This window comes from Cetorhinus maximus, chromosome 21 (assembly GCF_964194155.1).
Source record: "Cetorhinus maximus chromosome 21, sCetMax3.hap1.1, whole genome shotgun sequence".
NCBI classification, from domain to species: domain Eukaryota; kingdom Metazoa; phylum Chordata; class Chondrichthyes; order Lamniformes; family Cetorhinidae; genus Cetorhinus; species Cetorhinus maximus.
In genome coordinates, this window is record NC_135899.1 from 73,096,975 (window position 1) to 73,241,153 (window position 144,179).

At 43.1% G+C, this 144,179-nt stretch overlaps 1 protein-coding gene and 1 long non-coding RNA gene across 2 annotated transcripts; one reads left to right on the forward strand and one right to left on the reverse strand.

The window, feature by feature from the left end:
* Positions 1-7,516: 7,516 nt before the first annotated feature.
* LOC144695986 (uncharacterized) lies at positions 7,517-14,960 on the reverse strand. Its single transcript, XR_013580044.1, has 2 exons — positions 14,880-14,960; positions 7,517-7,740 (listed from the first exon to the last, which is right to left on the reverse strand). It is a non-coding gene; the product is annotated as an uncharacterized LOC144695986 (long non-coding RNA).
* LOC144695985 (serine incorporator 1-like) lies at positions 14,549-52,447 on the forward strand. The gene is made up of 10 exons (XM_078567126.1): positions 14,549-14,666; positions 25,978-26,139; positions 32,232-32,419; positions 34,768-34,847; positions 36,177-36,314; positions 38,241-38,410; positions 47,149-47,239; positions 47,640-47,790; positions 48,737-48,949; positions 49,726-52,447. The coding sequence occupies exons 1-10, from the start codon at positions 14,628-14,630 to the stop codon at positions 49,862-49,864; spliced, it is 1,371 nt and encodes a 456-aa protein (XP_078423252.1). The 5' UTR covers positions 14,549-14,627; the 3' UTR covers positions 49,865-52,447.
* Positions 52,448-144,179: the final 91,732 nt, after the last annotated feature.

Below are 144,179 nucleotides of genomic sequence, written 5' to 3' on the forward strand. Positions count from 1 at the left end.
GGCCTACCAATTGAAATACAATCTGACCAAGGTTCTAACTTCATGTCTAAAGTTTTCCAGGACATAACAGCAATTTGGGTATCAAATAATGCTGCCTATCACCCACAGGCACAGGGAGCTTTAGAGAGATACCATCAGACTCTCAAAACCATGATTAAGACCTATTACCATGGACAAAGGATTAGATTTCTTACTATTTGCTCCCAGAGATTCTCCAAATGAATTCACTGGATTTAGTCCATTCAAATTGATCTATGGTCATGAAATAAGAGGTTCATTTAAAGTGATTAAGGAAAAGTTCCTAAAACAGAAAGATGAATCCTCCATGTTGGATTACATGTCCATGTTTCTAGAAAGACTCACAGGAGCATGTAAAGTGGCACAAGAGCACTTAAAAATTTCCAAAGCCAAAATGAAAAAATGGGCAGTCAAATATGCTACAACTAGAATGTTCCAAGCAGGATATGAAGTATTGGTATTATGATCTTTTGCAGGGCGAACCCATGAAAGTGAAATTCAGTGGCTCCTATAAGAGAGTTAGGCAAGTTAGTAAAGTGATTTATCTGATAGATAGTCCTGAGCATAGGAAGAAGAAACAGTTATGTTACATAAACATGTTGAAGCAATATCATTGCAGAGAAGATGATAAGATAGAGCAAGTGTGCCAGGTGGTAGGAGTAGTAGAGGATGACAGAGGCAGTAAGGACAAGGTAGAAGGAGAAGTAGACAGTGCCCAAAGTGAACCTCCTACAATTCAACTAGCCAATACGACAATACTGACACAGTTAGACACTATGTTTTCATATTTAGAGGAAGGGCCAACGAAGATTTAATAAGGTTACTTAGGAAGTATAAGGGAATTTGTAGGGATACACCCGGATGTACTACATTAGCTAGATATGATGTGGACGTAGGAGACTCAGTGCCAATAAAACAACATAATTATTGGTTGAGCCCAGAAAAACAAGTTCAGTTAGAAACAGAGATCCGATATATGCTGGACAATCAATTGATTGAGCCCAGCCAAAGTGGCTGGAGTTAAACGGTAGTATTGGTTCCTAAGCCAGATGGATCCACTAGATTTTGTATAGACTACAGGAAAGTGTATGTAGTAACGAGGACAGATTCGCACCCAATTCCTTGGTTAGAAGATTGCATCGATAGGGTTGGCAGTACCTAATTTCTTTCTAAAATTGACCTATTGAAGGGGTACTGGCAAGTGCCATTAACATCAAGGGCTAAAGAAATATCTGCCTTTGTTACACCAAGTGAGTTGTATCAATGTCCAGTCATGCTGCTTAGGTTTAAAAATGCCCCAGCTACATTTCAGAGACTTATGAGTTAAGTAGTAGCTGAAGTACATAACTGTGAGGTTTATTTAGACAATGTTGTATATATAGTAACACATGGAAGAAATTGTGAGTTACTCATCGCACAATTCCTAGCCTCTGACCTGCTCTTGTAGCCACAGTATTTATACGGCTAGTCCAGTTCAGTTTCTGGTCAATGGTAACCCCCAGGATGTTGATAGTGGGGGATTCAGTGATGGTAATGCCATTGAACATCAAGGGGCGATGGTTGGATTCTCTCTTGCTGGAGATGGTCATTGCCTGACACTTGTGCGGTATGCGTCTCTGTGCAGGTGGAGGGTGTGGGTAAGCGCTGTGATGGGTCTTACTTATTTCCAGCTCTTCAGTGGAGGAGGTGTCCTCTTGGCTGGACACCTTGTGCAAATCTGAGACGATTCTGGCCTATGTTGGAAATGAACATATGATAGGCTGCCTGCTCCAAATGTTTTTCCCAGCATCATCTGTTACGAAGATGTTTTTGAGGAGGATGATTTTGTAATTTATGCTGCACTGAATCTCAGGACCTGAGCATACAATTTAGGCTGACAATCCAGCACCATACTGAGGGAGTGCTGCATTGCTGGAAATACACTCCTTCTGATGAGAAGTTGACACACACTAGTTTTATCTCTGCCGTAAGGTTGCCAATCCTCCTGCATTAAACAATGAATCTCTGGCCTCTACCAAGGCTGAAGTCTAACTTTAAGATTAGGTCTCTTTGTTCTTGATTTCCCCCATCAGGACAAATAGTTTCCCTATATTTATCCTTTTACAACTCGATCAAATCACCTCTCAACCTTCAAAACTTGTTGCTTGATGGCACTGCTAGTGACTCCTCCCATCACTTTACTTATAATTGGAAGGAGGCTAATAGGGCTGTTATTAAACCAGGTTAAATTGATTCTGTTTCTTGTGGATAGGACATACCTGGGCAACCTTCTACATGGTTGGCTAGATGCGAGTGTTATAACTGTATTAGTCCAGCTTGACTTAAGGAGCGGCAAGACCTGGTACGCAGGCCTTCAACTTTGCCTTCGAACACCCTTTATTTGTAAAAGAAGAAAGAACCAGCGATAGGACTTGCTTTATATAGCACCTTTCATGTCCTCAGGAGGTCCTAAAGCTCTTTGCAGCCAATGAATTGCTTTAAAAATAGTTACAGTTCTGAACATGGCAGACAATTTACGCACATCAAAGTTTCACAAATGCCGTAAGATAAATGATCAGATAGTGTGTTATGATGGTTTTCGCTGAGTGATAAATGTCCTGGAGCAGGGGTCGGCAATCTATTTTACCAGAAAAGCCTTATCAAAAAGATTGCCAAAAATAAAAGCTATTGGGAGTCGCAAGATGAAAAAAAATTAAAGAATGGAGTACAGACATAAGAATACCTTAAGAGAAAAAAATTGTTTATCAAGAATCGAAGGAATATTATGCACTTATTTGATGCTGTAAAAAGCCATTTGCTTTAACTTCTCTCTGATGTTTATAAGACTGACGATAGTTACTACAGAATTTCATGTAATTTCAATCTTGTACAAATGTTGGGCAAAAATCCAGTTTCTACATCCTGGAATAGGGAAAAAATATTATTTTTGCTTGCAAAGTTGAATCTGGATGCTAACCAAATCTTAAATTTGCCTTTGGCTTGATCAGCCTATTCCTGGAGAATCATAATGGCATGTTTTCTTTCACTTCTAGGTGGATATTTTTTGGCAAAGCTTTGCTAACAGTTGCCAGGCAGAGTTCAATTTTTAGTTAATATGAAACATTTCATCTCATATCAGTCATATGCGAGCCCTCTTTGGCTTGGTAGCAGGGCAAAATCTACTCCTCTCGTCAAGTTAGACATATCCCATGTGTGTGATGTTTCTCCTAAAATCATGTGTATAATTTAGTAAATAATTATGAATGATAAATTCTTTAGTATGAATTGAATCCTGAGATGAATTGTCAACAGCGAGGAGAGCTCATTGTTAAAAGTGGTTTGACCTTTTAACTTATCTTTTTAAGACTGCAATTACAGTATCTTTGGGCTGAATCTTCTATGGAATGGCACTCACCATGGGATTGTCACTCTACTCCTATTTTCCCACCTCAGTCTGGAGGTGCACCATTCTCGCCCAGACTTCCAAGCCAGGCCTGCTGAGGCATGCGAAGCGTAGCTGCTCCTGGAGTCCTTCTGTGCAGTGCATCATCATTGGGCGAAATGAAGTCAAGCCCCTTTTTTTATGGCATTATCTGCCATATACTGGTAATGTTATATGTCCCAAAGCCACCTTGACAAGCTAATAGAGAAGGTAAGTATGTAAGGTAAGTGGGTGAGGGGGTAGGATGGGTGGGGGGGGTTTGGGTGATCGAGGTGGGGTCGGCAGATAGTCAGGTGCTCAGGAGGTTAGGGGTAGTCAGATGGTCAGGGGGGTCATGTGGTGGGGGATACTCAGGAGGGTGGTCAGGTGGCGACGGGGGGTTAGTTGCGTAAGTGGGAGGTGGAGAAGTCATCACGGAGTTGGGGTAGTTGTGGTGCTTGGGGGTCAGTGCGTGGGGGTAGTACTGTGGTTTTGGGGATGGTCAGGGGCTGTTGGGGGGTTGGATGATGGTCAGTGGGTTCAGGTTGTAGCCGCTGCACAGGGCGTTGGGGTTTAGTCAGGGGTTGGGGTTAGTTGGAAAGTTGGGGAGATGGTCATGGAGTTGGGGAGGTGGTCATGGGGGTTGGGGATTGTCAGGGAGGGGTGTATTCAGGGGGTGGGGAGGGTACAGGGAATGGGGATTTAGTCGGGGTTTGGGAGGTAGTTGGGGGGCAGCAGGGGGGTAGTTGAGTGGTTGGGGGGTTAATCAGGGGTTGGGGTAGGTAGAAGGTTGGAGGGGTGGTGAGGAGTTTGGGGGTTGTTTTGGGGGTGGGGTGTAGTTGGGGGGTAGGGAGATGAGGTCAGGAGGTGGAGTTAGTCATTGGGCAGTGGGGGGTAGTTGGATGGTTGGGGGTAGTTGCGGGGGTTAGCTGGGGGGGGTTGGGTGATAGTCGGGGTATGGGGGAGTGTGTGGGGGGTAGTCGGGGGTGGGGATTAGTCAGGGGTGGGGGGGTTAGCCAGGGCGTGGGGGGTTAGTCAGGGGTGAGGGTTAGTCAGGGGTGAGGGTTAGTCAGGGTGTGGGGGGTTAGTCAGGGTGTGGGGGGTTAGTCAGGGTATGGTGGGGGGGGTTAGTCAGGGCGGGGGTTAGTCAGCGGTGGGGGTTAGTCAGGGGTGGGGGTTAGTCAGGGTGTGGTGGTTAGTCAGGGTGTGGGGGGAAGGTTAGTGAGGTAGTCAGGATTCCAGGGTTTAGTCGGATGGTCAGGAGGTGTAGTCGGGGTGGTCCAGTGGGGAGCTGGGTGGGGTGGGGGGTGGGGAGGGGGGAGCGGTGGCATCACTAACATAGTTACCCAGGAGTTAGAACTGGTTTTAACCCTTCTAATTTTTCCTGGAAACTTCATTGGCAATTCCTGTGCAGTCCTTGCATGGGGACTTCTCAGGGGTCTCACAGCGCATCTTCCGTGGTACCTCCAGAGTAGGACTCTCCGGAGAATTGAAGATCTGGGCCTATATATTTTCCAAAATAAACTCTAAAATGCTATTTTGAAGCTTGTCAGTGTAGAAACTAAATTTTTGAATAAGCAAATGAATAACTCAATAAGGAAAATTACGTCGCCATCTAGTTCTGTGATTTGTCATTTCCTCAACTTAATCTTTTTTTGGCTTTTTTTTCACGATGATGTGATTCAACAGGAAAAGATTGCGAGCTGCAAATGAGATGTTAATGGGCTGCCTGCCGCTCCGGAGCTGTGAATTTACCAAGCCATGTTCTGAAGAATACAGAGGAACTCCACCACTCTTCTTCAAATAGTGCTGTTGGATCTTTCTTAGCGCCAGAGTAAACAAACAGACCTTGGTTTAATGTCACATCTGAAAGACCGCACCTCCAACAATGCAGTATTCCATCAATAGGTAATAAGATCATCAATACTCTCAGATTACCTATTCCTGGAATGGAAAATGGATCTTCTGGGCACTGCTGTTAAAAACCAGGGGGAGCAGTAGAGCTTTGTGCCTTTGGTTTATGGCTGTGTCCTTCCTTTGCCTCATGAGCATATGCTGGTTCGTGGAACTTCTCACATTTCAGGTGCTAGCCTAAGTGAGGGGGCTCAGTTAAAGGGAACTGTATCTTTAGGTGGGAAATGCAATAACACTTTCAAACTGTGAACAAGTGTCATATGATTAGATGTTATATGATCAGATGCCACGTAATCAAATTGCCAGGAATTTGTTCAACATAAGTTGGTAACCCTAATCTTTCGGTTGCTTCAAGTGGATATTAAAGAACCTATGGCGCTTCTCAAGTAAAAGGTTCTCGCAGTATAATGGCCAACATTCCTCCATCAACTAATGCCACCAGGAACAAATCAATTCTTTATTCCTCTCACTAACACTTGTTGGATCTTGATGTGTGCACAGTGGCTGTCACATTTGTCTATTTAGCAACAGTCACTGCACTTTATAGGAATGTATTGAAGCACTTTGAGGCACCACTTCAAGTGTATTTCATTGCTGATAAAGCTCTTTGGGACATCCTGAGGTCCAGAAAACCCCTTCAATAAACACAAGTTCTCCCTTCTTTCTTTCATTAAAATGACGCTACATTGTTGTAAAGTTCTAAATGCAAATTACAAGCAATTTTGCAGGGAAGCGATTGGCAGGTATAGAAATGAATTTACACCCAATCTCGTGGATTTCCCACAAGGTGCACTGGGTAAAATAACCACAAATGTTTCAGGTCAATGTCCTTTCGCCAGAACTAGATGTTAGAGATGAACACTTTTAAACAAGATTGATGTCAATGGAACAGAATATTAGTGAAGGACAGGATTCAAAACCATTGCCTAAGACAATTTTTTAACCTCCAAACCTATGTCTTAATACATATTACTCAATGCCTTTACACAAGCTGTTGGAAAGTGGCATATGTTATAGAATTATCCAATTATAACAGCCCTGGCCAGTTCAGAATCAAAGCAATGAGCATCTGGTGTGGTGGTTAAGCAGTAAGGCTTCTGTCTTGTAAACCGTAGAATGTGGGAGTCACCTCTGCCCATTTCTTCATTGGGATTGAATCTTTAAATTGAATAGACACGGCAGTATATAATGTTTAGTTTAGCTTCATGTAATTTTCAGAGTTATCATAATAGAAAAACATTCTTTTAATTTAAAAGGGGCAATGCCATATGGGGTTACAATACTATCCCTCTCGCTGGGACTTCAAATTCAAGTCCAACCTGACCGACAGACTGCAAGTCTCCTTGTGCCAGTTGTAAGGTTGAAGATTGGGGAGCATTTGTAAGGTTCTTCACACTGGTGGGGAAAAGTAGAGAATGCTCTATTTCACATCTGATTCATTACATAGTTAACAAAAGTAGAAGTGTGTTCCATCCCCTAAGATTGCACGGTTCTGGTTGGGATGAAGAGTGTATATATTGTGTGAAAATATATGGAATCACGGTTGTAAGGGTGGATGGACCGGAGGATCTTTTTCTAATGTCATTATTTCTATGTTTGCAGGGCCACAATATTTTCACTAGTTTCTAGTCAGATTGAAGGAGCATTGATAAGTGGAAGTTTAATCAGGGAAACACATTCTCTTCAACAGTTGTGAAGGGCAACATATCAGGGTGGAATAGAAAGAAAAAAAGAGTTTGCATTTATATAGCACCTTTCATGACTGCAAGACACCCCAAAGTGCTTTACAACCAATGAAGTAGTTTTGAAGGGTAGCCACTGTTATAATGTAGGAAAAGCGGCTGCCAATTTGTATGGCACAAGCTCTCACAAACAGCAATGAAATAAATGACCAGGTCTTTTATTTTAGTCATGTTGTTTGGTGCCTTTTGATGATTCTAACACTGATGCTTTGAACATTTCCCATGTTGAATGGTTTCCTTGGTCTTCAAGCTATTCAAAACAGTTTTGAACTTCCACTTTAAATTTTTCTTTAATTGAGCTCTCTGTATTGAGTAGCTCATAATCTAGTCTCTTTAATGTCCCTGTGTTTTTGAACTTCCTCAGTTTTATTTTGATGGCACAAACTAAAGGTGCATGTTCACTCCTGCAGTCAGCACCAAGGTAGGTCTTTGATTGTCAAACTGCATTTTGGAATTTGCTGTTTATTGTCACATAGTTAATTTGATTTCTGGTCATGTTGCCAGGACTTTTCCTGTTGTACTCCCTTCTTGGATGCTCCTTGAACCAGGCATTTAGAATAACCTGATCATTCGCTGTACACCAGTCGATCCACATTTCCCATCTTTCATTGGGATCACAAAGGCCATGAGGTCAAACAATAATTAACGACAGATGAAATGTTGGACCTGAGGGAGGAGAGGAGGAAGGTAAAGCAAATAGATCAAAGGAAATATCAGGAATTCAATAAAAAGATCAAACAATAATGTGTTGAAAAGAAGTGGTGAAAAGAAGTGAAAAGTGGTTGAACTAAAAACGTGAAGGAATAGAAAAATATAAAAACACAGATTCAAGAACAATGCATAAAGACATTAGGGAAATCACAGGAAAAATTGACTATGTCCATCTGTCGCATGTATCATAGGGAAATATGGTAAAGTTATCATGAAAAGTGACAAAGAGCTTACAAGATGGACTGAATACATACAAGACTTATTTGAGGACAAGACAAGAAGAAAAGCCAGCAATTAAGAAAAACATGGATGGTCCAAAGATCATGAAAGATGGAGTAAGAACAGCAATAAGTAAGATGAAAAACAATAAAGCCCAAAGGCCCAGAGGAAATAGTCACCAAACAAATTAAAAGTTTAGAAGACTTTGGAATAGACAAACCAATTCTTATAAAAACAAAAAGCTAAAAGCTACTGCGGATGCTGGAAATCCAAAACAAAAACAGAATTACCTGAATAATGCTGCCAGACCTGCTGAGTTTTTCCAGGTAATTCTGTTTTTGTTTTGGAAACCAATTCTTATCTCTAATGAAGTTTCGACACAGGAGAAATCCCAGACTTAAGGAAATCAACATTTATTGCGCTCCCTAAAATGCCCAGAGCAATGGAATGTAAACTCCATCACACTATCAGTCTGATGGCTCATGTTACTAAGGTCCTTCTTCGCGTACTGATAAATAGGGCCAGGAGCAAAATGAAGGCAGAAATTTCAGCTCTCCAATGTGGTTTTGTAGAAGTTAGAGAAACGAGAAATGCCATCAGAAAAAAAGATGTATTCATGTATTTTATTGATTATAGTAAGGCATTTGGTAAGGTGAAACATGAAGAACTAATGATCATGTTAGAGTCTCTTGATCTCAATGGCAAAGATCTTAGAGTGAATCACAGAATCACAGAATTTTTATCGGCACAGAAGGAAGCTATTCAGCCCATCGTGTTTGCACCAGCTCTTCAAATGAGCATTATAACCTAGTGCCCTTGCCCTGCCTTTTCCCCAAACTACTGCACATTGTTTCTATTCAAATAATCATCTAACGCCCTTTTGAATGCCTTGATTGAACCTGCCTCCACCATACTTCCAAGCAGTGCATTCCAGACCCGAACCACCCACTGTGTGAAAAAGTTTTTTCTCATAAAAGAAATCTTTATTGGAACAAACCACAGGCGTAAAAGTTGGGAATGTTCTAAGTAATTTTGTGAAGTTTGAAAGCGAGGTCAGACTAGGGTGTGTTTTCTCCCTAGATTTATTCAATTCGTATAGTGAAAATTGGTTAAAGAAATTAAGGAAAGCAACCAACTTAAGGAAAAAGCATATAACTGTGCAAAGGTGAGTGGCAGGTCAGATGATTGTTCAGAATATAAAGAATGGCAGAGAATGACTAACAGGTTAATCAGGAGAAAGAAATTAGAGTATGAGAGGAAGCTAGCTAGAAATGTAAAAACAGATATCAAGAGTTTCTACAAGTACCTTAAAAAGGAAAAGAGTAAGTAAAGTGAGCGTTGGTTCTATAGAGAGTGACAGTGGGGAGTTAATAGTAGATAATAAGGAAATGGTGGATGAAATGATCAAATATTTTGCTTCTGTGCTCACGACAGAGGATACAAAAACATTCCAGTAATAGCTGTAAATCAGGAGGTGGAAGGGAGAGAGGAACTTGGTGAAATTACATCATTGTGAAATGGTACTGAGCATACTGATGGAGCTGCGGGCTGACAAGTCTTTGGATCCTGATGGACTTAGTGTCTTAAAAGAGATGGCTAATGAAGGAGTAGATGCGTTCGTATTAATTTTCCAAAATTCGCTAGATTCTGGAAACGTTCCATCAGACTGGAAAATAGCAAATATAATCCCTCTATTCAAGAAGGGACAGAGGCAGAAAACCGGAAACCTAGGCCAGTTAGCTTGATGTGCAGAAGTTGTTAGAATCAATCATTAAAGAGGTTATAGCTGGGCACTTAAAAATACTCAAGGCAACCGGGAAGAGTCAGTATGGATTTGTGAAAGGAAAATCAGGTTTAACCAATTTACTGGAGTTCTTTAAAGGAGTAACATGAGCTGTAGATAAAGGGGAGCATGAAGATGTACTGTACTTGGATTTCCAGATGCATTGATAATGTCTCACATCAAACGTTATTGCGGAGAAGAAAAGCTCATGGCGTAGGGGGTAACATATTGGCGAGATTGGCTGGCTGGCAGAAAACAGATGCATAAATGGGTCTTTTTCTGACTGACAGGATGTGACGAGTGTAGTCCTGCGGGGATCTTTGCTGGGGCCCCAAATTGTTACAATTTATATCAATGACTTAGCTGAGGGGAGAGAAGGCATGGTAGTTAAATTTGCAGATGACACAAAGATAGGTAGGAAAGTAGATTGTGAAGAGGACAAAGGAGGTTGCAGATGGATATAGATAGGTTGAGTGAGTGGTCAAAAATAAGGCAGATGGAGTATAATGTGGGAAAATGTGAAGTTGTTCACTTTGGCAGGAAGAATAAAAAAACAGAGCATTACTTAAACAGAGAACAGCTGCAGAATTCCGAGGTGCAGAGGGATCTAGGTGTTCTAGTGCATGAGTCACAAAACGTTAGTATGCATGTACAGCAGGTAATTAAGAAGGCTAATGGAATGCTATATTTTCTTATGAGAGGAATTTAACATAAAAGTAAGGATGTTATGCTTTAGTTATAAAGGGCTGGGTGAGACCATGTCTCGAATACTGTGTGCAATTTTGGTTTCCTTATTTAAGAAAGGATGTAAATGCGTAGGAGGCGGTTCAGAGGAAGTTTACTAGACTGATACCTGGAATGAGCGGGTTGTCTTGTGAGGGCAAGTTGGACAGACTGGGCTTGTTTCCACTCGAGTTTAGAAGAGTGAGGGGTGACTTGATTAAGTATATGAGATCCTGAATGGTCTCGACAAGGTGACATGGAAGGGATGTTTCCTATGGTGGGTGAGTCGAGATCTAGGGGGCACTGTTTTAAAAGTAGGGGTCATCCTTTTACGACAGAGAGGAGAAGAATTTTTTTCTCTCAGACGGTTGTGCAACTTTGGAACTTTCTGCCTCAGAAGGTGCTGGAGGCGGGGTCATTGAATATTTTTAAGGTAGAGGTAGATAGATTCTTGTTGGGCAAGGGAATCAAAGGTTTTCGGGGGTAGATAGGAATGTGGAATTTGAAACACAAACAGATCAGCCATGATCTTAATGGATGGCAGAGCAGGTTCAAGGGGCCGAATGGCCTACTTCTGTTCCTATTTCATGTGCTCGTATGTTCGTAAGTAGACAGATTGAAGACCTTTCTGGATTATTAGTTGGAAGTTACAACCTTAATGATATAAGATACGCCGATGACACCTTTCTTATTACCAACTCTAAGGAGAAACTGCAAATGATTTTGGATGGAGAAATGAGTGAAAGTGAGAAGAAAGAGCTGAGCATAAATTGTAAGGAAACAAAATGTCTAGTAGTGTCCAAAAAGAAAATCACACCAGAATGTAAGATCACAGTGTAGAATGAAAAGATCTAACAGGTTTGATTAACATTTTGACACTTCTATATGTTAACATCAGACAGAAATTGTGACCAAGAAATAAGACAAATGATTGGAATGGCCAACTATACATTTCAAAAAATGAAAAAGATTATGATCAACTCAAAATTAGCCATGAAAACAAAGCTGAGAATCCTGCAATGCTACATCACAACAATTTTGACATACGTAAACAAGTGTTGGACAATCAGTGAACCAGTGCAGTGAAGAATTGAGGCTGCAGAGATGTGGTTGTTGAGGTGAATAATGAATAATGATATCTTGGACAAGTCACATTACCAATGAAGAGGTGCTAGTAAAATCTGAGATCAAAAGATCTCTTGGTCACCATGATCAGGAAACGACAGTTGGAATTTCTTGGGAATGAAATATGATGTCATGATTTAGAAAGTTCGATGCTGATGGGAAAGATCAGTGGTAAAAGAGATTGAGGTAGACAAAGAGCGATCTTTCTAAAGAGCCTGGCAAATTGGATGAACATACGACCAACGCAGATGATCCATGCATTTAGAGCAAGATTAACGTGGAGCTGCATGGACACAATGCCCTCTTAGGGCATGGTATGTGAAGAGAGAGAGAGAGAGAGAGAGAATGTTGTTTGAGGGATAAATCTTTTCCGGGAAGGGGGTTGGGGAGGAATAAACCTCTGCTCTTTTGAATGGTGTCATGGAATCTTTTGTATCCAACTAAAAGGCCTGATGGGTTTCCACTATCTCAGCTGAAAGATATGATGCCATCATATCACTGCACCGGAGTGTCAGTGTAGATTATGGGCTCCAATCTCTGAAGTGAGACTTCAGCATACAACCTTCTGACTCAGATATGTGAGGACGAACAGGTTATTCTAGTCTATGCCTGATTGTCTTTCCATGATTAAGGAGTGTTTGGGCTGAGGTCATCCCCGCCCATAGGCAGCAGTGTGTGCGCAATCACTGGTGTTATGTTGGCAAAAGGTGCCTGCCAGTGGTGCTGCTGAGTCCGAGTTGAAGGCAGACTCGGAGATGCCGAGTGTTTCCAGAAAGAGCCGAGTGAGGCTCAGTGAACAGAATCGGAGCTAAGATAAAAGCAAAATACTACGGATACTGGAAATCTGAAACATAAACAGAAAATACTGGACAAACTCAGCAGGTCTAGCTGCAGACAGAGTTAATGCTTCAAGTCTGTATGACTCTTCTTCAAGAGCTAAAAAGAAGTAAAAATGTGATGGATGTTATATTGTTTAAGAGGGATTGGAGCAGGTGGAGAAAATAGAAGGTCAGGGATAGGTGAGAACTAAGGAGAAATTTGACAAAGATGTCATGGACACAGGACAAAGGGAGTGTTAATGGCAGTGTTAAAGATTAAAGAAGGTGCTGATAGTGGCATAAAGATAAGATAGCAGAAGAAGGGTCAGCGCTCTTGAAAGCAAAATATAAGAACAAGTTACAGATGGCACTGTTGGGGGGTGTATGGATAAAAAAAAATTAAATGAATAAATAAATAAAAATAAGAAATAATTGGATTAAAAAAGGGTAAGGATGGAGGAGACAGTTCGTGGTCTGAAGTTCTTGAACTCAATGTTAAGTTCAGAAGGCTGTAAAGTGCCTCATCAGAAGATGAGGTGCTTTTCCTCCAGTTTGTGTTGGACTTCACTGAAACATTGCAGCAGGCTAAGGATGGACAGGTGGGCATGAGAGCAAGATGGTGTGTTGAAATGGCAAGCTTCATACTTTTCACCCCACCAGCCTCCGCATTCAAAGGATCATCCTCTGGCATTTCCGCCACTCCAGCATGATGCCAGCACAAAATACATCTTCCCCTCACCCACTTCCCCGTCAGCATTCCGTAGGAACTGTTCCCTCCATGACACCCTGGCCCACCTCTCCATCACCCCCGTCTCCTCATCCCTTTCCCACAGCACGTTCCCATGCAATCGCAGAAGGTGCAACATCCGCCTCTTTACTTCCTCCTTCCTCACCGTCCAAGGCTCCAAACATTCCTTTCAGGTGAAGCAGCACTTCACTTGTACCTCCTTCAATTTGTTTCACTGTATTTGCTACTCCCAATGTGGTTTCCTCTACATTGGACAGACTAAACGCAGACTGGGTGACTGCTTTGCAAAACACCTTCCCTCAGCCTACAAGCATGACTCAGACCTTCCTGTCACTTGCCACTTCAACACACCATCTTGCTCTCGTGCCCACCTGTCCGTCCTTGGCCTGCTGCAATGTTCCAGTGAAGTCCAATGAAAACTGGAGCAACAGCACCTCATCTTCCGACGAGGACTTTACAGCCTTCTGGACTTAACGTTGAGTTCAACAACTTCAGACCGTGAACTCTCTCCTCCATCTCTACCCCTTTTTTTAATCCAATTTTTTATTTTTATTGATTTATTCATTTTAAAATATTTTTTTCCTCCCTCCACGCCTCCTCACCCCCCCTCAAATCCCGGCCAGCTGCAACTGGTTCTTATGTTTTGCCTTCACAGAGCGCTGACTCTTCTGCTATTAACACACATTCTGCTATCTCACCTTCATGCCACTATCAGCACCTTCTTTAGTCTTTAACGCTACCATTAACACCTCCTTTCTCCTGTGTCCATGGCCTCTTTGTCAAATTTCTCCCTAGGTCCCACCTGTCCCTGACCTATTTTCTCCACCACCTCTTAACCAGTGTAAAATCCATCACATTTCAACTTCTCTTTCGCTCTGAAAAAGAGTCACACGGACTTGAAACGTTAACTCTGTTTTTTCTCACCATAGATGCTGCCAGTCTGCTAAGCTTTCCCTACATAATAAAAAACAGAAAATGCTGGAAACACTCAGCAGATCTGACAGCGCCGGCGCGGCGAGGAACTGGGTTAACGTTCCGAGCCCGTACGTCCCTTCCTCAGGAGAAGCTGGCCGAGTGTTTCCGGAAAGGGGCCGAGCGAGGCTCGGTGACAGGGGAACCCGGACTCGGAGCCGCCGAGTGTTTCCGGAAAAGGGGAACCCGGACTCGGAGCCGCCGAGTGTTTCCGGAAAAGGGCCGAGTGTTTCCGGAAAAGGCGGATCCCGGACTCGGAGCCGCCGAGTGTTTCCGGAAAGGGGCCGAGTGTTTCCGGAAAAGGGGAACCCGGACTCGGAGCCGCCGAGTGTTTCCGGAAATGGCCGAGTGTTTCCGGAAAGGGCCGAGCGAGGCTCGGTGAAAGGAACCGAAGGGGGAACCAAGCGACGAGTGTCTCCTCAGCGGCGAGTTTTAGAGCTCGGGTTCAGTCACCATGGGAGCCTGCCTAGCACTCTGTTCCGTGGCCAGCTGTGTGAGTACCTTTACCCCCGGGGAGCGTTCCGGGCCGAATGGTGGGGCTCGGCTCCTTGTTCTATCCCCTTCAGTTCGGCTTCAGGAATGTGGCGGCGGAGCGGGCCTGTTCCCATGGATTCCCAACTGTAAACTCCTGGCTTTGTGTTGGATTTGGCGACCAGAAGTCACAGCCCCCCACCCCTGGTGTTTCGTGTAACGTTGGCAGAGCTACCTCCTTATTTCCAATTTAAAAGCTGCATTTAACGATCAACTTTCTCCTCAGGAGCTGGGAATTTGCACAGTTGAACTGGAGACAGGAAAAACTCGGCAGGTCTGGCAGCATCTGCGGGGAGGGGGAGACAGTCACTCAGCGTTTCCAGTCTTCTCCAGCTCTGACCTGCTGAGTTTTTCCAGCTGTTTTTTATTTTATTTTAATTTCAGAGATTTCCAGCATCCGCAGTGTTTTGCTTTTTATCTTGGAGCTTTTCACTTGCTGCTTGAGGAAGTTGTAGTCAGACCAGCAGCGTTGGTTTCCCCGTGACGTTTGCCTTATTTATTTTGTTTTTTTTTTGTTTTTGGTTGTAATTTTGCTTCTTTTTAAGTAAGGACACTTTTTTTTTTGTTGTGATGTATTTTGTGAACAACATTTTATTTGTGGGTGAATAAGGCGGCTTTGCTATTTTCCTGTAGCTTAAGTCATGTCGTTTGAGATTTGTATCATCACAGTCAGGTGCTTAATTTGGCAACGGGAAGACTGTGCCCTTTTAAAGGGACACACACCACTCTTAACGAGCTATGAGGAATACTCGTTGGAGTTAAGTGCGAGTTGTTTCTGACTTGTAAACACTGTTCGTGGTTGCAGCTCACGTGATCTTATTTACTTCCCCTTTGTCCTCCCGAGGGATGTCTGACATCTGCAGCTGAGTGACTAAGATTGGGGATTCAGGACTGTATTGCTTCAATCTGGGACATTGTGTCCATCACGATCTGGCTTCCATGTTTACTTGAGTGATTTTATTCTCTTTCTCTTACTGACCCCGTCTCCACCCATCCCCTCTCTCTCTTCCCCCTCTCCCCAGCTATCAGTCAATGGAGCTGTCTAGATTTGCCTGTATGCAATGTGTATTATTAAACTGGGTTATCACAGTAAATTAATTTTTACAGTACAAAAGTTAGAATTGATTTTTATCTGAATTATTTATTTATCTGAAAAGGTATGATTTCGCAAACTGTTCCCAAAATGTTATCAAATAGCACTTGGTATTTGCAGCACAGAAGCAAGCCATTTGGCCCAACAGCTCCGTGCCTGTGTTTGAGCTTCCACTTACCCTTATAATCCCCTCAATTTATCCTTCTATTCATTTCTCCCTCATATGTTTAGCTTATCCTTCAATCTCTCATCACCTCAACTATTTCTTGTGGTATTGAGTTGCACTCTCTGAGTCAAGAGGTTTCTCCTGAATTCTCTATTTGGTTTATTAGTGACTATTTTATGTTCATAGACATTAGTTCCGGATTCTTCTGGAAATGGAAACATCTTCTCTACGTCAACTCTATCATCTTTAATTATAAGATCTTTATCAGTTCACACCTTCAGTTTTTTTCTGCAGTGAAAAGATCCCCAACCTATTGTAGCTTTCCTGAAGGTATAACAACTTCTGAAGGTATAATAACTTCATTCTGATATCATCCTAATAAAACGATTTTTGAACCTTCTCCAGTGCCTTAATATGTTTTTTATAATGCAGAACTGTACAAAGTACTTCCGAGTGTGGTCTAACTAAGGTTCTATACAAGCTTCACGTCACTTATCTGCTTTTCAATTTTATTACTGAAGGAACAAACACGTTTTTTAAATAGCTTTATTAATCTCTCATTATTTTTAGTGATATGTGGACCCCTTGATTCCTCTGCTCCATTTTACACACTTGTGTTCCAAGCAGTATGTGATCCCCTTATTCTCCTACCAAAACGTACCACCTCCCATTTATCCATGTTGCAGTTCATTTACCAATTGCACATCTATTCTGCAAGTTTTTCTGGATTTTGTCACAGTCCTTTTCTGTATTAAGCATACTCCCAAATTTGGTGTTATATGCAAATTTTGACATTGTACTTCCAATTCCTGAGTCCAAGTTGTTTGTCAGGAGAACACTAGTGGTCCCAGCACCAATCATTGTGTAACACCACTTCCCAACTTTTACCAGTCTGAGTAACTACCTTCAATCCATAATCTTTTTGTTTTGTAGCCAGATTTGAATCCAATCTGCTACTTGTCCCCCTTATTCCACAAGGTCTGACCTTAGTTGTGTGTCTACTTATGTGGCACCTCATAGAAGGCTTACTAGTTTCAAACATATTTATGTAGCTTGTCCCAGTGATAACAGTGTGGGTGGCATTTTTGTTTGGTTATTGTTGGATGACAACTATTCCAAAAAAAAATTCCTCAGGAAGTATACAGAGATGATTGTTATTTATTGTCTTTTTTTTGTATGCCTGTGTCTGTATCTTGTACTTTAACGCTGTGGATTTTTGAGAAAGATTGTCGACTATGTGAGGATCAAATGTTCACAGTTGAGTGACAATAATAAAATCCACAATGTTTGAATAAAATTCAACTTGTTGGAGGCTAATTACATGGTGCTAATAATAGGCATTCTCACTGCCTTAGCTTTGAACAGCACAGCAGCACTTGTTTTGAAAGATGATTTATCTTTTACTTAGTTCAGTGTGCATTTATGCTGCAAGTTTAACTGGTGCATTGGTTCAAAACTTCCACTGGACTATGGGCAAAAAATATTTTTAAAAAGTCATTCTTGGACTATGGGTGTTGCTGGCAAGGGGCATTTATTGTCCATCTCTAGTTGCCCTAAGAAGGTAACAGTGGACCCTCTTCTTGAACTGTCAGGAACAGCTTGACACAACAGAGTGGTATTCGAGGCCATTTCACAGGGCAGTTAAGAGCCAACCATGTTGGTGTGGGACTGCAGTCTCACAGAGGCTAGGGGATAGTGGGTTTCCCTCCCTAAAGAACATTAAGCCTGTTGGATTTTGTGACTGACTGGCATCATCATGGTCATTTTTACTGATGTCAGCTTTTTATTTCCAGATTTTATTTTTAAACTAAGTTTCAGCTTATAGCACATTAGAGTAGATTTAAAGACATGGAAAGGAGAAAGTTTGGCTGTAAAATTTGGACTGACTTTTAAAAATTCATAATTATGAATTTATTTTAAATATTTGGGGAGTTACTACTACTCTCACTTTTCATTTGCACAGTTGCGCAAATTTCCCTAACATTTTGTTATAGCTTATCATGGACAGCACAGAAGAGAGGCCAATCATGCCTGTACCAATGCTTTGAAAAAGCTACCCAATTAACACCACTTCCCTGAAAAAGTGCAGGCCATCAGTACATTTTACATTCAACAAAACTTTAGTATTTCGAGTTCTGCTAGCCTGGGAAAGCCACATGCAGCTTCATTTGTGTAAGACTACAGTGAAGAGAAGTTAACTGCGACTCAACCCATGTTCAGTGCAGATCACATTGAGTGAAAATAAATATTATTGGTGAGCTCGGCTCTAATGATTGAAACGATTCCCTGCTTCACACCCCAGCTGGTGGCATTCTGAGTCGATTCAGGGACTTGAGCACACAATCTGTGCTGGCACTTCATCGCAATCATGAGGGTATTACTACATCTGTCTTCCAGTTTTGCTGCACAAAACACTTGCTCTTTTCGGCCACATAACAGTAACTTGCATTTCCATTCTGTTAATTACGTACAGAGATATGAGTGCTACACAGGGGTTTAACTGGTGAGTAGACCCTGAGCAGGGGAACTGGGGGGTGGTAGGCGGAGGAGATGAGCAATGCAGCTGTAAAGCAAATGATTCAGGTGTGTGCAAAGGCACTGAAAGAGAATGTTTCAGATGTCAGGAGTAAAAGGGTTGAAGAAGTGTCTGACAGTCAGGTGGAGGAAATGAAGAATGAGAAGAGCCGTGTCAGGAAAAACAGAGGGTGCATGCAGGGGTATGGGATTGGAAACTGCAATTAGAGAGGTATGAGGTGCTTGGGCACTTAAAGCAGAGGATAAGAATCTTGAAGTAGATTTAATGGAACACAAAGCTGATGGAGCTTGTTGTTGACACGGGCAATGATGATGTAGGCTTTAGTGTTGATGAAGATGTGTTCTGCGATTATTTATTTGTAGTTTTAAATTAGAATGCAGGGAAGATGGTCTTCTATGAAAGAAATTGATCTATATTCTTTGCAATTCAGAAAAATGAGATGAGTTCATTGAAGCATGAAATTCTTATAGGGCTTGACGGTAAAAACTGAGGGGTTCATTTCCCCTGATTATGACTTGGGGAGTCATAGTCTCAGACTAAGGGTTGGCAATTTAGGACTGAGATGAGATGAAATTTCTTCACTAAGAGGGTTGTGAATGTTTGGAATTTTCTACTTCAGAGGGCTGAGGATGCTCCATTATTGAGTACTTTAAACACCGAGAGTGATAAATTTTTGGGCACTAAGAGAATCAAGGCAATTTAGGAAGGATGTGAAGGGATTTGGAGAGGGTGCAGAAAAGATTTACAGGAATGGTTCCAAGGTTGAAGGTCTTAAGTTATGAGGATAGATTGGAGAAGCTGGGATTATTATCCTTTGAGAAGAGAAGGTTGAGATAAGATTTGATGGAGGTATTCAAAACCATGTGGGGGTCAGGACAGAGTGGAAAGGGAGAAACTGTTCCCATTGGTGGAAGGATTGAGAACCAAAGGACACTGATTTAAGGTGATTGGCAAAAGAACCAAAAGCCACACGAGGAAAAGCTTTTTGCACTGCAAGTGGTTAAGATCTGGAATGCACAGCCTTAAGAGTGTGATGGAGACAGATACAATCATGGTTTTCAAAAAAGCGAATTGAATAAACACCTGAAGAGAGAGAATTTGTATGTGTGTGGAACTAGCTGAGTGCTCTTGCAGAGAACTGATGTGGACACGATGGGCAGAATGGCTTCCTGTGCTGCAATCACTCTATGGTTCTCAATGTGGATAGGGTGGGGAGATGGAGTTTAGGTAGAAGATCAGCCATAATCTTATTGAATGGCAGAGCAGGATGGGGGCCCTGTGGCTGATTGCTATTTCGTACTTTTTCAGATAAGGAAAGGGTTAGGAAAACCCAGTCATAACGTGATCAAAAGCATGGATTGAGGTTTCTGGGGTGGAGGAAGGTGATATTTTGGAGGTGAAAGAGTGGTTTTGCTGATGAATCGGCTGTGTGACAACTTATAGCTGAAGTGCTTTTGGGATGATTGAGAGAGAAAAAGATGATGAGGAACTTTATAAATGCAAATTCTTTATTCATTACAATCCCAGTGACTTTTTGGTAATTACTCTAAGCTATGAGAAAGTGAGCATTTTACAAGAACCCTGTGCAGCTCAAATGTTGTTTGTCAAAGTATGCATGCAAAATGCTTAATTCATTTGGGAACATAGGAACAGTAGTTGTCTATTCGGTCCCTTGAGTCTGCTCCACTATTCAACTAAATCATGACTGATCTTCTACCTGAATGCCGTTTTCCCGTACTATCCCCATAATGCTTGGTGTTTTTAATATGTAGAATTCTGTTGATCTCTGTCTACATCATAATCAACAGCTGAGCCTTCACAGCCCTCTGGGGTAGAGAATTCCAAAGATCCACCACCCTCTGAAGAAATACCTCTTCATCTCAGTCTTAAGTGGCCTACCCCTTATTCTGAGACTGCCCCTACTGGTTATAGACCAACACCCCCCTCCTACCAGCAAGCCAGGGAAAATATTCCCCCCTGCACCTACCCTGTTGAGCCCTGTAAGAATTGTATATGTTTCAATGAGATCACCCCTCATTTTTTAACCTCTAGTTCCTGGGCATAAGGAAAAAACTGGCAGAAAAAAAAAACTACATTGAAATGTCTGTAATGAATGTGTTGATATTTGGACTTCGTCAGTACAGACAAATGAAAGAAATGTTTCACACTTTGGGGAAAGATGCGAATTCCACAGAACTGAGTATTGATGCCGACAACGTACACCAAGATATAAATGCTCATGCTTACCGGTGTTAGTGCTGCTTTCCAGTACAACATTTATCTGTTACTGATGTATTATTGTAGATGTGACTGTCGTGTCGGGTTGTGGGTTTATGGCCATGGCTGTGTTATGACACAGCAGATGATAAACGCCGATCTGTTCAAATCCCAGAGGGAAACTTGAAGCAACTGTCACAACTAATTTTCAATTTGTATAAATTTCGAGATGCATGCCTTGAATTCAGTAATAATAAGACCACCAAGTCTTATAGGTTTTTATAAAACTAGATTAACATTTATTAATAAGAGAAATTATTTTAAATATATACATAGATCTACAAATTACTACTATGATAACTTCTAAATCCCCTACTCAATCTACCTCCCAGTTAGATTTTCATTAAGGCAACAGTAAGACACACAGATTTTAGAAGACCCAGGCAAAGAAACATGATACCCTGAACAAGTCAACTTCCAAGTGAGTTTTCTTAACTCTAGTCCTGTGAAGACAGCAGCTTGAGCCATAGATGCTGAAGGCATCTTATGCTACTGATCTTAAAAATGCCTTCCCTTACATACAGTCCTTGTTCCTTCTTTATACATATCTTCCTCTTTGAATGCAAATACCCATTGTTTCACTTTGTCTTTGAACTTTATCCACCTGATAATAAGGCCCCCTCATAGTGCCAAGTTTTACCAGTAATCTTTGGGAAAAATAAACACACTGTTTCTAAACTTCACCTGGCTAGGTGACACATTTCACTCCTCCTTTGAAAACAGTCTAGACTGGTTTATTTAAAAATGCAAATGTTCCCTTGACACCTATGTTTCTAAACTTCCCCATGTTTATCTAATTAACATTTCAAACCTACCCTCTCTTAGATTAAAGCACCCAGACTAGTTGCCTCTAATTCAATTAAATCTCTCTCATATATACACACACACACACACACACATCCCACTATTACTTTATTTTATAATAAATTCCAGTAGCATTGAGAATTATTATATCTTCTTGACACTTAGCACATTGTCAGTTTGCCATCTTGCATTTGTGTGCATACTAGTTGGTTAGAGAGTGACTTTGGCCAAGATGAGAGCAGATTATTCTTTTTTCTTATTTATTCACGGGATGTGGGCTTCACTGGCTGGGCCAGCATTTGTTGCTCATCCCTAGTTGCCCTTGAGAAGGTGGTGGTGAGCTGTCTTCTTGAACAGCTGCAATCCATGTGATGTAGGTACACTTGCAGTGCTGTTAGGAAGGAAGTTCCAGGATTTTGACCCAGCGACAGTGAAGGAACGGTGATATATTTCCAAGTCAGGATGGTGAGTGACTTGGAGGGGAATTTTCAGGTGGTGCTGTTCCCATCTATCTACTGTCCTTGTTCCTTCTAGATGGTAGTGGTCATAGGTTTGGAAGGTGCTGTCTAAGGAGCCTTGGTGAATTCCTGCAGTGCACCTTGTAGATGGTACATAATGCTGCTACTGTGTGTCGGTGGTGGAGGGAGTGAATGTTTGTGGGTGTGGTGCCAATCAAGTGGGCTGCTTTGTCATGGACTGTCATGCTTCTTGAGTGTTGTGGCAACTGGGGAGTATTCCATCACATTCCTGACTTGTGACTTGTAGATGGTGGACAGGCTTTGGGGAGGCAGAAGGTGAGTTACTCGCTGCAGGATTCCCAGGCTCTGACTTGCTCTTGTAGCCATAGTATTTATTGGCTAGTCCAGTTCAGTTTCTGGTCAATGGTAAGCCCTCAGGATGCTGATAGTGGGGGATTCAGTGATGGTAATGCCATTGAACATCAAGGGACAATGATTAGATTCTCTCTTGTTGGAGATGGTCATTGCCTGGCACTTGTGTGGCGCAAATGTTACTTGCTACTTGTCAGCCCAAGCCTGGATATTGTCCAGGTCTTGCTGCATTTGGACATTGACTACTTCAGTATCTGAGGAGTCGCTGAACATTGTGCAATCATCAATGAACATCCCCACTTCTGACCTCATAATGGTGGAAGGAAGATCACTGATGAAGCAACTGAAGATGGTTGGGCCGAGGAATTGAGATGATTGACCTCCAACAACCACAACCATCTTCCTTTGTGCTAGGTATGGCTCCAACCATTGGAGAATTTTTCCCCTGATTCCCATTTACTCCAGTTTTGCTAGGGCTCCTTGATGCCACATTCGGTCAAATGCTGCCTTGATGTCAAGGGCAGTCACCCTCACCTCACCTTAGGAGTTCAGTTCTTTTGCCCATGTTTGAACCAAGGCTGTAATTAGGTCAGGAGCTGAGTGGCCCTGGCGGAACCCAAACTGGATGTTAGTGAGCAGGTTATTGCTAAGCAAGTGCTGCTTGATAACACCGTTGATGACCCCTTCCATTACTTTACTGATGATGGAGAGTAGACTGATGGGGCGGTAATTGGCCAGAGTGGATTTGTCCTGCTTTTTGTGTTCAAGACATACCTGGGAAATTTTCCACATAGTCGGGCAAATGCTAGTGTTGTAGCTGTACTGGAACAGCTTGGCTAGAGCAAGTTCTGGAGCATAAGTACTATTGCCGGAATATTGTCAGGGCCCACAGCCATTGTCTGAGACATTGAACCTGGGTTGATCCCCTGGCGTGATTGTAATGGTAGTGTGGGGGATATGCCGGGCCATCAAGTTGTGTTAGAGTACAATTCTGCTGCTACTGATGACCCACAGTGCCTCTTGAGTTGCTAGATCTGTTTGAAATCTATTCCATTTAGCACGATGGTAGTGAACCAGATGGGTTTTTACAACAGTCAATGGTTTCATGGTCATCATTGGACTTTTAATTCCAGATTTTTATTGAATTCAAATTCCATCAACTGCCGTGGCGGGATTCGAATCCAGAGCATTATTCTGGGACCCTGGATTCCTGGTCCAGTAACAATGCCATCACCTCCCCCATTTAATTTCTATTCTTTAAAATAATAGTCAAGCAGATTTATTGATGGAGAAACCCACAGAGTGCTGTCACACTTCTCCCATGCTGTTGTTTCCAGTATACTGATCATAATCCATCATCGTGGTATGATAGTGAATTGAAAAGCATTCAATTTAATTAGGCCCTAATATCAAGAACAGAATCTTATCCATTTTAAGGATTAAGTGGTCTGCAATATTCCAACTCTTAAAAATACATTGCTAATTTTAAAGTTGTTTCCTTACAAATTTTTGTTTCATTCTATATGCAGCTTTGATGGTTATGTTATAATCAATTGGAAGTTTTTCTCTGATTCTCAAACGTTAGTAAGTTTGGCTAAGAGAACATGTAACAACCATTTAAACCAGAAGGTTCCCAGGCTTATTCCTAATAGGTTGATATTTTCTTTTCTTTATTATTAATTCTTGGGATTTGAGTGTCGCTGGCGAGGCCAGCAGTTATTGCCCATCCCTAATTGCCTTTGAGCAGGTGGTGGAGAACAGCCTTCTTGAACCACTGCGGTGTAGATACACCCATCATGTTGTGAGGGAGGGAGTTCCAGGAATTTGATCCAGTGAAGGGACAGCGATATAGTTCTAAATCAGGATGGTGTGTGGCTTGGAGGGGAACTTGCAGGCGGTGGTATTACCATATGTCCGCTGCCCTTGTTCTTCTCGATGGTAGAAGTTGTAGATGTCAAAGGAGGTTTGGCACTCGTGTGGTGTGTTGGGTATAGTGAAAGTATGTTTGCAATGATTGGTTTCGGTGTCTGCAGGCATAGAAGAGGAAATAAGCTAGGGTTGCTTCTCTTAATTTTTTTTTCCAATGATCTCAGTTGGAAACTGCATTGTGTGGACTTGTGTGAGGATTGGTTCAGATTTGACCCTCCCTGACCCAAGTTCATAGATAAAGAATGTGTACTGTGGCGTTGTAATCTAACAAGAATCTGCCTTAAGGAGAAAATTCAGGGAGCAATGAAAGAAGAGAAAATTCTGCTGGGTTGAGCAACAACCACAAAAGAATAAATGCCAATATCTAGAAATAAAGAAACACAGTATTGCAGAATAATACTGCAATTCTCCTGAGCATTTCTTGGGGTATTGCTCTCGCATTTAGTTTCACCCTCTTGTCAACCACACTCCTCCCCTGTCATTTAATTTGCCCCGATTTCTTTGTATGCAGATTTTAAAGTAATTGTTGAGGTCAGAGAATTTGTGGTTTCAAAGTTAACCATATTTGACAGCTTTGGAACAGGGGAAGAAATTGAAAACACAAAGTGAAAGGCTTAGTGCATCTGAAGTCCATGACTGAAACAGTGGGCGTAGGCCCCAAAATGTAATGGCCTGGATTTTGCGATTAGCAAATAAGCAATGATAGTCGCCGTTCACTACCCTGATGGGATTTTGAGTGGAGACTTGCTGTCATTGGACATTTGATGCAATGCAACACTTTGTGCAGATGATCTGGTATGTGTGAGCAAGGCAAACGGTGGTGTACCTCGTCAACCAATCAGGTTGAAAAATCTGCACTGGAAGTTGCAAACACTAAACCAGGAAGTATAAATTAGCTTTAAATCATGTACAGAAAATAGGAGAGAGAGAGAGAGAAAGAAAAAAAGGATTTTCTTTACATCTCCAAACTTTTATGTTCTGAAGGAATGTATTTTACACTTGTAAAATTAGACTGAGTGCCTGAGTGGTTGTTTGTCAGCAGCAGTGACTTATCACTGTTTTAAAAATTAATTTACATTTGAATGCACCAACCCTAACTTTTGTTGGCATGTTTAGTAGTGAGTACCATAACTTCATGCCTGTATATGAATTACTGGTGAGGTATTGTTGTAGCTCAGGCTGTGAAGAAGCAGGATAACTCAGCCTGCAATTTCTGGATTTCATGTTTAACTGTACATCTGGGTATTCTTGAAGTTGCTGTTCAGTCTACCCCATGACAACAGTGAGCGCTGTTGGCCTCCCAGTTGTTCTTAATGCTAAATCCGGGCGAGTTGTTTTGTAGATGAAAGAAGATGGCAGTCATAGTCAGGATGCTCAGGGGAATAGCTACTTCGGTTTTTTTTTGGAATGCTAAGTATTGGGGAGCTATAGTAATTGCAATTCACTATAGAAGTAATAGAACAAAAAAGATTTGAGATCTATGTTCTGTTTTGTCTGTATAACATATCAATGACTATTTTAGTTTCTGTAAAATACTATGTTTTCGTTTTCTACATTTAAGATACTTTATAAATGTAATAGTTGAAAAGATAAGTTGGAAGCTTCATTGATTATAACTCTGATTATTTTCTATTTCAGGCCTCGTGTCTGTGTGGAAGTGCATCATGCTTGCTTTGTGGCTGTTGCCCCTCTACCAAGAACTCGGTGGTGACTCGCCTTACCTATGGCGGCTTCTTGCTCCTAGGAACAATTGTCTCCTGTATCATGATAGCACCAGGCATAGAAGCCCAACTAAAGAAGGTGAATTCATCTAAATATATATAATATTTCTTCCAATTTAGTCCCATCTTCTCTCCTGAAAATTTGCCAAGATATAATTTGTTGGAAGTTAGCAGTCTACCAAATGCCTCACTGAAAAATAGTCATTCTTTGTGTGACCCATGACATGACACATGAAAAATGATGGCAAGGTTGGGGATTTTGGCATGTGGGACCCTATCCCAGCAAGTCATATTTTCAAGAGAGGAGATCATATTTGAGGAGAAAAATTCACAATATCCATACCAGAATTTTTAAGGCTAGGATAATATTCCTGTCTAGGTATTTTCTTTATAAACGAGTTGAAACTGATCTTCACAAACTAGCATTTTACATATTGGAATCTTCCATGGCACACTGTGCCCTATGCTTCCTACAGTACATTGATTTTGTCTTGAAAACAAGGTGCTTTAAATGGCACACAGTTTATGATGCAGAATCTTTTTTTAGTTCTAAAAGAGTAAAATAAACTTCTTTGACTTGTAGGCAAATGTCCTAGGGATGTGTTGCAGCATCAATTAATGTTGTTGATAGCCAACTTATTTTAGCTGAACCTTTGCATTGAAATCATGCCCAAATCATCTTTCTGCCAGTTGGCATCCACCCACTGTGCACAGGTTTCATATTTCCTGTCCCAGTGCACATTCAGTACATTTATAAGATTACACAACATTGGCAGACCATAGTTCATCTGTTTATTTTCAACAGATGTCCTTGTATGCAGCACAGAAATGCAGAATTAAGTACTTGGTATCAAAACAAGTTTAATATGAGAATTGACCCCCTGTTTTTGTATATAGTGTATGTCATCTTCCCAAATAACATCACTACTTCTCAAAGCCTTCTGTGTTTTTTTTTCTGTTTTTGTTTTCAGTCTATCTAGCTGTGTTAACATTAACTGTAATTGCCTTCATATTATTAAAATGTCTTCCGAGAGTCTTAGTATATTTGATACTGATCAACAGAATTTCTGGAATTGAACATAACACAGTGTGCTCCCTTAATACTATAATTTTCATTTTAAAAGTTCATGAGGCACCTGAAATTTGTCACTTTGGCCTCACCTTGCTTCCCTCTCTCTCGCTATCTCTTGCGTCCTTCTCCCCCTCCCTCCTCCTCTCCCTCCCACTCTCTCCCCATGTCTCTCCCTTCCTCCCCTCTTGTCTCTCCCTCCTTCTGCGCCTCTCTCTCTTCTCTGTATGTCACTCTGTCTCTCTCTCTCTCTCTCTCTCCCTCTCTCTGTCACTTTTTCCCCCTTCTCCCTTCCTGTGATTGTTATTGAGTATCTCTTGTTCACTGTTGTCCCAGTGTCAGACTGATTGTTTAAAATTCCCTGATAAATGTTTTTCCTTTTCAATATATTTGTATTTTCACACTCCAGTGATGGGAATTGATTTATGTAATCTTGATGTTTCTCAAATCTTTATCTGGCCCCTTCTGACTTTCTGAAAATCCTGGTGTATATTCCACTTGGTCCTGGTAACATAGATTCAGAACTGTAGCTGTAAAATTTTGCTGCATAATATAACGGCACGATTGCATAATAAGTATGGAATATCTTTGTTATTTTAATACAGGTAAATGCCTCCTTTTAAAACAGCTGACAAAGAATTTTTGTGCAGTATGCATGCATGTGCTGATATAGCAAGAATTCTGAGTTTCTGGCCACTCTCTCACTTCCCAGTGCCTACCATTTATAATGGAAATTGCCTATGTAAACTTGTTGGGCTGTAGTTTCCACTTGTGATAAGGCCAAACTTGGTGCTGTAAGTAAAGATAGTCACTAATGAATCGAGTGGGGATTTCAGGAAAAACGTTTTACTGGGGTCAGAATGTGGAAATTGCAACCAATTGTAGTAGTTCAGCTAAATAACACAGATATCTTTAAGGTGAAGCTAGATAAAGAGGTGAGAGAAAGGAGTAGATTACTCCTGTAAGGTTAAGTGGAGATGTGTGGAGAAGGCTTCTTGGAGCATAAACACTGGCGGGGACTGGTGGGGCCAAATGGCCTGTTTCTGTGCTGCAAATTATTTGTAATTCCACAGTCTTTCTTGCTGTTTATGGATTTACCCCCAACACATGCTAATATATGCATCTGAAACTCCAAGGCACGCACTACAATTTAACCTGCATCTCCTCTACAATAGAGTTTTGAAAGCATCTGAATTGGTCAGAGACTGAAGGGTATTTGAGCATTTGATGATAGATAATCAAATATCATCTGGGGAGAAAATGTGCATCTTGTCATTGTGATGCGCTGCCTTAAATGTGCTAAATTAATAATGAATAAAGTGGATTCAAGATTACTGTACAAAGTCTATAATTGCTGTAACCATGTTCTTATTACATGATATCACTGGACCTGTTATTGTAAGTTCCTTTAGGGTTATCACGTTTGGATTTGAATTTCAAAGGCTTTATCCTTGAGTAGTTATTGAGGGTAGATCCATCTTTACTTTACCCTTCAGTGTCTAAGACTTAATAAATGCCTAACCACTGCCACAGTTCTCAAAGGGCTAAATTGTTCAGATTGCAGTTGCATGTTTGACTAAGTCTTTTCCCCCACTATTCCTGCTCTCTATTTTTATCATGCACCCCCCCCCTCCCGACCTTGAAGGCACTGCATTATGCTGGGGGATGGTCCTTTGGGTACCAATCAAAATGGCCATTTTAAATGTGTGAGCCTGAAGATGAATTGTTAGCAGGCAATTTGAACATGTGACACATCACAATTGTTCTCTACCAATGCTGTTATTTTAAATGTCAAGCCCTTTTTAAAAAATTTGTTCATAACATGTGACTGTTGCTGGCTAGGCCAGCATTTATTGCCCATCCTTAAATGCTCTTGAGAAGGTGGTGGTGTGCTGCCTTCTTGAACCGCTGCGGTCCATGTGCTGTAGGAACACCTGTAGTGCCGTTAGGAAGGGGAGTTCCAGGATTTTGACCCAGCGACAGTGACGGAATGGCAATATAGTTCCAAATCAGGATGGTGTGTGACTTGGAGGGAAACTTGCAGCTAGGGGTGATCCCATGCATCTGCTGCCCTTGTCCTTCTAGTCGGTAGAAGTTGCAGGTTGAGAAGCTGCTGTCGGAGGAGCCTTGGTGAGTTGCTGCAGTGCATCTTTTAGATAATACACAATGCTGTTGCGGTGCATCGGTGGTGGATGGGGTGCCAATCAAGCAGGCTGCTTTGTTCTGTCCGGCGCCGAGCTTCTTGAGTGTTCTTGCAGCTGCACTCATCCAGGCAAGTGGAGATTATTCCACTACACTCCTGACTTGTGCCTTGTAGATAGTGGGCAAGCTTTGAGGAGTCAGGAGGTGAGTTACTCTCTGCAGAATTCCCAGCCTCTGACCTGCTCTTGCAGCCACAGTATTAATGTGGCTGGTCCAGTTCTGTTTCTGGTTAATGGTAACCCCCAGGATGCTGTTAGTGGTGGATTCAGCAATGGCAATGCCATTGAATGTTGAGGGGAAATGAATGGGTATAGTCTTTTTGGGGATGGTCATTGCCTGGCACTTGTGCGGCATGAATGTAACTTGCCACTTATAGGCCCAAGCCTGGATGTTGTCCAGGCCTTGCTGCATATGGACATGGACTGCTTCAGAATCTCAGGAGTCACAAATGGCGCTGAGTGTTATGCAAACACCCCCACTTCTCACTTTATAATGGAGGAAAGGTCATTGATGAAGCAGCAGAAGATGGTTGAACCTCAGATACTAACCTGAGGAACTCCTGCAGCGATGTCCTGGGCTGAAATGATTGACCTCCAACAACCACAACCATCTTCCTTTGTGCTAGGTATGACTCGAACCAGTGGAGAGTTTTCCCCTTGACTCCCATTCAGTTTTCCTAGGGCTCCTCGATTCCACACTCGGTCAGATGCGCCCTTAATGTTAAGAGCAGTCACTCTCGCCTCTTGTGTTCAGCTTTTTTGTCCATGTTTGTACCAAGCCTGTAATAAAGTCAGGAGCTGAGTGGCCCTGGTGGAACCCAAACTGAGCATCAGTGAGCAGGTTATTGCTAAGTAAGTGCTGCTTGATAGCACTGTTGATGACCGCTTCAAATACTTTACTGATGATCAAGAGTATACTGTTCAAGTGGTAATTGGCCAGGTTGGATTTGTCCTGCTTTTTGTGTACAGGACATACCTGGGCAATTTTCCACATTGCTGGATAGATGCCAGTTGTAACTGTACTAGGGAAGCTTGGCTAAGGGCGCAGCCAATTCTGGAGCACAAGTCCTCAGTACAATTGCTGGAATGTTGTCAGGGCCCATTGCCTTTGCAGCATCCAGTGCCTTCAGCCATTTCTTGATATCACATGGAGTGAATTAAATTGGCTGAAGACTGGCATCTGTGATGCTGGGACCTCGGGAGGAGACCAAGATGGATCATCTACTCGGCACTTCTGGCTGAAGATGATTACAAATGCTTCTTCAGCCTTGTCTTTTGCTCTGATGTGCTGGGATCCCCCATCACTGAGGATGGGAATATTTGTGGAGCCTCCTCCTCCACTGAGTTGTTTAACTGTCCACCACCATTAAAGATTGAATGTGGCAGGACTGCAGAGCTTAGATCTGATCCGTTGGTTGTGGGATTGCTTAGCTCTGCCTAGCGCATGCTCCTTCCAGCGTTTGGCATACAGATAGACCTGTGTTGTAGCTTCGCCAGGTTTGCACCTAATTTTTAGGTATGCCTCTTTATTTTTGTACCGGTATTGAACGCCCATTATGATGGAAATGGTAGAGTGGGGATATGCCGAGCCATGAGGTTATAGATTGTGGTTGTATGCAATCCTGTCGATGGGCCATAGCGCCTCATTGATGCCCAGTTTTGAGTTGCTAGATCTGTTCAAAATCTACCCCATTTAACATGGTTGTAAGTGCTGCACAACACTATGAATTGTATCCTCAATATGAAGATGGGACATCATCTCCACAAGGACTGTGTGGTGGTCACTCCTACCAATACTGTCATGGACAGATGCATCTGTGACAAGTAGACTGGGGAGAACAAGGTCATGTAGGTTTTTCCCTCTTGTTGGTTCCCTCACCACCTGCCGCAGACCCAGTCTAGCAGCTTTATCCTTTAGGACTCAGCCAGCTCGGTTTGTGGTGGTGCTGCTGAGCCACTCTTGGTAGTGGAATTGAAGTCCCCCGCCCAAAGTACATTCTCTTCCCTTGCCACCCTCAGTGCTTCCTCACAAGTGTGTTCAACAAGGAGTCCTGATTCATCAGCTGAGGGGGATGTTTGGTGGTAACCACAGGAGGTTTCCTTGTTTGACCTGATGCCATGAAACTTCATGGCGTCCAGAGTCGATGTTGGTGACTCCCAGGGCAACTCCCTCCCAACTGTATACCAATGTGCTGCCACCTCTGGTGACAGGACCGACCCAGGGATGGTGATAGTGGTGATGGGACATAGTCATGCTCGTGGAAACATGCTATTCAGACATTGTTAGGCTGTTGGTTGAGTAATCTGTGGGACAGCTCTCCCAATTTTGGCCCAAGCCCCCAGATGTTAGTAAGGAGGACTTTGCAGGGTCATCAGGGCTGGGTGTGCTGTTTTCGTTTCTGGTGCCTGGGTCTATGCCGGGTGGTCCATCTGGATTTGTTCCATTTAGACTCTGTAGCAGTTTGAGTGGCTTGCAAGGCTATTTCAGAGGGCAGTTAAGAGTCAATCACATTGCTGTGGGTCTGATGTCATATGTAAGGACAGCAGATTTCCTTCCCTAGTGAACCAGATGGGTTTATACAACAATCGGCAATGATTTCATGGTCACCATTCGACTGCCTTTTGATTCCAAATTAATGAATTGAATTTAAATTCCACCGGCTGCTGTGGTGGGATTTGAAGCCGTGTCCCCAGAGCATTTGCCTTGGCCTTTGGAATACTAGTCCAGTGACACTACAGCTACAGCTCACCACCTCACACTGCCCCCCCACCCCCCAAGTTGCATCCCTGCTTATCATCAGTGCAGTTTTCAGGGGGTGGGGGTGTTGCTGCTTGCCAGAAGTAATTTTTTAAAAATGCAAGCTTTCCGTGTAACATTTTTTTAAAATCTCTTATTTCCAGATTCCAGGATTTTGTGAAGGAGGTTCCAGTATTCCCTTCATTCAGGGGAATGTTAACTGTGATGTCATTGTGGGTTATAAGTCTGTGTATCGTATGTGCTTTGGTCTGGCTGGCTTCTTCTTCCTGTTTACATTGATCATGATTCAAGTGAAGAGCAGCAAAGACCCGAGGGGCGGACTGCAGAATGGGTAAGCTGCTTCAAACAAGAGAAACTAGTTTATTTATAACCTTAGCAGTGACTTTAAAGAGACTGCCTTTGAGGAGTTTCTGGATCATGTGACATGTGGATTAACATCAGTGACCTAATCAACAGTTTTTTTTAACCAGAGTTCATAGGATATACGGCACTTCTGGTATCATCCTGGTATATTTTCTCTGCTCCCTCTCCAGTGCCTGTATATCCTTATTACAATATGGAAACCAGAACTGCACACAGTAGTCTTTAAGGTAGTCTAGACAAGATTCGATACAGGCTTAGCATAATTTCCCTACTTTTCAATTATAGTTCCCCAGAAATAAAACCTAGTGCTTGATTGGCTTTTTATGGCCTTGCTAACCTGTGGCACAATTTATAGTGTTTAATGTATTTTGTACTCTGAGATCCCTTTATTCCTCTACCCAACCTGGATTGCACCTTTTAAAGTAATGAGTGACCTCCCTATTCTTCCTTACCAAAATGTACTACTGAACATTTATCTGTGTTGAACTTCATGTCAATTATTTGCCAATTCTGCAAGTTTATTAATGCCCTCCTGTATTATGTTGCAATCTTCTCAGTTTTGACTTTCCCACCCCCTGTCTGGTGTCATCCTCAAGTTCAGAAATTGTTTTTGATTCCAAAGTCCAAATTGTTCGTGTCAGTTGTGAACAGCAGTGGTTCCTGCACTGATCCATGTGGAATACCGCTTTGAGCCTTCTACCACTGAGAATAAGTACCCTTTATTCCCATTCTCTACTTTCTGTCTTAAATCCAGGTAGCAATCCATTCTGCTACTTGTCCCCTGACTCCACATTCTCTGACCTTATTGATTCATCTATTATGAGGCACCTTATCCAAGGCCTTTTTAAAAATCCAGATAAAATACATCCATTGCATCACCATTTTCTACTCTCTCATCTCTTCAAAACATTCCGAAAAGTAGGTCAAACATCTTTGAAATCATGCTGACTATTCATTATTAAATTTCTTATTTCTCGATGTTCTTCTATTCTCCTTCAGTAAGGATTCTATTATTTTTGCTTCTACTGATGTTAGGACTGGCCCTTCTTCTTAAAAATAGGAATTATATTAGCACATCCTTTGGCACTGCACCTTTTTTCTAATGAATTATTAAGTATAAGTAGTAATGTCTCTGCTATCTCTTCCTTAGATTCAACAACGGAAATAACATGCAAATAAGTTCTCAAATGCAAAAAATTTCTGAAATAGAAGGCCACCAAGAATACTTACCCCACCCCCAACACCAATCCACACCCTCTGAACCCCACCTTAAGTAAATGGATCCCTACTTGGAAACACAGATTTAGAATTAGATTATAGTAAAGATCAGAGAACAAGAAAATCAGACTTTCATTTGTGTCGCACCTTTCATAATCTCGAACATCCGAAGCACTTTACAGCTGAATTACTCTTGAAGTGTTGTCATTGTTGTAACGTACAAAGCGCAGGAGCCAATTTGCACACAGCAAGATCCCGCAAACTGTGATGTGATAATGACCAGATAATCTGTTTAGGATTTGTTTGAGGAGTAAATATTGGCCAAGACACTGGGAAGAACTAGCCAAAGAGCCGACAGTATTGAACTCCTGGAAAGATTAGTGTCTAAAATCCTTGGTGAATCACTATCTCTCATGATAGCACTAATTCTTGCTGGAGAACCATCCATAGGCACCAGCAATCCTCTGATATCTACTCGCCCTGATGGCCCAGACACGAGTGTCTACAAACCATGAGGACATTGCAGCCAAGGCTAATTCTGTCCTAGCTTAATGTTGACACACGTTAAGCAGGGTTTGCTGGATAGCCATTTGAGAATTTTGAATTATCTTTGTTTTTCTTCTCCTTAACCCTTATCTTTAGGGAGCAGCTGTAGGGGTGGGACATTAGCGAAGTCTCCAAACTGTAATTGACCAAGTAGTGAAAGTAAAATCTTGAAGTAAGTTATCACTTTTTTAAAACAAACTAGTCTGGCATGAAAAAATAGCTGGAAAAACTCAGCAGGTCTGACAGCATCTGCGGAGAGGAACACAGTTAACGTTTCGAGTCCGTATGACTCTTGATGGAGAGTCATACGGACTCGAAACGTTAACTGTATTCTTCTCCGCAGATGCTGTCAGACCTGCTGAGTTTTTCCAGTTGTTTTTGTTTCAGATTTCCAGCATCTGCAGTGATTTGCTTTTATCTTAGTCTGGCACATATCTACTTGAAGCAGGAAAGTAGCTGCTCACACATTCCCAGTGAGCACATAATGCATTTGTAACTCCTGTTGTGGGTAAGCATTCATGGTAATGGGTATCTGTTTGTGTTTTTGTTTAGATTCTGGTTTTTCAAATTTCTGGCCTTAGTGGGAATTACTGTTGGTGCTTTCTTCATTCCTGATGGTACCTTTACAACAGGTAATGTGAATACCAACTTTCTATGAAGAAACATATTTGTATATATTTGTATAAAAAGTGTCATAAGATTTTTCAACCTCAGTCTTGTCCCTGTACTAAAAATGCATGGAAAATTATCCAGTTATCCCTGTGTGTCAGTGAATAAGCATGTGGGCTAGTATACTTTTGACACAAATGGGTCAAGGTCACAGATTTGGTCTTCATTGTGGTCAAAGCACAAAAGATCAATAATGTTTCAAACTGACCAGAACAACTGTTTACATTTTCCATCAGTGACACTGAGGGGATAAAAGCACTTCTACGAGAGTAGGGGCTGCCATCAGTGATAATGTCATAATGAAGAGAGAGGATATAACATTGATTAGGTTGAGGTGGGGCAGGGGGTGGTAGTGGGGAGCATACTTCTTCATCTTCCCAAACGCATTTTTCCAATTTTTTCCCCCTTGAAAGCACGGACTTCTGCTGGAGTATGGTTATGAGGTACCAGCAATCTTCTGGTACCTTATCTAAATGGCCATTCTTCAAGCAGGGACCTAAACAACAGATATTAGTGAGTTATTTGTTGTGGAGGGCATCACAAGTGAGATAATCCTGGCCTCAGCTGACATCCAAAGAGCAATTTCTACCAGATAATGGAATAGGAATGCTGGCAGATTATATTTTCTGCCTCAAACCCATGGAAGTCAGGTGAATTGTTGCATCCTGATCATTGTCCTGGCTGAGATCAATTATAAAGTATGGGGGGGTGGGGTCAAACAAGCCCTGATTTGAATAACTTAATTCATGTCATATGATGAACATCTTTTTAAATGGAAGAAAATTGCTCTTTGGGACAACTATTCAACCACATTTGCACCTTTTGTAAGTATAAGAATTGTACTGTTTCAGTTGAACTTCAGCTGCATTGTTGCTTGCCAGCAGGAGCTGTGCTGACATTCTTAGTAATGCAGCAAAGAGCTGGTGAAAAATGTTAAAAGCCAGGCCTTCACAGCCCATCTCTTTTTTCCCCACCAATTTGATTTCATGGCAGTAAAGCTCGAGGGGCTGAATGACCTCCTCCTTTTGTGTCCACACCCCATATTCACTGACACTCACCAACCAAAAGCACTCACCAAGTCATTATCAGGAGCAGGATTGTTGCTGACTGCTAACTGTAGCAGGCCAGTTGATGTTGGTGAGATCAACTAACTTTATTACTGACTGAGAATTGAACCTAGACTTTTTAGTTGTATATCTCAGGCAGCACCATGTGATACTTTTACCCAGTAGGCCATCAGCTTTTTGAGTTGTCTGTCTTAACTAGCTAATTTATATTTTATATTTTCTCAGTGTGGTTCTACTTTGGTGTGGTTGGGGCTTTCTGCTTCATTCTCATCCAGCTAATACTTCTCGTTGATTTTGCTCATTCTTGGAGCCAGGCCTGGGTTCAAAACATGGAAGACGGAAATGCCAAATGCTGGTTTACTGGTATGTAAAAATATGTCGACAGTCTTATCCTAGCTGTTCCATTAACAAAATGCCTTTGAAAAATACCTACCTCACACTCCATTCACGGGCTGATGAGAGGATAGGGAGGCGATTTGCTCAATACCACTTTCAGTCGTTCCATTTCCTCATTTAATACATGGTGGGCCATGCAGACACATGCGACTAGCTCATTTTCCTTAATTCCTTCTATTCCTTTAACTATGTGCCTTCACTGGATCCAACAGCTGAGATCTAGAACTCAGTGTTGGGAATCATAGTGTGGACCTTGCTCTTGTTGGTCATCTTTGTTGATCAGAGAACCAATTTACTATGCTATCTTGACTCTTCAAGGGGCACCATCGGAAGTTCAATAAGGCATAATGACTGGCCTGTAAAGTTGTTACAACTTTGTCCACTTGAACTAAAACAAATTTAAATAATGCATCTAACTTTTCTTTCCAGTCTCACTTGCAGATAACAGGGAGCATATGGAGCTGTTTAAACACTGAATTAACGGCAGGAGAGTTGATGAATTAAGAGTATTATTCAATAACCTTACTGCACAATGTTAAAGAATGTCTTCCGTCTTGTGCATTCATGCCAGTATTCTAAATAAACTCAGCATGTAATGGTATGAGCAAGTTAGCTAGTTTTTTCATAGGCAGTCATTTGGCTGTATGTCATGGTATGTAATAGATGTACCCATGTGTCAAATTCACAATAAGCCATGAACATTTACTACATGCCCCACTGGTAGAAAGCAATGGCTGCATTTGTAGGATAGGCACTCTGCTATTGCTGTTTATCAATTCAATCATGTTTATTTTTTGAAATTATTGTTGGGTTCCTAAACTAGCTATTGCCTATTTTCATAATATGTCAAATTTCAGTTTTAACGTGCAGAACTTGGAGGCTTTTCTGTCCTTGTTAATACATGTGGCCAAATTTTCTTGTGATCCCTTCAGTAGTGACAGGCCTGTAACTATCAGTACTCTGCCCTCGAGTTAAGTTGCCCAAAATATTTTCCAGACACAATCCAAGTTTTGAAAGGCAAAATCTGTCATTGTTTTCCTCAGTGTCTTTCACAACTCAAGGGCATATATAGTCAAAATTACAAGTGTGTTAAATATGTCTAGTGCTACCTTACTGATACTATTAAAGGATAATGACAGAATGTTGCATGCATTTTCCACTTTCATCAGGAGCAGTTAGTTATATCAAATGCTATTGTTGACCTAAATCTATATCTTGTATCATAACTTTTATGATTGATTGATATCATATGATCCATGACTTTGTTTCCTCTAGACTCTACTATTCCAACGCACTTCTGGTTAACTCCCACATTCTACCCTCCGTAAACTTGAGGTCATCCAAAACTTTGCTGCTTGTGTCTTAAGTCGCACTGAGTCCTGTTCCCCTATTACCCCTGTTCTTGCTGAACTGCTTTGCCTCCCGGTAAAGCAATTTCTTGCTTTTAAAATTCTCATCCTTGTTTTCAGATTTCTCCATGGCCTTGCCCTCCCTATCTCTATAATCTCCTCCAACCCCACAAACCTCCAAGCTACCTGCATTCCTCTAATTCTGTCCTATTGTGTAATCCCAATTATAATTGATCCACCATTGGTGGCCGTGCCTTCAGTTGCCTCGGCCCCAAGTTCTGGAATTCCCTCCCTACAGTTCTCCACTTCTCTACCTCACTTTCCTCCTTTTGAGATGTTCCTTAACACCTACCTCTTTGACCGAGCCTTTGGTCATCTGACCATATATGTCTTTATGTGGCTGGGTGTCATCCCAATGCTCCTGTGAAGCATCTTGGAATGTTTCATTACATTAAAGGCACTATATAAATATAAGTTGTTGTTGATTAACATGTTCTGAAATCAGTGTACCCATTTTTACGTTGCCTTCCCTCTTATTTTACAGCCTTAGTTATCAGTACGGCCCTAAACTACCTCCTGTCAATTGCTGCAGTTGTAGTGTTGTACATTTTTTACACAAAGCCAGATGACTGTACAGCAAATAAGGTCTTCATCAGTCTGAACCTCATCTTCTGCATCATTGTCTCTGTTGTGTCCATCCTACCAAAGATTCAGGTAAGAACAGGACTGATGAGTTTGTGAGCATGATCTGCATTACTGGTAGAGTATTAAATCTCCATGTAAGTTGTCAAAAAATTACCAGCCGTTCTACAGTATGGTTTTCTGACCACACATTGTGGAAGGTCCTCGAATATTTTGTCAAATTAAAGGCACTGTATAAATGTGAGCTTGATTCTTTGTTACAACAGAAAGGAAACAACTACTTGCTGCCCTTGTGGGTGAATGCACTGTTTGATATGGTACTAAATCATCTAGACCAGGAAGGTACAAAAGCAAAATATTATGGATATTGGAAATCTGAAATAAGATTCTCAGAATTGTTACAGTGCAGAAGGAGGTCATTCGACCCATCATACCTGCACCGGCTCTCCAAATGAGCATTGCGACTCAGTGCCATTCTCCTGCCTTTTCCCCAATCCTGCACATTGTTTCTTTTTAAATAATCATCTAATTCCCTCTTGAATGCCTCAATTGAAACTGCCTCCATCACGCTTTCACGCAGTGCATTCCAGACCCGAACCACTCGCTGAGTGAAAAAGTTTTTTCTCTCATCACAATTGCTTCCTTTGAAAATCACTTTAAATCTGTGCCCTCTTGTCCTCGATCCTTTTACAAGTAGGAATAGTTTCTCCCTGTCTACTCTGTCCAGCCCCTTCATGATTTTTAACACCTGTATCAAATCTCCTCTTAGCCTTCTCCTCTCCAAGGAGAACAGTCCTAACTTCTCTAATCCATCTTCATAATTGAAGCTTCTCATCCCTGGAACCATTCGCGTAAACCACTTCTGCACTCCCTCCAGTGGGTTCACATCCTTCCTAAAGTATGGCACCCAGAACTGTACACAATACTCCAGCTGAGGTCTAACGAGTGCCCAATACAAGTTCAGCATAACGTCCTTGCTCTTGTACTCTATGCCCCTATTGATAAAGTTCAGGATACTGCATGCTTTATTAGCTGCTCTCTCCACCTGTTCCACCACCTTTAATAGAACATAGAAAAGCTACGGCACAGAAAGAGGCCATCCAGCCCATCATGTCTCTACCAGATGAAAAAGAGAAATTAAAAAAACTAGCTGCCCATTCTAATCCTACCTTGCAGCACCTGGTCCATAGCCTTGCAGGTTACAGCATTTTAGGTGCATATCCAGCCTTTTAAATGAGTTGAGGATTTCAACCTCCACCACCAAACCACACAGTGAATTACAAACACCCACCACCCTCTGGTTGAAGACGTTTTTCCTCATGTCCCCACTAATCCTTCAGCCAATCATGTTAAATCTGTGCTCCCGGCAATTGACCTTTCAGCTAGGGGAAACTGGACATCCTTGTCTACTCTATCTAGGCTCCTCATAATCTTGTACATTTCAATCAGGTCACCCCCCAGCCTCCTCAGTTCTAAGGAAAGCAACCCCAGTCTATCCAATCTTTCCTCCTAGCTGCAATTTTCAAACCCTGGCAACATTCTTGTAAATCTTCCCTGTACCCTGTCCAGGGCAATTATGTCCTTCCTGTAATGTGGCGATCAGAACTGTACAGAAAATCCCAGTTTTGGCCTAAGCAGTGTTTTTTTTACAGTTCCATCATTACATCCCTGCTTTTGTATTCTATACCTTGCCCATTAAAGGAAAGCATTCCATGTGCTTTCTTTACCACCTTATCCACCTGTCTTGCCACCTTCAGGGACCTGTGGACATGCACTTCAAGGTCTCTCACTTCCTTGACCCCTCCCAATATCTTCCCATTTATTGAGTATTCCCTTGCTTTGTTTGCCCTCGCCAAATGCATTACCTCTCACTTCTCTGATTTGGTTGCCCACTCAACCAAACCATTGATATAATTCTGGAGACAACAGCTATCCTTTTTGATATGAACTCCATGGCCAATTTTTGTGTCACCTGCAAATTTCCCAATCATGCCACCCACATTTAAGTGTAAATCATTAATGTATACAACAAACAGCAAGGGACCCAACACTGAGCCCTGTGGAACGCCACTGGGAACTATATTCCATTTCCAAAAACATCCAATAACTATTACCTATTGTTCCCTGTCGCTGAGTCAATTTAGGATCCAACTCGACACATTCTCCTGTATCCCATGGGATTCTACCTTTCTGAACAGTCTGCCATTGCCAAATGCCTTACTGAAATCCATGTAGACAACATCCACTGCACTGCCCTCATCAATCCTTATTACTTCCTCAAAAATTCTATTAAGTTAGTAAGACATGATCTTCCCCTAAGAAAAGCATACTGACTATCCCTGATTAGTCTGTTCCTTTCTAAGTGACTGTTTGTCCTGTGTCTCAGAATTGATTCTAATAATTTGCCCACCACCGAAGTCAGACTGACCAGCCTATAATTATTTGGTCTAATTCTTTTTAAATAATGGTACACCGTTTGCAGACCTCCAATCCTCTGGTACTTCCCTGTATCTAGTGAGGATTAGAAAATGATCCTCAGAGCATCCGCTATTTCCGCCATGGCTTCTTTTTAACAGCCTGGGATACAATCCATCCTGCCCTGGTGATTTATCCACCTTCAAGGATGTCAGTCCATCCAGTATTTCCTCTCACTATGCTTATTGTATTTAATATTTCACACTTCTGCTCTTTAGCTAGAATGTCTGCATCATCCCCCTCCTTAGTGGAGACAAAATACTCATTGAGACCCCCGCCCACATCTTCAACATCAGTGCACAAGTTACCATGTATATCTCTGATAGGCCCTACCCTTTCCTTAGCTATTCTCTTGCTCTTAATGTACTGGTAAAACATCTTTTGGGCTTCTTTGATTTCACCTGCCATTATTTTTTTATAGCCTCTCTTTGCTTTCTATACTCCTCTAGGCTTTCTATTGTATACTCCTCTAGGCTTTCTATTGTATTAAATCTTTTGTGACTGTCATAAGTTTTCTTTTTTCTGCTTTATCTTACTTTGCATGCTTCTAGATAACTAGAGGGCTCTAGATTTGGCAGTACTGCCCTTTTCCTTTGTGGAGACATGTCTACATTGTGCCCGTGCTTCTGAATATCACCCACTGGTCTGTCGCTATTTTCCCTTCAAGTAGCTGTAACCAGTCCACTTTCGCCAGATCACCTCTTAGCTTCATAAAATTTGTCTTTCCCCAATTTAGAACTTTTACTCCTGTTCTATCTTTATCCTTTCCCAAAAATATGCTAAATCTAACTGTATTATGGTCACTATCTCCAAAATGGTCACCCACTGCTACTTATTCCACTTGCCCAGCTTAATTTCCTAAGACTAAATCTAGAATTGCACTCCCTCTTGTTGGGCTTGTTACGTGCTGGCTAAAAAAGAAGGCAGTTCAAGAATTTTGTGCCCTCTGTGCCTATCACTCTGTTTATATCCCAGTTGGTATTAGGACAGTTGAAGTCCCCAATTATTATTGCCCTATTGTTTTTGCACTCAGAATTTGCCTACATATTTGCCCTTCTATCTCCCTTTCACTATTTGGGGGTCTATCGTACACTTCTAGTAGTGTGACTGCTCTCTTTTTATTCCTGAGCTCAACCCATATAGCCTAATTTGATGATTCATTTAGCATATCATCCCTCCTCACAGTTGTAATTGATTCTTCAGCCAATAATGCTACACCCCCACCTTTTTAGCTCCCCCTTGATCTTGCTTGAGAACTCTCTATCCAGAGCTGCCATTTTTGTCCCTCTTTAAGCCAAGTTTCCATTATAGCAATGATATCATGATGTCATGTGCCTATCTGTGCCCTCAGCTCATCGGCTTTGTTTGCTGTACTCCTTGCATTTAAATAAATACCTTTTAATATTGCCAAATTTCTGTGCTGTATACCTCTTAACCTTTGCTTCTTCTGCCTTTCAGATGACTTAGGCACATGTACACCCAGGTCCCTCTGCTCCTGCGCACCCTTTAGAGTTGTACCCTTTATTTTATATTATCTCTCCATGTTCTTCCTACCAGAATGAATCACCTCACACTTCTTTACATTGGACTTCATCTGCCACCTATCTACCCACTCCACCAACTTGTCTATGTTCTTTTGAAGTTCTACATTGTCCTCCTCACAGTTTACAACGCTTCCAAGTTTTGTATCATCCGCAAGCTTTGAAATTGTCCCCTACACACCAAGAGCTAGACCATTAATATATATCAAGAAAAGCAAGGGTCCCAATACCGACCCCTGGGGAATTCCACTACAAACCTTCCTCCAGCCCGAAAAATATCCACTAACCATTACTCGCTGTTTCCTATTACTCAGCCAATTTTGTACCCACATTGCTACTGTCCCTTTTATTTCATGAGCTATAATTTTCTCAAGTTTGTTGTGCGGCACTGTATCGAATGCCTTTTGGAAGTCCATGTACACCACATCAACAACATTACCCTCATCAACCCTCTCTGTTACCTCTTCAAAAATACTCCAAGTTTGTTAAACACGATTTTCCCTTAAGCAATCCCGCCTTTTTGGTCTCTAATTGGCCCTACTTTTACCACCTTTTTACTATTTATGTGCCTATAGAAGACTATAAAAGGATTCCCTTTTATGTTGGCTGCCAGTCTTTTCTCATAATCCCTTTTTGGTTCTCTTATTTGCTTCTTGCTCTCTCCTCTGAATCTTTGTATTCAGCTTAGTTCTCAATTTTATTTTCTACCTGACACCTGATCATAAGCACACTTTTTCTTCTTTATCTTAATTTCTATATCCTTTTTCATCCAGGGAACTCTGGATTTGTTTGCCCTACCTTTCCCTTTTGAGGGAACATACCTTGACTGTGCCCGAACCATTTCTTCTTTGAAGGTAGCCCATTGTTCAGCTACAGTTTTTCCCGCCAATCTTTGGTTCCGTCCTATTCGGCCCAGCTCCATTCTTGTCCCATTGAAGTCGGCTCTCCACCAGTTAATTATTCTAACTCTGGATTGCCCACTGTCCTTTTCTCCCGTCATCCTAAACCTTATCATACAATGATTACTGTCGCCTAAATGTTCTCCCAACGACATTTGGTCCACTTGGCCCACCTCATTTCCAAAAACCAGGCAGTGTCTCTTTCCCTGTTGGACTGAACACATACTGCTGTAGAAAATTCTCTTGAACAAAAAAAAAGCTGGAAAAACTCAGCAGGTCAGGCAGCATCTGTAGAGAGAAACAGAATTAAAGTTTCATAAAAACCATCTGAATGCAACATGAAGGCATAAAAGAAAGTAGTAGCAATTCATGTCTCATTTTGACACAGCCTTTGTTTATTTACTATATCCATTACCACCCTCTTTGGTTGTTGCATCATGAAATCTTTTGTTATTTACTCTCCCCTGACCTCCACACTATCGCAGACCTTCTCCTTTGTTCTTCCTGGACACCCCCACCCTCCTCTGTTCCTTCCACTGGCTTAAAAATTCCTATCTCTAACTTACTAACCTTTCATCAGAACCAAAGTAGCAGGGGGAGCCCATGCAGGGTGGGACAGGGTACACGGGGAGTTGGGGGAGTCCGCTGGAGTTTCAGGGGGCGTGTAGTGAGTCTCATGGGGGGTTGGCGTGGGTCTTTACAATAGTTACTTAGAAGCTAGAAGTGATTTTAATTCTTCTAACTTTTTCTGGGTAACTACCAATGTAACACAGTCAGAGCCATTCGAAGTTTGTGATTTAAATCACATTTTCGGATGGCTCCAGTGCAGGGCAATTTCCCATGGGAAGCTTGCACTTCCAGGCAATTGCCATGCAATCCTTATCTGGAATCTTCTGGTGGGAGAGGGGGGTTTCCCTAGTGCATCTTTAGGTTACCCCCTAATTACACATGCCTGTAGCTAGGAAGTTATGGCCTGCAGTCAAATTCTATCATGTTATGGCCCCTGTTCTCTAAAGAGTCCTTTGCAACAAGCTTACTAATTAGCCCTTTTTCATTCCACAATACTAAATCTAAAACAGCCTGTTCTCCAGTTGGTTCCTCAATGTACTATTCTAGAAAACCATCTCATAAATTCTAGGAATTCACCCTCCACAGCATTAGTGCTAATTAGGTTTACCCAGTCTGAGTAGTTTGAAGTCCCCCATGATTACTATACCACCCTTGTTACATGCACTTCCAATTTTACCTGCTCTATCCCCATTCACCTGCTCTAACCCCATTCGCATTTATTTTCTCAAGTGCCCATCCAATTTTCTTTTGAAATCATTGATCGTCTCTCCTTCCACCACCCAACAAGTTCCAGGTAATTGCCACTCTCTGCATGAAAAAAAAGTTCTTCTTCATACCCCCCTTCAATCTCTTGCCCTAAACCTTAAACATGTCCTTGTACCAGCTAGTGGGAACTTTGGTGCATTTCTATAAATGCATTATGAACCTGCCTTTGTATTCCTCGTTGTCCTTCAGAGTCTGCTCATATCTAATGTGGAACTACATCCTTCTCTAGTACTGTATCATTTTATGAACCTTATTCCTCTTTTCTACTTCTATATGCTAGAATCTATCCCCTGCCAATTTAGTTTAATTCCCCCCCACAGCCAAGTTTTGAACCTCCCTGTGAGGACATTGGTCTAATCCCGTTGAGGTTGCAACCCATCCCTGTTGAATGGGTTGAATAGATGCCTTGTGCCCAAGAACTGGTCCCCCAACGCCCCAAGAATCTGAAACCCTCCCTGCTGCAGGGTGCTTCGAGCTACGCATTGATCCTCCCTATCTTCCTATTTCTACTCTTGCTAGCGTGTGGCACTAGGAGTAATCCGGAGATTACTACCTCTGAGGCTGTGCTTTTTAACTTCCTCCCAAGTTCCTGAGAATATGACCATATGACCTCAATATATGCTGACGTGTACCACAACTTCCAGATCACACCCTCTCCATGATGTCCTTTACCCTGGCACCAAGAGAAGTTACCATATTTGATATGAAAAGGAAAATGAGTGCTAGAACATTGTGTATTCAAGTCCCACTCCAGTACTTGTGTAAAAAATCTAGGTTCACATTCCAGTGCAGTACCTGGGGAGTGTTATACTGTTGGAGGTGTAGTCTTTCGGATGTGACACTAAACTAGACCCGCTCTGCCCTCTCAACAGATCCCATGGCACTATTTTGAAGAGGAGCAGGGGAGTTATCCCTTGTGTTCAAGCCAATATTTACCCCTCAATCAATATCACAAAAACAGTGTGGCTGGTCTTTATCACATTACTATCTTTGGAAAGTTGTTGTGCATAAATTGGCCGCTGTGTTTTCTATCTTATAATAGTAACTATCCTTCAAAGGTACTTTGTTGGTTGTAAGCGCTGTGGGATATTCTGTGGTTGTGAAAGGCACTATATAAATAAGTTTTTTTTTTCATTCCCTTTCACCAGCACAAAATGTCCCAAGTGCTTTACAAATCAGTAAGAACTTGTAAACTCAAAATGTTCATTGTTCTAATGCCTAAGGGTTCACAGCCTCAGCATTGTCTTTTCAACTAAGCCGCTGGTTGGGGTACAATTGGTGAAACTAATACTTCCATTGCAGTCCGAGCTGCTGAGATGCACAGTGACCTTCCAATGTGAAAGTGAACAGGTTGTCATTTTCCTTCACAGTAGTTCATTTAATTTACCGGACAACTTTCATTCAGTGACTACCGGCATTTAATAAGGTATTTTAAAAAAAAAATTGCAACCTAAGAATTAATCCTTTGTAAGCTAAATCTGATTTCACATAGATGATAAAACGGGTGAAATAGGTAGAATTCTTAGTATGTTACAGTGGTATAGAGTTGCTTTCGTTGAGGAAAAAATTAAGTAGCTGGGTTGTTAGTTTATAATTCTTTGAGCACAACAAAAGATACATATATCGTACTGCCTGAAGTGCTGTTCATTACATTGTGTTGTCTTTGGAAGACAGAGTTTTAGTGACCAGTGAAAATATGCCTTCTCTGTATTAACTCAAGCATGAGCTTATTATGACTCAATTCAATTTCAGTTGTAGTTACACCAATGGTATAGTACAGAAAGAAGAAATTTGTTCTGTGCCTGTACCTGCTTGTGGTAGAGCTATCCAATTCTTCCTTGAATGTCACTATAAAACTTGCTGCCAACACCCTTTCAGGCTGTGAATTCCAGATCACAACAACTCACTGTGCAAAAAAGCAAATGTTTCCAGATGTCACTTCTGATTCTTTTGTCAATCACCTTAAATCTATGTCCTCTGGTTACTGACCCTCTGCCACTTAAAGCAGAGTAAACAAGGAGAAACTATCGAAATGGTTCATAATTAACTTTCTCTGCTTTAAGGTGAACAACTCCAACGTTTCCAGTGTCGCAAAGTCATTCATGGTACCATTCTAGTGAATCTCTTCTGCAACCTCCTCTAAGGCCTTGACATTCTTCCTACAATGTGGTGCCCACACAATGCTCCTGCTGAGACCTAACCGGTGTTTTGTTAAGAGTTAGCATAACTTACTTGATTTTGTACACTCTTCCTCTATTAATACCACTCATTAATGATTTAATTCAAGATACAGGTAGACAAACTTGCAAACTACAAAGGTAGAATGGTACAACAGATGAGTTAGACTGTTGGATTGCTCGAAAGAGAGCCATCATGGGCTCGATGGGCTGCAGAGCATCCTTCTTTGCTATGATAATTCTGTGATTCTGACAATGTATACATATGCAGCTTTTTTCCCTCCAAGTGCTACTTAGTATTTATATTAGTAGAATTAGACATATGTGAAAATTGGGAGTTTGCCTACTTGTTCATCACAGTTTTTGATTTTTTTTTTTTGCAGGAAGCTCAGCCTCATTCAGGTTTGCTGCAAGCCTCTGTCATTACTCTCTATACAATGTATGTGACCTGGTCTGCCATGACCAATGAACCGGGTAAGCTTAATTTTGCAGTTTTATGTCAGTTTCTGTGGTATGAAGGAAAGGGCCATCTTTAAGTGTGCTTTAAATACAGTGTGAGTTCCCCCACAATTGTTTTCATGTCTCACTTTTTCTGACTTGAGTCTGAAATGAGACTGGGCAGCCTTAATCTAGTTCCTGCTGAAAAAAGTCAGCACCATAAACCTTGGTGCTGGTGAAAACTGCCACGAAAGCTGGTTGTGGCAACTGAAATGCCCCATGTTGCGCAATTCTGGAGTGCTGTCCAAGAGCTTAGTAATAGAGCATTAAAAGATTTTGTCAAAAGAAAAGGCTAGAGTATTTTGTTCACTACTCATTGTACATTTGTGATTTGGGGAATACTGAGTTTTATAGTATTTCTGTTCATTCTATGCAGAAAGAAAATGTAACCCCAGTCTACTAAGCATCGTCCATCAAACCACCACCAACGCAACAGTTGCTCCGCCCTCCGATTCAGTAGTCCAGTGGTGGGATGCCCAGAGCATTGTTGGATTGATCATTTTCCTCCTTTGTGTGCTTTATGCAAGGTCAGTATTTGCATGCCTTCTATATTTCTATTTTATTCCAACTGAAGGTCTCTTAAGATTTATCTTAAAAGAACGCAAACCGATGTGAGGTCCTGTACGCAAGTTACGAGCTTGAATCCAGGCCTTCAATGATTGCAAGATATTTAGTGATGCAAAAACGTTCCCTGTTCTTGGTTCCCTTTCAAATGGAATGCTGTTGGCTGTGGGGGACAAGCTCACCAGTGGACCTTGCAGGATAGACTCCACTCAGTAGTGGAGCAGTGTAGGTCACAGCTGTAGGGATGGGGAGGGAGTGGTATTTGTAGCCCCCCCTGCCCTCCCCCCAACATTAACCCTGGCAATTTAAAATTGCCACTGTATCTAAAAGATTTTTTCCCAATTTTTTTTCTTTCTCCTCAACCAATTTCCTGTGTGCTGTTCACCTGTTCCCTGATCCAGCCAGACCTCAATGCTGTGCACTGTACTCTCCTGTTTTCTCAGAGCAAGCAATCTCTTGTACATTATTCCCTTGCTTTCCTATGCGCTTTTGTTTTTTTTAGTATTGACCTGAGCATAGTGGACAAGAAATTGAGACTGATTCAATGTGAAGTAAAGGCATCCATTTGGCCGCCTTGTCTAGCATTCTGTGGAGAGCTCTATACCTGAACTCTTCAAGTTTAGTTTGCCAAGCAGTTCCTTTCATTGCCATCCATAGCATGTGGATTTTCAAGCCCTGATACTTAATCAGAAAGTGCGAACAGTGAAATATGCCTAAAAGAGTTGCTAGTTGCCTTCAGAGCAGAAAAAAAATTGGAGAAAGAATGAGAAAACAAGTTAAACGAAATGACGTATACACCAAACACAAGTTTATTGGTTGTGAGCTTTAGGTTTTTTTTAATGAAATACGCACAGCGAACTTTTCCACAAACAACTTTTTCACTCAGTGCATTCTCTTTGTGTCCTGCAGTATCCGATCGTCCAATAATGTGCAAGTTAATAAATTGATGATGACTGAAGAAGGTGAAGCGTCGAGTGATGACTTCTCTACTCCCCGTGAAGATGGTTTGCATCGTGCAGTGGATAACGAGCAGGACGCAGTCACCTACAGCTACTCCTTCTTCCATTTTTGCCTCTTCCTGGCCTCTCTCTACATCATGATGACACTTACCAACTGGTACCGGTATGTATTACATTATCAAATCAATAACAAACAATGCGAAATATAGCCATGGCGCCCTCTACCGTGTTACATGCAAAAATAAAAGTGAGGCTAATGACTTCATTGTCAGAGGGCTGAAGGTACGGTCCATGGAATTTGGTTAAGTTCTTTTAATTCTTCAAGACAAGACTCTGATCTCTAGAGTGCCCTGTGCAGGCAAACAACTTCAGAAATATTTCCCCAGAAGGATCAAAAGAGCAAAAATTTGAAGGAATAGTTACCTAATGCCACTCAGTGCCACCATGTACCAACTGGCTCATAATTGGCCTTGTTACTCATCTCACATTGGGACAGTACCAAGCCATGCAGACCAGAGGATTCTATATTCTATTTGCTTATTACAGCTGGGTAATTTGATCTCAGAAGCTCTGGGCTAAGGGAGCATTTTAAAATATTTTTAAAAATTCAACCAGGGTTTTTGCTCCTCATTGTGCAGTGTCTCACCTTGGAAAGCATGTGTGTATGAATGTTTGATCAAAATACTGTAGTGTTCAGAAACCCCCTTGCAGACCCTCTTGATTTGCTTCAATTCATATTGTCTGCAGTTTCCAGTTTGCTTACTGTTTTTCAGACGTGCCTACAACCAATTAAATTGTAAACAGTATTTTATAACTCGATTCCAATGGCTTGAGAACTGGAGTAAATGTCAGCCCAGTGTATTGCATTCTCTTGCATTGATTAATAACTGGCAGCTTCATGAATTTTATTATTTTTTAACCCTTGTGCTGTCTTCCTAGTCCCACCTCTGATTACTCGGCTGTGCAGAGTGCCTGGTCAGCCGTCTGGGTGAAGATCTCCTCCAGCTGGATTGGACTCCTGTTGTACTTATGGACTCTGGTTGCTCCTGTCATACTACCGAATCGTGACTTTAGCTAAGCAGTAATTGACACTGCTTACTGACACTTGCCTTTTTTATATACTCTCTTCAATAGGCTAAATTTTTCCAATGCCTTGGTTGTAAATAAAGTTATTTTAAGGTTATTGATAACTAAGAACCTTAAATGATACTTGCAAAAATTATGGTACCGCACAATTTTGGTTTCCTATTAGGATGTCTTGATACATTGTACTGTAACTTTTTGCCACGCATTTTCCCCAATCTTTCAAAATGGAAAGTCTATAAATGTTACAGATAATGAAACTATTTTTTCCCATCCTATCTGACGACGATAGTGTTTGAAGCTGCCATTATTAAACATCTATAAATATACCACAAAGTCTTGCAACTGTGTGCACTTATGGCTAGTCAGCTTTACCATGATCAATTCCTGTGCTTGCATTTTCTATAATGGCAACTGTCGATGGAAGATGATCGTGCTGCAGTTAACCCCCCTTCTTGTCAGTGGAGGTGCTGCAATGCCACCACGAGCAGTAAGAGGTAACTACAGTGTTACATATTTACAGACAGTTTCCATTATGAGCACATAAGCAATTTTAATGAAAATGTAAGGGCAGATGGTATTACTTTGAAAGGAGAGCTGGAGTGTATCTGTGTGCTCTCGTCCAATTATCTCTTGCCTCTAACTCTGCTTTATTTGAAGACTAGAATCAGCTCTTCACTCCCCATGCACAGTGCATTGAGATGACTTAGTTCTTCAAAGGGAAAACTAAATCTAGCTTAGCCTGCTGCCAACTGGCAAAACAATTGTAATCACCAAATATTATCCAGTAAATACATGTCATTGATTTGAAAGAGGTGGAAGATTATTGGTATTTCAGTATTTATTTAAGGAATTTCACTGAACTTTTAAGAAGTTAGTGAGGTTGTAGGTAGGACCGTGACCTGGGATTAACAAAGGGCAACTGACTAGACGTGGGACTGAGGGTGTGAAGTTTATGTTTGCAAATAAATCACAAAAATGAAACAGTAATGCAAAATGCTGAAGTGATTATTATATGTGTGTCTTTAGAAGAAATCATTGGAATAGTGTAGGAGGGAATACTTTTGAAGGGAGTTTTTAGTAGTTAAAGACGTGCTTGAGAGTTGTAGTTGTAAAGCATGAGATGTGAAAAGGGCCTTAAACTATTGTCAGAGAACGCTGGCTTTTATCTCGAGTAAAGCTGCTTTAATAATGAATAGTGGTCTGTTAGCGCCACTGTTACATGCTACCAATATGAGCATCAAGATGACAAGATTCAGTTAGACTGATGACTGGGTTATCCCATTTAAAAGAAAAAGCAGGGCAGCAGAGTGACTAAGTTTGGGCATTTTCTATTGATATTTCTTCCCACATTGATCCCCTTTAGCAAAGCAGTGAGAGGATAGAGTTGTCATATTTTAAATAACTTTGAAGTTGGAATGGATGAGCTTCCTATGTGGCATTTACTCCTCTTAACTTGGGTGTCCTGGAAAGTAGGAAATTTTAATAGTGTTGCCTGTATGGGTGTAACAGAGGAGTGTTCATTACTCCAGGTGTCAAAGGAAACTGAAACAATCTGGAAGCAACTGTGGGGGAAGTTGCAATTTAATTTTGAAGTAAAACACACCAGAAAAGAAATTATTTTCTAAAAACAGCAAATTTCTTAATTTTTTATCAAGCATTGTAAAATCCTCAGTGGCAGTGAGATAGTCTATGCTGGGGCAATAATTGCCTGTGTGGTGATCTAATAATTCGCTGTGGCACAGTGCAGCATGTTTAAATCAGTAAAGATTTGTAACATCTGCTATCGCTTTTATTAAACTCTAAAGTACTATCTTTTGTAAACCCCCCTTCTCATGAAAAAGTGGAAGGTAACAAAAAGCTTTTTTATATGATGGAAAGTGATGGTGAAATTTCATATCAAACATTGTACCTATGTAGTAGTTGTATGATTTTTCTGTTTAAAATCCCAATGATTTTAAATCAGTTACAAAGAATGTTAAGCTTTGGAGAATTCTGTTGAGTTTTCAAAGCTCAAAAATATGCCTCACCAGTTGTGCCTATTTCAGATGTGCTGGGTGAATTTCATTTGTTAACGAAGACAGATCATTTTGCCCATTTAGAAAGTGATAATTTTCGATGCCTCCCCCAGGTTGATCTTTTATGCAAAATTCAGTCACCAAATCCTGCAAACATAGAAATCAACAGAGCAATTGTACAAATGTTCACTATTTGTCACACGATGTTACACCACTTAGAATCACTGGGCCAAGTAATGAAATTTCTTTGTGATGAAACCAACACGAGTTATAGGGTGAGAAAGGGCTTTTTCTGCATTGTAGTTGCACTTTTCTCAAAGCGTTGCAATATGTTACTGCTGACTGTTAAAGAAGGAGTCTCCTCAAAAACAGTCACAAGGAATAATGATTTGATTTTTTTTGCAGTTTTCTTGGAATAGAATCAATGATTAGGAAAATTGAAATTTATGTATTTAACCTGTTGTAGACATGACCAGCCATCCCTTAGCTGAAAGTTGTATTTGTAACATGTATCATTCTAAATCTTGGGACTTTATCAATAAAGATCTTTTTTCTTTTCAGCTGAGTTGAATGTGTGATTGTGTTTTCAAAGTTCAGTGATTTCTGCAGTGAAGGCTTGAATTTTAAACGGGCGATACGAAAGGAAACAAAATCCTGTTCAAATTGATCAGCTAGCATCTGAATCAGAAAGACATTGTCATTTTGAGTTAATACTGGCAGCTATGATCGAGTCATTAGAACACTAGTCTACCCTCCTCTTTTCAGGTGTGAAGTAAGCTTGCTATGGACTTTTTTTCTCATTTTATTCCAGTCTTCCTTATTACATTTTTTTTCCTTCCACCTTGTCCAGTGGTTGTATAATAAAGCACAAGCTTTGAAGTCTCTTCCTTGATATCTGACTATGTGTAGGATATGGGGGTGGATTTAATGTTTCCAAAGTGAGAATTGGTGGGAAAGCCGCTTTGCTTCAGTGGGGGAAAACCCCAACCGAATGCAGTGCCTATCAGACCCTTAACTGACAAGCGTTCCCTGGGTAGGGTTGCCAACTGTGATTAAATTAGTCCTGGAGGCTTCATCATATGACTTGCCCCCACGCTTCAGCCATTAGTCAGCCAACATCTATCCTTGTGACGCGCTTCCTTCCTACACCAATTGGAAAGCAGGGAGACTCATTACTTAATTGGACGATGCTTGAACGTCAGCCAAACAGCCGCATTTTTCCCATTTTCAATATTTTTATATCTGGTAAAGAGAAATGTTCAAAGAAAATGAAAAATTAATGTCCTTATGATTTTTCTCCAAACTTGCACACAGCAGTGTCCTGGAGATTGATCTTGAATTCCTGGAGACTCCAGGATAATCCTGGAGGGGTGGCAACTGTGTTCCTCTGGGATTTCGGATCATGGCAGAAATCCCGCCTGCTGAGAGCTGCTGGCCAATCAGAGGCTGGCAGCTCTCCCATTACCATCGCTGGGAGTGGTGGCTGCTGCTGGTAATACAGAGAGGCTTTCACCGGAGATCGTGGGATTCTAACAGCACTGTGTGGGTGTACCTACGCCACGTGGAATGCAGCGGTTCAAAGGGGGCAGCTCACCACCACCGTCTTGAGGGCAATTAGGGGTGGGCAATAAATTTAGCCAGTGACACCCATATCCCAAGAAAGAATATTTTAAAAAAAATCCCTGGAGAGAAATGAGTAGTGCGAATTAGGGATCGTAGGGGAGGGTCATGCAAGAGTGGGGGGTGGCACTCAGTTGTCGCCCCCTTTCCTGATGTCAGCTTCTTCAATTGGACACTGAGTGCCTTTGAAAAAAACAGACCACCCTCACCAGCAACACGGCAAGCTGCTGTCGAACCTGATGGGCTTTGCTGGGCAGCCTTCAGGAGACCTGGGAAATCCATGTGAGTTTGGGCGAATCCCCTAGACACCATTGAATTTTGGTGGTCTCGGGGGCGTAATGACCTTTAAGCGGCTCAAGTAATAGCCAGTGGGCAGGTTCCCCATGTCAGCCGTTCCCACCCTTGGTTTAATGGTGTCAGTTTTCCTGCTGGCGGGAATGGGATACGTGATTATGCGTATCTTGCCCTCTCCAGCAAGCTGCACTAAATCCAATCCCTGGTTTTTAACTTTACATCTGAGCTGGGGAAAACCTGCCTTTTGGTTTGCGTTTTATGGTGGCAGTACGTGCTGATATTTTTGATCATTTAATTGAAGTGGGTTATTGTGATTTGACTGGCACAAGGTTGGAAATTAACTGGCTGTCACTGTGCTTGTGCACTGATGGCCTATGGATACAGCAGCAGTGCGAGTGTCAAAATCATTTAAACATGGGCACATTCTGCCCCCACGACTTGCCATTGGCCCTTGTGGAGCATGCGTGGCTCTTGAGGGGTTTTGAAGTCTAAGAATTGAGGAGACACAAACTGAAAATGCTGAAAATACTCAAGAGATCAGGCACCATCTGTGCAGAGGGAGAACATGTCAATAACCTTTCAGAATTGAAAGAAGTCAGAGGTAAACAGATTTTAAGCAAAGATAGAGCTGGGAAGAAAGGGGCAGGAAAGAACAAAGATCTGTGGAGGGCAGGAGCAATTAGTCAATAAAAATGGTGATGGTGTAAGGCAGAAGTTAGTGGTACTGGGACAAGTAAAGAAACAAGATTGGTATGGAGGAGGTATAAATGGTTACAGCAGGAGGAGACATTTTGATGCATTATTTTGAAGCAGATTTTTGTAAATTAACATTACAGCTTTTTGTATTGCTTTTGTTAAATGTGCTAATAAACTTGATTCTGAACATGCATGGTGATGGCAGAACCCTTAAGCGCGTCGCATGGGCAGAGGGATCTGGGTGTACAGGTCCATAGGTCACTGAAAGTGGCAACGCAGGTGGATAAGGTAGTCAGGAAGGCATTTGGCATGCTTGCCTTCATCGGCAGGAGTATTGAGTATAAAAGCTGGGAAGTCATGCTGCAGCTGTATAGAACCTTGGTTAGGCCACACTTGGAATATTGCGTGCAATTCTGGTCGCCACATTACCAGAAAGATATGGAGGTGTTGGAGAGGGTGCAGAGGAGGTTTACCAGGATGCTGCCTGGTCTGGAGGTTATTAGCTATGAGGAGAGGTTGGAGAAACTCGGATTGTTCTCACTAGAGCGATGGAGATTAAGGGGCGACTTGATAGAAGTTTACAAAATTATGAATGGCATGGACAGAGTAGATAGTCAGAAGCTTTTTCCCAGGGTGGAAGAGTCAATTACTAGGGGACGTAGATTTAAGGTGAGAGGAGAAAACTATAGAGGAGATGTGCGGGGCAAGTTTTTTACACAGAGGGTAGTGAGTGTCTGGAATTCGCTGCCAGAGGAGGTGGTGGAAGCAGGTCCGATAGTGGTGTTTAAGAGGCAGCTTGACAAATACGTGAATAGGATGGGAATAGAGGGATGCGGACCCCGGAAGTGCAAAATATTTTAGTTTGACAGGCAATATGATCGGTGCAGGCTTGGAGGGCCGAAGGGCCTGTTCCTGTGCTGTACTTTTCTTTGTTCTATGTACAGGAGTATTATTATTCACCTGAAGAAAAGTAAGAGGGCACAAAGTACTGTTTCGCAGCAGCATAGCGGGCTTACTTTACACAGCCATGGTTAACCGGTACAATGTACACAAGATGCTTTAACTCCAGAACCAGCAAGGAAAGATACCTGGCTGCAATCCAACTAGAACCATGTTATCTTGATGTAAGGGTGCCGGATGAGAGCAAGAAGGCTGATCTGTGAGTCAAAGGAAAGAGCTATGTAGAAGACTTTGACAAATCGGACTCTTCAACTTTGGAAGCAGCGACCTTGGAGGGCATCTTTTAGAGATGTTAAATAAATATAACTGGATCGAGAAAGGTAACCCAAAACAATACATTCAGATTCAATTGTGATGAAAGTATACAGGATGTTACTGCCAGCTGTAATAAATTTCCAGGATACTGGGTTTATTCAAGAAATTGCTAGAGGGTAGCAATACTGCCAGTTATATTGTTGTGCAACTGCTTAGCATGCTCTTATTAAATTATTCTCTCTGCTGCTGTGTTGCAGATGTTTAAGGGTTAACTTTGTGTATCATTTATCCCAAGCAGTTGTAATGGTAGCCCCTGATGACAGGGGAAAATCAAATATGCTGCAAGCCTTCTTCGTGTTTTGCTCTTGGTAAGTTGCTGCACTGGGTTTTGCCAGCTGGTGTCACTGTTGTCTATGTTTTTAGTCTTTTGCTTTAAAAAGCTTGCAGTTGAGTTTCTGTTGCTTTTATGGTTAACATAATTGTCTTTTATTTAATAAGAATGCTCACGTAGAATTACATTACACAGAATTTTACAGAATAGAAACAGGTTATTGGGTCAGCACGGAGGCGCACTGGTTGGCACTGCTGCCTCATAGCCCCAGGTTCGATCCTATCATCAGGTGTCTGTCTGTGAGGAGTTTGCATGTTCTCCCCGTGTCTGCATGGGTTTCTGCCAGGTGCTGCAGTTTCCCCCAAAGACATAGATAAAAACAAAAAGACATGCTGGTTAGGTGGATTGACTACGGTAAATTGTCCCCCAGTACATGTGAGTGTGTGCCCTGTGATGGACTGGCGTCCCATCCTGGGTATACCTGGCCTAGCACCTATTGCCTGTCAGGATAGGCTCCGACTCCCCACGACCCTGAATTGGATGAAGTGGTTCTGGAAAAGTGAGTGTGAAACATGCTATTTGGCCCAACTCAAAAACAGAACTACCTGGAAAAACTCAGCAGGTCTGGCAGCATCGGCGGAGAAGAAAAGAGTTGACGTTTCGAGTCCTCATGACCGTTCAGCAGAACTGAGTAATATTAGGAGAGGGGTGAAATATAAGCTGGTTTAAGCCCAACTACTTGTGTCAGTGCATGTTGTCATGGACAATTTTAAGGCGCGTTACCTTTTATTGTCTGTGATCATTTAAATTTGCATGTGAGTCTGTGTGTTCTCTTAACCCCTGGAGTGAGCCAAACATACATATAAATGAATTGGGAGCAGAAAATAACGCAGCAGCAAGCCCTTTTGTATTTATAAAGGAAAAAGGTTAGTTTATTTTCACATCTTTGCCCTTGAGATTACTAAAGAAAAGCATGTCTCAAACACTGTCTCCTCAGACACAAAAACTAGGTACAGATGAAGATAAAAACAATGCTTATGAAAATGCGATGGATCTCAGTCTCTGTTTCGATGCAGGCCTGTTGTTTTGTAGTTGTGTTGTTACGTTGTCTGAAGTGAAGGCTTTGAAATCGCAGAGATTCCTCCGCAGTTGTGATGGCTCCCATGGTTAACTGGCAGGAGGTTGGTTTTCTCAGGTAAGCTTGAAGATGGAACCAGCTAGGGGTGGGAGAGGAGGTTCTTTATTTCTCTTTCAAGGAACTGTGGTTTGGCCCTTTTTTAACCGAATTGATTACAGCAGTTTGATGGCTGTGCTTGTTGGTTCCCCTCTCCGTGTGATCAAGTTCTGTAATAGGATTCTGCCTGCTTGTAACATTTTGCTATATTTTTAACAGGGGTGTAAGGATGGCTGCTGTCCTGTAACATGCCAAGTCACCTTCCAAATAAGGCAATATGATAATTTTAGTTACAGTCTGAATCCTCCTCTCACCTGCTGTGGTGTATTTTTGCACCTTAAAGTTCAAGGTCTTTGTGTGTGAAGGGAAACCATCATAGGCAAAGGTGTCTATTTACATTTGTCAAAGGCTCGTTGAATTCCAAATGTCTTTCATGTCTGAGAATGCATCCTCTTGTCTCCTCGTCAGGTAAGAGGAAAACAGTTGAAATGCACAAGAGAAGAGTCCGTTTTGATTCAGTTCATTTTTTGAAAAAAAGTAACCTTTAAAATACAGTTTTCACGATTTATAATATTGTCATGACAGTATGCTCCACACAAGCCACCTCTTACTTTACTTTATCTCACTCTATCAACATATCCTTTTATTTCTTTCTCCTTTAATGTACTTATCTAACTCTCCTTGAAATGCACCTCTGCTGTTTGCCTGAACCATCCCAAGGGGCAGCGAGTTCCACATAGTAACTACTCTCTTGGTTAAGCGGTTCCACCTGAAATCCTTGCTGTACTTATGAGGGACTATTTTAAATTTAAAGACCCTAGTTTTGGATTCTCCCACAAGTGGGAATTATCGTCTACCCTATTAAACCCCTTCAGGATTTTAATCATCACTTTGAACTTTGACTTTGAACCCATGCAATGTAAGTCTCTAAGATAAAAGCAAAATACTGCGGATGCTGGAAATCTAGAACAAAAACAAAAATACCTGGAAAAACTCAGCAGGTCTGACAGCATCTGCGGAGAGGCATACAGTTGACGTTTCGAGTCCGTATGACGCTTCTGATGAAGGGTCACACGGACTCGAAACGTCAACTGTATCCCTCTCCGCAGATGCTGTCAGACCTGCTGAGTTTTTCCAGGTATTTTTGCTTTTGTTCAATGTAGGTCTCTGTTTGTCATTGCCTCTATTCCGTTTCCATCCTGATAGGAACAGGAGTAGGTCATTCAGTCCCTCCAACCTGTTCTGTCATTCAATTAGTTCATGGCATCTGTATCTTACTTTCATCTATGTAGCCCTTTCTTACTCCTGACTAACAACTGACGCCTTGTGCCAGCAATGGAATGATGGATCTAAGAGTGTTTTGTGATCTTGCATAATGCATACAAACTAATAAGGAAAAACCAGCTTTGCATGTTGGTATGACTGTGCTCCTTTAAAGTATTTATTGAGATATCCAGAGAGCAGTACCACAGTAATGTAAGGAATGTTTTCTTCTTGAGTTCCTGCTGATCTGACGGATTACTTCCTTTGCTGCTGGGTCTGATTTCAGAAGACACGAGCTTTGGAATTTGGTTTTATTTATTTAACTAGGTAGGCTGATAACCTCGATACATAAAAATTGGGCTCCCACAGTGGCACAGCAAGTTCATCAAGTGGGTCAGAGCCATAGAGGCCTTATGAAAATCCTAGGTTCAATCCCCAGTAAATTAGACGACCTCAATTTGTACAGTGCTGGAGGTACCAGAGCTATCCTCAAGCTGGAAATCAGCCTGGGTTCTCCATATTAGTTACTATCGAGCAACTATCTGTGGGGGTAATTTTAACTGTGGTCAGTGATTTAAACTGGACAATATTTATATGGCTGCCCACTATTCCTTGCCATCCACATCAGTGGCAAGGAAAATTGCTGGATGTGTAGAATGGATGACCATTCCATTTTTACCCTCATAGGAACAGGAGTAGGCCATTGATACCGCCTGTTTTACAGCATCACCCAGATTTAAAATTAATGTCTCCCACTCACCTCACCCACCTGTGGGAGGATGGGACTTGGCTTGCTCCTGGTGCCCCTGTCTCCCCCTCCCAGTCAAGACATGTCAGGCGCTCAGCAAATAGCACTCAGCAGGATGAGGGATCAGGATAACCTGGCATCCAGGAAACCAAATTCCAGTGATAGTCAACACCCCTCAGAAGGGAAGAAAAGAAAATTGGAGAGTGAGGTTATTTTAGTTTGCTTGTGCAAGATTGTCTATTGCCATTGGCCTCCTCTCCAGCTCTGTCAACATTTCTTTTACTGCAAAAACCAACAGGAGAGGTCAAGGTCCATATCGCTAGATATCACCAGAAAATGATAATTAGCCTATTTTGAAAAGATTTTAAGAGGAAGGAATAATGGAGAGGTAGGAATTTCATTGTCTGACCTCCTGAGAACAAACAGGTTAGTGGAGAAAACTGTGCAATGGATTGTGATTTCAAAATTCAGGATACAACAGCAGCAATATAGTGCGTTTAACATGCTAAAATGTTCCAAGGTGTTGAAGAAGACTGTATAGGGTGGCATGTTTGGGACCTATAGGCCATATCGGAGAACATATGTACACACGAACAAACGAATTAGGAGGAGTAGGCCACTCGGCCCCTCGAGCCTGCTCCGCCCCATTCAATAAGATCGTGGATGATCTGAATGTAACCTCAACCCCACATTCCTGCCTACCCCCGATAGCCTTTCACCACCTTGTTAATCAAGAATTTATCTAGCTCTGCGTTAAAAATATTCAGAGACTCTGCTTCCACTGCCTTTTGAGGAAGAGTTCCAAAGAGTCACAACCCTCTGAGAGAAAAGATTTCTCCTCATTCTCTGTCTTAAATGAGCGACCCCTTATTTTTAAACAGTGACTCCTAGTTCTAGATTCTCCCACAAGAGGAAACATCCTCTCCACATCTACCCTGTCAAGACTTCTCAGGATCTTAAAGGTTTCAATTAAGTCACCTCTCACTTTTTTACTTTGTAACATTGATCAAACGAGAGAGAGGAAAGGGAGAGAGAGACTTGAATGACTGCGATGGGGGCTAAATGGAAGCAAGAGATTTTTTATCAAGCAACAGGCTTGTATCATACCCAGGAATGGAGGTAGATACTGTCCTTTATGTTAATAAAGAGTCCTAGCAAAACCAAAGCTGATTCGGGTGTGTGAAAGATCTCTCCAATGTGCTAGTTGCCTACTCAAACTTAGTTTACTTGAAATGACAGATCCACGGATATAGAATTAATCTTACCCAGGCCAGATTTCTGACTTAATGGGTTTAGAGGCCTTTTGCAGGATCAACACTGTATCACACATGACCTGTTCTGTTTCACTGGGTTCAGCAAGCTCAGATAAATACTGTAGCATTCCTTAGTCACCATGCCCTGAAATATGGCATTCAATACTGTATTAAAGCATATGTACAGCAAGGTCTGTCCAAGAAAAGCGACCTAACATATTCTCATTGAAGTGTCCTGACTCAAATACCTCAGGTATTTTACGCTTTTTAAAGTAGAATCGTAAAATTATATTCCAGCACATTGTATCATTGAAAAGAAAGAACTTGCATTTATATAGCACCTTTCACAACCACATCCCTAAGCACTCCACAGCCAATATACCTTTGAAGTGTAATCACTATTGTAATAAAGGAAAAACAGCAACCATTTTTTGCACAGCAAGCTCCCATAAAGAACAATGTAATAATGGCCAGAGAATTTCTCTTGCTGATGTTGACTGAGGGAAAAATATTGGCCAGGACAACAGAGAAAACTCACCTGTTCATCTTCAAATAGTACAAATGGTTCTTTTATGTCCACCTGAGAGGAAAGATAGGGCCTTAGTTTAACATCCCAATCTGGAAGATGTCATCTCTGATAGGGCAGCACTCCCTCAGTGCTGGTCTGAATTTTGTGTTCACAGCTCACAACCTCCTGCCTCAGAGGGGACCCTGCTATCCACTGAGCCACAGCTGACACCATTGCAACATTGCCCTGCAGAACTTAAATTTTGGAGTCACGAATCCACCCCTGTCCATCCATCATTGCCATTACTGTCACTTGCCAAGGAAGAAATGAGGTGCAATTTTCAACAACTACTCTTGTAGTTTACAATATGAGGCCCAAACTACTTTCAAGTTCAGGACCTATTTGCATTGGGTTGGTGGTGATTGCTGAGTAGTCAGTGCAGACTGATGGGCAGTTTGCCAATACGGGGGAGGGCATGAGACCTGGCAGCTCCATAGTAGAGCTAAGAAAACTTGGAAAAGGAGGTTTGAGCATTAAGCAATTGGCAACCATTTACATCTTGTATTGGCCAGGAGAAGAATTCTTGCTCCTTACCTGCACCCACGTCCTCCCATCCCAAAACAATAGTCAGACTTTCACTGGTTGTGGCGTGTATGGCCTGTCGACCCTTAAGGACCACTGCTTACTTGGTTGAGGGCCCAGTACCGAGTCTGAAAATTGCGAACAGGAGCCCTTCAACTCCCGTTGGCTCCTGATTTGCATGTTAGAGTCAACGTCTGCCTCTTTTGGGTGAAGTCTCCAGGCTGCCGATTCCCAGGCTCCTCTGAAAGTCACATTGGGCATTCTAAAGGGGAGTGTTTACTTTGGCCATTGTAAACAGTTGAAAAGTGCCATCAATGTATTTTACCCTCGAAAGGGACAACCATACGTCCCTCACTTATACCTTAGAGGTCTGACTGGCAGGCTGGTGTTGCCAGATGTTCAGCGGTCTGGTTAGCTGACCAGATGTCGGAATAGCATAGGGCAATGAGAAGATTTCACAGAATCACAGGTCAGTATTTTCCGGCCCCATCGAGGGTGGGACCCGCCGTGGGCGAGGCGGTGCCCCAGCCAGAAGCCCATTGACTTGCGGTGGGACCGGAAGATGGCGGCGGCGGGCGGGTGCGGAAAATCCCGCTGATAGAATGGTTACAAAGTTGAAGGAGATATTCGGCTTGCCTTGTCTGTGCCAGTTCTGTGATAAGAGCTACTCAGCTAATCTCACTCCCCCACCTTTTGCCCATAGCCCTGCAAATATTTTCTCTTCAGGCGCTTATTGAATTCCCTTTCGAAAGCCATGATCGAATCTGCTTCCACCACACGGCCAGGTAATGCATTCCAGATCCTAACCACCCGCTGTGTAAAAAACCTTTTACTCGCGTCATCTTCAGTTCTTTTGCCATTCGCCTTAAATCAGTGTCCGCTGGTTCTTGACAATTCTGCCAATGGAAACAATTTCTCCTTATCTACCCTGTCCAGAAATGCCTCGTGATTTTGAACATCTTTATCAAATCTCCTTTGAATCTCTTCTTCTCTAAAGGAAAATAACCCCAGTTTCTGGAATCTATCCACGTAACTGAAGTCTCATCTCCAGAATCATTCTCATAAATCTTTTCTGCACCCTCTCTTAATGCCTTCACATGCTTTCTTAATTGTATTTTTGAACAGGAAAACAAATTAAAACCATGGAAATAAGACCCAAGTTACTGCTTGATTCAGTTTGAGCTTTGTTCTTTGACAGTTTGGTGTAATTTCCACCTCTTGCGGTCACCCTTACGAAGTCTCACTACCTGGCCAGTGCTCCCAGCTCTCTGCCTGTGGGTCTTTGGAGAACCTTGTACGTGCACCTTGCACTGTTGACCTCAGCTGGTGGCACTCTCAGCAATGACCTTGTGGCTCAGGGCAACTAAGATTTGAGCCGTGGAAAAGCTGTAGATCTCTCCCACTGGAGCCCTCATGAGGATATTAATATGCCATAAAAAAAGGTAGCTCTCAATTGTTTGGAATCTTTAGTTGAATCCCGAAGCCCTAAGGCCAAGCTGCTTGGAAATACACTATAGGGTAAGGTCCCCTATAATTTTAACTCCCGCTCATGTTGAATAGAGAGGGGATGACTTGCCTCCATTTGAAACAGCTCAAATGGAGAACTCACTGGGTGGGGTGTGAAAATGGTGACATGCAATGCAGGGAAGAGGGTTTTTGGGCAATGTTTAATGTAGAAGGAATTAAAGCTGGGTCGATGGAATTTCCTGACTGTACAAATGTGTTGTTACACTAATCAAGCAAATATTACCTGTTACCTGGGTGATGGTTTTTAAAAAAATATGCTGCTTACTTTGAACCTGAATGCCACAGAGTCAATGACCTCAAAGACTTGCCCTTCTCTTTGTCTAAGAAGAAGCCTTTAGGCTATAGTTGACTGGTGAACAATGCCTCCTCTTAGATAAAGGTGGCATAATCTCATCAGGTTTTCAATGACTCCGGTCTCTTGATCTCTTGCTGCTTTTTCTTCACAGCCTCAAGAGACCACTGGAATGTAATCATTATAGTGAGATGATAGTGAGTAGCTGAGTCAGCCTGTTATCATCCCTCTGGTGGGTTAACTGTTTAGGACTAAAATATTATTTTCTCCATTTCCTCCCCCCTCCTCTTCTGAAGGCTCTTATTTTTGCCACAAGTACAGTTACAAGTGCCCTCTGATTCGGGTTGCCAACACTGGTTGGATGCATTCTTGGAGGTTTCATCACACAATCTCCTGTCTCCCACTACCTTGTACCACCACCTGCCATTGGTCACCTGCCACGTCCATCCACGTGGTGCCCTGCCTTCCCACAGCCAATTGAAAAGCAGAGGCCTGAATTTATGTAAAGATGGAAAGCCTCAGGATATAGCTGTGGAGGCCTGGATCTGGATGTCCTGCCCCTGAACGCGACACCTACCTTTTTATGCGGGAGGGGAATGGGTAACACAATCTTGTGAGCTATCATTACTGGATTAGTACTGTACGACTGACTTCACAACCTTCCATTATCGCAGTGGGGTGCATAAGTTCACAGTTTGATTGACAGTTCTGAGTGGTTATAGACTCTTTGAAGTGGGACTATGAATTCCAATCTTTTTTATAAGGGATTAAAGGAAATTAAATGTAGTGAATAGGTTTTTATCAATGAGTATTTTTTTAAAATAGTGGATTCTTCAACAGACACTTAATAATAACTTTATTTTTTCTCATTTCAGCGTGGGTCCTCAGGTCTGCCAATGATTGGCATTGGGTGAGTTGGCATGCTAGGTGTGAGAGCAAAGGGTGGTGGTTTGGGTGCATGGGTTGGCATGAGTTGGCACTACTTTGAAATAGAGGCTATAAAGGGCAATGGGTATGGGTAGAAGGGCATAGGTTGGCATGGAGGGTATGAGGGGCCATGGGGCATTGTGTGGAGGACATGAGGTGCCATGGGTTGGCATGGGTGCTGCATGGTGTGTGTATGGAAGGGGAGGGGATGTGAGCGGTGCAGAAGGCTGGATGGCTATTTTTGATTTTATTGTTTTTTTTAAACTTTGACACAGTGCTGGTGCACTGAGGCAAGCCTTCCACCCAGCCTGTCTTTGTACCCGGCACTCTCTGCAGTCGTTCCGGGGTCACCTGCCACGACTTCAATTTTCACCCACGCCCTCAGACCAAAAATCTGACCTTCTGGGGCACTTTTTCCCAGTTTGGATTTGTGGAACCAGGAATTTTCCCAATGATGCACTCCCAACCCGGGAGCGAAAATTCAGGCCAGACTCTTCATTGACAACTGGATGACTCTCAACTTGAGCAAGTCAACCCTTTTTCCCCTATCTCCAACTTTGTGGTAACTTGTTAAGGGGACAATGTTTCAAATAAATTGCTGAAAAGCATACAATTTTGAAGTGTTACTCGTAGCAGTGTCCTGGAGATTAATTTTCAATTCTTGGAAACTCCAGGGAAATCCCGGAGGATTAGCAGACCTACCTCTGATACCATGTCCAAGTTAATTTGTGTGAATGTTGGCAGGTCAAACAGTTATTGCACATGTAATCTCTTGAATATCAATGGCATAGGAAGGATTTTTATGTGGGAAGGAGGGAATGAAGGATAGTGTTTGCCAGATCAAGCAAAATTACTTCAGGAGGTCTGATTTTCAAAGAGAAATTTCACAATCATGTCCAAAAAAAATTATTACTTCCATTAACCTAATAATTCAATTAAAGCAATTGAAAAGAAAAATCAGCCTTGTCCAACAATAACTCCAAAGCATGAAGTCTGAGCGTGTGATGCTAGTCCTTCAATAATTTTGCAATTGTTTGCTTCAGTAACCGAGTGAACATTTAGAAATACAAACCCAAATAATTGGATTTCACTGGTTGAATTGTGGCACTAATCAGCTCTGGAACAACATTGTTTTCTTCTGTGTTTCTATCAAGCGATGCAGGTGGGTGGTCTGATTTTAAAAAAGGAACAGAAATTTTGGGTGCTTACTGGTACGCGAAAGAACTTGCATTTATTGACATTCTCCCAAAGCGCCTCACTGCCAATAAATTACTTTAAAAGTTCAGTCGCTGCTGTTCTGTCAGCAAAATGTGGGAGCCAATTTACACAAACAAGGTGCCCCAGATTGCCAGTATGACGAACGGTTAATCAGTTGAGAGGAATGAGCCAGGAGAAAACCCTGTTCTTTGCAGAATGCGAACAGGATCTTTTAGATCCATTTATCAAACCCCTTATGCAAGCAATGGGATCTTTACAAATACATGGCCTGAGTCCTGCCCTGAATTCAGTCTAGATTATGTGCTCAATACACAAATACTGCCACCCGCCATGATGGAGGTGTCCAGCACATCAGTGCACAAGACGAGGCTGAAGCATTTGTAACCACCTTCAGCCAGAAGAGCCAAGTGGGTTATCCATCTCGGCCTCCTCCTGAAGTCCCTCTGCCAGTCTTCAGCCAATTCTATTCACTCCATGTGATATCAAGGAACAGTTGAAGGCACTGGATACTGCAAAGGCTATGGGCTCTAACAACATCCCAGCAATAGTAGTGCAGACTTGAGCTCCAGAACAAGCCACGCCCCTAGCTACAACACTGGCATCTACCTGACAATGTGGAAAATTGCTCAGGTATGTCCTGACCACAAAAAGCAGGACAAAGATAGCCTGACCAATTAATGCATCATCAGTCTACACAATCATCAACAAAGTGATGGAAAGTGTCGTCGGCAATGCTATTAAGCAGAACTTAGTTAGCAATGACCTGCTCACTGATGCTCAGTTTGTGTTCCGCCTAGGGCCATTCAGTTCCTTTCCTCATTATAGATTTGGTCCAAGCATGGACTGAAGAGCTGAACTCCTGAGGTGAGGTGAGAGTGACTGGCCTTGATATCAAGGCCACATTTGATTGAGTGTGACATCAAGGGGCCTTAGCAAAACTGGAGTCAGTGGGAATCAGGGGGAAAACTTTCCACTGGCTGGAGTCATACCTAGCACAAAGGAAGATGGTTGTGGTTGTTGGAGGTCAATCATCTCAGTCCCAGAACATCACTGCAGGAGTTCCTCAGGGTAGTGTGTTAGGCCCAACCATCTTTGGCTTCATAAATGACCTGTCTTCCATCATAAGGTCAGAAATGGGAATGTTCGCTGATGATTGTGCAATGTTCCATACCATTCGCAACTCCTCAGATACTGAAGCAGCCCATGTACAAATGCAGCAAGGCCTAGATAATATCCAGGCTTGGGCTGACAAATGGCAAGCAATATTTGTACCACACAAGTGCCAGGCAATGACCATCTCCAGCAAGACAGAATCTAAGCATCTTTCCTCGACATTCAATGTCATTACCATCGCTGAACCCCCCATTATCAATATCCAGGTATTTAATATTGACCAGGAACTGAACTGGACCAGCCATATAAATACTGTAGCTACAAGAGCAGGTCAGAGGCTGGAAACTGGGGAGTCACCTCCTGACTCTCCAAAGCCTCCTGACTCTCCAAAGCCTGTCCACCATCTACAAGGCACGAGTCAGGAGTGTGATGGAATACTCTGCACTTACCTGGATGAGTGCAGCTCCAACAACATTCGAGAAGATCAACATCATCCATGACAAAGCAGCCTGCTTGATTGGCACCAATCCACCACGTAAAACAATTAGGAGGAGACGGTGGCATACAGGTAATGTCACTGGGCTAGTGATCCAGGCTAATGTTCTGGGAGCATGGGTTCAAATTCCACCTGCAAGTTTTGGAATTTAAATTCAATTAATAAATCTGGAATATAAAGTTAGTCACAGTAAACATAAAAGCCCATCTGATTCACTAATGTCCTTTAGAGAAGGAAATCTGCTTTCCTTACCTGGTCTGGCCTACATGTGACTCCAGACCCACAGCAATGTGATTGACGCTTAACTGCCCTCTAAAGTGGCCTAGCAAGCCACTCAGCTCAAAAGCAATTAGGGATGGGTGATAAATGGCCTTGTCCGTGATGCCCTCACCCCATGAAAGAATAAATAAAAATAACTCTCTCCACCAGCAGTGCACTGGCTGCAGTGTGTACCATCTACAAGATGCACTGCAGCAACTTGCCAAGGCTCGTTCAGTAACACCTTTCAAACCCGCAACCTCTACCACTTAGAAGGACCAAGGCAGCAGATCCATGGGTACATCACCACCTGTTCCCCTCCAAGCCCCACACACATCCTGACTTGGAACTACATCACTGTTCCTTCACTGTCAAAACCCTGGAACTCCCTCCCTAACAGTACTGTGGGTGTTCCTTCAGCACATGGACTGCAGCGGTTCAAGAAGGCATTTCCCCATCCTCAAGAGCAATTAGGGATGAGCAATAAATTCTGGATCACCCAGTGACACTCACATCCTGTGAATTAATACAAAAGTAAAATAATACCTTGAATGGGGCTTGAACTAACAATCCTCTGACCCAGAGGCAAGAGGGTCACCAACTGAGCCAAGCTGACACCGATTAAGAAATCAGCACTCTCCAATCATTGGACATGTGTTAACATTTTTGATATTGATAATTTGTTGGGGAAAACATTCTTTGCTCCTGTTTCTCTATTGCTCTGTTTCACTGATTGTGTGTTTGTACAGGATGAGACTGTGCTGCAGGTGATAAATTGATTTAAAAAAAATTGCATGAAGCAATATTGGATGCAATGATAACAAGAACTGGAATTCCTCTTGCCTAACAGGAAGGGATCATGAGGATAGCAGGTAATAAGGCTTCACAAAGCATGCATGCTGTAAAGGCCCTATGTTGAGGTGCAGCTCATCGGGCAGGGGGGTGGGGGGAGAGGAAAAATGGGACGTTAAGTCAAAAACTATCTCCTGATTAGACAGGACTGATGGACAGCAGTACGCCTCTCCTCCCAACGGTCTAGGCTCTAAACTCTGGAAATCTCTTCCTGAACCGCTCCCTCTTCCTCACCTCACTCTCTTCTTTAAGACCCTCCTTAAAACCCACCTCTCCGATAAAGCTTTTAAATACCTAGGCTTCTCCTTTGGCTCAGTGTTAATTTGTGTCTGGTTACATTCCCTTGAAGCACCTTGGGACACTTTCCTATGTTAAAGGTGCTATATAAGTGCAAGTTGTTGTTGTTGCTGTGGAAGAACATTATGTTAGAATGGGAGAGGGTTAGGGGTCAGAGCTGCACCAATCAGTTGGATTTTGCTGGTTTAAAATATCAATAGCTTATTGATCCACTCAAGTAAATATTAGTAAAAATTAAAAGCCACCTTCCCATTGGTATAAGCAAAAAGATTTTGCTGTAGCTGATAGAGACACCAGTAGAGGGCTTTGGTATTATGAAGGAGTTTGATAGGGTAGGCTTAGTTAATATTTTAAATATATCTGCTGTAGTGAAAGCAGAAAATGCTATAAATACATCGTCAGAAAAGAGCGAGGGCAGGTTAACATTTTGTTTAAAGACATTCTTTTTTTCTGTTTTTATTTCGGATGTTTTGGCTTTCTTTTTTGGGTTTTTTTTTTAGAGGCTACAGCACTGTCATCAAACAGTTTCTCCTCAAATGTTTCACACTCTGTTGATCAATGAGCAGGTTGACGAGGAGGTGAGGTTTTCAGTGCCCATTGCACTGTGGAACTCATATTTTAACACAGATTAGTTTAATGCTGAGCACTTTCACTTTGTGTGATCTGTGAGTGAGGGGGGACACAAATATATCTTTAGGAGAACATTAAAGAAAAAAAACATTAATATTGAGAAGATCGAATTCCTACTAGACATTAAAAGAATTAAGTTCTAAGAGGCTTAGAATGAAACTTTAAGAAATTAATTTTGGCTTGACCTTTTTCTAGTTTGTCTTTAGTTTCCTTCCACTCACCTCGTGGAAATGCCTTAACTCTGACAGGTTGTTGCACTCATACAGGAACTGATGAGACACCAATTTACTTTGATTTGCAGCAACCATGTCCCTCCCATGAGATCCCCATTAAGATACAAACCTGTGGAAAGATCTTGGTGTTGCAATCTCAGATGCACAACTCACAAACCCTTAAAGGTATTGCTCTGAATCCAGATTCATTTTGGACCCCAGTCTGAAATCAGCTTTTCCAGCTCTTCACGCAGCAGAAGAGCCAAAGATTGCACTTTGCTTGTGGGCATACGTAGGGGCCATGATTAAGAAGTTGGCAGGTGACACAAACATTGGTTTTGTGGCTAATGGTGAGGAGACTGGAGGGAAGTATCAATGGACGGACAGAACGTGGCAAAAGAATTCAATCCAAAGAAGTGTGAGGCAATGCATTCGGGGAAGACAATCAAGGCAAAGAATGCTCAATAAATTGTAGGGTATTGAGAAATCTGGAGGAACAGAGGGACCTTGGAGTGCATGCCCACAGATCCCTGAAGACAGCAGGAGAAGTAGATAAGGTGGTTAAGAAGGCACACAGGATACTTTCCTTTATTAGCTGAGACATAGAATATAAGGGCAGAGAAGAGATGCTAGAACTGTATAAAACACTAGTTAGGCCACAGCTAAAGTACTGCATGCAGTTCTGGTCATCACTTTACAGAATCTGGGATTGCACTACAGGGCACAAAGGAGATTTATGAGGATGTTACCAGGAATAGAAAATTTTAGCTATGAGGAAAGATTGGATAAGGCTGGGTTTTTTTCTTTGGAAAGAGAAGGCTGAGGAGAGATTTAATTGAGGTGCACAACATTATGATTGCCTAGATAGAGTCAATAGGAAGTACCTATTTCCTTTAGCAGCAAGGTCAATAACCAGGAAGCATAAATTTAAAGTAATTGATGGAAGGATTAGAGGGGAGTTGAAAGTTTTTTCATCCAGAGGTTGGTGGGGGTCTGGAACTCGCTGCCTGAAAGGATGGTTGAGGCAGAAACCCTCATCGCAGTTAAAAAATACTTAGATATGTACTTGAAGAGCTATAACCTATAGAACAATGGGAGAATGCTGGAAAGTGGGATTAGACTGGATAGGTTTTTTCAGCTGCCACTGACATGATGGGCTGAATGGCCTTTTGTGCTGTAAATTTCTATGTAAATTAATTATTTTCCTCCTCTCCCGAAAAAGGGAAGATTTATACCATCTTCTGTGACCTCAGGACCTCCCAAAGAATTTTACCAATTAAATCCCTTTGAAGTGTAGTCACTGCTATTATGGAATGCACTGCCTGAAAGGGTGGAGGAAGCAGGTTAAATAGTAACTTGCTTAAGGGATATGAATATAAACTTGTAAAGGAGAAATTTTCAAGGCCAAGAGGAGAGAATGGAGGAGAGAAACAAATTGGATGGCCCTAACTAAGGTGAATCAAGTGGCCTCTCTTTGTGCTAGATACTGTGATTCTAATGTACCCTCTCTGGTTCTGAAGATCAATCAGAACTGGGGAAATTCACTTTGTACCTTGAAAAGCGTGTGTGTATTTTAATACAAGACTTCCGATCTGAGTTGAGGATGGTCTGCTCAATCTTCGTGAATGACTGGATAATATGAATCATCTTCTGTTACTTATAATTATGACTTTTTCTTTTCTTTAAATTGGGAGGCTAAGAGGTCTAAGCCCAAATACAGGACAAAACCCAAGGACAATAGTGAGATAAATCGTGAAGCATGATTACGTGGTTCAAAATTTGGCTTTTGGCCTTGGGTTTAAGGAGGGCTGGGGAAGTGAGGAAGGTAAAGAGTGCTGCAGTTTGAGGTCCTGGAAAAGGATGAGTTAGTGCATGAGATTTTTAAAAGTGCAAATGTTGAATATCTAAAGTAGAAACAATAAAATGTTGGGAATGCACAGCAGATCCGTCAAGACATGGGAAGGAAAATGTCAGGTTAATGATTCAGGTGGTGAAATTGGTCCTAGCCAATGCACAAAATGGAATTGTTGTGAATCAGCAGATAGCTTTATCTTGTGTCCAGGTTTCCTTTCCATTGTCATGTTGTGAAGCAAGCTGCCAATTCGCCACGAGACCAAATTCACCCCTTTGTTAGAACTGGAATTGGAAGTTAGGCAAGGCGCTTCAAAGAAGCGACCAAAACAAGTAAAGCTGTGTGAAATACTACTGCAGAGTGCCTGGAAACAGCTGAAAATAAATTAATAAAACTGGGAAAAATTGGAGAAAAACAACCTTAATTTCAACACAATAAAAGCTACTGGAGTGACTCATGAACCTCAAGCTAAAGGCTTTAGCAGCAGAAAACATTATATCTTGTGATTCATTGCATAATGCAGAGAAAGTGGAACAGGCATGGTCATTAGCAGGGCCTGTCTTGTCACATATTATACATTGGAAGAGGATGTGTAGTTACACTGATTCATTACCTTTGTTTAAATTCCTTCTCTGTTTGGTTTAGCTACATGTTGAATTCTCTGTGGTCAGCCAACTTTAGAAATGATTCAAAAGCACAAGACTGCTGGCACCATGTTTTGACAGACCATCCGCCTTGAGTTACACTTTGTCAGCACTGTGGTCATCAGGAATCTCAGAAATTTCACAAGTTCAAATATTGCAGCATTCTTAGAATCAAAATCATTCAGCCCATCGTGCTTGCATTGGCTCTTTGAGAGAGCTACCCAATTATCCCCAACCCCCTTGCTCTTTCCTTGTAGCCCTGCAATTTCTTTCTCCTTATCAAGCATGTATCCATTATATTCTTAAACTAGGAAGAGGTGCAGAAAGTGGTTCAGTTGTCATTTTGGAAAATGTTAGTTGTGTATTGTTGGTGTGCCAAAATCTACTCTCCTGTTTTGTGTCATTCCCACTTTCTCTTGTTTTCCTGATTTAATGAAAGCCTAAAAATCTCCCCCTTTTCATTCTTATCGGAGCACAGTTGTGTGTGTAGCAATATACACTTTCATCTTCCCAATTTCTTCCCCTCCTATTCATATTACATACTGGAATAAGAGAAAAACTTGCATTTGTAGAGTGCCTTTCACAACTTCAGGACATCCCAAAGCACTTTAACACCAATGAAGTACTTTGGAAGTCTAGTCATTGTTGGAATGTAGGAAACAGCAGCCAACTTGCACACGGCAAGGTCCCACAAATGTGCTCAGAGTAAAATGCACTCCTCTGTATTTTCCAAATCCCAGTTTCATATCCCTGTTATTTTCAACATAACTTTTGTTTCCTTACAGCTGTGTACATGAATACGGATCATGGGTGGATTTTTGTCTTTAACCAACTGGGGGGTAATCAGGCGAAACAGAAATCAGAGGAATGGGTTTTATTGCAGGTGGATGGTTGTCATGAAGATATTAATGTACATAATGTTATTGGAAATTATTTTTAAATTAGACTTGTAGTAGGATCTGTGTCTGTTGGTGTGTCTGTGTGTGGCTTAATTGGATTAAAGTCAGATAGCCTGGGTGCTTTGATGTATAGTAGTTTTGAGATGCTAATTGGGTGAACAGTAAGTTAAAAGGCAAAGAGTATATTTGCATTTGTTGAATAAGCCATTCAAAAGAAGGGAGTAAAATCTTACACCTAGCTAGGAGACACCAAGAAATGTGTCCATATTACTAATAAAATTGGTGCTATGAAAGGGGTTTTATTGTTAGAAGAGGTGGAGTTCAAAGACCTAGTGATACAATGAGAATTTACATTCAAAGAGAAAGCTAGCTATAACCCGAGAGGAGCTTGTGTGTGCAGGTCAGAGGAATGTAAGATCTAAGCAGCCTGTAAGCCTGTCTGTAAAGGAACCAAATTGAAAGGAACTTCGTTGTGAATTTGTAAGATCAAATGTGCTTTGCCTGGTATCTGTTTAAAGTCTATGGGTTATTGTTGCCTTGGTGAAGATTTACCTGGGAGTGATTGATTTGGGGAATTGTTTAAAAGTTATTATGGTAATAATTTCTAGGCATGTGAATGTGTTTAAATGTGTTGTTAAATTAATAAATGTTTAATTTAATGTATATTTAAAAAACCTCTTGAGGCTTGGTGGTTTTTATTCCTGAATTTAGAGCTGCATCTCAAACATACCAATTGAAAATATAGGTTGTGAGTTGTTGAAAGTTTCCCTCTGGGATTTTAAATAACTCAGCCTTTACCAACTGCTTTGACATAACAATGGTCCAGACTGCCAACTCCCACAGGCTAGACTCTGAAGTCAAAATCCTTGTCATTGTATTGTTTCTCCCCATAGTGCATTAACCAAATTAAAACACGGCAACTTATTAGATATCTGTTGGTGGAGGAAACTGACAATGAGTAGAATGAGTTATCATCACCAGAACTTGTTTGGAATTGGCCTCAGCCACCAACTAAAACCCTTTGCAGATTCCACAGCTGAGTGAACGGCAAAAGGCAAAAGATCCTAATATTGCAAGAGGGGGATATTATTGTATGAAAGCTTAATGTGCTTGTTTAGAATTCATCCCTTCAATTTTAACAAATGGGTTAACCTTTGAAGTAATGAAGGGGTTAATGACTCCATTTAACTAATAGAAAGAGGAAATGTAGATATTCAGCGAGTTATTTCAGAACCAGATCGGAATACAGGAAAGACAAAGGAAAGAAAAAGGAGGAAAAGCCAGAAGGGAGGAATAAGAAATGGTGAAGAAAAATATATCCAGACTTTTCATACGTTATTATCTGCCGCTGAATGTGGGCAGAGGTAATGTTTTGCCCTTGTTAGTCTGTTTGTCTGCAAACAATATTTCTCAAAAACTAATGGACGGATTTCAATGAAACTTGGTACACAGATAGAGTGTGGCCCAAGGAAGAACTGATTCATTTTTAGCGAAGATGTGGATATGGATCCGGATTCTAGAATTTTTTTAATGATCCCTTAACATTGAGAGATAAGGCAAATTGACTTTCTTTTTAGGATGTTGTGGATTGTATGATTTAGAATGTTGTGGATTGTTTTAGAATGTTGTGGACTGTCTCAGCTGCTGCGTTGGAGTTTGTCACGGCTGTCAAAATGTGAGCAGAGTTTTTAGAGCAGATTGTTGGATGTGAATTATCCTGAAGCTTCTGTGAGACGGATGCTCTTGGTAAAGATATTTCTTCCTTCAGCTTTGTAGTTACAGAGCATCAACCAGGCAGGGAAAAGCATCAAGGAAGAGCTGTATAATTGTAATAATTTTGAGCTAATACAGCATGGTGGAGGTATGTGCTCTGCTGAGTGCCCTCTTCACTTGTTACATAAAGTGTAACATATTGTTGATTATTACAAGAATAATGCTTTACTAATACAGACACTATGGTGTCAGCTTGGCTCATTTGTAGCACTTCTGTCTCTAAGTCAGAAGGTTGTAGGTTCAGAAAGAAAGGTTTGCATTTCGATAGCACCTTTCACAAGCCCATGATGTCTCACAGCACTTACAGCCAATGATGTACTTTTGAAGTGCAGTTGTAATGCGCACAGCAAGATCCCACAAATAGCAATGTGACAATAAGCAGATAATCTGTTTCAGTGAAGTTAGTTGAGGGTAAACAGCCAGGACATTAGGAAGACCTCGTCTGCACTTCTTTGAAATGGTGCCATGGGATGTTTTACATCTGCTTTTGTTTATCATCCCAGCCTTCATGCCCCAATATGGCTTTGAGCAGATAATCTAGGCAGACACTTCAATGCAATGCTGAAGGAGTGACCTTTCTAATGAAGCTCAGTCTGTTGAGCTGGATGTAAAAGAGCCTAAGGCACTATTCAAATAAAATTAGGGAGTTTTCCTGGTATGATAAGCATTCCTTCCTCAACCAACACAATTTTAAAAGCAGCTTATCTGGTTGCTTGTTTCAATTGCTGTTTGTGGGATCTTGCTGTGTCATATTTGCCACCGAGCATCAATGATTATGCTTTATAAGATAATCTATTGGTTATAAAGTGCTTTGGGTCTACTAAGAGTGTGATAATTTGTTGCTTAAATGCATGCTCTTTTTTTATAGGCTCTTGGCTACACACTCTGGCCCAGGTGACAGGTGCAGCTTTTCACATTCAACCAGGTTTTTTGGTACCAGTAAATGGCTCAGGTGCACAGCCAGTGAGTGAGAAATTTTACCCCAAATGTCATTAGTTTTATCTCAAGTAGAGGAAAGTTACAGATGTAGCTAATTCATTTCATATTTCTCTATTCTCAATCGCTGCACAAAGAATGGGGAGAGGCAGTATGAACTAAATGGTACAATTTTAAAGGGGAAGCAGGAACAGCGACCTTGGGGGTGTATGTGCGCCCTTGAAGATGGCTGGATAATTTGAGAAAGTTGTTAAAAAAGCACATGGGATCCTTGTCTTTATTAAGAGAGGAAGAGAGTACAAAAGCAAAGATGTTGTGATAAAACATTATAGAACATCAGTTAAACCTCAGCTGGGGTACTGTGTTCAACTCTGTCAAGCCTTAGAGAAGATGCAGAAGAAACTTATTAGAACATTACCATCCTGACGGACTCTGGAGAAACTGAGATTATTCTCCTTTGAGCAGTTCAGATTAAAGGGAGATTTGATACAGGCGTTGAGAATCATGGACGGATATGACGGAGTAAATAAGGAGAAACTGTTTCCAGTAGCAGAAGGTCTGACAACCAGGAGACACCTAGTTAAGGTGATTGGCGAAAGAACCAGAGGTGACTTCAGGAAACTTTTTTTCAACTGGGTGCATTGTTACTTTCTGGAATCCACTGCCTGAAAAGGTGGTGGAAGCATTTTTAGTAATAAGTTTCAAAAGGGAATTGAATGAAGTAATTAACTTGATGTACCAGACAGTTTTCTTACTTGAAACAGATAACTTAAGTACAGAGCCCTTTTAGAAGCTACATGGTTGAACTGGGTCCACGACTAGAAAGCTCCACCCCCCCCCCCAGCTTACCCACGCTTAGGGCTCATTTGTCAGAATAATCACGTGACCCCTAATAGACAGTAGGAAAAGCAACGCCTTCAATCACTGCATTTCCTCCTCCTCTAGTTTTTTTACATTTCCTATTTCCAAAGAACATTTTAACCCACAACATATACATATATACAGGTCAGGTGATTAAAGATTAAGTCTCTGAGGTGATTTCCTCATTCGGGCAGAGTGGCATAGCTCCACCATTTGAGGTTCTCCCACTGGATAGACGTGATCAGGAACTACAGTGACAGGTACTTCCTTAGAAAGTGGCAGTTCAGGGTCAGGCAATTCAACAGAGATTTCAAGCATGTCTATTCTAGGTCGATCTGTCACCTCAGGGATCCGACATCAGTTACAGGCGGAATACCTGGTTGCTAGAATGTCTCTAAAGTGGATGTCTCTTAGATGATCCACCTATTTTTGAACAATTCAGTCTTCCACTTCCACTTGGAATGACAAGGGTCCAGTTTCAGGGACAGTTATACCAGGATCCCAACTAGGTCCATTTGCACAATTCTCCACGACAATTGTATCTCCCACAGTGAATCTTTGAGCTTTGCTATGAATATTGTGATTCAATTTTTTATTTCTCTGATTCTTCCCTACGTTCTGTTCCAGATTTGGAAACACCAGACTTGTCCTTGTATGTAGGCGGTGTTGAACCTGTAGTTGCATAAGGAGCCATACGATGATTGAGAAAAAAATGGGAAAGTCGGGTTTCTAGAGTACCTTCAGATAACCTCTTCATTCCCGATTTGAAAGTTTGCACTACTCTTTCAGCTAACCCATTTGATGAGGGATGATCTGGTGCTGTTTCAATGTGCTTAATTCCATTTAAACTCATGAATTTCTGAAATTCTGTGCTAGTGAAGACAGTACCGTTATCCACAACAGTGACTTCCAGTAGGCCATGTACACTAAAACATTGGTGCAGCTTTTCAATAGTTGCAAATGATGTCAGTGATCTAACTTCATACACATCCATTCACTTAGAATGTGCATTGAGGATCAATAAAAACATGGTACCTAAAAATGGACCTACATAATCTATATGTAGTCTAATCCAGGGTCAACCAGGCCACTCCCACGGATGCAGTGGAGCTGAAACAGGCAACTTCTGTCGTTGCTAACAATTGAGACAGTGCTTGACCATGCTTTCAATCTCACTGTCTATGCCTGACCACCAAACATAGCTTTGCGCAAGCATCTTCATCTTCAATATGCCTGGATGCGCACTGTGAAACTCTGCCAAGAGTGGTTCTCATCCTTGCAAAGGGACGATGACTCTTGGTCCCCTCAACACGATTCCATCTTGACAACTTAACTCTGTTTTATGGGCATGGAATAGTCTTATCTCTTCAGACACTGGTGAGTTCGACCACGCTTGCAAGGTCTCGGACTTCTGACAAAATTGGAAATCTGTCCATCCATTTCCTTATTTGCTTCACACACACAGGCAAAGAGTCCAAGAAATTCAGCACAAGCACAACTTTTTGTGGAACTGGACAATGTATAATGTTATCTGGTAATGGGAGATGACTAAGTGCTTCCGCATTTGCAATATGCATGCCAGGATGGTGCATAAAGGTGTACTTATACGCCAATAAAATCAAAGCCCAACATTGAACTCTTGCTAATGCTAATGGTGGAATGGCTTTATCCTCACTGAATAAACCCATTAATGGTTTATGGTCCTACACAATGGTGAAATGTCATCAATGCAGATACTGGTGGAATTTCTTCACTCCAAATATCACTGATAAACCTTCCTTTTCAAGTTGTGAATAACCCTTCTTGGCTGTAGAGGAGGTTCTGGAGACATAGTCTATTGGCCTTTTGGAACCATCTTCCATCCTGTGTGACAACTCCACTCCCACACCGTAAGGAGACACATCACAGGTTAATATTAATTCTTTTGATGGGTCATAATGTACCAGTAGACATTGATGAATTATAATAGCTTCTTAGCTTTCACAAAGGCTTCTTCTTGTTGCAAATTCCATGACCAACAATGATTCTTTTTCAATAACAAGTGTAAAGGTGCTAACACTGTTGACAGGTTTTGCAAGAAGCAACTATAATAATTAATCATGCCCAAAAAAGACTTGAGTTCAGTGACACTGGAAGGAGAGCGTGCCTCTTTATTGCCCTAACTTTCTCCTCTGCTGGATGCAACCCCATGGCATCCATCCAGTGACCCATTTAAGTGAATTCTTGCGCTTGGAATGTACATTTCTCTTTCTTTAATCATACACCACCTTCCAAAAATCTAAAAACCTCTTCTAGGTTCAGCTTCCATTGATCCTGTGATCAGGACATTATCCAGGTATACTACTACTCAGGGAAGTCCTTGCAATAGACTTTCCATGGTCCTTTGGACGATTGCACATGCAGATGATACCCCAAAGAGCAGGTGTGTGTATTGATACAGGCCCTTGTGCGTGTTGATGGCTACGTACCCTGTAGACGTGCTGACCAGCTCTAACTGTTGTTTTGCATGGCTCATGTCCAGTTAGGTGTAGGATTTGCCTCCAGCTAGCTTTGCGTACAAGTCGTTTATCCTCGGGACAGTTTACCTAGTTTACCTAGTTTAGCAGCCTTGTTCATGGTCAATTTGTAGTCCACAGAAATGCAAATAGTTTGATCAGGTTTCATTACAGAGACTATGGACGCTGCCCATTCTGAAAATTGGACTGGCTGGATGATGCCTAGCTTTTCTAAGCGGCACAATTCTGTATCCACCTTCTCCTTTAGGGCATAAGGCACAGATCTGGCCTTAAAGAAATGGGGTTTCGCCTCCAAATCTACATATATTTTTGCTTGTAAGCCTTTTAGCTTCGCCAATTTGTCACGAAACATGCTGTTGTACTTCCTTAACAGCTCAGGAACTCCTCTTGTCCTCACTTGCAATATTTCTGACCAGTTGATCTTAATTTTTTGTAACCAGTTGTGGCCCAGGAGACTAGGTCCTTCACCTGTCCCTATGATCACTGGAAGCTGGGTTGTCTGTTGCCTATAGGACACAGGTACTGTGGCGATGCCCTTTACCTGTATGGATTCTCTAATGGATGTCTTCAATTGAGCCGTGGTTTGCTCCAGATTCAGTGGCTGTGTACCTTCATTTAGGTAATTAAATGTGTGTTCTCCCACCACAGGGACGATGGACAGAATGGCCACTTTCTGTGTTGTACATTCTTATGATTCTATAGTTTGCAGAACATGTATTTTGGTTTCGGGGGAGGGGCGGGGGGGGGGCAAAATTTGCCTCCTGTTTTAACTTGCAACAAAATAATGATACGTAGTACGAGGGCACAGAAGATTAGCAATGAGGGGGTCAAATCATGAAAGGTTCAAGTCTGAATCCTGGCCAGGATTATATTTATATGTTCCTGAAGAGGCCACCAGGTGGGGCTGTTTTTGGAAGCTCACACTGAGGGAGGACAGGTTTCACCACATACTGAATAAAATGCACCTTCTGCAAATGGGGAAGAGAAGATTGGTCTTAAGAAAAATTAAACAACTGCTTCTGCACTTTTCTTCTTGAATGGTCATCCATTCATCTTGGGAAACGATGGATGGCACCCAGGGTGTACGTCACTTCTGGACTGAACATCGTCTGATTTGGCTGGAGAGAGCAATTCATGAGTGGCAATCCCTTCTGCAGCTGGCACAGATGAATAGTGCCGGCCCAAGGTCAACTGATGTTTTTTCCTTCTGACTGGTTCTCTGTTCCACCATCTGGTCATTTCTTTTGTCCTCTGCTTTGCCCACACCCTTCCTGTTTGCTTGTCTCCAGGCACTCCGGTCAGCAGCGAGGATTTCCCATGCATCGATAGCGATTCTGGTCAATTTGAAGTCTTGCTTGCAGACACCCTTATACTGCAGACATGGGCGACCTCGCCATAGAGCATGTCATTGGGGGTGCAGCTGTCATCTATTTCTGCTTACGTGGCCCAGCCAATGGAGTCACCGCTGACTCAAGAAAGCCAACATGCTGGAGATCTCTGCACGCTGGTGTACTTCAATATTTGGTACTCTGTCTTGTCAGGAGATGCCCAATATTCATCTGAGGCAGTGGAGGTGGAAGCTGCTCAGCCGCGTTTCTTGACGTACATAAGTTGCCCGTGCCTCGCTCCTGTACGGAGGGTGCTGAGAACACAAACCTGGTAAACACGGAGCTTTGTATTTTTGGTTACTTTGCTGTTGGTCCATACTCAACTTCTCAGCTCTGACATGACAGCTGTGGCTTTGGAAATCCTGGTTCTGATTTCGGCATCAAGGGACAGGTTGCTGGTAACTGTTGATCCAAGGTATGCAAAGCTGTCGACAACCTCCAAAGTGAGGTTGTCGATGTCAATGGAAGGTGGAGCCTCTAAGTCCTGGTCTTGCTGACGTTGATTGTCAGTCCAAACTCCTTGCAGGCCCCAGAAGAACTGATCTACAAGCTGTTGCAGTTGAACATCGATAGGGAATGCCAGCGCAGCATCATCAGCAAACAGCAATTCACAAACTATCACATTGTGCACTATGGTCTTGGCACACAGTCTTGCCAGGTTGGACAGCTTGCCGTTGGCCCTGGTATGCAGGTAGACACCCTGATTTGAGTTTCCCAAAGCGTACAATAACAACATGGAGAAAAATATACCGAACAGCGTTTGTGCATGTTCTCATGGAAAAGAAAGGATGCCCCGGAATCCAGATGGGCAACCTTTATTCCACAGCATTTTAAAGAGTCCATCTCTGCTGACAAGGGCTTGGTGAGGTCTATGAAAGCAAAGTAGAGCGGTCTGTGCTGTACTTCTCCTATAAATGTTGAAGTGAGAAAATCAGTTCCGCTGTTGATCCAGCTCTGAAGCCGCACGAGGCTCCGGGTGGATGTGTGATGCCAGAGACTGCAATTTGGTCAGAGCAATGCGGGCAAAGACATTCCCCACAATACTTAACAAGGAGATGTCTCGAATTGTTACATTCACTGTGACCCCCTTTGTTTTTGTACAAGGTGACTAATTTTGCATTATACATGTTCTTAAGGCACCAACCTTTCCAGAGGAGGCACAGAAGTTGATGGAGATGCTGCAGCAATGCTGGTTTCCCACTTTTGATGATTTCAGGTGGAAGGTCGTCATTTCCTAGGGCTTTACCACTGGTGAGATGGTCAAGGGGCATGTTGATCTCTAATATGGTGGGTTCGCTGTCCAGCTCCTCCATGACAGAAAAGTCTGGATTGGCACTGAGAGCTTCTTCCGTGACAGCATTCTCTCTTGCGTAGGGTCCGAGATAGTGCTCCACCCATCTTTCTATCTGCTTGCTAGGTTCAGTGATGCTAAGTTCAGCCTTGCTATGTTCATCCTGTTTTTGTCTTCAGGCACCTGATTTGGTTGCTGCCTCATCCCTGTCTTAAATGAGCGACCCTTTATTTTTAAGCAGTGATCCCTAGTTCTAGAGTTTCCCACAAGAAGAAACACCCTCTCCACATCCACCCTGTCAAGACCCCTCAGGATCTTAAAGGTTTCAATCAGGTCGCCTCTTACTCTTCTAAACTCCAGTGGATACAAGTCTAACCTGTCCAACCTTTCCTCATAAGACAACCCGCCCATTCCTGTATTAGTCTAGTAAACCTTCTCTGAACTGCTTCTAACACACTTTCTTCTTTCCTTAAATAAGGAGACCCATACGGTACATAATACTTCAGATGTGGTTTCACCAGTGCCCTGTACAACTGAAACATAACCTCGCCACTTTTGTGATCAACTCCCCTCACAATAAGCAATAAATTGATTAAACATAATTTCCCTTTCACAGAACCATGTTGACTCTGCCTGATTGCATTGAATTTTTCTAAGTGCCCTGCTATAACATCTTTAATAATAGCTTCTAACATTTTCCCTATGACAGATGTTAGGCTAACTGGCCTGTAGTCTCCTGCTTTCTGTCTTCCTCCCTTTTTGAATAAAGGGGTTACATTTGCTATTTTCCAATCTCATGGAACATTCCCTGAATCTAAGGAATTTTGGAAAATTAAAACCAATGTGTCAACTATCTCACTAGCCACTTCTTTCAAGACCTTAGGGTGAAGTCCATCCGGACCTGGGGATTTGTCAGCCCGCAGCCCCAACAATTTGCTCAATACCACTTCCCTGGTGATTGTAATTTTCCCCGAGTTCCTCCCTCCCTCCCGTTTCCTGATTTACAGCTATTTCTGGGATGTTACTTGTGTCTTCTATAGTGAAGACCAAAGAAAAATACCTGTTTAATTCATCTCCCATCTCCTTACTTTCCATTATCAATTCCCCAGACACACTTTCTATAGGACTAATGCTCATTTTGTTAACTGTTTTCTTCTTTAAATATCTATAGAAACTCTTACTATCCATCTTTATATTATTAGCTAGCTTTCTCTCATACTCTAATTTTTCCCTCCTCATTAATCTTTTTGTCACTCTTTGCTGTTCTTTATATTCTTTCCAATTTTCTGACTTGCCACCTGTCTTTGCGCAGTTATATGCTTTTTCTTTAAGGTTGATACTGTCTTTAATATTTTTAGTTAACCATGGATGGTGGGCCACCTCCTCAAATTTTTCATTCTCATTGGAATGTATCTATTCTGAAATATCCCTTTAAATGTCTGCCACTGAATCTCTAGTGACTTATTCCTTAACCTCATTTGACAGTTCACTTTAGCTAGCTCCACTTTCATGCTCTCATAATTGCCCTTATTTAAGTTTAAAATACTAGTCTTGGCCGCACTCATTTCTCCCTCAAAATGAATGTAAAATTCAATCATATTATGATCACTGCTACCTAGGGGTGACTTCACTATGAGGTTATCAGTTATCCTATCTTGTTGCTCCATACCAGGTATAGTATAGCCTGCTCTCTGGTTGGGTCCAGAATGTGCTGTTCTAAGAAACTATCCTGAAAACATTCTATGAACTTTTCACCTAAGCTACCTTTGCCCATCTGATTTTTCCAGTCTATATGTAGATTAAAATCCCCATGAATATTGCTGTACCTTTCTGACAAGCTTCCATTACCTCTCTTTTATACTCTATCCTACTGTATAGTTACAATCAGGGGACCTGTACACAATTCCGTACACAAGTGACTTCTTGCCTATATCATTTCTCATCTCAACCCAGACCGCTTCTACATCCTGGCTTCCTGAACTCAGGTCATCCCTCTTGAATGTGCTAATACAATCAATAATTAACAGAGTCACACCTCCACCTTTTCCTAACTTACTGCCCTTCCTAGGCATCACATACCCTTCAATATTCAGGTCCCTATCTATGTCATGCTGTAGCCATGTCAATGGCTATCAGATTGTAATTATTTATTTCTATTTGTGCTATCCGTTCATCAGTTTTGTTTCGAATGATACATACGTTTAGATACAGAGTCTTTAATTTTGTTCTTCTATTATTTTTGTAGTGTCTAGAATTATCTGCTGATTTACCCTTAGATTTGTCCTCTCTGTCCCTTTCTGTCACAGTCTGTTTATCATTTCCCATATTAATACCCTTCTCTCTTGCCTTGTCTCTACTCTTTGGTTTACCACATCTTCCCAAGTTTGTTGGTGCAGAGTTTTGACCAGTTTTGATTGAGGAAGCGCCAAACAGTCATGGACTTGATTCTCGCACTTGTAGTTCATGAGGGCTCTCCTTTTGGTTACAGTAACTGGCTCCATTTCAACCCAAAAAGCCTCAAACCACTCAGCATTCCTTTGATCTCTTTTTCCGTACAAAGTTAGTGCAGAGTTATAGATGGTGTTGCCCAGATGATCCCACTTTGACACCCTACTCTGACCTTGGCGTTGTTGTCTGAAAGTGCCTGAAGATGTTGGGGATCTCCTGGAACCCTTTTGGGTCAGTGATATGGCAAGTCTTGATCCAAGAATGGCCTTTCTTCTCAGAGTGGTATGGTTTCCTTGACCTTATCACACACCAGAGGGTGGCCAATGTCACAGTCAGTGCTGTGATAGCTACGTGCTGTGAGGATACTGTTGTGTCTGGTGATGATGAGATCTAGCTGGTGCCAGTGGTGTGATCTTAGGTGTCCCCAGGACACCTTGTGGCATGGCTTGGTTTAGAAGTAGCTGTTCGTCACACCGAGTCCATGGTAACAGCATAGCTCCAGCAACCTCTGTCCATTTTTGCTTATCTTGTCATTCCCTGGTACCCTGTGCATGTGGGCCAAGCTTTGTTGTCGGTACCCACCCTTATGTTGAAGTTCCCTAGAAGGTACAGTCCCTCAGTGCTGGGAATTCTTCTGGTGGTAACGTCAAGTGCCTCATAGAATTGACCCTTGACCTCTAGGGTGGGGGTGAGTGTTGGGGTGTAGATACATATGAGGTTAACTGGGCCCTAGTTTGTTGACAAGCGAAATGTAAGATATCTCTTGAGCCTTCTGCGGGGGTGGGGTGTGCGGGGTTCAATCATTATTAGTGGAGAGATTTTTACTGTGAAACCCACTGTAGGCTCAGGTGTTGCCTTTTCAGCTTTCCCCTTACAGAAGAATGTGTAAGATTTCTTTTTAAGGGATCAACTTTGAGTGAACCTAGTTTCATGCAGTGCAGCAATGTCCACATTGAGCCTTGTAAGTTTTTTTGTCAGTCACCGCTGTCTTGCATGCGTCATCAACCTGCAGTAGGTTGTCTTTAAAGCCAGGGTGCATGGTCCATACATTGCAGCTTGCAATGCGAAAAACTGATACCTTCTATGTTGGGCTTGTCTTGCCTGGTGCATAGATTAACAACCATCCTGAAAAAAGTCGAGATATAACTCTCTAAGCTCCAAGCACCCATTGAAGGAAGAAGGTGGTGGAAGGACAGCACCTAACTGATTGGGGGCTGCCCAGCTTCAGGAGGGAGGTAGTTATCCACTGAGACATGATGATCTCTCCCACCATCGGAAGTAACCCCTGACGCTCATGATCCATGCCAGTCAAGCGAGAACTTAAACCGGTAACTATTGCTTTCTGCGTTGTGCCATAAAGCTGGAGCCTGGGCAAATAGCATGGAGACCCTGAGTTACCCAGGCATTGGTGCCCCCCCCATCTTGGCATTGCTAGTATTGTCCAAAGGAAAGGTTGAAACCAGTACTGTTTGCTCCAAGCTCTGCTGCCGGAGTTGCCAGAAAGCTGTCTGACAGGCAACAGATTACCACCAATGGGACTCCACTCCAGATTTTCTGTCAGGGTTTACTTCCTTAGCCACCTACTTCCATGAGACAGGGCAGTGGGGCTATTTACCCGTAGCTGGGAGTCTGGGTCGTGAGCACCTGTGCATAACCGCACACCGGTGGGCCTGTATTCCATGGGCCTGGGGGCCAGGCCTCCTCCAAGTCCTTGTTGTTTGGCCTGGGGTCCACAAGGTACCAAGTTTACGTATGTCACGATGGGGAGGCACCAAATAGGGCGTGCTGATGAAGAGACTATACACTGGTGGAAGAGGCTTATACACTCGGCTCTCTTTTCACAATAGCTATATTGCTAGCCAGTAGTGACAGCTGAAAGCAAGAGGTGACAAGCAGACTGACCACTACGCACTACCCACTGTGTTAACACACTTCAAGCATTGTATCAGCCAGAGACAAACACTTTTCTTCTACTTCAGATTAAAGAGACAATATTAATTATATAATTTCTCCCTTGAATTTTGACGGACAGTAGTTTTTATTTGGACAAATCCCAGTGTCCTGACAACTTTAATTTATTCAGATTAAGAAGTCACATTGTAATACTTTAGGAATTTGGTCTAATTAGGGCCAGCAAGACTGATAAAATGCAGCACTGAATCTGATTTTCTTTAATGCTAACTTTGCAATACTTAAAGACTGTGTGGAGCCTTACGATAAATGTTGTTTTAATTCAGTCTGAAGGGAATGTTCGATAAGGAAAATGCTTCTTGATTTGTAATAGTCTTTGTGCCACAAGATGGCAGACATGATCCAGTAGTCCAGCAAATTGGCACAAAGACAGCCAGAATGCAAGAAGCAGAGGCCAAAATTTAGTGTGAAGAAATGCACTGTATTAATTATTAAATTTAATGTTCTTGAAGCTACAAGGGCATTTTTCTTGCTCACGCAGTGTTCATAGAAGATAAATGTGGCGTAACATAGATCCAGCAACTTTTGCAAAAAGAAAATGAACATTTTTACTTAAATGCAATTGTATTATGGCCTGAAGGGTTTGTGACCCATTGATCCCAGATAAGTGCTGCTCAAGATTTGTGGGAATTTTGGGGTAGATGTTCAAATTAATGCCCACTCCCTGACTGTCTGATTTTCATTCCCATTGCTGTCAGCCATGGCTCAGTGTGGGTAGCACTCTTTCCTCTGAATCAGGAGGTTGTGAGTTCAAGTCCCACTCCAGAGACTTGAGCACCTAATCTTGAACAACACTTCTACAGCACCAAGGGAGCACTGCATTGTCAAAAGTGCTGTCTTTCGGATAAGACTGTAAATGGAGGCTCCATCCATTCAATTTAAAAGATCCTGTGCAAATATTCAAATAAGAGCACTGGAGGTTTCCTCAATGCCTTGGCCAAAATTGAACTTTCAATCTATGTCACTAAAACAAATGATCTAATCACTGTTTGAGGGAGCTTGCTGTGTGCAAATAGGATGCAGTGTTTCCTATAGCACATCAGTTACTGCACTTCCAAGGTACCTCATTTGCTGTAAATGCCTTTGGGACCTTCTAAGGTCATGGAAGGCACTACATAAATGAAAGCCTTTTGCATTTATTTCACATGATCCATCTCGTCTTCGAAAGACAGCCACAACACTAGACATTGATTTAGGCTACCAAAAGTATTGATCTGTGGAAGAACTTGTGAGTTGTAACAGTACACAGGATATTTGTTAGAATAGTTTTTAAGCTCATCTGTCCAATTGAAAATAATGAATAGTTAACAACAACTGTGAAAAACTATAATAAGTGATATTGTTATGGAGTTCTTCTTCTACAGAAGCTATCTATCTTGGCTAACTCTCTTTGAAAATATCAAAAAAAAATCCAAATTTTGTAAAAAAAACAGACTGATAAATGCATTCAAAAAGGTCCCAGGGATAAGTAAATGTAAATGATTCAATAAAAACTGCTCACCTGATAGGTATTAGGGGTAATTTTAATTTTCAGTGATAGTGCACCAAAATCGAATCTCCCATTTTTTTGTTTCTAATGGGAATATGCTACAATTTACAACAATAACTTTCACACCTCTAACCTACTACAAACATCCCAAGGCACTTCACGAAAGTAATTATCGAAGATAGTTTGACACTAAGTCACATAAGGAGATATTAGGACATGTAACTAAAAATGCGGTCAAAGAGGTAGGTTTTAAGGAACATCTTAAAGGAGGAGAGAGGAATAAAGAAGTGGAGAGGTTTAAGGAGGGAATTCCAGAGCTTAGGGCCTAGACAGCTGGAGGCATGGCTGCCAAACGTGGCGTATGAGAATTGGGGAGTGCTAGAGGCCAGAATTGGAATAGTGCAGAAATCTCAGTGGCTGTAGGGCTGAAGCAAATTACAGAGACATGGGAGGTAGGATTAAGAAGGGATGTTAGCAAGGATGATAGCAAGGCCATGGAGGGATTTGAAAACAAGGATGAGAATTTTAAAATGGAGATGTTGGTGGACCGGGAGCCAATATCATAAGCTAGTGAACAGAGAGATGATGGGTGTTGGGACTTGGTGTGAGGCAGGATATGGGCAGCAGATTTTTTTGAAAGCCAATTTGTGACATTGGGTCACAAATGTTCTGGACTTGCCCAGTAATGGACAAAATGCTCAAATTCCTGGTTTCAATAAACCATCTTCATTAAGTAGCCTAATACAACGCTACCTGTCCATCCAAATCACCGCTAATAAAGGGAAGGCAGACATGGAATGAGAAAAGGACACTTGCTCCATGATAACCAGCGGAGCAAAAAATAAACCTTTGAATCAGACTGATGAATCCATATGCTCTTGAGTTAAAACTAAACCAGCAACAGGCTGTTAAACATTTTTGTTTGGATTGAAGATTGGAGATAATTAATTTACCATTTATACTCCACATTATAATGGCAAGCAGCTGTAAATTTGGCAAATGTCAATTTACAGCTGAGGTCAAATGAGACTTCAAACTCCCCGAGGAAGCAAACGGTCATATAGATGCCTGCAGCTGTGGAAAATGGAGAGAAGACAAAAAATGACAAAATGCAACAAACTGAACCGTATGACAATAAGAGGCATTGCCAGCTTTTGAGAAGTTGTGCAAGAAGATTCGGGGCTTGGTTCATTATGAGTATCAAGATGGTGCGTCTTTAACATTTTGTGTTGATATTCAATTGGAAAATGCCATTTCCCTCTGAAGATATCATGAAATTGTCCGTGAGTGATATCTATCATAGGAGAATGCAATATCGTTTGTCTAGGCTTATCAAGTGATCACAGATGATTCTTCGCTCCATTGCTAAAGATGGCTGCTTTCCATTTCTCAAGGTTTTGTACTTATTTCTTAATTGGATTTCAAGTTGCATGCTCCAGCAATACAGTGGTAACTGTAGATCCACGTAAGAAGGTTAAATGCTGAACTGAATTAATGAAGGCTCATTCAGAATGGGTCAGATTCATGTGAAATGATGTTTCCACTTGTGGGAGAGACTAGAACTAGGGGACACAGTTTAAAAATAAGTGTCTCCCTTTCAAGACAGAGATGAGGAGAGTTGTTTTGTCTCACAGGGTAGTTAGTATGTGGAATTCCTTTCCCCAGAAAGCAGTGGAAGCTGGGTCATTGAATTTATTCAAGGCTGAGGTGGATAGATTTTTGATAGACGAGAGAATCAAGGGTTATGGGGGAACAGCCAGGAAAGTGGAGTTGAGACCACAATCAGATCTGCCATGATCTTATTGAATGGCGGAGCAGACTCGAAGGGCTGAATGGCCTACTTCTACTCCTAATTCTTATGTTCTTATAAATTATCTGTTATTTAGTTGCTCTCGAAATGTGAATGACAGTGAAAAAGCTGCCTTGTTATTGTCCTTCCTGAGTTACTCTGAGAAGGTGGTGATGGGCTTTTCCCTTGAGCCACTAAAGCGATCTTTATGTTGATTGTGGTCCCACAATGATGGCATATAGAGAATTCCATTATATTGAGTCAGTGATGGCGCAGGAGCAGTAATAAATGTTCAAGTCAGGATTGGGCGCATGACTCGAAGGGGAGAATGGAGGCGATGGCATTCCCGCGATTTGGTGCTCCTGTCCTTGTTAGTGGTTGATGTCATGAGGCCGGGAGTTGCTGTTGGAATAAGCTTGTTTTATTGCCGCAGTGACTCCTGCAGATCCTATATACTGCAGCCACAGCTCACCACTGGTGGATGAGGTGGACTAACCATTGAGTCTCAGAAACCTGCTTGACCATGGAGACATCGCAGTGGAGCCCTGTCACCTCTTCACCTATGCCTGATATCTTTGCAGCTAAGAACTTCCATTCATGTCATTTCTTTGGATGGTCTGCTGAAGTTACAGAGGGAAATCATGAGGATCCCAGAGAAATTCAGGGTCCCGACCTCTATACACATATGCCTTGTCCTAAGGTTAATGATGCTAATTGAAACACTGCTGCCCTTACTGCTGTTGCAGCCGGAATCAGCTAACTCAACATATGCTAAGCATTAAATCATAGAATAGTACAAGACTGAAGGAGGCCACTTGGTCCATCGAGTCTACACTGACTCTTGCAAAGAGTGGTCCAGTTAGTCCCAATCCCCCACTTTTTCCCCACATTCCTGCAAATTTTCCACCTTAATGTATTTATCCAATCTTCTTTTGAAGGCTGCTATTGACTCTGTGACTCTGCATCCACCATCCTATCAGACATTCCATTCTGAATCCTAATCACTTTCAGCTTAAAAAAAAATTTTCCTCATGTCGCCTCTGGTTCCTTGGCCAATCCCCTTAAACCTGTATCCTATAGTTATCGACACTTCAGCTATTGGGAACAGTTTCTCTTTATTTCCTCTATTTAAATCATTCATGATTTTAAATGCCTTGATCAAATCGCCTGCTAGCCTTCTGTGCTGTAAGGAGAATAATTCCAGCTTCTCCAGCCCATCCATGTAACTGTAATCTGTCATTCCTGGAACCTGGGACAATCTTAGTCCTTGTAGCTGAGTGTCAAATCAAGCACTGTATAAACTGCCCTAAACCATTTCCGCAACATCTTAGCAAAGGATGGCCAACTATAATTAATTGTATTCCTGGAGGTTTCATCACATGACTTGCCCCACACTCCAGCCATTAGTCAGCCAGCACATCCATCCTTGTAACGCACTGCCTTCTTACACCAACTGGAAAACAGAAAGACTGATTACCCAATTGGATGATGTTTGACTGCCAGCCAAACAGCCTTTTTTCCCCATTTGCAATATTTTTATATCTGGTAAAGAGAAATGTTCAAAGAAAATTACAAAAAGAACAATATCTTTTAATGTCCCAATGATTTTTCTTCAGGATTGCACACATCAGTGTCCTGGAGATTGATCTTCAATTCTGGAGACTCCAGGTCAATCCTGGAGGGTTGACAACCCAATCTTAGCACCATGGCTCATTGCGCACTGGTGTCTTATTGTTTCATCAATTCAGTGCTGGTTATGTTATCAGATCCTGGTAGTGTTTTCAAGAAACAGAATTCCATTTGATGATTCATTTTCTTGAGGTTTTGCATTCCTCCATGGCTCCAGCATGTCAACGATCCATTTGAGTTTTGGTAAAGTGATGTTATCTGCCACAACAAAGATCCAAAGCTAGAAGTGTTCTTCACTTCCTTTAGTTCAGTTTAAACAAAAGAAAAATCACCCTTTAATGACAGCAGTTTGTCGTAGGTCAGCAATTTATCCAACGTGCGATGAAAGGTATTTCCTTTTTTCATGTTACATGTGGAAATATATTGAAAAATATATTTTTTTGTTGAATGGCAATGCTGCCTGTTGCCTTGGGAACGAAATTCACAACATGCACATAAACATCAGATAAATGTTGGAGAGAATGGAAAAGTCATCAAGAAATTATTTCCAAAAAGACTATGGAGAATACTGCATAGCAACAAGTAAACTTCAGTAGCTAGGATTACTTAAACAAATAGGTGATGACATGGTAACAAATGAGGTTAAGTACAACGAATGAGTTTAACTGACAACCTTTGACCCACCCACCCCCCAAGTGAGGAATTGACACCAGGTTCCAGGAGAATCAGGCGTTCATTAATTGATAGCTTTCTCCTTCTCTTGTTTTCTGCAGTGCTTAAAAGCTATTCATTGAAAGAAAAACAGAATTCTGTGCAGTACCTAGAACAGTTAGTGAAAACCATCATTTTCTCTTAAACATCATTGCTGCTTTTGGCGCCAGCAGACTTTGTGAGTGTCCCTCTATGAGGACTAGATCGCTTTTGCCTCGAGACGGGGATCAACTACCAAGTTTTACTCAATATTTATCTTTAAATCTCCCTGATGGTGTCCCTTTTGCACTCACAATCGAATACTACAGCAGGAGAAACTATGGAAACCATGAAAAGACGAAACTTCGCAACACACCCATCATTCTTCAGGTGTGATATTTTAATGTGTGTGCAGATTTCAGTGTGACACATAAAAAATGAGAAAGGAAAACCAGTTATTTTCCTCACTAACCTGTGCCCAACACCAACTAATCTGGGATTGCCCTGAGAACAGCAATTAGTAACTTGAAACAAAAAGCCTCTGGTTACACACAGCTGTACTTTAACAAAACATCTTTAAAAGACACTATTTTTAGACAAATAAGCTTCGTTAGCTCCAACCTATCCACCTAGATAGATTATTGAGAAATATTGCAATGTTCAATATTTGAGCATTACTGAAATGAAGACCATCTAATTTAGGGGTGGGGAGCTGGGGTATTATAGTAATCTGATGTGTAATATACCTTTTAAGACAAATGTTGCCATGTAAGATCACATGATCTTGATACCCAACAGCAGAGTAGCGCGGACTACCTCTGTAGTCAGTAGTCTTGAGTTAGAGCCTGAAGAGTAAAGACAGAGTTTTGAGGTGTAAGCACACAAGCGTAGCTGCTGAGTTCCTTTTGTAAATAAACAGAATGTGTTTCTTCTAAGAATGGTCTACTGGTCCTCTTCTGTCCTGGTACCAACTTGGTCACCCCGAAACAAAAGTGCAACCTGGATCCTTTAGCCCCAACAAACCAGGGCACTGGATCCAACAAATTGGTGATGAGAGTAAAAAGCAAGGAAAGACATGAAAGGATGAGGTAAAAAAGCAAGAAAGAACGAAGGAAATCAGAAGAACCAAAATCGGGCCGTAACTCGCATGGTAGTTGTAAGTAAAGAAAAATTTCCTTCCTGATCATTGAAGCAATTCCCTCAGAGCATGCCGCAATTTGGAAGAGTGGAGCCTATCGATCCAACCCCTCAGACGACTGGTCTCATTATGTTGAAGCCTCACGTTCTTCTTCCAGGTGAATGACATTGCGGGGGAGGAGAAGAAGCGCATGATCCTCTTATCCACGTGTGGGAGTAAGACGTATGGATTAATTCAAAATTTGTTGGCACCCAGTGCTCGAAAAGTTTTGATGACTTAGTGAACCTCGTAAAGAATCATTACCAGCCCAAGCCGTCGGTGACAATGCAACGGTTCAAATTCAAGGAATAGAGCCGCGGGAGAGACAGTTGCTTGTTATGCAGCAAGTCTGAAACAGTTAACTGAATATTGCGAGTTTGGTACATCTATCAATGATATGCTTGGAGATTGTTTGATGTGTAGTATAAATGAAGATGTGATTCAGAAAAGATTACTGTCTGAGACAAATTTAGATTTTCAGAAGGCATTGGAAATCACTCTAGCAATGGAAGGTGCAGTGCGAGACTTGAAATCCATACAGGGAGCGCAAAATGGCGCCATCATCCACGCTGGGCGGGGAGCCTCAGCCAAAAAGAACGCGAAAGTGCAAAGCAAAGTGAGAATCAGCCACCAGTAGCAGACAAATTAAAAGAGATAACTTAGCAGCAAAAACATGGCATAATGGTAACAGAGGTGGAAGCAGACAATCTTGTAATGAATCACAGTTTAAAAAGATCGAATGTTTTTTCCGCCAAAGAAATGGACACCTCATGAGACATTGTAAAGATAGAATCAGGCAGACTTTCAGACAAAAGCAAAAACCCAATGAGATTAACAGCATTGAAAAGCCTGAAGTAATAGATTCAGTTATTTATTTGTTATATAATTTAAAGGTAGGAAGAACAAAACCTATCTATGTAACCATGAGAGTGAATGAGAGGCCTATCAGAATGGAGGTGGATACTGGAGCAGCCACTATGGTGATAGGTGAGCATACTTTTAAATACCTGAATCATGAGGAACGTAAACTAAATTTCGAAGAAACTGATGCCAAATTGAAAACTTGTACAGGAGAAGACATACAAGTCAAGGGCGTATGTAAAGTCACAGTATACTACGGAGGTCAAACAGTGAAATTACCCTCAATGGTGGTAGCAGGCGAGGGGCCTAGTCTCCTCGGATGAAACTGGCTGAAAGAAATTAAATTGGAATGGACTGAAATCTTCCAACTGAGAACTAAAAGCCAAGAGAGCTATTACAAAAATATGCCTCAGTTTTCAAGGACAAACTTGGAAAGATTGAGGGGCTACAAGCAAAAATTCATGTTGATCGAGAGGCAACACCAAAATTCATGAAGGCAAGACCAGTGCCTTATGCAATGCGGGAAAAAGTAGACACCAAACTGGACAGATTAGAAAAACTGGGAGTGATACAACCAGTGCAGTTTTCAGAGAGGACAGCACCGATTGTACTTGTTCTCAAACCTGATCATTTGAACATTTGAATTTGTGGAGACTACAAATTAACAGTTAATAAAGTGGTTAAGTTAGAAAGACACCCCGTACCAAAAATTGAAGGCTTGTGCACTAAACTGGCAGGTGGAACTGCCTACACGAAGCTTGATATGAGTCATGCCTATCAAAAATTGGAATTAGAGAAGACCTCCCGGAAGTTTGTCACCATTAATACACACAAAGGGTTGTACCAATACACCCATTTACCTTTTGGCGCATCTTCAGCTTGCGCCATATTCCATAGAACCATGGAAAGTTTACTACAGGGACTGCCCCACGTTGTAGTTTATTTGGATGACGTTCTCGTGACTGGACTCACAGAAAAAGAACATTTGATGAACTTGAAAGAAGTTTTGAAATGCTTTTCGCAGGTTGGAGTGTGTTTAAAAAAAGAGAAGTGCACATTCCAAGTGAAAGAGGTAACTTACCTAGGTCAAAAGGCCTATATCCAGTTGAAGAAAAAGTGAAAGCCATTAGAGGAGCACCAGCGCCAAAGAATACATCCGAACTGAAATAATTCTTGGGGATGATCAATTACTATGGATACTTCTTGCCTGATTTGTTGACAGAACTGACACCCACTGTATTACTTGCTCAAGAAAAACCAGTGATGGTCTTGGCAAATGCCACAGGAAGAAGCTTTCACCAAAGTGAAACAGTTGTTACAATCATCTATACTTCTAGTACATTTTGACCCAAAAAAAGAGTTGATACTAATGTGTGACACTCCTCCATATGGAGTGGGACCAGTGCTTTCTAATTGAATGGATGATGGATCAGAATGACCGATAGGATATGTATCGAGGACACTCAGTACTGCAGAAAAAGGCTACTCTCAAATAGAAAGAGAAGACTTGTCAATCATTTTTGGTGTTAAGAAGTTTCACCAATATGTATACGGTTGTCATTTTACTATTATATCGGACCACAAGCCATTATTGGGATTATTTAGTGACGACAAGGCTAGACCCCCTATAGCCTCAGCAAGAGTACAAAGATGGGCATTGATCTTGGCAGCATATGAGTATACTTTCATTCGTAGACCCGGAAGTCAAATTGCAAACGCAGATGCACTCAGTCGTTTGCCCGTGCAAGTATAAGATGAGGATGTTCCAATTCCTCAAGAATTCATTTTATTATTGAATTTCCTGTACTCATCACTGCTAGACAGATTAAATATTGGACAAATTGAAACCCAGTCTCAATCCAAAGTGCAAGATCAAGTTCTTCATGGTCACAAAAACAAGAATCTGATGAAATGAAACTGTATTTCCAAAGAAGGTACGAAATAACAAGCCAGGAAGGTATCTTATTGTGGGGAGCACGAGTGATTGTTCCTCCAAAAGGACAAAAGCCTTTGCTAGCTGAACTTCACAGTGCACATCCCAGAATTTCCAAAATGAAGGCAATAGCACACAGCTATTTATGGTGGCCTGTGATGGATGGAGAAATAGAAAACTTAGTGAGAAGTTGTAAGCAGTGTCAGCAAGTACAAAAATTACCTGCAACAGCTCCGTTAAACCCCTGGGAGTGGCCAGGAAGGCCATGGGTGCGAGTACACATCGACTATGTGGGGCCTTTTATAGGAACAATGTTTCTACTTATCGTCGATGCACAATCAAAATGTATGGACATAAATGAAGTGAGGTCGCAGAAATCTTCTGCTACAATAGACAAACTACAACAAAGTTTCGCAATCAACGGACTACCTGAAGTGGTCGTATCAGACAATGGAACAGTATTCAGGAGTGCTGAATTTCACAGATTTATCAGCCTCAAGGGTATTACTCATGTGAGAACTTTACCATACCACCCTTCTTCAAATGGGCTGGCCAAGAGAGCAGTTCAGATGTTCAAATCTGGTATGAAGAAATTGTCTGGAGATTCTGTAGCCACTAAATTAGCACGTTCTCCATTATAGAACCACACCTCATACGTCAACAGGTGTCACACCTGTGGAATTGTTGGTGAAGCGCCGTCTCTGATCGAGATTGAGCCTAATTATGCCAAACTTGGGGGAGAAGGTGGAAAGGAGCCAGGGAAGTCAGAAAATTGGACTTGACTGTCACGGTTGTGACAGGACATTTGACGTAGGAGAGAAAGTATTTGTGAAAAATTTTAGAGAAGGACCAACATGGTTGTTTGGTGAAATAAGTGCAATAATGGGACCTCTTTCCTACCATGTGAAAGTGGAAGATCGAGTCATATGGAGACATGTGGATCATATAAGAAGAGGAGAAACAAAATACCCAGAAATGATTCCACCAATGTTTGTGACTGAATCAACATCTCCTGGTGAAAGAATGCAACTGAGTACAGATGTGACTGAAGGGCCACCTGTACCTGAAAGAGTCAAAGAAACGGATTTGCAGGTACCTACTCAAGTACCTGATGCTCAGACGACTAGAATGAGGGAGGTTCTAGATCAAACATCAGAAGCTATAGAATTGAGACGTTCTACACACATAAGGAAACCCCCAGAAAGACTGACTTTGTAAAATTATTTATCTGTGTGAATAAATTGATATTTTGAGAAAAATTGTAAAATGTATTTCTAAGTAAAGGGGGAGGCATGTAGTAATCTGATGTGTAATATACCCTTAAGACAAATGTTGTAATGTAAGATCACATGATCTTGATACCCAATAGCAGAGTAGCGCGGACTACCTCTGTAGTCAGTAGTCTTGAGTTAGAGTCTGAAGAGTAAAGACAGAGTTTTGAGGTGTAAGCACACACGTGTAGCTGCTGAGTTCCTTTTGTAAATAAACAGAATGTGTCTCTTCTAAGAACGGTCTACTGATCTTCTCTGTCTTGGTACCAACTCAGTCACGCTGAAACAAACGTACAACCCGGATCCTTTAGCCCCAACAAACCAGGGCACTGGGTCCAACAGGTACATTATATTAAAACTTGTTTTTACTGTAGCCTAAGCTGATGGGTCTTTTCAGTGCATGCTAGTAGAACTGATTTTCAGACATTTTAATCCAGCTCCAGCTGCGTGTGGTCACAATTCAGCACAAACTGGTTCTAAATCATCAGTCTGGCTTAGAGTGGCTACAAACAACAATTTGCATTTATATAGCACCTAACATAAATGCTCCAAGGTGCTTCACAGGAGCATTAGCAGACATAACTTGACAGTGAGCCACATAAGCAGATGTTAGAACGGGTGACTAAAAGCTTGGTCAAAGATGTAGACTTTGTAAGATACATTGTAAAGGAAGAGGAGCAGTTTAGGGAGGAAATTCCGGAGCATACGGCCAAGATGGCTGAAGAACAACTGCCAATGGTAGAGCGATCAAAATCAGAGATGTGCAAGAGGCCAGAGTTAGAGAAGTACAGAGACCTTGTAGAGTTGGAGGAGATGGTTGTTGCAGAAAATGGGCATTGGGGGATATTTCTGTGGGGTTTGCGGGAAGATATATCAGAATAGAAAGGACTCTATGGGGCATACTTGGTGATTCTGCACTTCCAGTTCAAAGTTTTGTGACAGGGCAACAACACTTTGGAACTAATTCTCTGGCTCTGTCCCTTTTTTGCGAGACTTTTGTTTGACAAGTGCGAGATTTCTGGATAAACCTCGACAACCCTGCATCTGTTGGGCTTGATCTTCATCTGATTGATGGTGAAAATATTTAATTTGCCAACATCACTGTCCCTCTCATTGATGAGCATCAAAATCCTTCAAAACACTCAGTTAAAAAGAAAACCTCATTTAATTTAAAAACAAAATAATTTGAAAGGCCCAGAGGTTTCTGGGAAAAAAGTAATCAGTTTAACCATTACTAATTACCATTACTAATAAATTAACTCCTGTTGTTCAGCAGAGGTCATTTCAAAGTTTTCTCATATATTGCCCCCAATCACAGTAGCATGCATCACCTAATAAGCAACAATTAATTAGTTTTGGATTATTATCGGGGATACGCTGCCCTCAGTGATGGTCTATTAGCCGTTTATACTAATTTTATGCTCTATTAGTAGCTAGATTGAATGAATCAGTCGAATTAACTGAGGAGATTGTGATCAAAAGCTTGTTTCCCTAAATTTAGTGACTCATAGGTAGCATTTTATAAGAAGTAGTAAAAGGGCCTATCAGATTCTAAGGGGAGGCAAAGTAAACCAAATGTTAGATTTGTGGGTGCCCTGGGCAAAGACTGAGGAGTGGAACCTTCCCCTTGTCTTCTCCCACCCACACTTTGATGAGCTTTACTGCTAGCTTAGCTTAAAGGGCCTTCCCCCAGCCAACCCACCCCCCACCCACCTCCCCCACCATACACCCAGGTCTTCCATGACCTGGAACCCTGGCAAATGCCCTGGTTATTTACCCCTGAGGCTGATACTGATATGCAGCTCTAATACTCTGCGCTATGTTAATTTCAAACTGTCACTTGAAACTTTAAAGTTATGTCTATGACTTTTGGTACAATATTTGGCGCAGTAAAAATGAATGGAATGGAACTGGAGAAATCAGGGGCTCTTTTTTGGGAAAGAGATCACATAGAAGAGATAAGTATCTTTATAAACAACACTCAGCCATGTGTTCTCCTGGGCTGGTTTTGATAGCTTAAGGGGGTCAGAGAGGAATTTTACAGAGTAGTATTTTCCCTTATTGGCCCAGGAAATATTTTCCTATTATCCTTTTACCTCTATCTACTTACTTGAAATAAAATGGAGTGAGTTGTCAAATGGGACATCAACCTCTGTATTGCTGTGCGAACTGCTCAGTGCAGACTTTAAAATGTTTACATTGTGTGAGTGACTGATTCTGATGAGTTCTATGCAGCTTGGGACCAACTAAGATATTTCATCCATTTGACTCAGGGTGCATAATAGGAGCTGAATCCCTGAGATCACTTTTAGGTTCAGGAATATCTCAAGCTCCCATGAATCAGTCAGATTTTAATATTTTTTCAGCTTACACATAAGGCTACAGAAACAAGCTCTAATTTTGCAGTAGGAAATCTATTTAAATGTCAGGAAGAAATTTCACACTACCTTCTCCAAATAAAAGTTACTCAGCGTCATATGTGAAAGATGTCAGCTCTGGCAATGTGGCACACCATCAGTGCTGCACTGAATTAGGCCCAGAATATGCGTTTAAATCCACAGTGGAGTTTGAGCCCCAGATCTTCAGATACAAGAACTCTGCTAAATTAGCCAAGTTGACAGAATAACACCAGAAGTATTAACTGGTTACTCATCTCATTGTCCTGAATTGCACATACGCCTGTCCTATTTGCCTAAAGGGCAATCAGCACAGTCCAGAATTTGATTGTTTGGAGGAGGTTCACATGTTACGATGGGATAAGTCAATATATATATAGTGCGAGTATTTCATTCCCCAATAATTACCTCTTCGCTTTATATCTGTTATAGAGTTGACCTTCAGACAACTTTTCTTAGTGGAAACATTTGACTTTATTTACAAGATAGCAGCAGCAACTATACACATTCATCAAACTCCATAACTAAAGAAATACTCTCCTCTCTCTGTCGAGGTTCCCCACGCTGTTAACACATTGGTTTACATAGATCATGTGATCTTACAATATAGGATTATTCTTAAAGCTACAGTCCAACATATCCCAAAACTATAATTACTACATTCCTCCCCTCTTTAACTCTTCTGTACCTTTAGTATTTACAAGGATATTTATCTCATGACATTTAGAAAGGTCATGAAATTACAAGCTCAGTCTTTCAGGTGGTTTCCTGCTCTGTATGGAATGTCGCAGCTCCACGACTTCAGATTCTTTTCCAGGAAACACATTCTCTGGAACCACATTAACATCAGGTGCCTCATTAGGCACTTGCAGTTCAGTGTCTTTGACTCCAAACATGCCTGCTCTTGGTTGAGCATCTTCAACAGGAACCAGTGGTTCAGTCGTGGTTACAGGTGGAACAATATCTTGTTGTGGTATCTCTCTTTTTCTTAAATGATCCACAAGCTTAAGGGTGATCTGGCCTTCCACTTCCACATGGTATGACAATGGTCTGGTCACCGAACTTACTTTACCAGGTAACCACTTCGGTCCTCCACTGAAATTCCTTACAGTGTGCTTGCACACGAACAGGAGAGAGAGCACATCCAAAGTGGGGCGTAGCTAGAGTAGGTATTCGGAATTTGGTGCAAAGCAGGAATTGAACTGGTAAGTCTTTCTCTTTAATTTCTCTTTAATTTTTGTAAGTCCAGTTAAAAGGTTGGTAAGGTAGCTGACCCAGCTGACTGTGTGACAGTTAACTGTCAATCACCTGAAGCCTGATTAGGGCCTGAATAGGAGTTAATGACTATTTGAAGCTTAACTGGTGGTGAGTCAACTCAGCTCTATTTAAGAAAGGGACTATCTAGAAGCACACTACAGTGTGCTTGCAGATGAACAAGAGAGAGAGCACATCCAGAGAGGGGCACAGCCAGAGTGGGTATTTGGAATTTGGTGCAAAGCAGGAATTCGGTGCATAGGGGACGAGGTGCTTTTTGCATTTTTTCCTTGCTATCCAACTTCTTAAATCTTCAGAGCATGCTGCAGCAGGAGAGGCTACAAGGGAAAGGAATCACTGGTAAGTAGTGGGTAAGGTATTTACTGCTTTAATCGCTTATAGTTTAAGGTCTTTTTGTGGTTTACAGTTTGTATATTCTACAGTAACGAGGATCAGGAAAGAAGGGCCCGAGAGTAATTAACTTAAAAGGTTTAATTTAAAGGGATAAGTCATGGCAGGAGCGCGCAAAGCCGTGGTGTGCTCCTCATGCTCTGTGTGGGAAGCCAGGGACATTTCCAGTGCCCGGGACCAGCATGTGTGCAGGAAGTGTGTCCAGCTACAGCTCCTGGAAGCTTGGGTTTCAGAGCTGGAACAGCAGCTGGGGACACTGTGGAGCATCCGCGAGTCTGAGAGCATCGTGGATAGCACGTTTAGAGAGGTGGTCACACCGCAGATGAAGGGACTTGAGGAAGGAAGGAAGGGAATGGGTGACTACCAGGCAGTCCAAGAGAAACAGGCAGGTAGTTCAGAAGTCCCCTGGGGTCCCGCTCGCAAATCGGTATTCCATTTTGGAGGCTGATGAGGGTGCTGGTTCCTCCAGGGAGTTCAGACAGAGCCAAGCTTCTGGCAACACAAGCAGCCTGTCTGTACAGGAGGGGAGGAAGGGAGGAAGAGCAATAGTAATAGGGGATTCTATAGTCAAGGGAACAGATAGGCGCTACTGTGGCTGTCAACGTGACTCCAGGATGGTATGTTGGCCTCCCTGGTGCCAAGGTCCGGGATGTCACTGAACGGCTGCAGGGCATCCTGACGGGGGAGGGTGATAAGGCAGAGGTCATGGTCATGTTGGTACCAATGACATAGGTAGAAAGAGGGAAGAGGTCTTGCATAAAGAATTCAGGGAGTTAGGCAGTAGACTAAAAAGCAAGACCTCTCGGGTTGTAATCTCTGGATTACTCCCAGTGCCACATGCTAGCGAGCTCAGAAATAGGAGAATAGCATAGATGAATACATGGCTTGAGAGTTGGTGCAGGAGGGAGGGTATTAGATTCCTGGATCACTGGGACCGTTTCTGGGGAAGGTGGGACCTGTACAAGCGGGACGGTCTACACCTGAACCACAGTGGGACTAACAACCTTGCAGGCGTGTTTGCTAGTGCTGTTGGGAGGAGTTTAAACTAATTTGGCAGGGGGAGGGGACACAGAATGTTAGTAGAATAGGGACACATCATAATACAATAAAACAATCAAGTCAGAGGGAGTACAGCTACAATAAGCTTCAAGGGAGTAAGGCAAGGCTGGGTGGTCTCTACTTTAATGCCAAGAGTATTACAGGTAAAATGGATGAGTTAAGGGTGAGGATTGACTCACGGAACTGTGATATAGTAGCCATCACTGAGACGAGGTTGAGGGAAGAACAGGATTGGCAGCTCAACATTCCGGGATATAGAATCTTCCGAGAGACAGAGGAGGGGGTAAAGGAGGAGGAGGCGTTGCATTATTAGTTGAGGAGTCAGTTACTGCAGTAAGGAGAGATGATATCTTGGAGGGAGCATCAAATGAAGCTTTGTGGGTAAAGTTTAAGAATAAAAAAGGGGCAGCCACATTGTTAGGTGTTTATTATAGACCCTCAGATAGTCAGCGGGAAATTGAGGAGCAAATATGTGCACAATTTGTGAAGGTGTGTAAAAACAATAACAATAGGATAATTATATTAGGTGATTTCAACTTTCCCAACATTAATTGGGATAGACATAGTGTTAAGGGCTTGGATGGAGTGGATTTCTTGAAATGTGTAAAGGAGAACTTTTTAGGTCAATATGTAGAGGATTCAACAAGGGACGGCGCATCGCTGGACCTAATTCTGGGGAATGAAGCCAGACAGGTGACTGAGGTGGTGGTGGGCGAGCATTTTAGCGATAGCGACCACAACATGGTACAGTTTAAGTTCATTATGGACAAAGAAATCGACAAGTTGCAAAAAAATGTTTTGGATTGGGGGAGAGTGGATTTTAGTAAAATAAGGCAGGATCTGGCCAAGGTAGACTGGGAACAGTTACTTGTGGGGAAATCTACAGAGGAACAATGGGGAGTGTACAAAAAGGAAATGGGGAGGGTACAGACTCAACATGTTCCCTCTAGGGTGATAGGAAGGAGTAACAAGCCCAGAGAACCATGGATGACCAGAGATATTCAGGTTACGATGAGAAAGAAAAGTGAGGCTTTTAGCAGGTACAAGGGGAGCAAATCAGCAGCGGCATTAGTGGAGTACAGAAAGTGCAGGGTGGAGCTTAAGAAAGCAATTAGGAGAGCAAAGAGGGGATATGAGAAAGCTCTGGCTGGTAAAAGTAGGGAAAATCCCAAGATATTCTACATGTATATCAATGGGAAGAGGATAACCAGGGAAAGAGTAGGGCCCATAAGAGACCAAGGGGGCAATATATGGGTGGAGCCAGAGGACATCACTAGAGTGTTGAATGAATACTTCACAACTGTCTTCACCCAAGAGAATGAGGATGAAGGTATCGAACTCGGGGAGAGAGACTGCGAGGTTCTTAAACAAATTGATATAGGGAGTGACAAGGTATTGGAGGTGTTGGCAGGCTTAAAAGTGGACAAATCTCCAGGTCTGAATGATTTGTGTCCCAGACTGCTGAGGGAGGCAAGGGAGGAGATCGCAGAGGCTCTGACCCGAATTTTTAATTCCTCTCTGGCCACGGGGGAGGTGCCAGAGGACTGGAGAACAGCTAATGTGGTTCCGCTATTTAAGAAGGGTTGTAGAGATAAGCCAGGGAACAACAGGCCGGTGAGTCTCACGTCAGTGGTAGGGAAACTATTGGAGAAATTTCTATCTCCACTTGGAGAGGCATCGTTTGATCAGGGATAGTCAGCATGGCTTTGTCAGAGGGAGGTCATGCCTAACAAATTTGATTGAATTTTTTGAGGAGGTGACCAGGTGTGCAGTTGATGTAGTTTATATGGACTTTAGCAAAGCCTTTGACAAGGTCCCACATGGGAGACTTATAAAGAAGGCAAATGCACATGGGATACAGGGTAATTTGGTAAGGTGGATTCAAAATTAGCTTAGTTGTAGGAGGGTAATGACAGAAGGATGCTTTAGTGACTGGAAGCCAGTGTCCAGTGGCGTACCACAGGGATCTGTGCTCGGTCCCCTATTATTTGTCATGGATATAAACGACATAGATGACAATGTGGGGGGTAGGATTAGTAAGTTTGTGGATGACACAAAGATTGGCCAGGTGGTTAACAGTGAGGTTGAGTGTCTTGGGCTACAGGAAGATATAGACAGGATGGTCAAATGGGCAAATAAATGGCAGATGGAATTTAACCCTGAAAAGTGTGAGGTGATACACTTTGGAAGGAGTAATTTGACAAGGAAGTACACAATGAATGGCATGGCACTAGGAAGTTCTGAGGAACAAAGGGACCTTGGCGTGTGTGTCCATAGATCTCTGAAGGCAGAGGGGCATGTTAGTGGGATGGTGAAAAAGGCCTATGGGACACTTGCCTTTATCAATCAAGGCATAGATTACAAAAGTAGGGAGGTCATGTTGGAGTTGTATAGAACCTTGGTGAGGCCACAGCTGGAGTACTGTGTGCAGTTCTAGTCGCCATGTTATAGGAAGGATGCGATTGCACTGGAGGGGGTGCAGAGGAAATTCACCAGGATGTGGCCTGGGATGAAACATTTAAATTATGAAGAGAGGTTGGATAGACTTGGAACAAAAACAAAAATACTTGGAAAAACTCAGCAGGTCTGACAGCATCTGTGGAGAGGGATACAGTTGAAGTTTCGAGTCCATATGACCCTTCATCAGAACTAAGACATATAGAAATGAGATGAAATATAAGCTGGTAGAAGGGGGTGGGACAGGAGAGCTCAATAGCGGGCCAGTGATAGGTGGAATCCAAGAAGAGACTCCCAAAGATGTCATAGACAAAAGGACAAAGGGGTGTTGATGGTGGTGATATTATCTAAAAGATGTGCTAATGGGGACATTAAGGGAAGCAAGCTGGTGGCAGATGGCCCTAGTGCGGGTGGGGTGGGGGGAAGGGATCGAAATAGGCTAAAAGGTGGAGATGAAACAATATATCGAAATAAATTTAAAAATAGGAGGGAAAAGAAAAAAATATAGTGCAAAAAAAAAAATTGATGAATTATTGGTAAAAGGGAGATCGGAAAGGGGGTGGGGATGGAGGAAAGAGTTCATGATCTGAAATTGTTGAACTCAATATTAAGTCCGGAAGACTGCAAAGTGCCTAGTCGGAAGATGAGGTGCTGTTCCTCCAGTTTGCGTTGAACTTCGCTGGAACATTGAAGCAGGCCAAGGACGGACATGTGGGCATGAGAGCAGGTTGCAGTATTGAAATGGCAAGCGACAGGGAGGTCTGGGTCATGCTTGCGGACAGACCGAAGGTGTTCCACAAAACGGTCACCCAGTCTGCGTTTGGTCTCTCCAATGTAGAGGAGACCGCATTGGGAGCAGCGAATGCAGTAGACCAAATTGAGGGAAGTGCTGCTTCATTGAAAGGAGTGTTTGGGCCCTTGGACGGTGAGGAGGGGGGGAAGTAAAGGGGCAGGTGTTGCACCTTCTGCGGTTGCATGGGAAGGTGCTGTGGGAGGGGGTTGAGGTGTAGGGGGTGATGGAGGAGTGGAACGATCCCTGTGGAAAGCCGCCGGGGGTGGGGGGTGAAGATGTGTTTGGTAGCGGCATCATGCTGGAGTTGGCGGAAATGGCGGAGGATGATCCTTTGTACGCGGAGGCTGATGGGGTGATAATTGAGGACAAGGGGGACCCTATCATGGTTCTGGGAGGGAGAGGAAGATGTGAGGGTGGATGCGCGGGAGATGGGCCGGACACGGTTGAGGGCCCTGTCAACCACCGTGGGTGGAAAACCTCAGTTAAGGAAGAAGGAAGACATGTCAGATGAACTGTTTTGGAAAGTGGCATCATCAGAACAGATGAGACGGAGGCGAAGGAACTGAGAGAATGGGATGGAGTCCTTACAGGAAGCGGGATGTGAGGAGCTGTAGTTGAGGTAGCTGTGGGTGTTGGTGGGCTTGTAGTGAATATTGGTGGACAGTCTATCACCAGAAATTGAGACAGAGAGGTCAAGGAAGGGAAGGGAAGTGTCAGTGATGGACCATGTGAAAATGATGGAGGGGTGGAAATTGGAAGCAAAATTAATAAATTTTTCCAGATCCAGATGAGAGCATGAAGCAGCACTGAAGCAGTCATCAATGTACCGGAGAAAGAGTTGGGGGAGGGGCCTGAGTAAGACTGGAACAAGGAATGTTTCACATAGTGAGTCCTACTCAGGCCCCTCCCACAACTCTTTCTCCGGTACATCAATGACTGCTTCGGTGCTGCTTCATGCTCTCATCTGGATCTGGAAAAAGTTATTAATTTTGCTTCCAATTTCCACCCCTCCATCATTTTCATGTGATCCATCTCTGACACTTCCCTTCCCTTCCTTGACCTCTCAGTCTCAATTTCTGGTGATAGATTAGGCTCAGTCTTGTCCAAAGACGGTGCCTCATTAATAATTCTGTATCCTCTTTCTAATTGTCTTATTCTTTTTACCACAGGATTTAGTCTCGGCTTTCTTTTTGACTTCACTGACGGCCAGACTTCTCTCAAATGCAATCTCAATTTGTCTTCATTCAGTAGCTAAGTCATCCAAGACTTCATTATCTGCTCGCCTCTTAGAAAGTTCTACTTTTGCTTTCAAACCCTCTTTAGCTTCATTTAACTGATTCTTCAGATCTTTTGTCTCTTTCCAGTATCTGTTGGCTTCCTCCTGGAAACTTGAACATTGCTGCTTCTTCTCTTCCAACTGGTTATTCAGTTTGTTCAGAGAGGTGTCAAATTCTTCTTGTTTCTCTTCATACTTTTCCAGAGGCGCAAACTTTGACCTGATGGAATCTTGTAGTGTGTGAAGGTCTTTCAACAGTATTTCCCTTTTTTTGTGAAGTTTACTCACTTTGTCTTGAACTCTGTCACTCGGCAGGGTCTCCTTGAGTTTCTTCTGCTGTTCGTCCAGTGTTGTTTAAGACAGTCTTCATTTCTTCAGGTTGTTGAATCCTTACACACTCCTTTTTCATCCTGTTACGGTCCTTGGACACTCCAGGCTCTTTCTGCAATACCTTGCCTTGTTCCTTTTTCAAGATAGGAACTCTTCCAGGTTCCTTTTGAAATCTCACTGGCTAATCAAGGTGGACTTCCCTTAACCAATCTCGCCCTAGAAGGCTTGGTCCTCTGCCTTTCAACACCATCGTTGGTAGATATGCCGATTGGATTCTATAATGAACGGTTGCTCTGGCGATACCTTTTACTTGGGTTTCTTCCCCTGTGTGCGTTTTCAACTTGGCAGATGTTTGTTCCAAAACTAATTGTTGATCACCTTTATTTAGATATCTGAAAGTGCGTTCTCCCATTACAGTGATGGAAACTCACGTGACTACTTCCATTTTTAATGGTTTACCATTCACTTGCACTGCAACAAATATTCGCTCTGTCTTCCCAACTTTCATGCTGAATAATGAATAAATGTCAGAACTTGTTGCTTCTGGCTCTTCTGCGCTATGGACTTCATTGGACTTCGTTTATTGTTTGGAGGCCTGTTTAAATCTTGCTCTGCAGTGTCTCATTATATGTTTACTTCTGTGATAAAAATAACATTCTACTTTTTTATATTGCCAATCGCTAGAAGTCTGATTGTTTCCGTGTCGATGAAAGTTATTTTTTGATTTAGTTGCTAAGCTGTTTCCTCTAATTTTTCAGTTAGCGAGGGCTGTTTCCTGCTTTGCGGCAGAGTCCCGGTTTCTCGCACCACTTTCAGCTGATTGTTCCTGCCCGACTAGGAGAAAGGCGCCATTTTGCGCCCCTTGAGTTGCTTGTGAATCCCTTACAGCGCTTTCTATCCCCAGGGCTATTTCTAACGCTTTCTTAAAATCAAGATTCACTTCAGCCAGCAATCTTCGCTGAATAGTGTCTTCCTGCACGCCACACACTAAACAATCCCTGAGCATGTCATTCAGGGTTTCAGAAAAATCACAATATTCCGTCGGTTGCTTTAATTTTGCCACAGAGGTAGCAATTGTCTCACCCGGAGCTCTACTTCATGAATTGAACCTGAACCTCTGCAACGTGACTGAGGGCTTGGGTTGAAAATGTCCCTTAACGAGGTCCACTGATTCACTGAAGGCCTTTGAATCTGGAGCACTGGGGGCCATCAAGCTTCGAATCAAACTGTTGGTTTTGCTCCTACAAATCCTCAGGAGGACCGCTCTCCTCTTCTCTTCCCGTGTGATTTTGTTCACTTGAAAGAAGAACGCAAGATGTTCTATGTAATGAGACCAATTGTCTGTGCCTGGCTCGAAGGGATTGGTTCTGGAAAACTGTGGCATTTCAGATGAGTATATCTTCTTTTATTTTTAACAAACTTAAATACCCACAATCGCTGGGCGAGGTACAGCACCGAATCTGATTTATCGTCACTGCCAGTTTGTTATAGAATTGATCTTCAGACAACTTTTCTTAGTGGAACCATTCGGCTTTATTTGCAAGGCAGCAGTAGCAACTACACGTGTTCATCGAACTCCATAACTAAAGAAGTGCTCTCCTCTCTCTGTAGAGGTTTCCCACATGGCTAATACATTGGCTTATTCTCAAAGCTACAGTCCAACATTTCCCAAAACTATAATTACTACAATATCTTACATACCAACTCTAATTGTCATATAACTTTTTTATATAAAAAAAAGACAAATCAGTAGTTTCATTTTTCTGTTTTCCTCTGGCTGGGCCCCATCTCAACCCATCCGTAAAGGTTAGCCAAACAGTTACACACTCACTAACTTGTGGAAAAGCCAACAATGGGGTTAATGATCCTCTGTAATTGCAGTCTTCATATATAAATAGAAAATAACTAAATTCCTTACTGTGTCTCAGATAAAGTTTGCCACATAAAGTCCTCAAAAATTCATTACATGCTTCTGTTATTAAGAACTTCATCCACTAGCTGCCAACATTTGGAATCTCCAGCAATTTTTCAGTATCCTGACCTCATTAAAAAGTTCAATTGAAGGATATTTGTGTTTGAGATCTGGGGGTCGTGACCAGTAGTGTGGGGAGAGACTTGTTTGGGGCAGGGTATTATAGACACACTCAGGCCTGAATTTTACCCTTGGCGGGTGCGCATAATTAGCAGGCCCGGAACCAGTTGGGAAACAGGTCCCCGCCTGCGATTGGCCAATGACCGCAATTTCACGCTGGCTGGCCAATTAAGGCCTGCCCAGCGTGAAACACGTCTTCCCAATGGTTGGGAAGGGCCGGGCAGGGGCCTGTTGGGCGCTGGGTCCAATGGCTGCCTGGCCGTTTAAATGACACAGGCAGCTCCTTGATGGCTGCCAGGGAAGAACATATCTTCTGCCCCCTGGAGACCGAAGCTATGGCCTCAACTGCGGCTGGAGACGCCAGGCGGAAGGGCAGGTTGGGTGGGCACTCAGCCCCCCTGGTTTTCAGATGAGTGCCTCGCAGTGCTCTTGGAGGAGGTGGCTGCCAGGAGGGGCATCCTTGTCCCCAGAGATGGAAGGAGGAGGCCATCGCACCTGACAAAAAGAGCTTGGGAGGAGGTGGCAGCCCAGGTCAGCGGCCACGACATTGTGTGGCGCACATGGGTGCAGTGCCACAAAATGTTCAACGACCTGCTGCGCTCGGGAAGGATGAATACCGTGTTGGCATGGATCAGTGTGGTGAAATGTTAAAGGCTGGCTGCCCCCCTCCATGGAGCTCAGGGGTGTTGGAGTCTGAGTGCCAACTGTCAATGACACAGGAGATGGCCAAGGGGGTGAGCCCTGGATGCTGTGACTGAGTGCCTTGCTGCTTGAGGGCCACGACTCGGATGTGCCCTGCAAGGTGTTCCTCAGGTGGGGTTGACCAGGCTGCAACTGTGCTGCAGGTAGAGAGTGGACTAATCAACACTCCTCTGTCCTTTCAGGAGAAGATGAGCCATAACAACATTGAGAGGTCGCGGACAGGCAGAGGCCCCACAAACCTCCTAATCCTGACCAGATTTGAGCGGGACGCTTAGGAGCTGGAGAGGCACCACGCACCTTGGTCAGCTGGTAGTGGAGAGGCTAGGGTGTCAGACGAAGGTAAGAGTACAGTCCACAGAGGTGAGAGTTTTGAATGGTGCAAACATTCTTATGTAGTCTCTTTATTGACGGGAGCCTCAAAACTGGATTTCCCCATTGATCATTGAAAGACAATGGCGCCATGCTGCAGGCCTCCATTGCCTCACCAGGGTGCCTGGCATGCACAGTGACAGTGTGATGATTAAAACTAATGATGTCGTTGTTCTCCCCTAGATTCGCTAGCTGGGACTCATTTGCAGGACCCTGAAGAGCCACCCCTGATGCCAGAGGACCTCTGGGGTTCAGCTGCACCTGCGTCACACCCGCTCTCTGAACCAGACACCAGCGCAGATACCAACACCTTGGTGGGTGTTACATCTTCGGCTAGAATGTCAGAGCAAAGCGGTGAGGGCACTTCATACTCACTTGTCTCCCCAGACGGAGACAGAGAGTGCCCAAGGCACCGTGAGTCAGAGGACGGCTGGAGACCAGGACAATGCTGAATCAAAGGCAGATGATGAGCCTCTGGAGTCGTCCACTAGGCAGCAGATTCTGGATGTCCAGCGGGATGTGCAGGAGGATCTGGCAGAGATCCATGAGGGTATGAGTGCCATGGTCTCTGTTGTGGAGGAGTCCATGTGGAGCATAAGCACTGTGTTGACCCTCATGGCCAAGTGCACTGCCTCCTCCATTGAGAGAGTGGTAACTCTCTTGGAAAGGCAGCTTCGGGGTCAGAATCAGGAGTTCCTGGGGTTGTGCTCGGACCTGCAAGCCCTCACACAGGCAATGCCCTCAGGTGGTCATGGAGTGTGGAAGCCGGACGAGGCACCCAGTATCCCAGCAAGGCGCCCGCCACCAATGGCGAGCAGCAAGGTCCAGAGTGACTTCACGTTGGCGCACGAGCTGCTTGTCGTCTCTGCGGGCTCCTCTCGGTTCACCCTGGATGACGGCAGCAGCTCCTCCGCCCCTCTGCCAGTGACTGTGGCATCTGATGAGGCTGCGATGATGAGGGAGATGCCAGCCATGGCACTGGCCGCTCCCTCCCAGGCGGGGCCAGCACAGGCTCCCCTGGCCAGGGGACGAGCGCCAAGGTCATCAAGGCCAACAAGACAGCAGAGTTAGCAGGCAGCCTCCAATGCCACTGTCAGTGAGGGTGGGGGGAGGGGGGTCACCAAGGTGTAGCACTCGTAAATGTAACTTTAAGGCACCAGGAGAACAAGAGGGATTGGTCACAGGTCATCTTCTGTTCTGTAATGTTTTGTTTATGTTTACTGATGTGAGGTGAACACCAAAGATGGTATTGTTAATTTAATTTGATTGTGAAAATTACATAAATTTTGTTTTTGTCGTAATAGCCTGAGTATGCTCCACTTTTTTGGTGCAGGGTACGCCAGTATGTAATGCTGGATGTGAGTGGCTCTAAACTTTATTGCGCAGGCGCTGAGTGGACTTCGGGTTCAAATGAAAGAGTCATTTCAGATATCCTGGATGGAGGTGGCAGCCCTGACATGAGGTGGAAGCAGACCTTTGGCAGCCTGGATGAAGGAGCGTTGGATCAAGGCATCCCTGGTGTCCCTGCCTCCCTGAAGGATACAGAGGTCTGCCTCCACGCCCTCAGTGTTCTCCTCACCGTGTTCCTCTTCTGACTCACTACTGGATTCATCCTCCGTAGCCTGTGCAGCTGCCTCAAGATCCTCTTCATCCAGTGGGTCCCCTCTTGCCAGTGCCAGATTGTGGAGAGTGCAGCATGCAACCACTATCAGTGACACCCACACTGGAGGGTAGTGTAGTGCTCTCCCTGAACGTCCAGGCATTGGAAGCGCATCTTCAGAAGACCTATGGTCCTCTCTATCACCACCCTTGTTGAGGTATAACTCAGACAAAAATAGCTGGAAAAACTCAGCAGGTCTGACAGCATCTGCGGAGAGGAATACAGTTAACGTTTCGAGTCCGTATGACTCTTCATTGGAACTAAAGAAAAATAGAAATGAGGTGAAATATAAGCTGGTTGAGGGGGGTGAGACAGGTAGAGCTGGATGAAGGGCCAATGATAGGTGGAGGTAAAGAAGAGATTGCCAAAGGTGTCATAGACAAAAGGACAAAGGGGTGTTGATGGTGGTGATATTAGCTAAAGGATGTGCTAATGGTAACATTAAGGGTAGAAAGCAGGACAAGCAAGTGACAGATGGCTCTAGTGGGGGTGGGATAGGGGGAAGGGATTGAGGAGAGAGTTCATGATCTGAAATTGTTGAACTCAATGTTAAGTCCGGAAAGCTGTAAAGTGCCTAGTCGGAAGGTGAGGTGCTGTTCCTCCAGTTTGCGTTGAGCTTCACTGGAACATTGCAGCAGGCCAAGGATGGACATGTGGGCATGAGAGCAGGGTGGTGTGTTGAAATGGCAAGCGACAGGAAGGTCTGGGTCATGCTTGCGGACAGACTGAAGGTGTTCCGCAGTGGTCACTCAGTCTGCGTTTGGTCTCTCCAATGTAGAGGAGACCACATTGGGAGTAGTGAATGCAGTAGACTAAATTGAGGAAGTGCAAGTGAAATGCTGCTTCACTTGAAAGGAGTGTTTGGGCCCTTGGACGGTGCCTTTGGTCTGTCCGCAAGCATGACCCAGACCTCCCTGTCGCTTGCCATTTCAACACTCCACCCTGCTCTCATGCCCACATGTCCGTCCTCGGCCTGCTGCAATGTTCCAGTGAAGCTCAACGCAAACTGGAGGAACAGCACCTCATCTTCTGACTAGGCACTTTACAAGCTTCTGGACTTAACATTGAGTTCAACGACTTCACATCATGAACTCTCTCCTCCATCCCCACCCCCTTTCCGATCCCCCTTTTTTCTAATAATTTATATATTTTTTAATATATTTTTCTTTTCCCACCTATTTCCAGTGTTATTTTTAAATTTATCTCCATCGATTGTTTTATCTCTACCTTTTAGCCCATTTCAATCCCTTCCCCCCCACCCCACCCCCACAAGGGCTATCTGTCACTTGCTCGCCCTGCTTTCTACCCTTAATGTCACCATGAGCGCATCCTTTAGCTAATATCACCACCATCAACACCTCTTTGCCAAAGATGTCATAGACAAAAGGACAATATCTTCTTTGCCTCCACCTATCACTGGCCCTCTATCCAGCTCTACGTGTCCCACCCCCCTCAACCAGTTTATATTTCACATCATTTCTATTTTTCTTTAGTTCCAATGAAGATCATACGGACTCGAAACGTTAACTGTATTCCTCTCCACAGTTTTTCCAGCTATTTTAGTTTTTGTTTCAGATTTCCAGCATCCGCAGTAATTTGCTTTTATCTTGAGGTATAACCCGCATTGTAATGCTTCTCTGCCTCTGTTCTTGGGTGGCGGAGAGGCATTTAAGCCACCTTGTCAATGGATAGCCCTTGTCACCCAGCAGCCATCCATCCAGTCGGGCTGGAGGACTGAATAGCCTCGGCACCTGAGAGTGTCCCAGGATATAAGCATCATGGGAGCTGCCAGGATTCCTTGCACAGACTTGCACAATCTGCGTCCCGTGGTCACACACTATCTGGACGTTCATTGAGTGGAATCCCTTCCTGTTGACAAAGGCACCTGGATGACCCACTGGTGTCTTGATGGCCACATGCGTGCAGTCAGTTGCACCCTGGATGCAGGGGAACCCAGCAATCGCTGCAAACCCTCTGGCTCACTCAGCCTGGCTGGCCTCGTCCATACTGAAATGAATAAATGTCATTGCCCACCTGAACAGAGCTTCTGTCACCAGCTTGACGCAACTGTGGACAGCTGATTGGGACACTCCACAAAGATCCCCCACTGACCCCTGGAAAAAGCCGGAGGCAGGAAGTTGAGGGCAACTGTGACCTTCAGAGCCACTGGCATGGGGTAGCCAGTACCCACATAGCCAGAGCTGATCTCAGGCCCAATCATCTGGCAGATGGAGGTCACAGTTTCCCTGAAGAGGCAGAGCCCCCTTCGGCATTGCACCTCGGACATATTGAGGTAGCTGCATTGCTGCCTGTAAACCCTGACAGCAGGAGAGTGGCATCTTCTGCAGCCCCTTCTGCTTTGGACTACCTGCTGGCCCTGCGCCCCTTGTGCCTGTGCCTCTCTTCCTACAGGTCGCTCCCCTGGAAGCTGCATAGGGACACCTGGCCTCCTCTTCCTTCTGCCCCTCTCTTCCTCCACAGAGGAGGTGCCTCCAGCGGAGAGAACAATTCCCATTACCAGGGTTATGGAAGGCTGTCTGATACCTGGAAGGGTCCACACGGTCTGAATCCTCCGGGGGCCTTGGAGACACCAATGGGTCCTGAAATGAAGCCCAGAAATGCTAAGAATGAAGCTCAGAACAGAGATGAAGCTGTCAAGTTCAAATAAGCAACCAGCAGCAAACTATCTCCCAAACTCCTCATGACTCACAGTCCTCATGACTCAATGCTGCTGACCCTTTTTGTCCCGCCCTTGGATGAGGTTTTGCAAAACATGGGCTGCCCATTTTGCCTGTGCGATGAGCGTGAAATCACAAGGGTAGCGTAAAATCAGGATCAAATAGCTTTTTAATGGCCTTAAGTGGCCTTTTAATTGATGGCAGGCACAGCTCCGACACCCTTGTGCGCCCGCCGACCTGAAGACTGCGTGTGTGCGGGATGACATCGGGACGCTCGCCTGACATCTCCCCACGCTATTTTACGTCCGATCGGGTCGGGCGTGCGCACTCCCGTGAGGTGTAAAATTCTACCCTTAAACTTGCAGATACTTTGGTGTATGTTAGTTAGGTGAGTAACTCACCTGTGATCTGCTGAGCCGTGTAACTTGTTTGCATCGAGATTGTGTATTTTTCTGAGCACCATTGTGGAGGAAGCTTTTTACTTCTGTTTTTAACATATGGTTAGTTTAAAGTAAGCGGCAAAAAGTTTACAAAATTAAAATGCGTGATACAAGATCATAATTCAAGAATATAAACATGCACTTATGTACCTACAGGAAAATATTCATACTAATAAGAGCTGTAAAAGAAAACAACTGCAGTGATGTAACATGCAGTCAATTTCATAGCTACGTTACAACAAATACCACAAATACTAATTCAATCCCAGGGCTGGCCCATTTAATCTTTTGGTAAAATGGCAATGTCTGCTCATAATTAACAGAAAGGAAGAACTTGTCTGAAGTGTCACAAAGTGTTTTATAGCCATTTAAGTACTTTTGAAGTATAGCAAAGGTTGTGACATAGGAAGCCAATTTATACACAGCAAGGTCCCCAAATAATATGATATTGTGAAATGGATGCACACATGGTCTCAGGTTGTTTTACAAGTTCTCCTGCAAAATTTTTTTTCCTAAGGGTATTCTCACTGTGGCAATTTCCGAGGAGTCACTTTACGAGGGCTTGAAATAGTGGGAGTAAAGACAGATTTGGTGATATCAAGGGCTTGATCTTGCTCACACAAATAAAAGCAGGCCAGACCAGCAGACTTCCTACTCTAAAGGACATTAGTGAATAGTTAGCAATGGTTTCACGGTCATCATCAGACTTTTATTGGATTCAAATTTCCCCATCTGCTATGGTGGGATTTGAACCCATGTCCCCATAGTATTACCCTAGGTTGCTGGAATACTAGTCCAGTAATAATGCCACTATACCACCACTTCCCTGCAGGTAAGGAAAGTAATAAAAAGATTGTCAATACCAACTTACTCAGGCAACCAATGTTCAGGGCATAAGAAAGCATGAAATGAGAGTAAATGCTATTGAGGCCATCAGCTTCACCCCTCCATAAGTTAACCTATTGGATCATGGATTCCACCCTGATCACTCCTGTGCTTGTTGACCGATATTGTCTTCCAGTCAACCAATGTCCTGATTTTATAATTTTCATCTTTGTTTTCAAATCCATGGCCTCGACCCTCCCTATCTCTGTAATCTCCCAGGCCTTACAACCCTCTGAGATACCTGCGCTCCTCTAATTCTGGCCTCTTGCACATCCTAATTTTAATCGTTCCACTATAGATGGCCGTACCTTCAGTAGCCTCGACCCCGAACTCTGGAACATCCTCCCTACACCTCTTCATCTCCTCCAACTCGCTTTCTCCTTTTAAGACACTCCTTAAAACCTATGTCTTCGACCAAGCTTTTGGTCATTTGACCTGATATCTCCTCTGTGGCTCAGTGTCATACTGTGTTTGAAGTGCCTTGGGAGGCTTTATGACATTAAAGGCACTGTATAAATGTAAGTTGTTGTTGTTGAATCCTACCCAAACGATTCAACCTACTAAATGAAAGCAGAATTTCCTCTGTAGTTTTCCAAAGACAAGTCAAATAAGACAACTTGACCTCATTCCAGGGCAGACATGCAAGGATACCATCTAAAAATAACACCTTCATGTTCCTAGCAGCACAGGCCAACAGACCACCAAAGGCCAAGAGACCAAATAGCATAGACGTGCTGTAGGAACTTAAATACTACAAGGACATGGTGACAGTGCCTTCTCTGATCTCATAAGTAACCTGCAGTGTCCCCGATTGCCTTCTCACATACACACCAATTGTGACCTCAATCTTGCACATCAGTCTCCAACCTCCAGATGCCTTTCCACAATGTGATCAACCCCATAAAAAAACCATTAGTGATGCTTCACCACAGGACAAGATAGAACTTACTTGTTAAGAACAATAGCCAATATCAAATTTCCTGTCCTGACCTAGGTAATCCTATTAAAAATATTTTTCAAACAAATGGCCCATCACAAAGCTGATGTTACGCATCTCATCTATGCCAGATGGATGAGTATGTGAAAGCTTGGGGAATGTATTTTCACTATGGGTAGAATTTTCCATTCGGCATGCGGGCGCGTGCCTGACACGCTTGAGCGTGAAATAGCGTGCAGTGACATCGGGCGAGCGTCCCGACGTCATCGAGCACTTGCGCGATATTTCTGTTTGAATTTGAATAGAGAAGAGGTAAGTATTCCAAGGTGTGATAACAAGGGGACATATTCCAGGACTTTAAAATGCTGAGATGACATGGAAGTATGCAGGCAATTCGACATCTTCCAAGCCCCTGACCTTGCCAACAAGGCCAGCAGATGCTTGGGAACACCGCCATGTGCAAGTAACCCTCTAAGCCACTTGTCATCCTGATTTGGAAATATATCACCATTCCTTTACTGTCATTGGGTCAGATACCTGGAACTTCCTCCATAACAGCACTGTGGGTGTACATATACCACATTGACTGCAACAGTTCAAGCAGGCCACCACCACCTTCTCAAGGGCAATTAGAGATGGGTAACAAATGCTGGCCTTGCCATGTTTTGCTCACATTCCATGAGGGAATATATATTAAAAAATTGAATTCGAGCACAAGCACAGGACTGGAGGCTACAGGTTGAAATGAACAAGCTTCAACTTGAACTGGAGGCAGCCATAGTTTGAACTATATGTCAAGACATATGTAAAGCAATATGCTTAACTCATTGAGTAAAAGGAGCTAAGTAAGGATGGAGCTGATGTTCCTTGGGCGCTAGAGTTGGAAGAAGGGAACTTACAGAAAGTTCTGGAGAGCAGAAGGCCAGGGTTAAATAATGGAGATGATGGATAAACATTCCAAATGCTTGCTTGATAACATTTGTGGATCAGGAAGTGTTTATATGATGCTTTCCACGTATTCTGTGGAAGGAGCAGCCTTCGCGGTTGATGTCCCTTTCTCTTTCTATGCTTTCTTACTACTGCAGCGGCAGAAAGCAGTGTGATCCCTCACACCACTGGGCTTATGTGTTGCTGTGGGGAAGCTGGGTATATATCCTATGCAAAACCTTGGCACAAATTGCATATATTTATATTGCTAGCTGCCTGCAAACAGGAACATGAAACCAACTTGATCATTGTAAATAGTTTCACTCCTGGATGCCCTACAGGGAGGTTATTAATGATACCTGCTTCTAGAACTGTGTAAATTAAACCACTTTCTCCAAGAAGAACGATTTCAAGAACATTTAAAATACCAGGAGGGTTGGGTAGTGAAGGAATGAATTTACCCCATCAATTAGAAACAATGAGGACAGGCTCTGATCACATTTAATTGTGTTCACATTCACTGTGGGAGGTGCTGCCTATTTGCAGAAACTGAGGGCCTGCTTCGTTACCATGGCTTCCAGGATATGTTAGCCTTATCATTCAGAACTGTGAAGCCAGGTCTAGACATTAGAATAATAGGATGCCTAAAAATAGGACATGCAGTCATTAGTGAGGAATTTACACTCTGCCAAAAGATAGTTCCAGTTTAATATTGCATTATTGCTTTTGGCTGCATTTCAGATTATTAAATGCTACAAGCATATTTTTACATATTGTGTCAAATTAAGAGAATTAAAGGTAAATCTTTGAGAGTTAATTTCTTCAATTAACTCTACTCCAACGCTTATTTTTCAGTGATGCTTGAAAGAGCTCATTAATATAATGTTCTTGGATATAGTTATTTTGCTTCCTCTGTTTTTTTAAACTCATACAATCATATACATATAAACATACGAATTAGGAACAGGCATAAGCCATTCAGCCCCTCGAGCCTGCTCTGCCATTTTATAAGATCATGGCTGATCCGATCGTGGCCTCAACTCCACATTCCACCTACCCCTGATAATCTTTGACTCCCTTGACAATCAAGAATCTATCTATCTCTGCTTTAAAAATATTCATTGACCCTGCCTCCACCATCCTCTAGGGAAGCGAGAGTTCCAAAGATTCTCGACCCTCTGGGGGAAGAAATTTCTTCTCATCTCCATATTAAACGGGAGACCCCTTATTTTTAAACTGTGTTCCCTTGCTCTAGTCTCTCCCACAGGGGGAAACATCCTTTCAGCATCCACTCTGTCATGTCTCCTCAGGATCTTATATGTTTCAATAAGATCACGTCTCAATCTTCTAAACTCCGTGGATTCAGGCACAGCTTGTCCAACCTTTCCTTGTAAGATAACACCCCATCCCAGCAATCAGTCAAGTAAGCCTTTTCTGAACCACTTCTAACACATTTATACCCTTTCTTAAATAAGGAGACCAAAATTGTACACAGTACTCAAAATGTGGTCTCACCAATGCCCTGCACAACTGTAGCAAGACAATCCCGCTTTTATATTCCATTCCCCTTGAAATAAACCACAGCATTCCATTTGCCTTTCAAGTCACTTGCTGTACCTGCATACTAATTTTTCCTGATTCATGTACAAGGACACCCAGATCCCTTGGTACCTCAGAGTTCTGCAATCTCTCTCCCTCTAAATAACATGCTGCTTTTCTATTCTTCCTGCCAAACTGGACATGTTCACATTTTCCCACATAATCCATCTAACAATTTTTTGTCCATTCACTTAACCAATCTATGTTCTTTTGCAGACTTCTTATGTCCTCTTCACAACGTACCTTCCTGCATATCTTTGTGCCATCAGCAAATTTAGCAGCCATAATTCAGTCCCTTCATCCAAGTCATGGACCCCCAGCCCCCATCCCTGTGGCACTCCACTCGTCACATCTTGCCAACCCAAAAATGACCCATTTATCTATACTGTCTGCTTCTTATTGGCTAAATAATCCTCTATCCATGCTAATATGTAACGTCCTACATCATGAGCTCTTATTTTGCATAGTAACCTTTGATGTGGCAACTTATCATTTCTCTTCATCTCTGACTTAAATAGGAGGCCTCTTATTTTTAAGCTGCGTCCCCTAGTTCTAGTCTCTCCCACAAGGGCAGGGGGACATTTTTTATTTTTACTATTTTTTTTTCATTGCCCTTTCCTACTTGCTCTTGAGAAAGTGATGGTGTGGTACCTTCTTGAACTGCTGCAGTCTATGGTTTTTAATTAATTCTTGGGATACTGGCGTTGTTGACCAGGACATCATTTATTCTCCATTCCTAATTGCCAATTGAGAAGTTGGTACATGTTATGCCTACTGTTATACTTTTGAACAATATCTTTACTTAGATCAACAAAATTTATTTTACCTTGTTTCATCAAAAAATACAATTGCACTCCTTTTAAAAAAAAGAGTTCGTTTTATGTGAAAAAATGAACTTTGACCTTCTCTCTTTGTCGTCACTTCCCTTCTGTTGGCAGCCAGTTTTTTTCCTTGCAAGCAGTGGGTGTGCTCACCTGAACTGTTGTAACATCAGCAGGTGGTATCTGTACCTGGTGGGAAAAAAACAGTGCTTACAAAAATTAAAAGAAACAGGAAATTGTCTTTAAAGTAATAGTTTTTGAGTGGAGGTTGGGGAAAACTAAAAGAGTATTTACGCTTTTTTCTTTAAACATGCCACAGCAGTATGCAGGGAATTTACCTTAAAATTTTGAAATAGTTTTCATTTTGTACCTGCAGTAATGTAGCAAATAGACCTGTGAACTCTCAGAATGATTTGCTGCACTCAGAGGTTTGTGGACAACCAACTCCCCAGTCTAGCCACCTGAAACCATCTCCTGGTAGATGCTTGAGTACAGTTCCCAACTTAATGGGGAAAGGGTTGAGGTCATGGCAGGGCAGAATAAAACTTACTGCATATCTTATTCACAGAAACAAGTAATGTCCCCATATTATAAACAGCATTGGTAAAATCAACACACGTACTTAGAGCCTTTAAATGTGCAATTAGAATTTTACAACTCGTGTTGCAGTCCACTCCAGAAATGGTTCCAAATTAGACAGATGGTGATTTAATGCAGGAGAACATCCCAGGATGCTGTTGCCTCCCACTCTGCAGGCATGAAACTAACCTCTGATTACTGCTTGTCAACAGATATGTGACTAAGAAACAATGCTTGATAGCATAGGGTTGAACATATTAAACTCAGCCTGACTGATCTATGACTCATTTGGTATTCCTTACTATTGTTGAGTTCCTCAATTATCATATTTATTTAAGACAGTAGGGTGCAGATAGGGTTCGCATCTTGGGACTGGGTGTGCAGTTTGGAGCATGAGGTGCGTGCGGGGTTTGGAGCTGGGCTCCATAAGGACTTTACAGCACTTTTTCTCTGTGTGGAGATCCTTGCAAGGCTGCAGAGCTCATTCTATCTGTGTGGCTCCATATCAATGCCTCAGACTTAATAAAACTAGCCCACTTGTGCACTCTGATAGAAAATGAAATAATCAAAGCCCGTGATATATAAATATTCAATCACTAAATGATGCTGTAACAGTGCTCATCAGTTGTGATAGTTGTAGCAGAAAATTAAATAACTTGTTACACACATCTCTAAGAAATGTTTCCAAGCACATATAAAAAAACTTACTTGGGAGTGAAGTGTTGTGAAATGACCAAACAGGCCAGGCAGCTTACGGACAGTTAGTTTCCACAAAAAAACTAAAACATTAATCAGCAGTTAAAGTCATGCCAGTAATGTTAGTGAAGGGAAGAATTTTACCAGAAGCACTCCTTGTGGTTTTCTTTACTGAGGATTGCCCTGGGATCTTGACATTCACCCAATTACGCAAAACACGCAAAACGGTTTTGGGTTCAGCATCTCTATTCTTTAGAATGGAAGCTCCTTTAGTGCAATGCTGCAACATCAGCTGAGGTAATGTGCTGAAGTCACGAATGAGACAACCTCCTGACTTGGAAGTAAGAGTCCTACAAACTAGGACATATGGACACACTTTCAGTGAGTCTACAGGGTTTGCTCGATTTTTATTTTTGTTTCAAATATACTTCTTTATCTTCTTGGAGCATTAAGCTGAAATGTTTGATAGATTTATCTCATTTTTGTCAGCATTGCCCATGAAAATGCTATGAGTGAATGACTTAGTGAGCACAATTTTACCAACTTAGAAGATTTTCAGGTGCAGGGACCATATGCAGATCCTATACTTGATGGAGTCCATCTAACGTCCATGTGTGCAATCTTCTTGGAGGCCGCCAATTAATAGGCCACTTTTGGGAGCCCCATCCAATTAGGGGCAATGGTGGACTCCACAGGTGGAAGGCCCAATCAGAGCACCCAAGGCTGTGGGTGGCTGGCAGCTCCTCCGGGAGAGGAGGGCACTGCCAATGTAGATAGGAGACTGCTAGGCAGCCCCAAGATGGAGATGCCCTATGAAGACTTCAAAAAAAGGTTAAAGTGTGTCACCACAGCTGCCAGAACATCACTGTGGCAGGGGCAGCCCTCCATAAGATGGCCTGTGACCATGGCTGTGGCCCCTTGCCATCCATGGCTCCTGGGGGATGGTTGGGGGAGTTGGGGGGTGCGGGGGGTGGGGTGATAAATAGAGGCCTTGCTGCGTTGCTGTCACCCTGCCCTGGTGCTGGGGGGCCGCATCCAGTCATATAAGTGTATGCCAGTGATTCCCCAAAAAATTGAGCTCCACCAATCCCAAGGACTTCGAGAAATAAGTACCAAAACTGTCTTGGTGTCTTGGTGGAAATATAGGATCTCAACATAAACCAAAATTGTGCTGTGTGTTTGTACTCACTTAAATCAACTGTACATAATTGAACAGGCCACGGTGTTTTGTACAGAGTCAGGGGGAGTTGGAGCAGTGGCTAGAATTCTAAATGCAGTGCTTATATTTTAAACGTATGACAATAATACAATCATTTGGGTTGGGCAGAGGCCATGATAAAGTAGATTGTGCCTGGTTGTGGAAGGAATGGGTTTGGTGGCTTCATGACATTTTCATTTTCACTGACTTGTTCTTAGAGAAACGATGGCAGACTCTAGAGATCCTGAAATTTACACGCAAGTTACTCTTATTGGAATAGGGAATGGTTGCTCCCCTTTAAATTCATCAATGTCTAACCAATATCCACTTGTGTTGCTTATGAGTAGTTTAATGCATGCGGACCTGGCTCCTGCTTTATGGGCCACCAGGGTACTTGCTGAGGCAAAAAATAGTCTACAGAGAACTGCATAGAACTTACAGCATAGACCAGTACCAAATTGCCTTTTTTTCTGTCAGTGTTTTTGCTCCACGTGAGGCTTCTCCCACCCTACTTCAACTAACATCAGCATAACCTATTCTTTTCTCCCGTATGTGTTTGTTGAGATTCTGTATTATGACTGCTGAATTTTAAAAGATGGTTGTGTTTTAAACTGTCTCCTTTAATCCAAAGTAAAATGGAGTGGTTTGCAGAAGAGGATGTGACCTCCTGCAAAATCTGCCCAGAGATAAGCCCATGTGACCTTGTTTCCATGGAGACTGGGCCCCAGGTCAAGAGTTATTGAAAGCAAGATATAAATTTTAACACCTGGACACAAAAGAGGAGACGGAAGTTATTGCTGCCTACACACTCACAGGCCTGAATTTACACACAGATGGAGAGGCTCTCCATCTTAGCAAAAATGCCTGCAGAGGCCCAGATCCAGAATTCCTGAGCCAGGACCTGGGCCCCACCATTTTTGCGGTGGGGTAATGAGGGTGGGTTGCATTTTACACATACGTGGTTCCTGGAGACAACTGCACATGTTAAAGTGCAGTTACCTTCAGGCTGAGCTGATTTTGGCTGGTGGGATGTCCAAAACATGATTCACGCACTTTAGACTTGGTAGGATAGGTTATTTGGAGAGGTAGAATACCCATTTGGATATGGTCCCAGGGCAACTTTTGGAAAGGCAAAGTGCCCTTTGGGAGAGGTCAGATGCCCTTTGGGATTGTTAAAACCAGACAAGAATGTGTGTAAAAAGTGGATAAACTCGTTGGAACTGTCAAGCTCGTTGGAACTGTCAAAGGGAATTATCAAAGAATTTAAATCTCCTAACCTTTATATATTTGAATAAAACTGTCTCCAGTTCTTTTTTAAAAAATATCAATGCTAGCTATTTTCACTCTGCTGACATAAGCCTGAAGGCTACCATTATAGGATTAGTGTTACATGACTGATTTTGCATGTCAGTTCACAGTTTTATTTACAGACCCAAGTGTTTATAAAGTTTTTGAAGTGGGACTATGTATACAAATGCTTGTTATTATAAGGGATTAAGTGTTTGAAGGAAGTTAAATGTAGTGAATGGGTTTTTATCAATGAGAGTGTCTCTTTAAATAATGAATTCATCAATAGACACTTAAGAACTTTATTTAATTGGAGCATGGGTGCAGAGGTCTTCCCATGTTGGATACTGGGTGAGTTGGCATGGAGGCTGTAAGGGCAAAGGGTGTTGGGTGGGTGGCATGGGTTGGCATGAATTCACTAAGTTGATATAGGGGCTATGAAGAGCCATGGGGAGTTGGTGGAGGGGCATAGGTTGGCAAAGAGGGTATGAGGGGCCATGTGGTGTGAGTGGAGGTTCATAAGTTGACGTGGAGGCTATGAAGTCAATGGGGATGTGAGTGAAGGGACATATATTGGCATGGAGGGTATGAAAGGGCATGGCAGGTCGGTGGACAGCATGTGGTGGCATGGGTTAGTATGGATGGGGTATGAGGAGTGTGGGGTGTTTGAGGGGGTGTGAGGGATGAGTGCTGGAGGACTCTGTTGCATTCTTTTTTTCACAGCTGGGATAAAGCGCTGGAGCACCCAGTCAAGCCTTTCCTCCCACCCTGCCTCCACAAAAGGCAGCCCGTGTGCTGCCTCAGCACTGTTTCCGGGGTTTCCCACTCTCATTTCACCCTGCCCATCTGGAACAAAAATCAGAAGTTCCAGGGCACTTTTTCCTGGGTCACATTTGCGGAGCTGGGAATTATCCTTACTCTGCACTGCCCGACCAGGGAGCGGAAATCCAGGCCACATACTCTCAGAGATAGCCAGAGAGGTTGAGGGAAGAAGGCCCAGATGCTGCTATGCCAAGCAGAGCACAAAAGGAGTGTTTCTGGGGAAACCTTCAAGCAGAATGTTGGTGAGGACAGATTCCCTGTTCAAAGAAACAAAGCTTGAGGAGATTTTAAGACCAAAGAGTTGCCAGTGGGTGCCTTGCTACTGGAAGTCTATCTGAGTATGTTCAGAAGATTGAGTAAAAGGGGCATTGTTTAAAAAGACACTGGATGATTCACCCTGGACGGACAGGGAGAAGAGAACCTGTTAAAGTTGGTAGGCGCTTGGGTTTAAACATAAGACTACGGGCGGAATTTTCCGAGCCCGTTGGTGGCGGGCATGGTAGGTGGCGTGTGTGTAAAATATGGCGGGACCCACTTCACGACGCCGTGAAGGCAGGTCGCGATCTTCCGCTCAGCCTCAAACGCCGGACCGCGTTTCCCGCCATCGGTCGGCGGGGAGCTAATTGTAATATATCAGTACATAATTAAAAGGCCATCCTGCCAGGCTATTGGAACCCCACCGTATCGTCCGTCCACATCGGCGGGAAAGCACGCTGACGTGTTTCACAACAGCACACAGGCAACGTGCACTTGGCGGCCTTCACTTTGGGGGAACTGAGATGCCTGAGCAGCAGCGTTCTCCATGGCTTGCCCGTTGTTTACAGGCCTCAGGGGTGCCTGGGGTATGGGGGAAACTGACGTCTGGCCCCGGAGGCAACTCATGAAGGGTGAGGGGTGTCCAGGGGCAAGTGCTGGCCAGCCTCAGAGGCAACTGCTGAGGGCAGAGAGGGGGGGTCAAGTGATGCTCTGGTGCTCCATCCTGCGCACAGGCAATTGAGTTGGGGAGTCAGGGTAAGCGAGGGAAGTGGCTATGCATTAAGAACACTTGTATAAACTGACCATGCCTCTGCACCTAAGACAGATCAGGCACAGCCACAGTGACATGATTGGGGTCAGGCTCCTAGCCTGCCCACCCATACAAAGGCATCAAAGGGCCACCAAGCGCTCCATATCTTACCCCAACTCCACACCCCCCCCCCCCCCCCCCCCCCGCCCCACCCCCCAGCACAGATTTCGAGTCCGCCACCACTTTTTTGGACCACAGAGCAGTTGGACTGCACACGTTGTACAATCTCCTCGCTAACACTGGCCATGTAGCAGTCACTGCTGGAGGTGCTCACGGCCCCTTGCAATCTCAGCATCCTGCTTTGGACCAGTGTCCCCCATGTCGCAGGTTGACAGGGCAGCCATGCAGCGCACTCATCTATGGCCATCCGAGGGATGACCAGCACTCTCTGGGAAGCATTAAGGGGCAGTCACACAGGGCCAGGAAAGGTGCTCAGTACAGCCATGATAACCACGTCTCTCTCTCTTTCATGCTGCAGGAGGACCACATCAGGATCATGGATCCTGGTGACCTAGCTGTATGCCTGATAGCCTACAGAGACCACAGAAGACGGAGGAGAGAGTGACTGAGGCACCTGGCTGTGCAAAGGCAGGAGCAGCAACCTCATGAAGAAGGGGCAGCAGGGGCTCCCTCACACGCTGCCCAGGAGCGACAGCGAGCCGCGGCTGGTCGGTGCCTAGCAACACCCAGGGTCTATAGATACTGCCTGTCATTCCTGCAGATGACTGAGATCCAGGCGCCAAGGGGACATGGAGGGCATCTACTGCCAATGGCTCCTTTCAGGGCTGCACAGGTGACCTCTGTGGGAGTTCACAATCCGCCACCCACAAATGCATCTATGTGGCCACGGATGCCATCTTCTCCTTGGCACACAAGTTAGTGCATTACGCCCGGGGCCGGGACAGCCAGGATGCAAAGGCCATTGGATTCGCCCTGATCTCGAAATTCCCACAGGTGCAGGGTGCATCCCATGTAGCGTTGGTCTCCATCGTGGACTTCATCAACTGCAAGGGCTTCCACTCACTGAACGTGCAGCTGGTGTGTGACCACCAGAAACCCATCCTGCAGGTGTGCGCATGTTTCCAGGGAGTGTGCATGACGCCTACATCCTGAGTCGCTCACAGATCCCTGCAGTCTTTCAGGGTCCACAGAAGCTGCAGGGTTGTCTCCTTGGGGACAATGGCTACCCACAGAGGCCGTGGCTGATGACACCCATGTGGTGGCCTCAGACTGCAGCAGAGCGAAGTTATAATGAGGCTCATGCAGCAGCTCGCAACTTGGTGGAGCAGACCATCGGGATGCTGAAGATACGGTTCCGGTGCCTGGAACAGTCTGGTGGAGCCCTGCAATACAGTCCGCAGAAGATGTCATGCATCATCGTCGTCTTTTACAACCTGACACTGCAATGGGGTGGGGAGCTAGCTGAGGAGGGGATGGAGGAGCTACATCTCTCCTCCAATGAGGAGAACTCTGACAGGAATGAGGGTAAGGGGGTCCTTGATGGTGATGACGATGGGGATGAGGCTCTTGCACTGGCTAGGCGAGGCAGGGTCGTTTAGGAGGCTGTCATAGCTGCCAGATTTGTGGAGGATGATGACGACATGCAGTAAGGTGTCCCCATAGATCCTCACATCGCAGTTGTGAACGTTTGACTCCAGTCTGCCTTATAGCAACGCCAGTACCTTCTGTGAGAAAGCTCTTGTCAGGGAGATGCAGTGGAGGCCCCAATAGTTGCTTAATCACAGGAGGATGATGATGGCATGCAGTGAGGACACTCCATAGATCTTCACATAGCCTCTGAGAATGTCTGACTCCTGTCTGGCTGAGGGCAGCTCGCTTGCACTCTATGATCAGGGTCATCTCAGAGACACAGCCATGAAACTTTAGGCGCATCTGATGCTGTGTCCGCCTTTAACATCTCAGCCCTTCAGGAGTTGGTGCACAGCATCACAGGTCACAGATGCTGGTGTGATGGAGGCCAGTCCCACCTTAAAGGTGCTGAGAGCACACAGAAAGTGTGAAAGAACTCTGTGACGCCTGCCCACTACATTCTGGCAGCAATGACCAGTACTGCCGAGATGCAGGCATCAGTAATGTTTCCAGGGAGTGTGAGGCTGGACCATCACTGTGATCTGAAGGCTGCACAGAGCACAGGGAAGGGGCCCTGGACTGAGACACCTGCCTTTTATCTTGTGCAGAAAAGCTTCACATCTGAATGACACTGCTCATCAGAACAAGGAGCCAGAGGAAGGGAGACATTCTTAGGTGTTTATTGCCAATAGTGAACAGTTTGTGCAAATGATCAACACCCGTGGCCAGGCTGTGCAAGACAGCTTCCTTAGGGAGGCAGTGGCATAGTGATATTGTCACTGGACTAGTAATCCAGGGACCCCATGGTAATGCTCTGGGGGCCCAGGTTCAAATCCCACCATGGCAGATGGAATTAAGTCTAACGATGACCATGAAACCGTTGTCAATTGTCATATAAACCCATCTGGCTCACTAATGTCCTTTCGGGAAAGAAATCTGTTAGCATACATGTGACCCCAGACTCACAGCAATGTGGATGATTTAAGAGAAGGTGATGGTGTAGTGGTATTGTCGCTGGACTAGTAATCTAGAGACCCAGGGTACACAGCAATGTGGTGATGATTGACTGTTAATTGCCCTCTGGACAAGGGCAATAAATGCTCTGGGGTCGAGTTCTGGTCATAAACCAGCTGATTGCTGCCATGTTGTGGTACCAGCTGGTTACTTTGACCCCTCCCCTGGACTTTGTCACAAAAATCCAGAGAATGTTTGTTGACTTCTTCTGGGACACAAGGCTGCATTGGGTTGCTGCTGAGGTTCTGAGTCTCCTGCTTAGAGATAGGTGCTGGTATGCTTACGCACCCAGGTGGCATTCTTCAGGCCCTGCAGCGATACCTTTACATCGAGCCCCCTCCGAGATGGTGTGCCCTGGCGACGTATTTCTTCCGCCAGGTGCACGGCCTGAATTATGACGTGCAGCTCCTGTTTATAGACCTGAGGGGCCTTCAAGGCTCCTTGCAGGCGTTGCCCGTCTTTTACATGGACCCGATCAAAGTCTGGAACATGGTCGCCTCGCGACGCAGCTCTCCACCATCAGGAGTAGTGGCTATGGTTAGAGAGCCACTGCTCAGGAATCTGCCGCTCCATCCATTTCAGTGGCTGGCGGAAAGGAGGGCTGTGGCTGCCGGGATGACCAGGATTGGGGATGTTCTGGGTGGCGGAGGAGTGGGCTGGATGTTTCTGCAGGAGTTGGCGCATCGCGCGTCTGTGGACGTCTGGCTTGCGGCTAATGCCATTCAAGACCTTAGGACAGTCGTGCTCAGCCCCAACGTCATTCTGGGCCTTGAGGTGGTGCAGGTGTGCGGTGGTCTTCCATCTGAGCATACCCCTGTTCGGACAGAATTCTACGTTGGCCTCAAGCCCGCAACCTGAGCCACCTTATGGAAATTATCTCCGTGTCCTTTAGCACGGTGCGGAGGGGTTTCCTGTATGGACTGCTGCTTCACTTCCTTGCCCTTGCCTGTCACCCGGACATGCCTTGTCGTGCCTTGTTACCGTCCGGCGGTGGAGGTCCCCATTGGCGGGCCCTCTACGGAGGTGTCCTCCTGCTTTCCATCCGGGACCTGGGGTGGAGGGTGTTGCACGCAGCGGTCCCATACAACCGTAGGATGTGTCGGTTCATGGACTCCAAGAGACCTGTGCCTTTTGCAGCCTTGTGAGTCTGTGGACGACGTGTATATATGGTGTTGTAGGCTGCACTCCCTTTTCAGTTATTTAGAAAACCTTTTACTGATGTTTTGTTTGCACTTCAGCCCCACGCTCCTGATCTACGGGCACCTGGTGTGGAGCGGGGCTGGGAGGGAGGAGGACCTCCTTGTGAACCTGCTCCTGGGCCTGGCCAAGTTAGTCATTAACAGGTCCAGGCAGCAGGTGATCGAGGTGGTTGTCCGACCCGGCTGTCTGCCCCTCTTCCGCAGCTACGTTCGCGGCTGGGTGTCCCTGGAGAGGGAGCACGTGGTGTCTGCCGGCACCGTCGAGGCCTTCCATGCTCGGTGGGCACTGCAGGGACTGGGGTGTTTTATCGACCCCCTTAATCACATTTTGGTTTAATGTTTGTAAGTTTCCTTTAAATTTTGTTTCTGGTTTTGCAATTCCCTAATTTAGGGGCTGTGTTTATTTTGTCCCTCATTTTGTAAATTTAGTTTAATTGGTTGACGCCAAAAGAGTCAATTCTCCTTAACTGTCCTAACTCTGCCGCTATGTCTTGGTGCTCCCCAGACATCCACAGGGGAGGTCGAGGCAGCCTGCTGACTATGACGCCATGACTGTGATGGCTTTGGCGGGCGACCTCTGGAGGGCCGAGACTTGGAGGGCCTGGGCCTGCTTTAGGGGTCCTGCTGTGTGGCAGTGGCACCCTCCTTGACCTATGAAGCTGGATCTGCAGAGGTCACAGGAAGAAGGGATTCGGGTGGTCTGGTCACTCCCAGAGTTACCTGGGTGGATGGCCCCGGGGTGTGCACCTGCTGATCCTCCTCCCTATGGGTACCTGAGGGCCCCTGACTGACTCCATGAGCGGAAGGGGTAGCTGGAGTGAGATTGAGCTGCCAAACACCCCTCTCACGTACACACTGTTGGAGGCCAACGATGGCATCAGCAATGTGCAGGGGACATCCCTTCCTGATGTTCCCTAGCTTGCCTTTGCAGCTCCAGAAACTGTGATACGACCAAGTCCAGAGGTTTGTCATCTGACTCGGACACAGCAACGTTCTGGCCTCCAGCAGCCCTGCGAGTGCCGGAGACCCGGGAAGTCCCTACCTCTGTCTGCTGTTAACCAGAAAGTGCGATGTGCTCACCAGATTTTGATCCCAAGGCTACTCTAAAGCTAGGCCCAACCAAGGTGTGTGTCTCTGCGCTGGTGGAGGGTGTGGGTGAGCGCTGTGAAGGGACTTCAAGGAGGGTGCCTTCAGATTCCTCTTCAGAGGTTTCTTCGGAGCTTGCTTGGAGGCTCAGGGTCACGGACACCTTCGGCTGTTTCCCAGATGTGCCTGCTAAAGCAAGGGGAGATAATTAGTGCATGGCAGTGGCCTTTGAAAGAGGACATATCACTCACAGCATGGTTGTCTGATGGATGTTGTACTGCTGGCTCCTCACTTGGTAGAGCAGCACTGACCTCACTGTTAGCACAGGACCAGTCCCAGCCATTGCCGCCCAGCTGGATGGCCCTGTTTTTAAATTCTGTGAGAACTTTGTTCTCTGGCATCCCTCCACCTGTCTGCAACCTTTCCCTCCTGTTGTGAGCCAGTTTGTCCTGCCTGGATAGAGATGGGGAGAATGTATCAGGATGCCTGCTGGGCCAGATCATAAGTATGCCTGGCCTGTGTGGGTGGTGAATGGTCCCATGGACGGGATGAGGACAATGATGGTGCGCGTGAAAGAGTGAATGGTGATGTCACTTGCACTGGCAGTGAGTGAGGGCCCTGTGGATGTGTGATGGGTTTGTGAGTGTGTGAGTTGGGAGCGATGAAAAGAGTGACCTACCCTGGTGGAACGGAGGAGATCATTCATCCTTTTGTGGCACAGGGTGGCTGTCCACCTCTGCAGGGGTTTCGCGCTGACCACTGCCTCCCAAGTCGGGTTGGTTACATTGCTACCCACCCTGCGACCAGAGCAGGGGTAGAGCACATCCTGGCGGGCATCCACGGCATCCAGCAGTCGCTCGAGACACTTGTCAATGAAGCGGGGGTGGGGGGGTGGTGGGGGGGCTGCAGTCTTTTTTCCTTTGCTGTCCATGTCTCCCAGGCAGTGGTGGTGAGCTGGTGGTGATGAGCGCTTTGCTGGCGGCTGCCGTTTAAAGATGGCGGCTGGCGAGATGCAACAGTGTAGTGATAGCAAGTGGGCGATGTAGAGGCCGCCTGCCATGGAAACGGCGTGTTTCACGGGAGTGAATATATAATATATAATCAGGCTATCACCTCAGCCTGAAGATGGACGGACTCCTCCATCGTGCCTTGCGATCTGAGGAATGCAGCGGACATCCCTTCCTGATGTTCCTGAGCTTGCCTTTGCAGCTCCAGCAACTGTGATATGACCGAGTCCAGAGGCTCGTCATCTAACTCGGACTCAGCAACGTTCTGGCCTCCAGCAGTCCTCCGAGTGCCGGAGACCTGGGAAGTCCCGACCTCTGCCTGCTGTTAATCAGAAAATGCGATGTGCTCACCAGATTGCGATCCCAAGGCTACTCTAAAGATACGGTTCAGGAAGATACAGCGTGAAAACTCGCCATTTTCAACGGTGGGTAGGACTCCATTTTACCTGTCCGCCACCGCACTTAGTGCAATTCTGGGAAAATTCAGCCCTACATTTCTATTGTGAATGTGGTGTAATCTATAAATGTGGCTTTTGATTTTTGGTTGTACTAAGAAGTTAATATGGAATATGTTTTCTACAACTTTGTGTATTTGTTGCCTACTTAGTAATGTTTGGTCGTATTAATTTTAGTTTGTTTGTTACGGTAAATGTCTTGAAACGTGAAATCCCGTCATGCGGTCCTTAGCTTCAGTCACTGGGAAATTTATATCTCTTTTTAAAAGCTATTGGTCTCTACGTAGATGGTAATATCTGCCTAAATGACTCTATACTATTCAACTATTTCCTGTGGACCCGAGTTCCACATCTTAATCGTTCTCTGGGTAAAGAAGTTTCTCATGATTTCCTTATGGATTTATTGGTGATTAGCTTATAAACTGCAAGTTTTAGACTCACCACAGGTAGAAATATTTTCTTTCCTTCTACACTATCAAGACAACTTCATAATTTTAATGACCTCTATTAGATCACCCCCTCGGCCTTCTCCATTCTAGGCAAATATATCTAAATAGACCATAAGGCCATAAGATGTAGAATGCCGAAGTAGGCCACTCGGCCCATCAAGTCTTCTCTGCCATTCAATGAGATCATGGCTGATCTAATAATCCTCAACTCCACTTTCCTGCTTTTTCCCCTTAACCCTTGATTCCCTTACTGATTAAAAATCTATCTATCTCAGCCTTGAATATACTTAACGACCCAGCCTCTACAGCCCTCTGCGATAAAGAATTGCACAGATTGACTATCCCTCTGAGAGAAGAAATTCCTCCTCATCTCTCCTTTAAATGGGCGACCCCTTACTCTGAGATTATGCCCTCTGATCCTAGACTCTCCCACAAGGGAAACAACCTCTCAGCATCTACCCTGTCAAGCTCCCTAAGAATCTTATATGTTTCAATAAGGTCACCTCTCATTCTTCTAAACTCCAATGAGTACAGGCCCAACGTACTCAACCTCTCCTCATAAGAAATCCCTCCATACCCAGGATCAACCTAGTGAACCTTGTCTGGACTTCCTCCAATGCCAGTATATCTTTCCTTAGATAAGGGGATCAGAATGTTCACAGTATTCTCGGTGTGTTCTAACTAGTGCCTTGTATAGTTTTAGCAAGACTTCCCTATTTTTATACTCCACTCCCTTGGAAATACAGGCCAACATTCCATTTGCCTTCTCTATTACCTGCTGAACTTGTATGCTAGTTTTTTGGGATTCATGCATGAGGACCCCCAAATGCCTCTGTGCTGCAATTTTCCTCAGTCTTTCTCCATTTAAATAATATTCAGCTCCTCTATTCTTCCAGCCAAAATGCATAACCCCACACTTTCCCACATTATATTCCATCTGCCACATTTTTGCCCACTCACTTAACCTGTCTATATCCCTCTGTAGACTCTTTGTGTCTACTTGCCTTCCCACCTATTTTTGTGTCATCTGCAAACTTGGCGATAGTACATTCATTTCCCTCACCCAAGTCATTAATATATATTGTAAATAATTGTGGCCCCAGCACTGATCCCTGTGGCACTCCACTAGTTACAAGTTGCCATCCTGAAAATGCCCCCCATACCCCAACTCTCTGTCACCTATTGGTTAGCCAATCCTCTATCCATGCTAATATACTACCCCCAACACCATAGGTTGGGGGTAGTATATTACTAAGTAGCCTTATGTCTGGTGCCTTATCAAACGCCATTTGTAAATCCAAATATATTACATCTACTGGTTCCCCTTTATCTATCCTGCTTGTTACCTCTTCAAAGAATTCTAATAAATTTTTCAGGCATGATTCCCCCTTCATGAAGCCATGCTGACTCTGCTTGATTAGATTATGTATTTTAAATGCTCTGCTATTGTATCCTTTATAATAGACTCCAACATTTTCCCATTGACAGATGTTAAACTAACTGACCTATAGTTACCTGTTTTTTGTCTCCCTCCCTTTTTGAATAAGGGTGTTACATTAACCGTTCTCCAATCCTCTGGGACTTTTCCAGAGTCTAAGGATTCTTGGAAGATTACTACCAGTGCATCCACTATCTCTGCAGCTATTTCCTTTAATATCCTAGGATGCGACCCATCAGGTCCAGGGAACTTATTGGCCTTTAGCCCCGTTAGCTTCTCTAGTACTTTTTCTCTAGTGATCGTTATTGCATTTACTTCCTCCCCTACTTTTGCCCCTTGATTATTTCGTATTTTTGGTATGCTATTAGTGTCTTCTACCGTGAAGATTGATGTAAAGTATTTATTCAACTCCTCTGCCATTTCCTGGTTCCCCATTATTATTTCCCTAGCCTCATTCTTTAAGGGACCTATATTGACTTTGGCCTCTCTCTTCCTTTTTATATATTTAAAGGAGCTCTTTCTGTCACTTTTTACATTACTTGCTAGTTTACCCTCAAAGTTTATTTTCTCCCTCTTTATTATTTTTTGGTCATGTTCTGTTGGTTTTTAAAACTTTCCCAATCCCCTGGCTTACCACTAACCTTTGCCACATTGTATGCTTTTTCTTTCACTCTGATACTATCCTTAACTTCCTTGGCTAACCATGGTTGGTTTATCCTCCTCCTACAATCCTTCTTTCTCACTGGGATATATTTTTGTTGTGAGTCATGAACTATTTTCTTAAATGTCTGCCATTGTTCATCAACCGTCTCTTATGCTAAACTCCTTTCCCAGTCCACTCCAGCCAACTCTGCCCTCATTTCTTTGTAATTACCCTTATTTAAGTTTAGCACAGATGTTTCTGAACTATGTTTCTCACTCTCAAACTGCTAAATTCCACCATGCATAGTCAATATTCCCGAGGGCAGCTTTTACTCTGAGATCATTTATTAAACCTGCCTCATTACACATTACCAGATCCAAAATAGCCTGATCCCTGGTTGGATCCACATCTTATTGTTCTAGGAAACTGTCCCGAATACACTCTATGAATTCTTGCTTGTGACGACCTCTGCCAATTTGATTTTCCCAATCTACATGGAGATTAAAGTCACCAGTGATTAATATACTGCCCTTTTTACATGCCCTCATTTATCCTGATTTATTCTCTGACGGCATAGCTACTGTTAGGAGGCCTATAGACTACTCCCACCAGTGTCATCTTCCCCTTGTTATTTCTTACCTCCACCCATATGGATTCCACATCTTCTGATCCAAGATCACTTCTTGTTATCGTACTTATTCCATCTCGTACTAACAAAGCTACCCCCACCACCCTTTCCTGCCTGTCCTTTCGAAAAGTCACATACCCCGGAATATTTAGTTCCCTGCTTTGATCTCCTTGTAACCATGTCTCCATAATGGCTATAAGGTCATACCCATTAATCTCTATTTGTGCCGTTAATTCATTCATTTTGTTCCGAATACTATATGCATTTAAGTAAAGAGCCATTAATTTTGCCTTTTTACCATTTTTTGCCCCTTTGACCCTATTTGCTGCTGTTTTTTTATGTTTGTACACTCTATCCCTTCCTGCCACACTCTGGGTATCATTATCTAAGTAGCTGCCCTGCAATGCCACCATATCCTTTTGCTTTGTAAGCCTACTTATACCCTCTCCAGAACCTTCCCCCCCCACCTCTATTTAGCTTAAAGCCCTCTCTACAGCTCTGGTTATTCGATTCGCCAAGACATTGGTCCCAGCATGGTTCATGAAGCCTATCCTGCTGGAACAGCTCCAGGTCAAATAGCTCTCCAGGTCAGTTAGAGGATAAATAATGTCATGCAAGTTTCTCTCAATGTGCAGATATTTGTCTCTTCTCCTGGTTATCTCAACAACCCTCTCTGTTATTTCAATGTTACACAAAAATGGAGATTAACAAGGTCCTTTTCTTTTGTGTAGTTTAAAAGAAAAAGTTCAGGTGTAAAGTCTGTTTTGCATCTTCACACATCTTTTCCCCATTCAGGCAATAGTTGGAAGGATTAGCAGACTGATGATCAACCTGTTGCACCTCATCACGAGCACTCCTTCTGTGGCCTGCAAGTCCTGGAGTGGGACTTGAACCCAGAGCTTCTGGGCTAGAGGCAGGAGCATTACATACTGAGAAACAAAGCCGCTCTCATTCAGTTATACTTCATTGATGTTTTAAGAGTTTGACAGCTAAAGTTTGATGCATGGTCCCAAAACCTATAAAGATTTTTGGCCTCTTGCGCATCCCTAATTTTCTCCACTCCACAGCTTTCAGCTGCCTGGGCCCAAAGCTTTGGAATTCCCTCCATAAACCCCTCTGCCTCTTCCTTTTAAGATGCTCTGTAAAGCCTTCCTTTTTTTCTATTCATTCACAGGCTGTGGGCTTCGCTGGCAGGGCCAGCATTTATTGCCCATCCCTAATTGCCTTTGAGAAGGTGGCGATGAGCTGCCTTCTTGAACCACGGCAGTCCCTTCGGGTAGGTACACACCCATCGTGCTGTTAGGGAGGGAGTTCCAGAATTTTGACCCAGCGACAGTGAAGAAATGGTGACATATTTTCAAGTCAGGATGGTGAAAGACTTGGAGGGGAACTTCCAGGTGGTGGTGTTCCAATGTACCTGCTGCCCTTGTCCTTCTAGATAGTAGCGGTCATGGGTTTGGAAGGTGCTGCCTAAGGAGCCTTGGTGAATTTCTATAGTGCACCTTGTAGATGGTACACACTGCTGCTACTGTGCATCGATGGTGGAGGGAGTGAATGTTTGTGGATGTGGTGCCAATCAAGCAGGCTGCTTTGTCCTGGATGGTGCAAAGCTTCTTGAGTGTTGTGGGAGCTACATTCATCCAGGCAGGTGGGGAGTATTCCATCACACTACTGATTTGTGCCTTGTAGATGGTGGACAGGCTTTGAGGAGTCAGGAGGTGAGTTACTCGTCGTATAATTCCTAGCCTCTGACCTGCTCTTGTAGCCACAGTATTTATATGGCTACCACCAACTTAACCTGTCCCGATATCTCCTGAGTGGCTCAGTATCAAATTCTCTTTGAAAGCTCTTCCGTAAAGCTCCTTGATAAGTTTTACTATGTTAAAGCTGCTTTATAAATGCAAGTTGTGGATATAGTTAGATGGGAGTATGCCAATACATTTAGAAGGTAGTTCAAGCAGAGAGATGTTTTTAAAGTAGATTTTTTGTAATTTTGCATTTATCAAGCTGAGGGATGTTGCTCCCGAGGAATAGAGTACTGTACATTTTGTGTACCCAGTGCTGGAATAAGGCATTCCCAGGTTGAGTGGAGCATGGTGAGATCCAGAATAAAGGATTTTCTAGTATGTCTCAATTATGTGTCTCAATGCCAAACCCAGAACCTCCTGTAACATTTTTCTATCTATCCACTCTGGCCTTTGAGTGAGAGTATATGTGTACCAACAACTGGACTAAGGCTCCACAAATTCATTGCATTTACTGGCTTTTATAGCTAGTAAACTTTAATTCCACCTGTCCGGCCTAGAATTCTGGGCAGAGGTGAATGACGAAACCATGGGCATCACCAAGTCCCAAGGTGAATCCTAAGGAATTATTGAGTAGTTACTGAGAAAGCAGAGCATTTTTCAACTTTCTTGACCATCCAGTCTAGAAGGTCACTGATGTTGGTGATGGGAAATGGAACATTTTCCATTGAAACGTTACATTTGGTTGCGATTATACAACCACATAGTCATTATAGGACTGTTGTGTGAGCTCCTGGACCTTGGCTGCCACAGCGTTCCCACTTAATATTTGATGCTGTGTAAACAGAACATTCCTGTAACAGTCACCTTTAATAATGCACCCAAGTCTTATGCAGTAATGAGGATGGGGTTAAAGTGCATTCGGACAATATAAATCACAAATAATTTCAACTGGTCTTGCAACATGTATGAAGAGTTATGAATGCAAAATGTCACTGAAGGTCAGTCAGAATGTCCTGAAGTGAATACAAGCCACAACTTCAAGAATACTATGCCATCATGAGGCGGGGTTTTGGTGGTTTTGTTTAAAGCAATGATGTAATGTATAGTTCGTATTTATCTATACATGCCATCTGGAAGCACTTGAAAGAGGGTTATTCTAACACCAACAATTCTCAGAAGCTGAACTCATAATAAAAATAAACATTGCAGAAACCTTTCTTGAAGGAAGTGAACTGAGGTGAGGTAAGTGGGGGTGGTAACCCAAGGGAGAGTAATCAGGAGACAGTAGCAACTTAAAAAATAATTAAAACAGCCTGCACAAACTGATGCCAAGGGCTATGAAATTCTTTGTGAAATTATTGCTAATTTAACTTTTATTTTTGTTGATATTACTTGGTCATACTTTTTTAAAGATTTTCATTCTAATTTACGTTTGGTTTATCCTTTGTTTTGGTAAATTTTGTGTTGATCAAGGTAAGAGCTATTTGTGCTGGAGATTGGAACACTTTCTATTTGTGGAAACCCAGTGCCAATTTTTTCCCCCCGTAAAAGTTAGTTGAGATAACCCAAGGTTCATGTCGCATAAGCTCCTTAAGCTGCAGTTGGAGAAGATGCTAATCTCACCAAAGTGGCTTGAATTTGTACGCAGGTGCTAGAGGTGATAGGATAATCGGAAACCCAATGTGATACTCAGTCCCTCATTGCCAACCTCCTCTCTAACGGCACTGTGAGAGCACCTTGCCATGCTGACTGCAGTGGGTCAAGAAAGTGGGTCACCGAAGCCTTCTAGAAGGCAATTATATACGGGAAATAAATTCTGGCCTTGCCAGTGACACCCACATCTTGCGAATGAATAAAAAGAAATCTTGAATCCAGTGCAGAATCAGACTGGATTGAACTACAAGGCAGAAAAGTTGGAGAACTATTAAAGTTGGGGAATGGTTAGGATCGCTAAATAATTATTTAGACTACTTTGTGAGTACAATTTTAAAGAACGGGTACTTGTAAACAATTTTCAGTGCATTTTTAGGCTGGGATTTTACAAGATCACGAAGGCTTGTCCCATTGGCTGGAAAGTCGGGATAACTCCGCCTTAGCCGGCTCTAGGAACCCCAACCCAATTTTATATGCAGCAGGCAATTAACTGCCAACAATCGGGGTTCCGTCCCTTTAAGGGATGAAGTCCCACTTTCAAGAGCTGGCCAATCAGAGGGCTAGCTGCTCCTCAGTTCAAGCAGTGCCACTGGGAGCAGTGGCCGCTGCTGGAACTGCAACCAGGCAGGGTCAACAACAATGGACGAAATGAAAGCAAAACGGAGGAGGCCTTGGAACCCGGTTTAGTGGAGTTGGGATCACCAAAGCCATACAGGCAGGCCTCAACGAGGAGAGGGGGATAATTGGGGAGGACAGTGTCCACCATGGGCCACAGTGTGACCAATCAGGAGGGCCCACCTCTTCTCGCCCCAAGCCACAAGGAGGCCGCCAGGGTATACCTGACAGTCCCACAACATGGTGGTGTCCACCAGCGGTGTAGGAGAGAGGCCCTTAAGTGACACTTAATTGGCTACTTAAGGGCCTCAAATGGTCTAAGGGCAGCAGGGCCAACCACCATCACCCCACCGTTAGCATTTTACCAGTGGCCATAGGAAGGTGATGGCCATGCCATAAAACATGATTTATCCACCCCCACCTCCCCCACCACCACTCCTGTCTCCCAGCATGCTCCCTGGGGCCCCAGAGAAGCCTGGCTGTACTGTCAGCTGTGGCTCAGTGGGTAGCAGTCTCAGCTCTGAGTCATCAGACTGTGGACTCAAGTTCCTCTCCAGAGGCATAAGGCACAGAATCTAAACCATCACTCCAGTGTAATACTGAAGTAGTGCTGCACTGATACAGATGCCACATTTTGGGTGAGATGTTGAAACAAAGTCCATTTGCCCTCTTAGGTAGATATAAAAGATCCCAAGGCACTATTTGAAGAAGAACAGAGAAGTTGCCCTTGATGTCCTGGCCAATACTTATCCATCAGCCAACATCTTGAAAAGCAGATTACCTGGTCATTATCAAACTGCTGCTTGTGGGAGGTTCCTGTGCACAAAATGTTGCTACATTACAGCAGAGACAACAGTTCAAAAATCCTTTATTGCCTGTTAAGTGCTTTGACATGTCCCGAGGTCATAAACGGCAGTATATGAATGTCAGTTTTTCCTTCTTTCCTTCTACTGAATAAATATAAAGAAAGATTGATTATCCTGTTATGTTTACATGCCATAAGATGGGGGTGAGATGGAAGTGGGAGATGTTGTTTCTAATATGAAAAATGCCATTTTGAATGCAAACAAATCAAATACACTGCAGAGAATTACAAAGAATGTACAGCCCAGAAACAGGCTATTTTTCTTTTTTAAAAATTCTTTCATGGGATGTTAGCGTTACTGGCAAAGCCAGCATTTGTTGCCCATCCCTTATTGCTGCTAGGAAACTGGTGGTGAACTGCCTTCTTGAACTGCTGCAGTCTGCATGGTGTTGGTGCACCCACAGTGCTGTTAGGGAGGGAGTTCCAGGATTTTGATCCAGTGACAGTCAAAGAACGGTGATGTTCCAAGTTGTGATAGTATGTGCCTTGGAGGGTAATTTTCCCATGCATCTGCTGACCAGATTCTTTGAGGTGGTAGAGATCGTGTGTTTGGAAGGTGTCATCAAAGGAATCTTGGTGAGTTGCTGGAGCATCTTGTAGATGGTATACACTGTGTGCCGATGGTGGAGAGAGTAAATGTTTATGCTGATCAAGCGGGCTTCTTTGTCCTGGATAGTGCTGAGCTTCCTTCATGTTATTGGAGCAGCACTCATCGAGGCAAGTGAAGGGTATTCCATCACACTGACTTGTGCCTTGTAGATGGTGGACAGGCTTTGGGAAGTCAGGAGGTGAGTTTCTCGCTGCAGAATTCCCAGCCTTTGACCTGCTCTTGTAGCCACAGTGTTTATATGGCTGGTCCAGTTCAGTTTCTGAGGTGGATAAAGTGAGATCTACACCTTAGAATATGCGGTGGTGCTGGAAGAGGCTACCTGAGACTGCAAGATCTGGACGATGATGTTGCCATGTCTCCTAGCTTCCAAAGAATTTTACAGAGCAAAAACAGGCTATTCTGCCCAAATGGTCCATGCTGGTGTTTATGCTCCACATGCTCCACATGAGCATTCTTCCATCTGTCTTCATCTCACCCTATCAGCAGAGTGTTCTATTCCTTTCTCCCTCATCTAGCTTCCTCTTAAATGCATCTATGCTATTCACCCCAGCCACTCCATGTGGTAGCAGATTCTACATTCCAACCATTCTCTAGGTGAAAAAAGTTTCTCCTAAATTCCTTAATGGATTTATCAGTGAGTATGTTATATTTCTGTCCTCTAGTTTTGGTCTCCTCCACAAGTGGAAACATCTAACCCAAGGTGTACCAGTGAACCTCTTCATCATTTTAAAGACCTCAATCAGGCAATGCTTAATGAAGGCAGGCCTCTGCATTAAACTCTCTCTTCTCGTTGCACATGTGCTAGCCCTAAGCAGTAGATGTCGTGAATACAGTATGTTAATGTTCAAAATCAGTTGTCCTTTCCCAACACCAGCCTGACAATGCACTTCAGTCCTAACTTCAAGAGGTTGCTCCTTGACTGGTCAGAGAGATGCACAGTTTCAATCCTGACAGATGCATCGCTGTTTTGCCAGGAGGCTATTATGCTTAGATCTAGATTTTTGCAAATTGGGAATAAAAACAGCAAGTTAGCATATTCTCATACTGTAGCTCATTCATCAATTCATTCAATCAACAACTCAGTCGAAGCAAAAACAATGAAAAAAACACTTCAATCTTAACCGAAACATGGAAATGTTTAGGTTCCCAAAATACGCTGTTGTGTTGCACTGAGATTTAGCAATGCCAAATAATTATTGTGCCAAATGAGTTGAAACAAGAAAACTGTATAAGTTCAAGACTCCTGGATTTAATTATATCAGAATCAAGAATATGTGTAAGGACAGTGAGTGAAATACCACATCTAGACCTGGGGTGGATGAATCTGGAGTGATCCATGTCCATTATGAAAGAAATAAATCATAGGTAGCACCAGCATGTCCCAGAATTCCCCCAGCAACTGATAAATGATTAATATAATTCATAGTTGATCTCCTGCAGGAGTCAAGGCCAAGTGTAGACTTCAGGTCAATTAGGGTTAAAGGGCTAGGAGGGCAGGGTGTGGATAAGTGGCCCCAGGCCGGAGAAGAAGGTAGAGGCAAGCAGTCAGAGAAGAGGCACTGAGCAAAGGGGCAAAGAGCTGCAGGAGGCTGTTCTACCTTTGGGGGATGGGTTTGGTACCATCTCCCCTTTCTTCCTGCAGAATCCAATATCTATCTAAGTAGGGGTGGGATGTCAATGACGAGCTTTCCATTATCTTTCAGTGGATCCCAGAAAGGAGAAGAGAGTGACCAGGTGGAAGGGGGCGGGATTGAACTTCACCTTCCTTTTAACAGGCAACAATCCAAGCAGAGTAGGGCATGGGGGTGCGGGGACAGGTGTTGTGTTAAACCCTATCTCAGGAAGGCCCTGAAATCCTTTCATCCTCAGCAGGACTTGAACTCCAGTTCAGCTTCATCCAGGGGTTTGCCATTGGTATCTTCATTGCACTGATTTCCCAAAGGGTGAGGGAAGGCTGATTCAAAATCTGCAATGGGCAATAGTGGATACCTGTCAATTTACACATTAAACTGTCTGCCCTCTCGGGTGGACGTAAAATATCCGATGACACTATTTAAAAGAAGAAGAGGAGAGCTCTCCCCAATGTCCTGGCCAATATTTATCCCTTAATCAACATCATGCATACTTGTCCTCCAGTCATTTATCTCACTGATGTTTGTGGAATCTTGCAGTGCACTAATCGGCTTTCCAACATTACAACAGTGACTACATTTCCAAAGCATTTCATTGGCTGTAAAACGCTTTGAGATGTCATCAAAGGCAATGGGACAAATGTAAGTCTTTCTTCTTTGCATTCCTCTGCTCCTGCACTTGTGAAATTGCCAGAGCTTGGAAATAAAATGGGAGTTGGGTTGGGATTTAGGTGAGTTTTATCTTTTAAAAACGTCATTGAGATTCCCAAATTAACAATTCCATTCCAGTGTACTCCTGTGACATGGCATCACTGGGGTCTGTTTGTGTGTGAGTTAGAGAGCACTGTTGGGTTTTGTAGACTTGAAGGCAACTTTGAACTTGCTTTTGGATTAAAGGACAGAATTACATTGGTGCAGACCCTTTCATGATCTCATGACTCAAGCTTGACATCATGTGCCCCTACTTCCTGACTTACCTCATCCCTCTTTTCAATGTTGCGAGCATCTTGATTGTTTTATGTGCATTTTTCAATTTTAAAATAATCCACCATGTTACAGCTGAAAAGTATTTAAATCTGTCCTGACTGCATCAGTGTGATTAGGATGACCCCCGACCCATGAGACTGGTTACATACACTTATCACTGAATTTGGAAGTCAGCGTTGTAGCCCCTTTGGCTATGAAGCTTTTCGCATGGATTAGATTTTCTGTTTTTTTGAAAGCATATGGAATTTCTCTTGAAACAGGGGACTAGTTTAGACTAGGCAGAGCATCCTATTCTCAGCTAATTTAAACAACAAATGAAAAATAAGGACTTCCAGTTCAAACAGTGCCTTCTCATGTCAAAATGACTGTGTGCCTTGCAGAAAGAATTACTTCAACATGCATTGACTGGCACTTAGGCAAAGACCAGCAAATCACTGAAAGATCATTGCAAGAATTTTATGAGAAGATTTTTTTCACAGCTGCTATGAAGAGCTTTTTTTTTCCAAAAAAAAAACTTTTTTGTCAAATGCAGTTAATTTTCCCTGACTGTTAGGCTGGTTTCCTTTCGTTCTGCACTGATACACTGATGTAAAAGACATAGCAAGCTCCACGTTGAATCACGCCATCCCAAATTACTGTCATGATTATGTCTGGTCTGTGCTGGGTTTTTGTATGCTAGTTGGAATGCAGATGCTGCCAGCTGTTCTGAACCTTTCTGCTTTTAGGTGACACAAGACTTTGCAATTTAAAAAAAAAATTAGTCCCATTTTAAAATAGACAATGAGGTCAGGAGAAAACAGAATCATTACAGACTTTATCTACCATTTTAATTCATAGATTGAAAAAAAATAACAAAATCAAAGCAATCAAAGTGCGAAGGGCCAGGGAGAAGGTGGGTAATGGGAGAGCCTTGTGGAGGAGCTCAGGAGGCCATAGGGGCCAGAAGAATTACTTTTTCTCTATGTACTCTATCAAACCCCTTAAACACAGATCCCTATCTGTGAGAGAGAAAGTAA

Excerpts from the sequence above, each read along its gene's own strand:
- LOC144695985 (XM_078567126.1), top strand. The coding sequence starts at position 14,628 with ATGGGAGCCTGCCTAGCACTCTGTTCCGTGGCCAGCTGT. Across the intron at positions 32,420-34,767 it reads AGGGGCGGACTGCAGAATGG|ATTCTGGTTTTTCAAATTTC; the intron begins GTAAGCTGCTTC and ends GTTTTTGTTTAG. Across the intron at positions 38,411-47,148 it reads CCATCCTACCAAAGATTCAG|GAAGCTCAGCCTCATTCAGG; the intron begins GTAAGAACAGGA and ends TTTTTTTTGCAG.